Below are 131143 nucleotides of genomic sequence, written 5' to 3'. Positions count from 1 at the left end.
GTAGTCTAATCTTATTAGCCTTTTAAATCACTGTGACCTAGGTGAATGACTTAGGTCCTAGAGTAGGCCCATGTTGGCATATCAATTTTTATTTTTTACAAGTATTTTATTATGAGACGTTCATCTTCAGTTTGGGACAGTTTAAATTGCACTTCCGGATGATTCTGGGACAGTGATGAAAAAGGTTAGTCGAGCCAAGCCGACTCAATTCCACAATTAACGATGGAGTTCAGCAGCAACTGGTGTGGGCGGACTGGAGCTCCGACGTCACATAAAAATGAAGTTGTATGAAAAACGACTGATTTCAGCATCCAAAGAAAAGCCCACCCGCAATTAACGGAGCTCCAGTCCCCTCACACTAGTCGCCACTCAACTAATATAACGCATGCTCCACTCTCAAGTTGAACTTGCTGACTGATGCCAAGGCGGAGGCTGCAGTTGCAGACCAGAAGACTGCAGCCAAGGCAGCACTGATCCACACCTGCCCTGTCTGTTGGGTGAGTAGTGTTTCTTGGTACTGTATGTGCTTTTAGGTTCCTCTCCATGTGTAGGCTATTGGACTGGACTGTGTGGCAGTCTATTATATGTGTAGTAGTTTGTTGAATCATATTGCTTAGTTTATCATTTGTGTAAACTTTCAAGTCAATCAAAGCCACAGATTAACTTCCTCCATGTTGTTCCTCCTTTACAGACACAGACCCGAAGACATTCAAGCAGAACTTTGAGTAAGCATCCCAAGTCTCCAATGGTTCCAGTACTGGTTGATGTACAGGCCTAAGTGACGACACACTCAAATGGACCTACTGCTGGGGTAAGATTCTTCCATTATTCACACAGTAGACCGTGTGAACCACCATGTTGTCATCAAAATTATGTCCTCAATGCTTAAGTTGTATTGTGTATGGCTCTTTTTGTGGAAATGCTGTGATCAGTCAACGTCTTTAATGTGATTCAGACACACAATGACCACAATTTGAAGGCTGTAACAGAGACGGAATGATGTCGAGGGACACGCGCTGAGACCCCGAGTATAACTGGATATGGGCCGGATATGTGACAACGACCTAAAAAGGGGTGCAGAAGCAAACCATTTTATATTTATTCATTGGCCAACAATCCCTCTAGCTACCCCTTATTCCACATAGCTTTTTTTGCCCCCTGGTCCCTCAACTTTGGACCTCTCCATCTTCTCTATAAACCCACCCTACCTTCACCCATTTTCCCTATGCTGCTTCCTTCACTTGTTGTTCTCCTGATTTGATAACATCTATACTCAGTAACACATTTAAAAGTGTTGCTGTGGACTACTGTTTTTGCTACTTTTCACTTGAGTAATGCTGTCCTGCTGCTTATTCTGGGGTTTTGACAATGCAATGTCAAATGTGCTGCTCACAATTGACAGCAGAAAAATGGACCTGTTAAATTGACAAGAAGGGTGTTGATATAGCTGCGTTTAGGCATGGCTACCTTGTTTTGAGTCTTAAGTGCTTTTCTCATTCTATTTGAGTTGACACAGTATTTTATATTTAACCTACCTTAGCCATTTTTTTCTCCATTTGTAACTCAGCCACCATAAATCACAATCTGCTGTTTTACATTGTGTTATTTGTGATGGTCTAATTCCCAAAATGGACAAGCAGAATAATCTGTGCGCGCTCGGATAGTAATACTAGTTAATATGGTGCTCTTCGATATCCCAGGTTTGTGGCATTGACTAATAAATAATTGTATCTTTACTTCAAGTTAGATGTCTTTCATACATAACATATAAACATATGTATGCATTGTTCACTATTTCAATTTCTTTAAAACAATGTAATTGTTGGAGTTCAGGTGTTTGAGTGACGAGGTGCATTCTTGTCAAATACATATGCTTATTCATTCATGATTATAGATACATTCAGCAATGAGTTAATCTTGCTTTGAATCTGCAACAGAACATGTCAAGTTAGTTTTGAATTACTTTATGCAGCAGTGCATTCTGACACTATAAAAATTGAAACAGATTTCACCTCAATCATACAGTTGGCAGAAATTATAAGGGATTAAATTTAGGCCTCCACCGACTGAAGGATTTGTTAAAATAAGGATATGTTGCTAATATCATCTAGTTGGGTAGGTAGCTAGCTTCTTTTGAAAGTATTCTGAACAAGACAAGACCAAATGCAGCAATAAGCCTTAATTGAATATTAGATAAAAATCTGTAACAGTAAATTACATTTCTAGATTTATTGTTTTGGATCAAGGTTGCTAGTAGTTACTAGCTGACAGCAAATGTGTCTGCTAAAGATGATGTACCGGAGCTTGCAGAAATGTGTAGTCTTGCATGTCTACTTTGATGCTAATTAACATTTTCGAAACAGAGTAAATAGAGCGGAACATATTTATAAAATTCACCTTGTCCGAGAGATTTACAGTTTTCAAAACGTCACACTGGGAAAGCCTACATGAAACAAACCTTGTTTGTAGTGGATCTAAAATCCCCTATGATAATTAATCGTGAAAAAACAGACAAACTATTTCCGTGTTGACCGCTATATTGTATGGGTATTCTGACGTGTCCACTGTGGGGCACTATTCCGATGGGGGAAATTATTGGGTTTTGGGATAAACGTTGAGAATAAGGTCTGAGTTTAACACAAGTTTAGGAGATAATATACGTGTTGGTCTATAAGAAAATATCAGCCAGTTAACATTGCCTTTATGCTTTTTTTATATTACATAAATGCTTAAATGTTTTAAAAAGTGACTAGCTGATGAAGATGCTCATAGAACAAAAACGTATAAAATGTACGCCTGTAGACATTTTCGGCGTCAATCCAATTTTCTTTTTTACAAAAACGGTATTAATTTTCCATAGGCGGAGTTAGTGCCTACAAAAAGACGCCATTACTATTGCTCTCTAGTAGAACGCCAATCTTACTGCTTGATGTCCTTCTCGATTCCATGCCAACGTGAGTTCGAAAGCGACTGTGCGCGAGGATTGAGCTTCCCATTCCCGCTCTCATGGCACTCGCACGAGACACTTTCAGCTCCATCATCCGTAGTTTTCTCCTCAACGCTTCATTCTCCTTCTGCCCTTGAGATATCTCCAAATGCAGGACCGCATAGCCATTGTCAACAAGCTCGCAGATTTCAGCCACGGCCGCGTTAGCTAAAACCTCCATTATGGAGGCTAGCTGAGTGTGAAAGGCAACGGAATTTGCCATTATTGGATCGAAAATGCCCTCAAAATAAGTAATTGTTACTGGGTGAAGTGTAGAATAAATAGACTGTTGAAGTATAGATGCCGACGCCTCGAAGTCAAATTTAGTGCAGCAAGACTAAAATGCCAAAAGAGTACCGGCAGTATTTCGTCAGCATCTGTCCGTCACTAATACAGACGGGAAGCGATTCAGCGTCTCGACCACAGATACAACGAGCCAGATATTTCACCGGATGTATAAATGTGAAGCATCCGGCTCACGACCAGAAGAAGCCCAGTGTGAGATAATGGCGCGAGATGGATTTTAGCCAACGTTCTGCAAATGTTCTCATCGATTAAACATTTGATCTCCATACAGTATTCAGTTTCTAAAACTAGAATTTGTAACCGAGTGCTCTGCATAACCCTTTGCGTTGTTTTTGTGTGCAAGGAGAATTGAGATATTGCACACTGCCACTTCAGAGTAGGCGTTCTTTAACGCAAATGTGCAAATAAATGCTAGAACGCGCCAATAGAATCTCACGAGCTCGTGCTTGGCTCTGCCCACCTCCTTGCTTGTTCTTCTCACGATTATTCAGTTTTCCCTATTGGAAACGACAGGCTCTGGTCTATCTTGGGGTCGTTGGTCTATCTTGACGGTCTCGTCAGCAACATTATAAATGTAACGTTACTTCCGGAATTTAGGACATTTTCAAAATAAACGTCCTCCACGTAATAGTATAAAGTTATAATTAACCTGTATTTATTCATGAAATGAAAACGTGTCTATACATTAACAATGATACACATTTGTTCATATTTAAGTGATATTTGCAACACATTTGGGTTTAAAATATTTTCCAAGGTCAAATAAATTCCCCAAATGCAATACACTGTTCATGAAATACATTGCTTTAAACTAAACCATTTTGCTGAAGTAAACGTGGGTTGGTATTACTCATTATGGTCTGTAAAATCTATGTATGGTGTTCTTTCATAGGAGTTGAGATTTATATGCCCAGCAACACTTTCTACTCCACCCTCTCCATTGGTCCCAATGCAATACACTGTAGACTGATAAATTACATAGTGGCTTATAGAGGGGGGAAAAACGATTTTATGTGCAGAGGTAAAAGTGTGGTCGGGAGTACTCAGTGCAGTCAGTAGAAATCACCTTCAAATGACCCAGTGCTGTCAATGGCCCTGACGTCAACACATAAGCAAACATTTAGTCAAAACGAAAATCTTGTTTATTTACAATTTATTCTCAATAAATATCAAACAGGCTATAGGTACACCATCACTAGTCACCAATTTTATAAAATGTGTCAGTTAAAATGTATGGTCAAACTTCCTCTATGATACATTCATTCATTACAGTCCCCTATTTCATAAAATGTTTTGGCAAAAAAATCATGATCTAACACACTTTGATGCATTCGTTCGTTTCAATCACCCATTTTAATAATTGTGTCAGTTAAAAATGTATGGTCTGACAGTCTATGATACATTAAGTCATTACAATCACTCATTGAATAAATCCATTAAAGTAGTGATGGGCACCAGTATGGAAATACTGTAACAATATCAGTTGTGATTCTTGGTATATACATTGCAACTGAAGTTTTCTGTGAAGCCCGGACAACTGCTTGCGGATTACCCATGGGCCAAATGTGCTCTGGTGGCATAAATCTACTTAACCAGTTTTAATACGATGGGAAGCCCTTCTATAGTTTATGTCCCATCAGCAGAAAATGAAGTATGCTAAGCAGCCCGTTTTTGTTTTAGTGTTCATTTTTTTTGTTAAGCAGCCTATGTCATGTATGCTTTTTTTTTTTTTTTTTTTTTACAGTTAACAGGAAGAATAAACCAATATCACGATATGCCTTGCTCATATCGATATCAGGTATTGATATATCAAATTATCCATATTGGTGCCCACCACTACATTAAATAAAAAAACATATTTATATTTAATTATTAAGGATATAGCTTAATTTCATCAGTGTGCTGTATAATTCACACTTAAAACCTTAACTTCCTTACAACTAAGTAATTTCCTCTCTGATAACTCATGTAAAACATAGTCTCGCATGCCATGGTAAAAAAGTGTATCCACATTGCCCTCTTATAAGACTGCTTTAGAGAACAAGCACACAAACATCACAACTGCATTGTTTTTTTAAAAGGCAGAGGCTGCGTATCCGACTTTTCTGGACCCCGCTTCTCGGCGGTGCAAATAGGCCTACCCATGAGAACTTTTTCAAATTCCTACCACTTCTTTCTGAAAGGAACCACTCCCATTCATCAGAAGCAGGTTCTTCATCCTCAAAAGTGTGTACATTTAGCATATTAAGTTGACAGTCTGAGGGTTTTCTCTGAGCAGTTGACATTCCTCATTTAAACTCTCAACAGGCAATAGGTTTTGTACCTGAGCCTTATTTACATGATCTCTGTACCATTTTTAATTTTTACCTTGTCACAAACAATAGAACGTATAACTGTGTCACAGTCCCCTTTAAACTAAATCCATTTTGCAATGGCTCTACTTAACTTGTCATGATTCTGAGTTGCATAGAAAAGTAGAAGATTCAACATCTCTTTGACTATCTGGAGAGTCAACACAATCCTTGCTGTTATTTACAGAAACAAAACAGTTTGGGGTTTCTTGTGCTGTGTGACACATTCCTCACCATATTTACATTTCACTGCATTTCTCCCCATCACTGTTTGATTGGTGTATACGTATCAATTATACTGAAGAAAATTGTGTATGCAACATTTTCAAATATTTTACTGAGTTACAGTTCATAAGGAAATCTGTCAATTGAAATAAATTCATTAGGCCCCAATCTAAGAATTGCACGCTCCCTCAAAACTTGAGACATCTGTGGCATTTGTGGTGGTTAATTTCTGCATTACCAAATGAGGAGAGAGACAAACTTCACACACCAGTCAGAGTTATACTTAAACTCCATCTTTAATAATAAGAGTTTTGCAATAGCGCTGACTTTCAATGGTTCATTAGAAATGGCTCATCATTGAAAGTCAGTGCTAAAGTTACAGCACAAAAGTACAAAGATCTTTTATAGCCAAGATACACCCCTCTCAACCTACTTGATGAACCACAGATATTAGGAACACTTCAAAGGGACTTCAAATCAAATGTATTTGTCACATACACATGGTAAGCAGATGTTAATGCGAGTGTAGTGAAATGCTTGTGCTTCTAGTTCCGACAATGCAGTAATAACCAACGAGTAATCTAACCAAACAATTCCAAAACTAATACCTTATACACACAAGTGTAAAGGGATAAAGAATATGTACATAAAGATATGAATGAGTGATAGTACAGAACGGCATAGGCAAGATTCAGTAGATGGTATCAAGTACAGTATATACATATGAGATGAGTAATGTAGGGTATGTAAACAAAGTGGCATAGTTTAAAGTGGCTAGTGATACATGTATTACATAAAGATGCAGTAGATGATAGAGTACAGTATATACATATGAGATGAATAATGTAGGGTATGTAAACATTGTATTAAGTAGCATTGTTTAAAGTGGCTAGTGATATATTTTCCATCAATTCCCATTATTAAAGTGGCTGGAGTTGAGTCAGTGTGTTGGCAGCAGCCACTCAATGTTAGTGGTGGCTGTTTAACAGTCTGATGGCCTTGAGATAGAAGCTGTTTTTCAGTCTCTCGGTCCCTGCTTTGATGCACCTGTGCTGACCTCGCCTTCTGGATGATAGCGGGGTGAACAGGCAGTGGGTCGGGTGGTTGTTGTCCTTGATGATCTTTATGGCCTTCCTGTGACATCGGGTGGTGTAGGTGTCCTGGAGGGCAGGTAGTTTGCCCCCAGTGATGCGTTTTGCAGACCTCACTACCCTCTGGAGAGCCTTACGGTTGTGGGCGGAGCAGTTGCCATACCAGGCGGTGACACAGCCCGACAGGATGCTCTCGATTGTGCATCTGTAGAAGTTTGTGAGTGCTTTTGGTGAAGCGCCGAAATTCTTCAGCCTCCTGAGGTTGAAGAGGCGCTGCTGCACCTTCTTCGCGATGCTGTCTGTGTGGGTGGACCAATTCAGTTTGTCCGTGATGTGTATGCCGAGGAACTTAAAACTTACTACCCTCTCCGCTACTGTCCCATCGATGTGGATAGGGGGTGCTCCCTCTGCTGTTTCCTGAAGTCCACAATCATCCCCTTAGTTTTGTTGACGTTGAGTGTGAGGTTATTTTCCTGACACCACACTCCGAGGGCCCTCACCTCCTCCCTGTAGGCCGTCTCGTCGATGTTGGTAATCAAGCCTACCACTGTAGTTTCGTTTGCAAACTTGATGATTGAGTTGGAGGTGTGCGTGGCCACGCAGTCGTGGGTGAACAGGGAGTACAGGAGAGGGCTCAGAACGCATCCTTGTGGGGCCCCAGTGTTGAGGATCAGCGGGGTGGAGATGTTGTTACCTACCCTCACCACCTGGGGGCGGCCCGTCAAGAAGTCCAGTACCCAGTTTCACAGGGCGGGGTCGAGACCCAGGGTAAGCAAATTGGAGTGGGTCTAGGGTGTCAGGTAGGGTGGAGGTGATATGGTCCTTGACTAGTCTCTCAAAGCACTTCATGATGACGGAAGTGAGTGCTACGGGGAGGTAGTCGTTTAGCTCAGTTACCTTAGCTTTCTTGGGAACAGGAACAATGGTGGCCCTCTTGAAGCATTTGGGAACAGCAGACTGGGATAAGGATTGATTGAATATGTCTGAGGGCGCGGCTGGGGATGCCGTCTGGGCCTGCAGCCTTGCAAGGGTTAACATGTTTAAATGTTTTACTCACGTCGGCTGCAGTGAAGGAGAGTCTGCATGTTTTAGTTGTGGGCCGTGTCAGTGGCACTGTATTGTCCTCAAAGCGGGCATAAAAGTTATTTAGTCCGCCTGGGAGCAAGACATCCTAGTTCGTGACGGGGCTGGTTTTCTTTTTGTAATCCGTTATTGACTGTAGACGCTGCCACATACCTCTTGTGTCTGAGCCATTGAATTGCGACTCTACTTTGTCTCTATACTGACGCTTAGCTTGTTTGATTGCCTTACGGAGGGAATAGCTACACTGTTTGTATTCGGTCATGTTTCCGGTCACCATGTCCTGGTTAAAAGCAGTGGTTTGCGCTTTCAGTTTCACGTAAATGCTGCCATCAATCCACAGTTTCTGGTTTGGGAATGTTTTAATCGTTGCTATGTGAACGACATCTTCAATGCACTTCCTAATGAACTCGCTCACCGAATCAGCGTATTCGTCAATGTTGTTGTTGGACGCAGTGCGGAAAATATCCCAGTCCACGTGATGGAAGCAGTCTTGGAGCGTGGAATCAGATTGGTCGGACCAGCGTTGGAACAGACCTGAGCGCGGGAGCTTCTTGTTTTAGCTTCTGTCTGTAGGCAGGGAGCAACAAAATGGAGTCGTGGTCAGCTTTTCCGAAAGGAGGGCGGGGGAGGGCATTATATGCGTTGCAGAAGTTATAATACCAATGATCCAAGGTTTTGCCAGCCCTGGTTGCGCAATCGATATGCTGATACAATTTAGGGAGTCTTGTTTTCAGATTAGCCTTGTTAAAATCCCCAGCTACAATGAATGCAGACTCAGGATATGTGGTTTCCAGTTTACATAGAGTCAAAGAATGTTCTTTCAGAGCCATCGATGTGTCTGCTTGGGGGGGAATATATACAGCTGTGAATATAATCGAAGAGAATTCCCTTGGTAGATAATGCGGTCGACATTTGATTGTGAGGAATTCTAAATCAGGTGAACAGAAGGACTTGAGTTCCTGTATGTTGTTGTGACCACACTACGTCTTGTTAACCATAAGGCATACGCCCCTGCCCCTCTTCTTACCAGAAAGATGTTTGTTTCTGTCGGCGCGATGCGTGAAGAAACCAGCTGGCCGCACCGATTCCGTTAGCGTCTCTCGAGTGAGCCATGTTTCCGTGAAGCAAAGAACATTACAGTCTCTGATGTCCCTCTGGAATGCTACCCTTGCTTATAATTGAGAAAGGAGTATGCCGTAGCCAGATAGCATTCACTATAAATTATCGTTCAGTTTGGTTCCTAAAACAAGGTTCTAATCTCGTTCAAGGTACTTCATAGCACAGAAATATTACCTCATCCAATGACAACTCAATTGTCAACTCTAGATACTCCCATCTCAAGTAAAATCCCTTCTTGACCCATCTCCTGGACAAGCTCACTGAGGGCAGTGAGCCTCTAGGTCATACACTCTCCCAGGATAAGTGCAACATCAGAGAGGACATACAATGGTTCCAGACACTGCCATACACCTCCCCCCAATGCCAAAGGAGGGAGTGACTTGCACACAGACATTGTGGAGACAAGTAATTGGCTCCCCATTAATCACGTCATCCCTTCACATGGTTTAACAGATACATTCACATATGAAGACAATGTTCCATCCTGTCCTCTTCCCTTTCTGATATTCTGCATAGCACCAGAGACATGTGAAAGACAAGCCTGACCTCTCCCTTCTCTGGGCCCCAAGTGACTGAGCCCCAGTTGAGGGAAGAAGTACAACTCCCAACACCAGAGTCCAAAGGGATACATTCTAATAACAATTATATCACATAAACATATTATGCAGATAAGACATCTTAAATTATCTATGTTACCCAACTAATTATGATTCATCCACCACACATTGCGCTGTGTGACAAAACTGCACATTTTCGAGGCCTTTTATTGTCCCCAGAACAAGGTGAACCTGTGTAATGATCATGCTCTTTCATGCTCTTTCATCAGCACCTTCATCAGCACCTATCAGGTGGATAGATTATGCTCATGACAGGTTGCCACAACGCCTTCTTTCCACCATAAGATTTGTCATACTGGAAGCAGAAGAGTTTATCTTCGGCTTTGCTATGAACAAACAGCATGTGCAATCTCAGCTTTGTTTTGTCAGTGGTTTAGTGGTTAGAGCATTGTGCCAGTAACCGAAAGGTTGCTGGATCAAATCCCCAAGCTGACAAGGTAAAAATCTGTCGTTTTGCTCTTGAACAAGGGAGTTAACCTACTGTTCCCCGGTTTGCCGTCATTGTAAACAAGACATTGTTCTTAACTGACTTGCCGAGTTAAATTAGAAAATAAAATACCATCTGATCCATTTCTATTTTTGGGGGGTCTGCGAACATCCTTCTACACAGAGCACAGAATAATGGGTTGGGGGTGAGTTCTTGTGCACTTAGTGTTATTAGGAACATTAATTTATTCTCACAATGAAGACGTGTGAGGGTGCAGATCTGAGTGGGATCTCATGCTGCTAGATTTTGGCAAACGTTTTTTGCAAATGCGGCATACTTTTTACTGTTTGTGTGTTTTGGTCTGGCTAGGTTGCTAAATGGGTTGTAAGTTGGGTCCTGTGGTGTACTGGTGGCCTCGAGGAGTTCCACTGGACAGCTCGGTGTCCTCTCCTTCAAGTTTCTGGACTGTTTCGCTGGACATCTGAGTCCATGTCATCACTAGCTGGCGATCTGGCAATTGTTTGAAGACACATTTAAGACTTTGTTTCTCCAAGCTTTGTGGGTCCTTGTATCTCTTATCACACATTAGACAATGACTGGGGTGCTCTTCTGAGGTTATGTGGTTTGGGGGAATCTTATTGTGAGTGACAGCTCCTGCTCAACGGGTGTTGATGGAGGACAAACTCTGAGGTTTGCTGATGACGGAAGATTGTGAGATTTCTGCTTCTCTGGTTTGCCCTGGATGACTCGTCTTTTCCCCCTGCATATGGTTGTTGCTGTGTACTACCAGATAGCTCTGGGTCTTTCTGTCCCATAGCTGAAGGACTAATGCTTTCTCCAGAGGGAACCTCCCCTGGTTGCCCTTTCTCAATCAGTCAAGCCTCTTTGTGAACCATTATGGTGTTTAAGTACATTCTGTAAGTTCTTGTACAATTACTAGAATGGTAGCGGTGATCCTGAGAATGGGTCTTCAAGTGCCTTGACATGTCTGAAGCACTTGTTCGAAATTTCAGGACCTTCATCTTTGCCTTCAAGCTGCTTGGGTCTTTCACCTTTTAGGTTTTGACACAACTATTTAACACACATTTTGCTGATGTCTCGTCTGATCAAAATGGCACTGGGAGCGCTTCCTACACTGAAACGGACGCTCCCTTGTGTAGGTTTTCTGGTGCCATCTCATGTCTGCACCTCGACTAAAAGTCTTCCACAGATTGGGAATTTCATGAATGTATAATCTTCAGGAAATTGAGTTTTGGTTTGTTTCTGTTCTTGTGCAAGAAATGTCTCCATCTTCAGCCCTCTGTTTCTTCTTAATGGTCTTAGGCAATAATATCAGGTTAGTAGTGTCAACCATTTGTAGATCCACTGAGGGTTGGTAAAGCACAGAGGATATGATCACATTAGACATAATGTTGAATATGCTAAGAATTTGTTCTCCATGACTTCCACTGGCTTTATGTGCCTGTATTTTCGGCTTTCTGAAAGATCTTTTTGACACTTAAATCTTCATAAGTCTGCGCCACCCCATCTGCCCCAATAACCATCACTGTTTCGTACCTGGAGTCCACCTCTTCAACAATATCTTCCATCTCATCTTTTACTGGTCCAATCCCCACAACCTTCTCTTCTTTATTACCGGCATGAACCTCCATGTTCTCATGGTCCACAGGGTCAGCAAACTCTATAGATAGTTTGTTGTTTCTCTCACATTCCACCCTCTCCATTCTTTCTACTACATTCATACTTGTCCCCGGTTCCATCTCTGTGTACTCTGTCAGTGTTGCAGAGTCCACATCCAACTCTTTTGTGAATGTATCCATGAAGACATTCAAGGATGATACTGGTGTTTCTGATTCTGTTTGTTCTGTTGCAATCACCCTTTCTAACGGAGGGAGACAGAGAGCAGAGAGAATGCAGTCCCCAACATTGGAAGACAGAGTATGTAGAAAAGGAAGATGATTAATGAAAGACAATGGTTAAAAAGAGAATAAATGTCAATGTCCCCTACATCTACCCTGAACAAAAATATAAAGGCAACATGCAACAATTTCAAAGATTTTACTGAGTTACAGTTCATACAAGGAAAATCAGTCAATTGAAATTTGTTAGGCCCTAATCTATGTATATCACATGACTGGGAATACAGATATGCATCTGTTGGTCACATATACCTTAAAAAAAAGGTAGGTGCGTGGATCAGAAAACCAGTCCACTTCTGGTGAGACCACCATTTGCCTCATGCAGGGTGACACGTCTCCTTTGCATAGAGTTGATAAGGCTGTTAATTGTGGCCTGTGAAATGTTGTCCCACTCCTCTTTAGTGACTGTGTGAAGTTGGTGGATATTGGCGGGAACTGGAACACACTGTCGTACCAGTCTATCCAAAGAATCCTAAACATGCTTAAATGGGTGACATATCTGGTGAGTATGTAGGCCATGGAAGAACTGTGACATTTTCAGCTTCCAGGAATGTGTACAGATCCTTGCGACCTGAAGCTGTACATTTGCCCACTGCAGTCGGTTACGATGCCAAACTACAGAAAGTGAGACTGTTTCTGACAATTTGTGCAGAAAGTCTTCGGTTGTGCAAGCCCACAGTTTCATCAGCTCGGGTGTCTGGTCTCAGACGATTCCTCAGGTGAAGTAGCCTGGGCTGGCGTGATTATTCGTGGTCTGCGGTTGTAATGTCGGTTGGATGTACTGCCAAATTCTCTAAAACGACATTGGAGGTGGCTTATGGTAGAGAAAAACATTCAATTCTCTGTTAAAAGTTCTGGTGGACATTCCATTCCGATTAATAGTACAGTCAACTCCTGCTTTAGCACGAGATCATTAGCTGTTCTCCTAGCAGCAGGATATTATGCTGTCAGCACGAGCCCAGATTTTCTTCTGCAAAATAAGAGTCCTCACATCTGCAGACCATGTGTTTGGCGTCTCGTGGGCGAGCGGTTTGCTGATGTCAACATTGTGAACAGAGTGCCCCGTAGTGGGGTTACGGTATGGGCAGGCATAAACTTCGGATGACAAAACACAATTACATTTTATCGATTGGCAATTTGAATGCTCAAAAATACAGTGACGAGATTGTTTGTTTATTATTTTATCAATTCCCCCATTATATAGGTCACCAGTAGGTCTAGTTAATGTACCGTTAATCCCCAGTCATTTCGTTACATTCATTTATGTTAAATGCATGTATTAAAATTTACTTAGCCCCCTTTTTTTCCAAATTTCGCCTAAAATCACATACCCAAATCTAACTAGTTGAAGCAAGGATATGCATATTCTCGGTACCATTTGAAAGGAAACATATTGAAGTTCGTTGAAATGTGAATTGAATGAAGAAGAACACAATAGATCTGGTAGAAGAAAATGCAAAGAGAAAAAAAAGTTTTTTTTTTCTACCACCATCTTTGAAATTTAACAGAAAGGTCCCAAATCTAGCCATCACTCTTGGTTGTTGTTCCGATGGTGTACACCAGTGGGCAGCATTGTATATGCAATGTTTCAGACTGATAACTTGAAGTATGAGCAAGCTACATAACATTTAGTGTGTCACCCAGGTACATTTGGGCAAATCGTGAAGGAGACATTTACATTACATTTTTCTGCAAGAATAACGTTAAATCTGTATACTTGGATTTCAACATTTGCAAAAAACTTCATAACTCTCCATATTTTTGTCCAAAAGGAAAAGGCTTGCTGTCGCACAAGGTTAGCAGCATAATTTTGTGACAGATACAGGGTTTACTACCTGAAAGCCCAGCACATTGGCTATCTATCTAGCTTTGTTTGACCCAGATTGGTGCCTATTTGACAAAGTAACAGTCAATCAAGTGAAGACCGCTGGCATCATGGGCACGGCCTGAAGGAGTCGCTCTTTGACCAAATTTGGTGTCCTATAGGATATACTACACTCCTAATGATACAGTGAAGTCTGGTTACGTTCTAGGAACTCTGAGGAATAAATACGAATGTGATTTGACTGGTTGAAACAACATTTATGGTTAGATTTTCACAGATTCCTTTCTTTGTAAATTGAACGAATGGAAATACAAAATCGATTGTGCATGCTATATGGAACTTTTTAGGTTATGAAAAATTAGTTTAACAAAACGACACTTCATGTTATCTCTGGGACCCTTTGGATAATGAGTCACAGCAAGATTTCAGAATTTAAGTAGACATTTCACCTTCAGAGGTGAATTTATCAAACCTATCGCAGTGAAAAAGTGTTTTGTTGTTAGGAGCTCTCCTCAAACAATAGCATGGCATTTTTCCGCAGTATTAGCTACTGTACATTGGACAGTGCAGTTTTCTTAACAAGAATTTAAGCTTTCGGCCAATATAAGACACTTACAGTGGGGCAAAAAGTATTTAGTCAGCCACCAATTGTGCAAGTTCTCCCACTTAAAAAGATGAGAGGCCTGTAATTTTCATCATAGGTACACTTCAACAATGACAGACAAAATGAGAAAAAAACATTTTTTATGAATTTATTTGCAAATTATGGTGGAAAATAAGTATTTGGTCAACAACAAAAGTTTCTCAATACTTTGTTATATACCCTTTGTTGGCATTGACAGAGGTCAAACGTTTTCTGTAAGTCTTCACAGGGTTTTCTGTAAGTCTTCACAGGGTGACTGACATAAGCGTACTGGGGGTAAAGTTTGACCGGGAGGGATGAGGAAACGACAACTGGAGTGGGATCCTGGGGACAGTAAGACAGAGACTGAGTTTTTGGGGACTTCGACAGCTGACTTTTGAGGGCAAGGTTTTAAATCATTAAAGCTGTGATTTTTACCTGTGCTTTAATGAATCAGTTCTGTTTTTACCCCTCCACGAACAACTCTTTTAGCTCTGGAACGGATGATCTTTCACTTCCTGTGGGGAAAGCAAGTGGGAGTGGCTGAAGAGGGAGGTGGTCAAGAGGCCCAGGTCCAAGGGGGGAAAAGGCTTGCCTGACCTGTACTTGTTCCTAGGCAGCCGCTACACCTCACTCTTGCCACCACCCCGGTCAACAACAAGACCCAGGCCCTCGCACAGTTCTGGCTGGGATCTTACCTCAGGACCCTGAGGCTGACCCCAGTCGACCTGCTCCCCACACACTACGTCCAGCTCCAAAAGTTAAGACATTTTAAACTGGAAAAAGAGGCAGTCACGGTTTTAACTAAACACCGCTCTCTTCTCTCTCTTGTGCAGGAGCAGGAGCGGGAACCAGTGTCCAGTGCGCGGGCTTGCTACAAGCGAGCCCACAATGGTTTGGCGCAATGTGGCCTATCCTGCTCTGTTGAATCGGCACCGGGACCTGTCCTGGATGGTCGCCTATGTGATCCTCCCGGTCAGGGCCTTTATGCACACCCGGGGCATGGTGAGGACACCCGCCTGCCCCCGTCCAGGCTGCGGCCAAGATGAGTCGGTGAGGCACTTGCTCTGGGAGTGCAGAGCAGCTAGGGACCTGTGGAAGGAAGCAGGCCCCCTGATTTCCCCGTGTCTGCCAGCTTGTGCTGTATGGTGTGGGCCGAAGGCCTATTCCACCGAAGGCCTTCACTAAGCTCTGGCCCACCCTCACGTGTCTGAAGGATGCACTGTGGTCCTCCCGCAACCTGCTGGTAGCGAAACGAGTAGAGACCACCCTCCCTGGAAGTGGCCATGGTAGCCGCGTAAGCCCTGGGGTGGTACAGAAGAAAGGGGGCCTCGACTCCAGGCGAAGGGTCCCCCACAACACCCAAGGTCCCGGCGGCCACGGCCTGACAGCGCTGCGGCACCTAAGGCGATGCACCTAGGGGAGGGATCTCCTCTGGGCCCCGAAGGACAGGACGGTAATTGATTTTTAATTAAATTTATTTTACCTTTATTTAACTAGAAAAGTCAGTTAAGAACAAATTCTTATTTTCAATGACGGCCTAGGAACACTGGGTTAACTGCCTTGTTCAGGGGCAGAACGACAGATTTTTACCTTGTCAGCTCAGGGATTTGATCTTGCAACCTTTTGGTTACAAGTCCACTAGGCTACCTGCAACCCCAGAATCCAGAAGAGCAGGAGGAGGTGAGTTTGACAAGGACCCACCCCGTTCCTGTACACAAAGGACAAAGACAGCTTTTTGAACAAAGTGTTTTCGTGTCTTAAAAATGTTACCTTTGTTAAATAGTTTGTACACATTTTAAATGGCCTTTAGAGATTGGATGTTTTACAAGAAAAATTACTTTTATTCATGGTTGCTTCTATTTGTTTTTAACAACATGTAGGTAGAACTATTGCTATTGTTTATACAGATGAACGTGGTACCTTCAGGCTTTTGGAAATTGCTCCCAAGGATGAACCAGACTTGTGGAGGTCTACAATTTATTTTCTGAGGTCTTGGCTGATTTCTTTGACTTTCCCATGATGTCAAGCAAAGAGGCACTGAGTTTGAAGGTAGGCCTTGAAATACATCCACAAGTACACCTTCAATTGACTAAATTGATGTCAATTAGCCTATCAGAAGCTTGTAAAGCCATGACATAATTTTCTGAAATTTTCCAAGCTGTTTAAAGGCACAGTCAACTTAGTGTATGTACATTTCTGACCCACTGGAATTGTGATACAGTGAATTACAAGTGAAATAATCTGTCTGTAAACAATTGTTGGAAAAATTACTTGTGTCATGCAGAGTAGATGTCCTAACCGACTTGCCAAAACTATAGTTTGTTTACAAGAAATTTGTGGAGTCACTTTAATAACTCTACCTACATGTACATATTATCCCGGTACCCCCCTGTATATAGTCTCGCTATTGTTGTTTTACTGCTGCTCTTTAATTATTTGTTACTTTTATTTCTTATTCTTATCCGTATTTTTTAACAGCATTGTTGGTTAGGGGCTCTAAAGTAAGCATTTCACTGTAAGGTCTACCGACACCTGTTGTATTCGGCGCATGCGACTGATAGAATTCGATTTGATTTGGCGGGGTTGCAACATTTATTGGATGCAAACCGACCTTTAAACCTCATCGAAGAAGAAAGGAACTACACATTTATCGGGACCTCATGTGTTACATCTTAATAGGTCCCCCACAGTCTTGTTCGAGAACGCACGCACAGTGGCACAAGTAGTTGTTATTTTCGTTCACCTTATTGCATTTCCAGGTGTCTGGTGTGACTGCAGTGGAGAGATATGCAAAAACAAATGTCTGGGGGGAATGGTAACATGTTAATAATTACGATACTAGAGCAATATCGGACATACTTGCTAACGTTAGATATATATGTATGGCTAACTTCTTACTGTTTCGTACGGGAACTGGACTCGTTTCAGAACGTCTAAAATGTGTTTTCCGTGTCCGTTTTTTTGTTGTTATTGCAGATGTGCAACATGTCATGCCCTTTTATTAAATACAGTAAGCAGTTTAAGAAATAAACGTCCTTAAAGTGTTGGCTTGCTAGCTCGCAAACATTCCTTTGCTATTTTGCACAGTCGTTTCACCGCATCTCCAGGCCCGTCAAGAAACAACCCTTACTACCTGTCCTCTTTATTGTAGATCCACTCTTTGATCAACTCCCTTAAGTGAATCAAAAGGAAGACTCAATTATTCTAATAAGGGAAACACCTAGGGGTTGTTTCTGGATGAATAATGTTTCTCACACAACATTCTTGACAACTAATCACATAAAATTGGAAAAATAGTTACACAAGCTAGAGTGTTTTGTGATGTGCAATAATAGGTGCATATACATTGATTTGTGAAAAATTAAGTCAACTTCGCTTTTTCAGGTATTCCTCTCCACTCTCTGCGCCTTATGGTTCCACCACTGCGGCTGGTCTCAGCTGCCATCTGGCAGACGGTCCAGCAGAGACACGTGATGGATTATGGGATGCTGGATGAGTTTGTTACCATGGTCACAGAGATGGTTCCAGAGCTTCTGAACCTCAGACAGAGGGCCCAACTTATTCTGGGTCTTCGAGCACGGGTGAGGGATGGAACTAGTGTTCATCATTGTGTGGGGAACGATGGCATATGATCATATTTAGTCATGTTTAGTGTCCCAAATAAGTATCCTAACTGGTTTGCCCTGGTTTCAGCTGGTCCTAGAGTTGTGTCGCTCCAAGCCGATCACAGACCTCCAGACCATTCAGCCACACCTGGACAGGATACAGACCCTCACACCTCTCTGGGGGACACAGGTGAGCTCCTTAGGGCAGAGACTCTAAATCAGTCAGTAATACACAATATATACAAAGGTATGTGGACACCCCTTCAAATGAGTGGATTCTGCTATTTCAGCCAAACCCGTTGCTGACAGTTGTATAAAATTAAGCACACAAGCATACAATCTCCAAAGACAAACATTGGCAGTAGAATGGCCTTACTGAAGAGCTAAGTGACTTTCAACGTGGCACTGTCACATTCCAACAAGTCAGTGTGTCAAATTTCTGCCCTGCTAGAGCTGTCCCGGTCCACGGTAAGTGCTGTTATTGTGAAGTAGAAACATCTAGGAGCAAAAGCAGCTCAGCTGCGAAGTGGTAGGCCACACAAGCTCACAGAACGGGACCATTGAGAGCTCAAACTGCCTCTGGAAGCAACGTCAGCACAATAATTGTTCGTCGGGAGTAGTGTAAAGCTCGCCGCCATTGGACTCTGGAGCAGTGGAAATGCGTTCTTTGGAGTGATGAATCACACTTCACAATCTGGAGTCTGACAGACTAATCTGGGTTTGGCGGATACCAGCAGAAAGCTACCTGCCGAATGCATAGTGCCAACTGTAAAGTTGGTGGAGGAGGAATAATGGCCTGGGGCTGTTTTTCATGGTTCGGACTTGGCCCCTTAGTACCAATGAAGGGAAATTTTAACGCTACAGCAAACAATGACATTCTAGACAATTCTGTGTTTCCAACATTGTGGCAACAATTTTGGGAAGGCCCTTTCCTGTTAAAGCATGACAATGGTTTGTCGAGATCGGTTTGAAAGAACTTAACTGGCCTGCACAGAGCCCTGACCTCAACTCCATTGAACACCATTGGTATGAAATGAAATGCTGACTGTTAGCCAGGCTTAATAGCCCAACATCACTAATGCTCTTGTGGCTGAATGGAAGCAAGTCCCTGCAGCAATGTTCCAACCTCTAGTGGAAAGCCATCCCAGAAGAGTGCCTGGCTGTTATAGCAGCAAAGGGGGGGCCAACTTCATATTAATGCCCAAGATTTTGGAATGAGATGTTCAACAAGCAGGTGTCCACATACGTTTGGTCATGTAGTGTATTTCCCATAATATATTATGGGGAAAAAATATGCAGCCTAAATGACAAGCTATCATATAGATGTCCTAATGAAGGCAACATGTTTATATTCTGTGTTTCAGGCGACTGATGCAGAGGTAGGATTATCTGAATCCAACTTCCTGGGGCTGGTTCAAACCCTTCTAAAAGACCCTGATGAGAGAGAACATTTCTTCCAGGTCAGTCAGTATGTGGGTATGGAATAGCCATGGGTCATTTCCACATCACTGCTGTGTATTTCAACAATTTAAATATTAATCTCTTTTGAGAGGTTTTCATAGCTCATATTTCTTTACTCTGTTTTAGGATGTTTTTCCTGTAGAATTTGGTCCCAGTTATGATGCAGCCATTCAGAAACTCATGTGGCAATTTCTTTCGAGACTTGAGAAGCTACTTCCTGTATCAAACTTCCAACAGGTACTAGTAGAAATAAAATAAACTCGTATAGAGGAGGGGTCAACAGGTCGATCGCAACCCACCTATGAGTAGCTTGCCTAACAATTCTGAAAGTACATGTATTTTTCACGTGTTCCACGGCAAACTGACAAACAAAACTCACGAGTAACAGACACCACAAGCTCCTAGCAGCTATCTAATCAATGCAACATTATCCCACCCCTTGTTAGACACTATTGGCTTAAAAAGCCAAACCTAACACAATATCTTAATTTCGAGCAATATTGCTTGTGTGTGGTGCACGCATTTGTCTATCACTCTGTGTGTTGCCAGTTGACGTGATAACTGTCTTGTGGGTTGATAGAAATACTTTCCCCAAAACCTTCTCAATTAAATGTTAACTGCAATGTAGGCTTACCTGGCAGAAGTATATCATTTGTATCTTATTTGTTATTTGCACACTTTGCCATGAAATGAGCAGCAGCAGTACAGAACCTTCGCACATTCCTCACTTGCCAGATGCGCAATTAAAGGGGAATTACACTTGAAGAACCAAATTTGTTAGTTTTCTTCCAGACCTAAAAATAAATGGTCTTCTGATGTGATTGAGCTATTGATATGGACTCAGAATATCACATTTAGTTGTTTTTCTATGAACAATTGTAATTTTGAGAGTGAAAAACTAGAAAATCTAAAACCAGGTTTTTTATTTGAACTGAAAACATAATTTGGGGATAAAAATTGCAGGTGGACGTTGTTTATTAACCATTATTTTACCAGGTATATTGACAGAAAACATAGTGTACTGCTTTCTCTTGTACACTAAGGACCTGGTGAAGAGTTGCGCGGGAGAAGAGAACAATGTTTCTATTCGAAAGCTAGAACTAAACAAGTAGCTTTCGACATGTTTCATTTGTTAAAGGTAGCTCTCGTGCTAGACAAGGTTAGAGACCACTGATATAGAGGAACCATGGACTGACGCTTAGGCATTGTGTGAATTATACCTATATTCCTTCTAACTCTGTATTCCTCGTTGTGTCAGGCTGCCTTGTTGCTCAGCGATGTTCCCTCTGTTCTGGAGGAATGTGTTGAGTCTGTGTCTCACCCTCAGCAGATGAATACCCTGCTTCAGTACCACAGAGACCTTGGCCCGCTGGACAACCATGGTAGGCATCTCACAGTACCCATTTTCATGCTTTATATGATAGATTCGTTTTGACACACCCAATGGCAAATTATGTCTATTGAGCATTACTGGGTTGAGTTTTGGTTCCCTCTCCTTCTTTCACAGACCCTCCATCTTCCACCGATGGGGACTGCATTCTCTCAGCTCTCTGTCTTCCTCCCGTGGAACGAGTGGTGATTGCAACAGAGGTAGAGAAAGAAGGAAAAAGTATGGATGTGAAAGAAAGAGAAGAGGGGATGGAGAGCAGGTCAGAAGAATGTGAGAAAAACAAAAGATCCTCTGTTAGTGATGAGGATGATGCAGAGTTTGTGGACCCCGAGACAGGCAAGGTGGAACCAAAGTACGAAACGGTGATGGTTATCGGGGAAGACGGGATGGTGCAGCCTTTTGAAGATTTAAGTGTCGGGAAAAAGAGATCTTTCAAAAAGCCTAAAATAAAGACGCACAAAGCCAGTGGAAGTCATGGAGAACAAATGCTTAGCATAATCAACAGCAAGTCTAATGTGATCATATCCTCTGTGCTTTACCAACCCTCAGTGGATCTACAAAGGGTTGACACTACCAACCTGATATTATTACCTTTTATACCAGTAAGAAGAAACAGAGGGCTGAAGATGAAGACATTTCTTACACAAGAACAGAAACAAACCGACACAGAATTTTCTGAAAAATATACATTCAAGCAGTGCCAGATTTGTGAGAAGACTTTCAGTCGAAGTGCAGACATGAAGCGGCACCAGCAAATCCACACAGGGGAGCCTATCCAGAACCCAAAACAGAAAGAGTCAAAAGTGTGCTGCATTTGCGGAAGGATGTTCGCAGACATAGAAAAGCTAGACAGGCATAAGCTGGTGCACAACCCTTTGAATTGCATCATGTGTGAAAACAGCTTCAATGGTGTCAAGCCTCTCAAGAAACACTATCTGGATGTCCATAAATTCAGCGGGCCATTCCTCTGCACCTACTGTGAGAAAAGCTACACTGAGTTATCAGATCTTGTCAGACACGAGAGGACTCACACTCTCCCTTACCAGTGTTCCCACTGTCCAAAGAAAGTTAAATCGTCAACGACCCTTGCCGAACATGAAAGAATACACACAGGGGAGAAATGCCTTTGCTGGGAGTGTGGAAAAGGCTTTATCAACATAACAACGCTGAGAAACCACATGCTAAATATTCACAGCAAACCTGAAGATAAACACTCCTGCTCCCAGTGTGACAAATCTTACGGGGAGAAGAGGGCATTGGTAAGTCATGTGAAAATATGTCATGCTGGGGTGCGTTATCCATGCACATACTGCGGTAAGCTGTTTCTTAGCATGTCCTCATTGACAAGGCATGACCTGATTCACACTCAGGAGAGGCCTTTTAAATGCACAGAGTCTGAGTGCGGGAAAGGTTTCAGATCTCCAAAGGAACTGAGGGTACACATGAGATATCATACTGGAGAGCGGCCATATAAGTGCAAAATCTGTGGGAAGGGTTTTACGCAAAATTGTTATATCACTCGACACATGCGAACTCATACGGGGGAGAAGCCGTATCCGTGTTCTGTCTGTGGGAGAAACTTTTCTGACTTAAGGGTACGGAAAAGACACATGATGACTCACACCGGAGAGAAGCCCTACAAGTGTTTAAAATGCGAGAAAGCTTTCAGTCGGACAGAACTTTTGAAAGCACATGAGAAGAAAGAACACTGAGCAAATTCAAATCAAGGGATTATTTTTTTTATGTATAGATGTTCTAGTCTCTGAAGACAAATGGGTTTACCTCCCACAATGTTCCATTGTCATGTGCTCCCAAGGTCTCGTATTTTCGAGACTATATAGATGTTAGTAATGAAAAATGTTGTCCCTGTGTTCTGAACTTATAACATAGTGAGGAACACTTATCCCTGCAATGCTTTTAGGGGTGAGAGTTGGAAATAGTGCAAGCTATAAACACTGATGTAACACATGGTAGTTTAGTCATTGTGTTTATCGAATTAATATATATAACTTTTAAAATCACACCCAATAATGTTTATTTTGAAGTTGGTCCATACGAGACCCCTGGGCCATGTTCTCATGCATGAGTTTGATGTTTCAAGTGTAAATAAAAACCTTGAATTAGTACGATTTAAATATTTTTTAATAATCATACTTATAGTAGCTAGCTCATTTGTATATGTATTGTATGTATAATGTGACTAGAGTCTCCGATAGGCTTATTCAGATGTTGGCTGGAATAGACTCAATAAAATAATTGTGTGCTCTGGTTTCCCTACAATAAAGTAACACAATGCGCAGCTCCTGACCAAACTTCTCTGTACTGGCTCTTGCTTAGTGGCTACGCTGAGGAACTGGCTACATATGTTATTTTATAGTGCAATGGGATCTTCACTCTTACAGAGGACAGGTACCTTTCGTCACAGACCGAACAATGAGACATATTTCACCAGAAGTATAAATGTGAAGCATCAGGTTGGCTTGTCCACTCACTACCAAATATGAGACACATATTTCCCTCAGATTACACAGACCCACAGAAAACAAATCCAATTTTGATAAACTCCCATATCTATTGGGTGAAATACTACAGTGTGCAATCACAGCAGCAAGATTTGTGACCTGTTGAGAACAAGAAAAAGGACACCAATGAAGAACAAACACCATTGTAAATACAACCCATATTTATGTTTATTTTCCCTTTTTTAACTTGAACTATCGTTACAATACTGCACATCGTTACGATACTGTACAGTGGCAAGAATAAGTATGTAAACCGATTGGAATTACCTAGATTTCTTCATAAATTGGCCATATCATTTTATCTGATCATCTAAGTCACAACAATAGACACACACAGTGTGCTTAAACTAATAACACACAAATTATTGTATTTTTCTTGTCTATATTGAATACATAATTTAAACATTCACAATGTTGGTTGGAAAACGTATGTGAACCCATAGGCTAATGACTTCTTCAAACGCTAATAGGAGTCAGGAGTCTGCTAACCTGGAGTCCAATCAATGAGACCAGATTGAATATGTTGGTTAGAGCTGCCCTGTCCTATAAAAACACTCAAATTTTAGTTTGCTATTCACATGCCTCAAACAAAAGAGATCTCAGAAGACCTAAGATTAAGGGTTACAAAAGTATCTCTAAAAGCCTTGATGTTCATCAGTCCACGGTAAGACAAATTGTCTATACATCTTTATTTCTCAACTAAATGGGGAAAGTTCAACACTGTTGCTACTCTCCCTAAGAGTGTTCATGGGAGGACACCACGGAAGAAGCCGCTGCTGTCCAAAAAAAACATTGCTTCACATCTGAAGTTCGCAAAAGAGTATCTGGTTGCGCTACTGGCAAAATATTCTGTGGACAGATGAAACTACAGTTGAGTTGTTTGGAAGGAACACACAACACTGGAGAAAAGGCCCAGCACACCAACATCAACCTCATCCCAACTGTAAAGTCTGGTGAAGGGAGCATCATGGTTTGAGCTGCTTTGCTGCCTCAGGGCCTGGACAGCTTGCTATCATTGAAGGAGGTCTGATCCACAACTACAGAAAACGTTTGGTTGAGGTTATTGCTGCCGAAGGAGGGTCAACCAGTTATTAAATCCAAGGGTTCGCATACTTGTTCCCACCCTGCACTGTGAATGTTTACATGTTATGTTCAATAAAGACAAACGCACAATTGTTTGTGCGTTATTAGTTTAAACAGACTGTTTGTCAATTGTTGTGACTTCGGTGAAGATCAAATTGTATGACCAATTTATGCATAAATCCAGGTAATTACAACAGCTTCACATACTTTTTCTTGACACCTATTATAGACATAATGACATTTGAAATGTCTTTATTCTTTTGGAACTTTTGTGAGCAATGTTTACAGTTAATGTTTTGTTTGTCTTTCACTTGCTTAGGCAATGTAAACAACTTGAATTGAAGCCCAGTGGCCAGCAGTGCTAGAAGTTGGACGAAATGGATTTAGGCCAAGATTCTGCTAATTTACTAATCGATGAAACATTTGACCTCCATACAGTTTTCTGTTCCCACAACTATACGTCACCAACAGAGTGGTCTACGTTCTCGACGTTAAGCTTTGTTTTGAAGGAGTGCAAAGGCAAATTTAGTTATTGTACATACGCTCTTCGCAGTACAGGGGTTCCTCTACGGAAATTGCAAATATATGCTATAAAGAAGGACTCGTTCCAGAACGTCTAACATGTTTTGCCGGTCTGTTTTTGTTAGTTATTACAGTTATTTGTTAGTTATTAATTTCCGCTATTTTACTGAATATGGCAGTTGAAGAAACACACTTCCTAGAACTGTTCCGTTGCTATCTAACAAGCAACTTACATTGCCTTTGCAGTCGTTTCACTGCTTCTCTAAACCCGTCCAGAAACAACTCTTCAAATCAAATTTTATTGGTCTCATACACGTGATTAGCAGATGTCATTGTGGGTGTAGCGAAATGTTTGTGCTTCTAGCTCCAACAGTGCAGTAATATCTAACAAATTACTCAACATATACACACAAATCAAGTAGGAATGAATTAGGACGATATACATATGGACAAGCGATGTCAGAGCGGCACAGACTAAGATACAATAGAATACAGTATATACATGCTCTACCTGTCAAAAGTTTTAGAACGCATACTCATTCAAGGGTTTTTCTTTATATTTACTATTTTCTACATTGTAGAATAATAATGAAGACAAACTATAAAATAACACACATGGAATCAGTGTAAAAAAAAACGTTTTTTTCAACAAATCAAAATATATTTTACATTTCAGATTCTTCAAATAGCCACCCGTTGCCTTGACAGCTTTGCACACTTTTGGCATTCTCTCAACCAGCTTCATGAGGTAGTCACCTGGAATGCATTTAAATTAACAGGTGTGCCTTAAGTTAATTTGTGGAATTTCTTACCATCTCAATGTGTTTGAGCCAATCAGTTGTGTTGTGACAAGGTAGGGGTGGTATACAGAAAATAGCCCTATTTGGTAAAAGACCAAGTCCATGTTATGCAAAGAACAGCACAAATAAGCAAAGAGAAACTGCAATCTGTCATTACTTTAAGACATGAAGGTCAGTCAATGTGGAAAATTTCATGAACTTTGAAAGCTTCTTGACGTGCAGTTGCAAAAACCATCAAGCACTATGATGAAAATGGCTCTCATGAGGACCGCCACAGGAATGGAAGACCCAGAGTTACCTCTGCTGCAGAAGATAAGTTCAGAAATTGCAGCCCAAATAAATGCTTCACAGAGTTCAAGAAACAGACACATCTCAACATCAACTGTTCAGAGGAGACAGTGGGAATCAGGCCTTCATGATTGAATTGTTGCATTGAAACCACTACTAAATGACACCAATAAGAAGAGACTTGCTTGGGCCAAGAAACACGAGCAATGGACATTAGACCGGTGGAAATTTGTCCTTTGGTCTGGAGTCCAAATTGGAGATTTTTTGTTCCAATTTGTGAGACGCGGTGTGGGGGAACGGATGATCTCCACATGTGTATTTCCCACCATAAAGCATGGAGGAGGTGTTGTGGTGTGGGGGTGCTTTGCTGGTGACACTGATTTATTTAGAATTCAAGGCACACTTAACCAGCATGGCTACCACAGCATTCTGCAGGAATATGCCATCCCATCTGGTTTGGGCTTAGTGTGACTATCATTTGTTTTTCAACTGGACAATGATCCAACACACCTCCTCACTCTCCAGGCTCAGGAGAGTGAGGGAGTGCTGCATCAGATGACCTGGCCTCCACCATCCCCCGACCTCAACCAAATTGAGATGGTTTGGGATGTGTCAGACCGCAGAGTGAAGGAAAAGCAGCCAACAAGTGCTCAGCATATGTGGGAACTCTTTCAAGACTGTTGGAATAGCATTCCAGGTGAAGCTGGTTGAGAGAATGCCAAGAGTGTGCAAAACTGTCATCAAGGCAAAGGGTGATTTTTGAAGAATCTCAAATACAAAATATATTTAGATTTGTTTAACACTTTTTTGGTTGCTACATGATTCCATGTGTTATTTCATCGTTTTGATGTATTCACTATTATTCTACAATGTAGAAAATAGTAAAAAATAAAGGAAAAAACGTTGACTGAGGTGTCCCAGCCGCGCTGCCGTGCTGCCTCCTCATACCACCGCCGCTCAGCTTTCGCTGCGATATTCCCCAGTCTGTGCCCAGGGTCCTTCTCCGTCCAAAATCTCCTCCCATGTCCATGAGTCCAGAGATTTCTGCTGCTGCCCGATACCACGCTGCTTGGTCCTTGGTTGGTGGGTGATTCTGTAATGATCGTTGTCCCCCTCATCTGAGGAGGAGTAGGAAATATCGGACCAATGCGCAGCGTGGTACGTGTTCATGATTTTTTTTGCCTGAACACTGAAATACAAAATAACAATGTGTATAAACGAAACAAATGAAACAGTCCCGTGTGGAACAAACACTGACACGGAAAAATAATCACCCACAAAGCACAGTTGGGAAAAGGCTACCTAAGTATGATACTCAATCAGAGACAGCGAACGACACCGGCCTCTGATTGAGAACCATACCAGGCCAAACACATAACCACAACATAGAAAAAGGAACATAGACTACCCACCCCAACTCACGCCCTGACCACACTAAAACAAAGACATAACAAAAGAACTAAGGTCAGAAGGTGACAGAGAGAGTCCAACGTTGATCTAAGGACTGATATTTCCTTTAATAGGGCAGGAGTGGGAGTTTTAATGTAGTCTTTCGCTTTAGTTCCTAATTCACCCTCTAACGTTTTTTGCTTTTCCCGCCTCTTATTGGCTGTGTATGACATAATCAGACCTCTGGCATACGCTTTACAGGTTTCCCAAAGGAGCGAGGGGTTATCTGTTGATTGAGAGTTAAGAGAAAAATGCTTTAAACTCTGTAATAAAATATGATGTGAATATATGGTATTTAGGAATGGTTGTATTCAACCTCCAATGTCTTGACAGATTGAATGCCCCGTTAAGTTTTATGTCCAGGATCACCTCAGCATGATCAGATATGACTATGTTTCCTATCCTAGCGGATAAAACAGACTGCAAAGACGTCCTGGGCATAAAAAAATAATCTATTCTAGTCTGACATCCATCAGGTGCAGAGAAAAAAGTAAATTCTCTGTTGGAGCGATGAAAAGCTCTCCAGACATCCGCATACTCCAGATAGCTTTAAGTGACTTAGCTTGAGGAGAGTGAAGCTATACCGCTGGGAAACTTATCAATAAGGGGGTTCAACAAACAATTAAATCTCCTCCAACCACTGCAGTGTCTGAGTTTTAATTCTGAAAAGTCTAGAAATACCTTAGTGAGGAATTCAGGGGGGTGGGCGGGGGGGGAGTACATATTCATTATGGAAATGTTCTGCCCTTGTAAAGTACCATTAATTATAACAAAGCAACCAAATTTATCTTTCATACAATTCAAGACCTTAAGTGGTAAGTTATTTTTCACAAGAATTGCTACACCTCTATTTCTGGATGTGAATGATGAGAAAAACACTTGACCAAACCCCCTTGTTGTAATTTCAGATGCTCCTTATCATCCAAATGAGTTTTGCAAGAGGGCAATATCAATATTTTCTTTTTCAGAAAAGACATTACCTTCTTCCTTTTAATGGGGTTATGACTCCCTCTAATGTCCCATGTACATACACGCAGTTTGTTACCTGCCATTGCACTTTGACCATTCAATATTCAGACTGAATCCTACTGTAAAAGTGGGGTGGTACCTTTTTCCATGTGTTGAACTCTCTTCTATCTCACCGAGCATAAACAAACGATATGAACCCTGAACTCAAACTATACTAAAACCAAAAATTAAACATGTAAAGATCCAAAAGGGAGTTTTCCCACTAGCTAACATGCAGGGGATTTAGCGTCCTCGATTATCCAAGTCGTCAATGTGCTCCGCCACCTGTTTCTCAAGTGCTTTTATCTTAGTGTCCATAGATGTAGTTGACGTTTCCACTGTGGCAATTCTTCCTTCCGCCTCATCAACACGTTTGACAACCCTCTGTAGTTCAGCTGAATGGCCTGCTATTGCTTCCAAGACCGTTCTTATCTTAACATCGATCACTTTAGTAATGTTATCCGTCATCTTTTGTTTCACCAGGTCCATTGTGCCTGGATCCGCAACAGTGTTAGCTTCGCTAATTTATCCTCCCTTTTCTAAATACTCTGTCTTCCACTGTTGGGGACTGCATTCTCTCAGCTCTCTGTCTCCCTCCGTTAGAAAGGGTGATTGCAACGGAACAAACAGAATCAGAAACACCAGTATCATCCTTGAATGTCTTCATGGATACATTCACCAAAGAGTTGGAGGTGGACTCTGCAACACTGACAGAGTACACAGAGATGGAACCGGGGACAAGTATGAATGTAATAGAAAGAACGGAGAGGGTGGAATGTGAGAGAAACAACAAACTATCTATAGAGTTAGCTGACCCTGTGGACCATGAGAACATGGAGGTTCATGTCGGCAATGAAGAAGAGAAGGTTATGGGGATTGGACCAGTAAAAGATGAGATGGAAGATATTGTTGAAGAGGTGGACTCCAGGTACGAAACAGTGATGGTTATTGGGGCAGATGGGGTGGCGCAGACTTATGAAGATTTAAGTGTCAAAAAGAAGAGATCTTTCAGAAAGCCTCAAATAAAGACACATAAAGCCAGTGTAAGTCATGGAGAACAAATTACAAGCATAGACGTGTCTGATGCGATCATATCCTCCATGCTTCACAAGCCTTTAGTGAAGCTACAAAGGATTGACACTACTAACCTGATGTTGCCCTGTAGACCAGTTAGACAAAACAGGGGGCGTAAGATGAAAACATTGCTAGCACGAGAATGTAAACAAACTGAGACAGAATTGACTAAAGAAAAAGCATTAAAGTGCGGTGCAGACATGAAGCGGCACCAGAAAATACACACAGGGGAGCGCCCCTTTCAGTGTCTCCAGTGTAGGAAGCGCTTCCAGTGCCATTTTGATCAGACGAGACATCAGAAAAATATGTGTAAAGTAGTTGTCAAAACCTAAAGGTAAAAGACCAAAGCAGCTCAATGGAAATGACGAAAGACCTGAAATGTTGAATAAGTGTCATAAGAGTTACAAGGACCCGCAGAGCTTGGAGAAACCGAGACTAAAATGTGAAAAAAAACTTGAAGAAAAGGCGTAGCAGATCTCCAGCTAGTAATGAGAAGGACTCTGAGATGTCCAGTGAAACAGTCCAAAAACCTGAAGGAGGGGACACAGAGCTGGCCAGTGGAACTCCTCTTGAGGCAACACCTGAGGACAGTGACTCGTCCTCCACCAGTACACCCCAAGACCCATCTTACGAATCTAACCAGACTGAAAAACGCAAACAGTCAAAAGTGTGCTGCATTTGTAAAAAACTTTTGCCAAAATCTTACAGCATGCAAGTTCACATGAGATCTCACTCAGATCTGCGCCCTCACAAATGTCCTCATTGTGGGCAGATGTTCAAGAACATCAATGATATGAGAAAGCACATTGTAAAGATAGTGTGCAAGGTGCTGCGAGCTGAGTCTGAAGAGGCCCAAGTACATACACTCACCCACAGCCCTCTCCACTGCACTGAGTGCAGTAGGATGTTTGCAGACCCAGAAAAGCTAGACAGGCATAAATTGGTGCAAAAGCCCTTGAAATGCACCATGTGTGAAAACAGCTTCAATGGTGTCAAGCCTCTCAAGAAACACTATCTGGATGTCCATAAATTCAGTGGGCCATTCCTCTGCACCTACTGTGAGAAAAGCTACACTGATTTAGCAGCTCTCCTCAGACACGAGAGGACTCACGCCGGAGACCTCCCATACCAGTGCTCCTACTGTCCAAGAAAGTTCAACTTATCAGCGGTTGTTATCGAACACGAGAGAATACACACAGGAGAGAAACCATGCCTTTGCTGGGAGTGTGGAAAGGGCTTTATCAACAATGCAAAACTGAAAATGCACATGCTATGTGCTCACAGAAAACCTGAAGATAAACACTTCTCTTGCTCCCAGTGTGACAAATCTTACGCGTTACAAAGGACGTTACAAGGCCATGTGGCGAAACATCATGCTGGGGTGCGTTATCCATGCACATACTGCGGTAAGCTGTTGCTTAGCATGTCCTCATTGACAAGGCATGACCTGATTCACACTCAGGAGAGGCCTTTTAAATGCACAGAGTCTGAGTGCGGCAAAAGTTTCAAATCAAAATCTGAAGTGAAGGTACACATGAGATACCATACTGGAGAGCGGCCTTTTCAGTGTAAAGTCTGTGGGAAGGGTTTCACTCAAAACTGTTATATGCGAACTCATACGGGGGAGAAGCCGTATCCGTGTTCTGTCTGTGGGAGAAACTTTTCTGACTCTAGGAAACAGAAAAGACACATGATGACTCACACCGGAGAGAAGCCCTACAAATGTTTAAAATGCTAGAAAGCTTTCAGTCGGACAGAACTTTTGAAAGCCCATGAGAAGAAAGAACACTGAGCAAATTCAAGTCAAGATTAATATTTTAGCTTTTAAGTTTTTGCCTATAGATGATAGTTAAATATTTTGTCCCACACACGTCTCCAACTCACTCATTGAGTTTGCAGACGAGCCCTGGAGATGAGAGCCCCGATGGAGTGGTGCCAAGAAAATAACCTCTCCCTCAACGTGAACAAAACAAAGGAGCTCTATCGTGGACTTCAGGAGACAGCAGAGAGACCACGCCACCATCCACATCGACGGGGCCACAGTGGAAAGGGTGAAAAGCTTCACGTTCCTCTGTTTGCACATCACTGAAAACCTGAAAGGGTCCATTCACACAGACAGTGTAGGGAACAAGGCGCAACAGCGCGTCTTTAACCTCAGGAGGCTGAAGAAGTTTGGCCTGGCCCTTTAGACCCTCACAATCTTCTACAGATGCACCATTGAGAGCATCTTGATGGGCTGTAGATAGGCTGACTGAACCACAATCTGGAGAGCCAAACACATCACTGGGGGCACACTGCCTGCTCTCCAGGATATCTACAGCACCGGAAGGTCAAGAAGATCATCAAGGACCTCAGCCACCCGAGCCACGGCCTGTTCACCCCCCTACCATCTACAACAGGATTTCCCAAACTCTGTCCTCGGGACCTCAAGTGGTGCATGTTTTGGTTTTTGCCCTAGCACTACACAACTGATTCAAATAATCAGCTAATCATCAAGCTTTGATAATTTGAATCAGCTGTGTAGTGTTAAGGCAAAACCAAAACATGCACCCCTTGGGGTCCCGAGGACCGAGTTTGAGAAATGCTGAGACAATACAGGTGCATCAAAGCTGGGACCGAGAGACTGAAAAACACCTATCTTCAGGCCATCAGACTGTTAAACAGTCACCATCAGCCCGCCTCCGCCCAGTACCCTGCCCTAAACCTTAGTCACTGTTACTAGCCGGCTACCACCCGATACTCTACCCTGCACCTCAGAGACGCTGCCCTATGTACAGTTCATAGTCATTGAACACTGGTCACTTTAATGTTTAAGTACTGTTGTATCCACTTCATATATACTGTAGTCTAAACTTATTTTACTTAGCCTTTATTTAACTAGTCTAGGATCATCCTATATAGCTGCTGCTGTATACACATTTACTATTCATATACTGTCTATACACACCATCATATACATATACACTGAACTAAAATAGAAACACAACATATAGTGTTGATCCCATGTTTCATGAGCTGAAATGAAAGATCCCAGAAATGTTCCATACACACAAAAATTGTATTTCACTCAAATGTTGTGCACAAATTTGTTTACATCCCTGTTAGTGAGCATTTCTCCTTTGCCAATATAATCCATCCACCTGACCGGTGTCGCATATCAAGAATATGATTAAACAGCATGATCATAATGCAGAAGCACCTTGTGCTGGGGACAGTAAAAGGCCACTCTAAAATGTGCAGTTTTGTCACAACACAATGACACAGATGTCTCAAGTTTTGAGGGAGTGTGTAATTGACATGCTGATTGCAGGAATGTCCACCAGAGCTGTGTCCACCAAACCATCTCCAACATCATTTGAGGGAATTTGGCGGTACGTCCAATCGGCCTCACAACCACAGACCACATGTATGTGGGCGAGCGGTTTGCTGATGTCACGTTTTGAACAGAGTGCCCCATGGTGGCGGTTGGGTTATGGTATGGGCAGGCATAAGCTACGGGCAATGAACACAATTGAATTTTATTGATAGAATCTCTGTGCATTCAAATTGCTGTGACGAGATCCTGAGGCCCATTGTTGTGCCATTCATCTGACGCCATCACCTCGTTTCAGCAAGATAATGCACGGCGCAATGTCGCCAGAATTTGAACACAATTTCTGGAAGCTGAAAATGTCCCAGTTCTTCCATGGCTTGCATACTCACCAGACATGTCACCCATTGAGCATGTTTGGGATGCTTTGGTTTGGCGGCTACGACAGCATGTTCCAGTTCCCGCCAATGTCCAGCAACTTCACACAGTTATTGGAGAGGGGTGGGACATTTCACAGACCACAATCAACTGCCGGATCAACTCTATGAGAAGGAGATGTGTTGTGCTGCATAATGGGAGTGGTAGTCACAACAGATAGACTGGTTTTCTGATCCACGCCCATATCAGTATTCCCAGTCATGTGATATCGATAGATTAGGGCCCAATATATTCATTTCAATGGACTGATGTCCTTATATGAACTGTAACTCAGTAAAATCTTTGAAATTGTTGCATGCTACATTTGTATTTTTCTAGAGTATATATTTATTTTCCGGGCTCTGACATTGCTCGTTCTAATGTTATTGAAATCCTTTATTTGTATTGTTAGGTATTACTGCAGTGTTGGAACTAGAAACATAAGCATTTCGCTACACCCGCGATAACAAATAGAAAATGTGTATGCGACCAATTAAATGTTATATGATTTAACTTCTGCTGGATCTTAACTGAAATATTGTTGTTCGCTGTCTAAAGGCGCCCACACATCGCACTGAATGTGGATCGAGCGTTCGTCTGCGGATCGTTCAGCGCACTGTGTATTTAGGGACCAGCAGCTGTAGATGTCCCATTGCCAACATCGGTGCGCAAATTACGTTTAGAGGTGCGAAGTACTATCAGCCAGCAAACGCTGTTGGTTTGTTTGAGCCCTAACAATAAATGATCTAAGAAACAATATAACATTTCTGGGAATAAGTATCCCTGCGATGCGTTTAGGGACAAGAGTTGAAAATAATACAAGCTATAAACACTCCGATGGAACGAATCGGTTGGTGATTGTGTCAACGTATTTGTTTTTCTCTATCATTCAAATTAAACCATTTGTATTTTGCTGCAGATCCCTGTTCACCGCTGGGGGGAGTCGGTAATATTTCTCAATCATCCATTCACCCACACTTCACTGAATGTAAGTGGATGGGAACATGATTTTGGAACATACTGTAGCTTGTTTTTGTCAGTCAGAATAAATTGTGCATTCTGAAACGTATGGTGAAAACGATATTTTCATGTCATTATTTTGGGGGGTTTGTATGTTAGATAATTGGAGAGAAAATGAGGGCAGCGTCTGTTATTGAACAGTGATTGTCAGCATCACATCACAAATGTGGCGTTCAAAGTTCAATATGTTCAGGGGTTTCTAAGATAAGGCTCGAGCACTGTATTATATATAGTCTACTGTTAGATAGATACTAGAATAGGTATGCTGTAGTGTAGTATATTCTACAATGGAATGGGTTTTTCCGCCAGTCACACCCAAGACATTTTGTGCTTGAATTGGTCCCTATGAGAGCCTGTTCTCATGCATATGGCCCACTTGTTTCAAATGTAAATAAAAATGATTGAATGAGAGTGAATTAAACGTCTTTAACGTCGATAATAACGCTTACAGTAGTTAATTTGTCTATTTAGTTTATGTGTAAGGTCTGCGATAACTGTCTTTAATAGGTAGGCTATATTCAGAGGATAGGCCATAAAGGTTGGCTGGAGTAGACATCAATAATCATGTGCACTTGTTTTCACAGACCCTACAAAATGTGCATAGTCCAGTAGTCTGCAAGGATGACACAACTATTCATACTCGATAGTCGTCTTATAAATCATCCAATAGCGAAAAGGTATTTATATTGGCCACCTATGCCACATCAAATTATTAGCAAGTGTAAAAGGGAGTGTGCAGTGTGAGAACACTGACGGTACAGGTGTGGTAAAACAGTGCCACCGACGCGGCCGACGTGAGTAAGACATTTAAGCGTGTTAACCCTCGCAAGGCTGCCAGCCCAGACAGCATCCATAGTCGCGTCCTTAGAGTATGCGCAGACCAGACCAGTGTTTACGGACATATTCAATCTCTTCCTATCCAGTCTGCAGAAGGCGAGGTCAGTACAGGTACATCAAAGCTAGGACCGAGAGTCTGAAAAACAGCTTCTATCTTTTTATTTTTTATTTTATTTCACCTTTATTTAACCAGGTAGGCTAGTTGAGAATAAGTTCTCATTTACAACTGCGACCTGGCCAAGATAAAGCACAGCAGTTCGACACATACAACAACACAGAGTTACACATGGAATAAACAAACATACAGTCAATAATAAAGTAGAAAAAAAGAAAAGTCTATATACAGTGAGTGCAAATTAGGTAAGATAAGGGAGGTAAGGCAATAAATAGGCTATGGTGGTGAAGTAATTACAATATAGCAATTTAACACTGGAATGGTAGATGTGCAGAATATTAATGTGCAAGTAGAGATACTGGGGTGCAAAGGAGAAAGATAAATAAATACAGTATGGGGATGAGGTAGTTGGATGGGTTGTTTACAGATGGGCTATGTACAGGTGCAGTGATCTGTGAGCTGCTCTGACAGCTGGTGCTTAATGCTAGTAAGGGAGATATGAGTCGCCAGCTTAAGTGATTTTTGCAGTTTCTTCCAGTCATTGGCAGCAGAGAACTGGAAGGAAAGGCAGCCAAAGGAGGAATTGGCTTTGGGGGTGGCAGTGAGATATACCTGCTGGAGCGCGTGCTACGGGTGGGTGCTGCTATGGTGACCAGTGAACTGAGATAAGGCGGGGCTTTACCTAGCAGAGACTTGTAGATGATCTGGAGCCAGTGGGTTTGGCGACGAGTATGAAGCGAGGGCCAACCAACGAGAGCGTACAGGTCGCAGTGGTGGGTAATATATGGGGCTTTAGTGACAAAACGGATGGCTCTGTGATAGACTGCATCCAATTTGTTGAGTAGAGTGTTGGAGGCTATTTTGTAAATGACATCGCCGAAGTCGAGGATCAGTAGGATGGTCAGTTTTACGATGGTATGTTTGGCAGCATGAGTGAAGGATGATTTGTTGCGGAATAGGAAGTTGATTCTAGATTCAATTTTGAATTGGAGATGCTTAATGTGAGTCTGGAAGGAGAGTTTACAGTCTAGCCAGACACGTAGGTATTTGTAGTTGTCCACATATTCTAAGTCAGAACCGTCCAGAGTAGTGATGCTTGATGGGCGGGCAAGTGCGGGCAATGATCGGTTGAAGAGCATGCATTTAGTTTTACCTGCATTTAAGAGCAGTTGGAGGCCACGGAAGGAGAGTTGTAATGTAATGGAATCACAAGGCCATCAGACTGTTAAATAGCTATCACTAGGACGTACGAGGCTGCTGCCCTATATACATAGACTTGAAATCACTGGCCACTTTAATAATTGGAACACTTGTCACTTTAATAATGTTTACATTATTCCTTAATAATGTTTACATCATTCCTCATCTCATATATGTATATACAGTGCCTTGCGAAAGTATTCGGCCCCCTTGAACTTTGCGACCTTTTGCCACATTTCAGGCTTCAAACATAAAGATATAAAACGGTATTTTTTTGTGAAGAATCAACAACAAGTGGGACACAATCATGAAGTGGAACGACATTTATTGGATATTTCAAACTTTTTTAACAAATCAAAAACTGAAAAATTGGGCGTGCAAAATTATTCAGCCCCCTTAAGTTAATACTTTGTAGCGCCACCTTTTGCTGCGATTACAGCTGTAAGTCGCTTGGGGTATGTCTCTATCAGTTTTGCACATCGAGAGACTGAAATTTTTTCCCATTCCTCCTTGCGAAACAGCTCGAGCTCAGTGAGGTTGGATGGAGAGCATTTGTGAACAGCAGTTTTCAGTTCTTCCCACAGATTCTCGATTGGATTCAGGTCTGGACTTTGACTTGGCCATTCTAACACCTGGATATGTTTATTTTTGAACCATTCCATTGTAGATTTTGCTTTATGTTTTGGATCATTGTCTTGTTGGAAGACAAATCTCCGTCCCAGTCTCAGGTCTTTTGCAGACTCCATCAGGTTTTCTTCCAGAATGGTCCTGTATTTGGCTCCATCCATCTTCCCATCAATTTTAACCATCTTCCCTGTCCCTGCTGAAGAAAAGCAGGCCCAAACCATGATGCTGCCACCACCATGTTTGACAGTGGGGATGGTGTGTTCAAGGTGATGAGCTGTGTTGCTTTTACGCCAAACATAACATTTTGCATTGTTGCCAAACAGTTCAATTTTGGTTTCATCTGACCAGAGCACCTTCTTCCACATGTTTGGTGTGTCTCCCAGGTGGCTTGTGGCAAACTTTAAAACAACACTTTTTATGGATATCTTTAAGAAATGGCTTGCTTCTTGCCACTCTTCCATAAAGGCCAGATTTGTGCAATATACGACTGATTGTTGTCCTATGGACAGAGTCTCCCACCTCAGCTGTAGATCTCTGCAGTTCATCCAGAGTGATCATGGGCCTCTTGGCTGCATCTCTGATCACTCTTCTCCTTGTATGAGCTTCAAGTTTAGAGGGACGGCCAGGTCTTGGTAGATTTGCAGTGGTCTGATACTCTTTCCATTTCAATATTATTGCTTGCACAGTGCTCCTTGGGATGTTTAAAGCTTGGGAAATCTTTTTGTATCCAAATCCGTCTTTAAACTTCTTCACAACAGTATCTCGGACCTGCCTGGTGTGTTCCTTGTTCTTCATGATGCTCTCTGCGCTTTTAACGGACCTCTGAGACTATCACAGTGCAGGTGCATTTATACGGAGACTTGATTACACACAGGTGGATTGTATTTATCATCATTAGTCATTTAGGTCAACATTGGATCATTCAGAGATCCTCACTGAACTTCTGGAGAGAGTTTGCTGCACTGAAAGTAAAGGGGCTGAATAATTTTGCACTCCCAATTTTTCAGTTTTTGATTTGTTAAAAAAGTTTGAAATATCCAATAAATGTCGTTCCACTTCATGATTGTGTCCCACTTGTTGTTGATTCTTCACAAAAAAATACAGTCTTATATCTTTATGTTTGAAGCCTGAAATGTGGCAAAAGGTCGCAAAGTTCAAGGGGGCCGAATACTTTCGCAAGGCACTGTATATATATATGTACTGTATTCTATTCAACTGTATTTTAGTCTATGCCGCTCCAAAATTGCTCGTCCAAATATTTATATATTCTTAATTCCATGTCATTACTTAAAATGTGTGTGTATAGTTGTGAAATTGTTAGATATTACTTGTTAGATTATTACTGCACTGTTGGAGCTAGAAACACCAGCATTTCGCTACGCCCGCAATAACATCTGCTAAACATGTGTATGTGACCAATGAAATTAGATTTGATTTGGTGAGATAATGCTGCGTTCAAGTGCTAGTCGGAACTTGGAAATTTGATACTTGCTAACTGGTTGTAGTTACCCACGTGCCACGTTCAACCGGTTAGCAAGTCGGACATGTCTAAGTTATCTAGTTCCGACTAGCATGTGAATGTGGCATAACTCGATCCGATGGAATACAACGATACAAACGCTTATTTCAAAGAGCGCTCAGTAAGCCACGCCCCTGTGGGCAGAGCTAGGCATGTTGCACTGGAACACGTTTTAATACAAATAAAGCCGGAGGAAGCAAGGCTCTCGACCTTCGCCGTTACCGAGTCCGTTCGTGAGTTGCAGCGATGGGACAACACTATAACTACCAATTGGATATCACAAAATTGGGGAGAAAAAGGGGTGAAAAATTAAAAAATATTAAATGCTTCATTTTACTATGTGTCTGTCCATAGCTACTCCTGCCTCCATGTAGTTTAATAGATGTTTGGATACTGTATATCAGGATTTTGTGGCCATTTACACAGATGGGCCAAAACTACTTACAGATCACCTGGGCTGTATATACGGTGGAGTTGATGGCAGTACTGTTGGCCTTGCAGTGGGTGGAGGAAGTCAAGCTAAACAGAGTAGTTACACCACATAACCAAAAGTACGTGGACACCTGCTCGTTGAACATCTCCTTCCAAAATCATGAGTATTAACATGGAGTTGGTCCCCCCTTGGCTGTAATAACAGCCTCCACTCTTCTGGGAAGGCTTTCCGCTAGATGTTGGAACATTGCTGCGATGACTTGCTTCCATTAAGCCACAAGAGCATTAGTGAGGTCGAGCACTGATGTTGGGTGATTCGGCCTGGCTCGCAGTCGGCGTTCCAATTCATCCCAAAGGTGTTCAATGGGGTTGAGGTCAAGGCTCTGTGCAGGTCGGTCAAGTTCTTCCACACCGATATTGACAAACCATTTCTGTATGGACCTTGCTTTGTGCACGGGGGCCTTGTCATGCTGAAACAGGAAAGGGCCTTCCCCAAACTGTTGCCACAAAGTTGGAAGCACAGAATCATCTACACTCTAAAAAGGAAACGTTCCTGGAGGCTTTAGGGGCTCCTCAGATTGCAAAACCGGCAGAACCCCTAAATGTGCCTCCAGGAGCGTTTAGCATGAAGAACCGTAACAATTAAAAAAAAAAAAATATATATATATATATATATATATATATATTGCGAACTGTCTGGGACTCTTCGTTTCCCTGTTTACTAATCAAATGTATTTTAGTCCTTGAGTCAAAGACGAAAATTAACTGTAATACACTGGTCTCAAATATATTCTCATAACTAGGCAAAACAGAACCACCGTGGACATATTTTAAAATGAGAGGCTTTTCTCCCTATTTAAACGTTTAACATGCCTAGCTCTGCCCACTAAGGCGTGGCTTACGGAGCGTTCTTTGAAACAAACGCTCGTATGGTCATGTTCCAAAAGATAGAGGTGTTTCACCACACCGGGTGGTAATATGTGTTGTGGGATGGTTCGGCAGTTTCATAATACTGTAGTTGTAGCCAGTGAGTAGACATCGGCTTTGGACAGCTGATGAGGGGAAACGCATTTGGTGTATTCTTTGTTTCAAATTAAACACCTCAAAGGCAGATTAATGCATGTTCCACGAAAATAGCCTCCTATTCCAATGAAAGCTATTGATGTCGGTGAGTCATTGTGACCGAAGATGTTTACAGATATGATTGAGGTTGAAGAATTCGAAATCAAGGAGGAAGAACCTTGGTATGACAACCAGGACCTTGAGCATGGTAAATATTTTTATTCTATCCATGATGACCGAGATTGTGAAAGCGCGGGCTCACATGTGCTGTGCGTATCAAATGACAGCAACAACCTGGCAGTGACCACAATTTGACATTCCGGCAGCGTTAGGCTAATGAATTATTTTCTAGCAGGTGTGGAATCAATGAGCGCCTGGTGCACCCCTTTTTTTCCATAGGGCAGGTGCAGGTGTCACTAACGAATGTATTTTAAAGGACACATTGGTAGGTTTAATTCTAGCCTACTGTACTGCGACAGAAAACATTGTTGGACTTCTGGGTTATCTCAAGCAGAATTGGAACACCCGAGGCTACCATTCCACTGCCACGGATGAAACCAACCATTTTAAACAATGCATCCATTGTCTTAAATGTTCTACATATTTTTCAATGTTCTTCTCTGCATGTAATCTCCCGTGGGCAGAATCTGCATGTAGACCAAGGGTACGTGCTATCCCGAACCCTTGGTACGTCCCTACCCTATTGCAGTTGAAATGTTAAATGGTTTAGGGTCGGGACATCCCAATGATTCCGTATAACACTGACCGTATACCAAGGGAGTTAATTACGAAGTTGACCAAATTATGCGATATTGTACATCTAGGTTACTGCCATAGAGAACGATAAAGGCATTTAGTGGCCAAATTGCCATATTTGCATGGGCAGCACCATTGAGGGCTTCCACCATTTTAACGTAGTCAACTGGTTGGGACTTCCAACTTCATTGACTGATCCCTCCTGGTGACCCTGTTGGAGATGGACCACTGGGTCATCAAAAAGGATCAGCCAATCGTGAAGAAAATGGACTACTTCAAAATGAAGATTGCCTCAATGGCGCTGTCACAGGCAGTATAATGGCATAGATCCAAAGATGAGTCCTCTATCGTCTATGGTTAACACACCCTTAGCGGAGTTGCCAGCAATCTGATGCACTCGGTTTTCATGGCAGCTTGATACAACCTACAGTAGCTTTCTTTTCCTGCTGAAAACCATATGTGGGCAGACTCTTTTACCCATGCTGCAGAGGTTACTCTGCATATAATAAGGTTTTGTTCCACTAATTTGCGTAGTTCAAGATATTTTATTGACCATTTATTAATGAATTCTGGAATAGGAATCTAAGGAAAGGAAATCGGGAAATATATAGTGGTGCTCTCTATATTAGAAGATATTCAGTTTATATTTCATGCTTAGAGAGAACTCCCCGGCACACATCCTGTACATGAGAGACCATTTCACAACCCATGAATTAGGCCACAGTGATTAAGGTAGATTTATTTTTTACCTTTCTGATTGTAAATGTCCTGACTTGTGTCAAAAAGCTTACATATCTCAAATATATTTGAGGTGTGCTTGATATATCCCTTTTGGGATCATGTTCCATTGTAAGCAAACTACTGTAAATCAAGGGCAGCACAAGTAACATGTATTTGACCCACAAATGCAGGTAGGATGTCTGCCAGATCGATTTACCCACCTGACATTGAGAATTGAGACACAGCCATAGATGCACTAGATGTCTCTGCCAGGTTTTGTCACACTAATGGCTTCATCTTTGCCCAACTTTTCATTTGATAAGTTATTTATAGAGCCTCTTCTGTGATCTCTCTTTCCTCCCATGCAGACCTCCACCTGGCTGCTGAGCTGGGGAAGACCCTGCTGGACAGGAACAGAGAGCTGGAGCAGGGTCATCAGCAGATGTACTCCACCAATCAGGAACAGCTACAGGAGATAGAGGTAAGGGTTTTAACCAATCAAGCTGTAACTACCAGGGTGGCGATTACTCTGTATGATCAATCAGAAGTATGTGGACACAGTCCCTAACTGCAGCTAAAGGCACGTTCGGAGAGCTATTGTAGTGTTTGCAGGCTTTTGTTCCAGCCCAGCAGTAGCACACAGTATCCAGGTAATTAAGCACTCGTTGGCAAACCTGAGGCCTTTCCGTTAGGCATTGGTGTGTTCCTTGCGTGTTGAAAACAAGAGAAACTCACCTCAGATTTGTGCTCCTTTAATTCCTAAATAAAATCAAGTGTTCCAGATTTACAAAAGGCAGGCTTCCATTTTTTTGTTTTATTTAACTTTATTGAACTAGGCAAGTCAGTTAAGAACAAATTCTTATTTCAATGACGGCCTAGGAACAGTGGGTTAACTGCCTTGTTCAGGGGTAGAACGACAGATTTTTACCTTGTCAGCTCAGGGATTCAATCTTGCAACCTTTCGGTTACTAGTCCAACGCTCTAACCACTAGGCTACCTGCCACCCCATTAACTTCCTATGAAGAAGAGATTAGTGGGTCGGATCCTGATTAATTACTTAATCTCTCTGCTGGATCTGTTCATGTAGGGTATGACCCTAGAAGCACAAAGGTAATGGAATAGAATGTGAAATGTATAATGCAGACGTTTTGACTGAAATGGTTTTGTCAAGACTGCAAAATCTATATACGAGTCCTTGTCTTTCGATATTGTAAAGCTCCAGGGAATAAGTATTTTGTTTTTCCATGTTCAAGATTACAAAGCCACCATTATCAAACAGTGGGGCTCTCACTCCTTTGAAAACAACAATGCTTTTCACCTTGTCCAGTGAACTTTCAGAGGGCCAGGAAAGATCAAGTTGGCCCATATCAGTTGTTCTCTTTTTTTTGTGTGGGGGGGGGGTATATATATACCTTTGAACCTTTGACACACTCACATAACCACCATTGAATTGTTGTGATTTATAGTAACTAGAGATTAAATAGCCTCTCAATGCTAGGTAATCTAAATATTTAACCAGTTAAGTTGTATTTAAATATCACATTCACCGTATTTGTGGTTTCTCTCTTATATCACCAGTGACAACATCTTGTATGCTCAGCAACAGCCACTCACTTCCGTATGAGCTCTGGATTTAATTTCCTTGAGTAGGGTCAACTCCTAAATCCTTCCCCTCATCTTTGAAACTGCTGACTGACAGAATAAATTTATCTAACGTCGCCATCCATTTCATGACCTGACTGCATGTAGAAACAGCACAGGAGGAAGCTGATGCTGTAAACTGTAATGTTATCTTACCTTTATGAGAACATTGACCTCTCTCACTCTACGAAAAACACTATAGATAATTGCCACTTTTTATAATAGTATGATTGATTAACATGCAGAATTCCAAAGAATACGTTCTGTAACTGAATAGCATTGCAAGATAATGTACAGCTCCCATTTAGTGTAGTAGTATTGGTTTGAATTGGAGTTTTCAGTTTAGCTTTCTGTGACTGATCAGGATCTTAATGAGCTTAAGGTTCACAGCGTTCTCCATAGATAGCGCTGTTATATTGTCTATGGCATTCTCCCTGTTTTACCCTGATAAGATCGCCCTTTTCTATTGAGAACAGGTTGAGCGAGAGAAGAGCGGGCTAGATGGAAAGAAGAGTATAGGGAGAATGATAGTTATGTTATCCCAGCACCACTGTGCTCGTGTCTTTAGCACCTCAGTCTGAATCAACTTGTCTTACCTTTACTATGTGTTGGTGCCGTTCTATATTCCTCACCAGAGGTGTTGCGCTCTTACTAATACTAATTTGGCCCAGCAGAGACTAGTACAGACATGTTGCTATCAAAGCAATAATAGTCACCCAGACAGGAGGTAGTTGTCATTGATTCTTGCAAGTTTGATCTCATTCATGGTTTGATAAGCAACCAAAATAAATAATGTGTATGCTTTGGCTTAAAACCAATCGTATTGACTTGAACAAGTACAATGGTGTAATGTTGATTCAATGTAAAATTGTGAAGTTGAAGGTGGGTTATGTGATGATATTGAGTCCTGGTTTTCTACTCCATCTTTCTTCTCCAGTACCTGACTAAGCAGATGGACCTCCTGAGGCATGTGAATGACCAGCATGCTAAGGTCTACGAGCAGCTTGACCAGTCTTCCAGAGAGCTGGAGCAGAGTAACACCCGCCTAGTACAGGACAACAGGGCCGCCCAGCACAAGATCCAGGGGTAAGCCTGTTGTTGGGTTTAAAGTCTGAGGCCGTGTCCCAGTTCTTCACCCTTCTCGCACACTTTTCTCATGTGGATCTAACAATGGTGGAAACTCCCTCTAGCCAATGCTTAAGCTAATCCTATTCATCTAAATCCATGGCGGTTTGGAGAATCGGGACGCAGTCTTTCTCCAGATAATTAGAGATGGAATAGAAGACAACGTGTTGGTGAGAGGAGAGCTAAATGTGTGAGGATTATTTTCTCTCTCTTCAGGCTGACCGAGATGATTGAAGCTCTACAGACTCAGATGGAGGATCTTCAATGTCAGGTAGAGGATCTGAAGACCGCCCCTGCCAATCCCTATAGGAAACCCCTTACAGAGGCATGTCGGCCCTACGGGGCGCAGAGTGTGTACTGCCTGAATGACCTGCAACACACACAGAGGTGAGATCACTGCACTCATGAAATACAAAACATAACCTACTCAACACACCGATTTTTAGATCTGGACAATCTGTACTGCTCCTTAAGCTGGAATAGACCCATACCTTAACAAGTGGGCCAGCACTGGTATGTCGACAATAGAATCTGTGCTATCCTTTTACTGGAGCTGGTGTCTGGCTACTCTCTGTTACTTCCTGACTTCCTTTCTGAACTCTCCTCTACACCCTCTCCTTCACCTAATCTTCTGACGTAATATAAAGCTATATAGATCAGTCAGGTCTGCATGGGGTTAAATAGACATGGCACAATAAGGTCAGATTCATCAAATGGAAAATGACGCTAAATTGATTAACATTTTATGCATTTAGAACTCAATAGCTTGTGCATTATTCATTGTTTTTAAGCTGTAGGTAAACACTTTTTTTTGTTGAAAATACGTAGAGAAGACTAGCCCACCCGAAGGCCATCTAGAACAGAACTAATGGCAACTAAGGTCCTAAAACCTTCAATTCCACTTTGACTTCCAAAAGTCCCTCTTGGCCCTGTTCTAGTGGTATGATTTGGCTCTGTCTCTGTGTTACCTCTTGCCGTTCACACTGGTTAAGGAGACTAGTACTACTGCTAGTACTCTAGCCCTCTTCCAGCCCTCTGAGGCCGTAGCAGTTCAGACTGTGTAATCCAGTTAGGGTTTGGCCCCTCCTTTAATCCAGGCCGAAGCTCGTAGGTCACTGATCAAAACACATGCCAAGCAGACTATAGTACTCTCTCCCTACTGACTTAACTGAAACGTGGTCACAGTTGTCACCCAAAGGTCATAGTCCACTTGTAAGGACACTAATCTCTGCCCTGCACGAAAGATCACTTCTGATTAGTCTGTTTGATACAGGATATCTTGCTAGCAATTCATCAAACAGATGCTTGAATAACTTGTTGGCAGTTTATCAGTAACTTAAGACTAATTAGGTGTGTAACTGCTGGTCTGGACTGAAACAAAAGTTGTTTCCCAATACTTAAAAAAAGAAAGTAAGATTTTCCTCTGACCCCTCTCAGATACTCAAGTCATAACTCTGGTGACCAATCTGATGACCGCTGGTCTCCCTCTGACCTCTCGTGGCTAGAGGAGGAGCAGGAGTCGCTACGGCAATCGCTCTGCTCTCTACAGACCCAGCTGGCCAATGAACGTGCTCGGAGGGAGGGGGCGGAGCGAGATGCAGACCTGCTAGCCAATGAGAATGTGGTGCTGGAGCAGCGCTTGGGAATGATGGCGGGGTGCCAGGTGAGGAAGAGAAGCAACTCACACCGAGCATAATTTTAAGCCAATGCAATCTGTTTGCTCCTACTGTATGTAGTGAAATGGTAGTTAAGAGTTACATTACTGAATCCTCTCTGTCTCTCTCTCTCTCTCTCTTAGGCCAGACTAGCGGAGCTGGAGTGTGAGGCTGAGGAGCTTCGTCAGCTGTGGAGAGCCAACCACGCAACCAAAGCTTGGAGGTCAAGGGTCAGCCTGACAATGCTGCCCAATACCCTCTTCTTCCCCCTGAACCAGGAGAGGGGGATGGGGGAGGATGGAGAGAGCGAGGAAGATGTGATGGACGTCAGCTACCTTTCCAACCCGAAAGGTTGTGACATCTTGAAGAGATGCAACAGCGAGAAGCAGCTGAGGTCACCACGGGGTGATGGGTCAGAGGTAGACGAGAGCCATGAGCGTTCGTGTGTCCGCCATTCAGAGGTGGTGAAGCAGCGTGGGATCTCCCTCCTCAACGAGGTTGACGCTCAGTACAGCGCCCTGCAGGTAAAATATGATGCGCTGCTGCAGCTCTGCCACCAGGGGGAGCCGTACCCAAACCAGCAGCACAACCACAAAGAGCTCCAAACACCGAGCGTAGCCCCCTCGGACTGCCCACAATGCCCAGCCCTAGCCTCCCTTCGCAAGGCTGCAGGCATAGACACAAAGGGCCAGGAGGATGAACTTCACCAGCCTGAGTACAAGGCTCTGTTCAAGGAGATATTTACCTGCATCCAGAAAACAAAAGAGGACCTGAGTGAGAGCAGAGGAAAGCCCTGGCAGTTGGCGTAGTATGGCTTTCGTAGTAAACACGCAAAAATGGCTCTGCTTTTGCACTGCACATGCAGTTGTTTCTTGTTGGAGGTGAGCTATTAAGCAAGCACCTTATAGATTGTAAGGCCTGGTAACTGATGTACTGTGTCTGTATCTGGTGGAACTGCAGCTGAATCGATTACCAACTCTAAGTTCTCATCTCTATCTATGGATGCTGGAGCAGCCAGAGAAAGGCAACAAACATCAGCTGATATACCAGCTCTTTTGCATGGAACAAACAGTGCCTAACATTCAGTCTACATCATTCTGCCTCAATCAACCTGCCCTACCTGAGCCATGTTGCCCTTAGATTAGCGTCTTGGGGCAATGTTCTTCTACTCTCAGGAACCAGGAACCTCTGGAAACTTTCTGTGGACTAGTGCTTTTCCATGGTACCTCTATGCACTGTTCAATCAAAAGCTACATATCCTTTTAAAGTGACAATGTCTGAGCCTGATGGTCAAAACGGTAACTTTATCATCTTTGTGCCTCAAACGCCACTGTTTCTTACTCTTGGTGATGAGTAAAGACAAATTATGTGAATTTACGTCTCAGATTTGTACTGTATGTCTTCAAAAAAGTTAGCATGATCCTAAAATGTAAAAACTCAAGTATTTGGGTATGAAGACTGAGTTGTATGTACATGATTGATGTAGTAGTTAGCAATATAATCTAATGAGGCTATACCAGAACTCCGATATGTGCTGTGATATTACTGTGCTTTCCAAATACAATGTTGACATTTCATGAACTAAGTATTTTTCCGATGGTTTGCCAGACGGTCCGGTTAATTGTTTTTGCTGCCTAACTCATGCTATCCTAATGTATCATGATAAACACCCCCTTCATTGACATCACTGTAAAATCACATTGTAATGAGATGCACTTTAGACTAGCACAGGGATGTTATTTTCTGACAATTTATGTAGTTAGCCACTGTATAAGAAGTGCTGTTAGTAACTCCTGTTCAATGTATTAGATACAGTACCACTTAAAAGTTTGGACACACCTACTCATTCAAGGATTTTTCTTTATTTGCATTTTTTTTTTTTTTTTTACAGTATAGCATAATAGTGAAGACATCAACTATGAAATAACACAGAATAATGTAGTAACCAAAAGTGTTAAACAAATCAACTTATATTTGAGATTGTTCAAAGTAGCCACCCTTTGCCTTGATGACGGCTTTGCACTCTCTTGGTATTCTCTCAACCAGCTTCATGAGGCAGTCACCTGGAATGCGTTTCAATTAACAGGTATGCTTTGTTCATTTGTGGAATTTCTTTCCTTCTTGATGCGTTTGAGCCAATCATTTGTCTTGTGCTAAGGTAGGGGTGGTATACAGAAGATAGCCCTATTTGGTAAAAGATCAAGTCCATATTATGTCAAGAACAACTCAAATAAGCAAAGAGAAATGACAGTCCATCATTACATTAAGTCAGTCAATGCGTAAAACTACAAGAACTTAAGTTCAAGTGCAGTCGCAAAAACCATCGAGCGCTATGATGAAACTGGCTCTCATGAGGACCGCCACAGGAAAGGAAGACCCAGGGGATAAATTCATAAGAGTTAACTGCACCTCTGATTGCAGCCCAAATATATGCTTTACCGAATTCAAGTAACAGACACATCTCAACATGAACTGTTCAGAGGAGACTGAATCAGGCCATGGTCAAATTGCTGCAAAGAAACAACTAAAGGACACCAATAAGAAGAAGATACTTGCTTGGGCCAAGAAACATGGGCAATGGACATTAAACCAGTGTAAATCTGTCCTTTGGTCTGATGAGGACAAATTTGAGATTTTTGGTTCCAACCTACATGTCTTTGTGAGACGCAGACTACAGCAAGTGAAAGGATGATCTCTGCATGTGTGGTTCGCACCATGAAGCATGGAGGAGGAGGAGGTGTGATGTTGTGGGGGTGCTTTGCTGGTGACACTGTCAGTGATTTATTTAGAATTCAAGGCACACTAAACCAGCATGGCCAACACAGCATTCTGCAGCGTTTCACCATCCCATCTGGTTTGTGTTTTGTGGGATGATCATTTGTTTTTCAACTGGACAATGACCCAACACACCTCCAGGCTGTGTAAGGCCTATTTGACCAAGGAGAGTGATGGAGTGCTGCATTAGATGACCTGGCCTCCACAATCACCCAACCTCAACCCAATTGAGATGGTTTGGGATGAGTTGGACCACAGAGTGAAGGAAAAACAGCCAGCAAGTGCTCAGCATGTGGGAACTCCCTGTTGGAAAAGCATTCCTCATGAAGCTGGTTGAGAGAATGCCAAGAGTGTGTGAAGCTGTCATCAAGGCAAAGGATGGCTACTTTGAAGAATCAAAAATATATTTCGATTTATTGAACACTTGTTGGTTACCACATGATTCCATATGTGTTATTTCATAGTTTTGATGTCTTCACTATTATTGTACAATGTAGAAAATAGTACAAATAAAGAAAAACGAATGAGTAGGTGTGTCCAAACTTTTGAGTGGTACTGTAAATACATAGAGTACATGTGTAATCTTTGTGATAAATGCAAACCCAGAGGATTCCGTGTCTCTATTGGTCCATTATTATAACTGCAATGTCATGTGGTTTGCCAAGGTGGTAGCTATTATTATCTATGTAATCTAAACAAAGCGGTTCATACAGGATGGAGCATCATCATCACAAGACCGGGACATAATTCTCACTTTGTGACAGGGACATAATGGAGAGCACAGCAGGGTGGGAGACAGTACGTTTTTGTTTGTATGTGTGTTTTTGTCTACATATTAGTGACTGATTCACAGGTTAGGCACCTTATACAAGGGTTAAAGGTCAGGCTAGTCTTAATGTAAATGCCAAGTAAGACAAGAATCTGGAGATTTAGTACTTATCATTGTTTGATGGCATAGGCCTACAAACAACCACACAAAGCAATCATCCTCTGTCTAAAAAATGCTATTATGAATTTGCACTTAGATTTCTACCAGTACATACATATGGTAATATGTCTTCTTGAGAGTGGGGGATGGGGTTCAAGGTAATTTCAAGGAAACTAGACTCACAGTAATACAAAGGCATTTCCTCATGGTGTCCTCTGTTTTTTTTAATGCTTACTAATGATGGCACTGAATGGAATGTTGACAAACTTGTTGGTGAACAAGATACGGTCTCTCACTGAGAAATCAACTGCTTGAATTTATTATTATTTTTGCTTTATTTAACTAGGCAAGTCTGTTAAGAACAATTTCTTATTTACAATGACAGCCTAGGAACAGTGGAGTTAACTGCCTTGTTCAGGTGCAGAACGACAGATTTTTATATTGTCAGCTCAGGGATTCGAGCAGCCTTTCGGTTACTGGCCCAACGCTCTAACCAATAGGCTACCTGCCCCCCCATTTGCACCATATTTGATAAGCAAATATGGTGCAAAGAAACAAATGGCGAACTTCAGTGTCACTTTTTGCTGAAGGAGTGAAATATGGCTGCAGGTTAACTTTCTGGTAAACTATTAATTCACTTTTATGTTTGTACTCGTGCTTACTGTAAGCTGGTAATAGCAGGAGTCTCTGGGGGAGGAGAGGAGAGAAACCCTGCCTCCAAAATGAGTATTTCTGGGGAGAACAACTGATGAACACATGGGGTGAGAGGAGTGTTTTTGATTGTGCTGGATTCAATTGAGTTTATAGCATGTTTTCTATGTATTGATAACATCCCCAAGTACCATATCCTTCACTATTTATCATCATGGGAAATACATTTGTGATCAATAGTGTTTCTATATTGTATCAAAGCAAAATCTAACCAGAGAGACCAGACTCACCTGTACCCAGCTGTGTGTCCATGAAGAGGGAACCTATAGAGAGAACCTATAGAGATTAGACAGGGACCATTCACTCCTAAAAATAGGTAACTAGTTTGGTTTGGAAAATTTGAATTGCCTGTATTTTCTCGTTTTTATTTTATTGATATTTTGTAGTTTGATTGCTGAACAGATGTCGATATTATGCTTTTGACAGGGATCAATCCAACTCCCCTGTACCTAGCTGTGTGTCCATGAAGAGTAACCAGTCCATTAGAGAACCTATATAATTCAGAGAAGGACCTTTTCAAACTAACCAAAGGTAAGTGCTTCAGGACCAGGTTGTCTCTCAAAATGTTGACATACTAACACAGACCCATTTAAAAAGTAAGTCTACTGTCTCCTGATTGAAGATGTCTTTTCTGGTGGTTAACAGGGTCCAGCAGGAGAGACCAGACTCCCCTGTACCCAGTGGTATATCCATGAAGAGTGACCAGTCAAAGAGAGAGCCTGTAGAATTCCGGACTGGAGACTTTCCTCCAAAACAAGAGTAAAAAGTCTTGTTGTCATTTTAAGAAATCTGAGTGCGATTTCCAGAGATAAAAAAAGCTTAGCAACGGTACTTGCCTTGTTCCTACACAGAGTACCCAGAGACCAATATGAGAAGTCAGAGTCATACATTCCAAATGGTCAGTCTGCCCCAAGTCATGAAATGGACCTGTTCTCCATATTTAAGGTGGGTTGTCTTAATTTGCTCGTGCTGGAAAATGGCTTCGAAACCTCAATTCTTACCTCCAAGACTGTTTTGACTTAGTACTCTATGTCATTTTGAATTGTTTGTTGCAATTGCTTGAATGCAATGTCATCTCTTTTGTAAAGAATGAATTGAAGAGGTTCCAGAGGATTCTTGGTAAAGATTACACAGATAAACATACTAAGAATGAGAAGCAGAGCAGTGCCAGAGAAGGGGCTCTGAAGACCACACTGCACGTTCTGAGGAACATGAACCAGAAGGAGCTGGCTGACTCGCTGGAGAAACATAAGAATTCAAGTCTTTGTTGGTCGGAGGCTAGATCCTCTTTACCTACAGCAAAAAATCTGATGCATCTGCCATTCTTCCCTTGAGTAGGGCAGTTAACCCCCAACAACAACTGCTCCTCTGGCGCCGATGACGTGAACATAGATTAAGGCAGCACCCGCACCTCTGATTCAGAGGGGTTGTATTTGTATTTATTATGGATTCCCAACTACTCTTCCTGGGGTCCAACAAAACTAAGGCAGTTACACAATCTGAGTGTTCCCTCAGGCCACTAATGTTACCACATATTTACAACACAAAATCCATGTGTACATGTGTGTATAGTGCATATGTTTTCATGTGTTTATATGCATGTGTCTGTGCCTATGTTTGTGTTGTTTCAGTCCGGCTCTTCCATAATTTTTAAAATATTTTTTAAAATGATTTTACTGCTTGCATTAGTTAATGTGGAATAGAGTTCCATGTAGTCATGGCTCTATGTAGCACTGTGCACCTCCCATAGTCTGTTCTGGACTTGGACAGTGAAGAGACCTCTGGTGGCATGTCTTGTGGGGTATGCCTGGGTGTCTGAGCTGTGATTTAGTAGTTTAAACAGACAGCTCGGTGCATTCAACATGTCAAAACCTCTCACAAATACAAGTAGTGATGAAGACAATCTCTCCTCTACTTTGAACCAGGAGAGATTGATAATTTTAGCTCTCCCTGTACATTTTAGGGCCAGCCGTGCTGCCCTGTTCTGGACCAATTGGAATTTTCCTAAATCCCTCTTTGTGGCACCTGACCCCATGATTGGACAGTAGTCCAGGTGCGACCAAACTAAGGGCTTTAGGACCTGCCTTGTTGATAGCGTTATTAAGAAGGCAGAGTAGCGCTTTATTATGGACAAACCTTTCCCCATCTTCCCTACTGTTGCATCTGACCATGACAGTTTACAATCCATGGTTATACCAAGAAGTTCAGTTTCCTCAATTTGCTCAATTTCCACATTATTAATTACTAGATTTATTTGAGGTTTAATATTTTAGCGAATGATTTGTCCCAAATACAATGCTTTAAGTTTTTGAAACAATTAGGACCGACTATACTGAACAAAAATATAAACTAAATATGTAACAATTTGAAATATTTTACTGAGTGAAAGTTCATGAGGAAATCAGTCAAATCAAATCATTAGGCCCTAATCTATGGATTTCACATGACTGGGAATATAGATATCTGTTGGTCACAGATACCTTAAGAAAATGGGCCTCACAATGGGCTTCAGGATGTCGTCACAGTATTTATGTGCATTCAAATTGCTATCAATAAAATGCAATTGTGTTAGTTGTCTATAGTTTATGCCTGCCCATACCATAACCCTATGGTATGGGGGACTCACTTCACAACATTCACATCAGCAAACCGCTTACCCACACGACGCCATACAGTACACTTGGTCTGCAGTTGTGAGGCCGGTTGGACGTACTGCCAAATTGTAATGCTGTTTAATCAGCTTCTTGATATGCCACACCTGTCAGGTGGATGGATTATCTTGGAAAAGAGAAATGGTCACTAAGAGGGATGTAAACAAATTTGTTCACAAAATTTGAGAGAAATAGGCTTTTTGTGCATATGGAACATTTCTGGAATCTTTTATTTCAGCTCATGAAACATGGGACCAACACTTTACATGTTGCATTTAGATTTTTCTTCAGTGTAAATCTTGCCACCCATTCTGAAACTGACTGCAGCTCTTTGTTAGGTTTTGCAGTGATTTCACTTGCTGTGGTAGCTGACATGTATAGTGTTGAGTCATCAGCATACATAGACACACAGGCTTTACTCAGAGCCAGTGGCAGGTCATTAGTAAAAATTGAAAAAAGTAAGGGGCTTAGACATCTGCCCTGGGGAATACCCTCTGTAACGCTCAATCCACAGTATAGCAGGGGATGTAATGCCATAACACATACATTTTTCCAGCAGCAGATTATGATCGATAATGCCAAAATCTACACTGAACTCAAACACAATAGCTTCCACAATCTTTTTATTATACATTTTTCTCAGGCAATCAGTCATTTGTGTAAGTGCTGTACATGTTGATGTACATGTTGAATGCCCTTCCCTATAAGCATGCTGAAAATCTGTTAATTTGTTTACTGTGAAAAAACATTGCATTTGGTCAAACACATTTTTTTCCACAGTTTACTAAGAGTTGGTAACAGGCTGATTGGTCAGCTGTTCAAGACATTAAAGGGTGCTTTGCTATTCTTGGGTAGAAGAATGACTTTTGCTTCCCTTCAGGCCTGAGGGCACAAACTTTCCTGTAGGCTTAGCTTAAAGAGATGGCAAATAGGAGTGACAATATCATCTGCTATCATCCTCAGTCATTTTCCATCCAAGTTGTCAAACCCAGGTGGCTTGTTATTGTTGATAGACAACAATAAATGTTTCACCTCTTCCACACTCACTTTCCTGAATTCTAAATGACAATACTTGTCTTTCATAATGTGGTCAGTTTTGCATGGTTGTGTGGGTTCAGAATGTGTTGTTGGCATGTTATGCCGAAGTGAGCTAACCTTGCCAATCATTAAAGTAGTTGGCATCAGTGGGTTTAGTGATGAGCCACCCCCAATTATAATTTTATTTTTATTTTTGGGGGGACATTGTTCTGCCGGCCAACATAAGGGCTTAGAGTGCATTCGGAAAGTATTCAGACCCCTTGACATTTTCCACATTTTGTTACGGTACATCGTTATTCTAAAATTCATTCCCCCCCCCACTCATCAATCTATACACAATACCCCATAATGACAAAGCAAAAACAGGTTTTTAGAAATGTTTGCAAATGTATTACACATAAAAAAACTGAAATCACATTTCCATAGTTATTCAGACCCTTTACTCAGTACTTTGTTGAAGCACATTTGGCAGCGATTACAGCCGTGAGTCTTATTGGGTATGCCGTTACAAGCTTGACACACCTGTATTTGGGGAGATTCTCCCATTCTTCTCTGCAGATCCACTAAAGCTCTGTCAGGACTGATGACAAGCATCGCTGCTCAGCTATTTTCAGGTCTTTCCAGAGATGTTCGATCGAGTTCAAGCTCTGGCTCTTTAAAACATTTATATATATATATATATGGACTTTCAATGCCCTTTTAAACTGACATTTTGGTTCTTATTAGAAACTAATTATATTTTACTTGTCCCGAAGCCACTCCTCAAATCAAATCAAATTTTATTTGTCACATACACATGGTTAGCAGATGTTAATGCGAGTGTAGCGAAATGCTTGTGCTTCTAGTTCCGACAATGCAGTAATAACCAACAAGTAATCTAACTAACAATTCCAAAACTACTGTCTTATCCACACAAGTGTAAGGGGATAAAGAATAAGTACATACAGATATATGAATGAGTGATGGTACAGAGCAGCATAGGCAAGATACAGTAGATGGTATCGAGTACAGTATATACATATGAGATGAGTATGTAAACAAAGTGGCATAGTTAAAGTGGCTAGTGATACGTGTATTACATAAGGATGCAGTAGATGATAGAGTACAGTATATACGTATACATATGAGATGAATAATGTAGGGTATGTCAACATTATATTAGGTAGCATTGTTTAAAGTGGCTAGTGATATATTTTACATCCTTTCCCATCAATTCCCATTATTAAAGTGGCTGGAGTTGAGTTAGTGTGTTGGCAGCAGCCACTCAATGTTAGTGGTGGCTGTTGAACAGCCTGATGGCCTTGAGATAGAAGCTGTTTTTCAGTCTCTCGGTCCCAGCTTTGATGCACCTGTACTGACCTCGCCTTCTGGATGATAGCGGGGTGAACAGGCAGTGGCTCGGGTGGTTGTTGTCCTTGATGATCTTTATGGCCTTCCTGTAACATCGGGTGGTGTAGGTGTCCTGCGTTGTCTTGGCTGTTTGCTTAGGGTTGTTGTCTTGTTGGAAGGTGAACCTTCTTCCCAGTCTGAGGTCCGGAGCACTCTGGAGCAGGTTTTCATAAAGGATCTCTCTGCACTTTGCTCCGTTCATCTTTCCCTCAATCCTGACTAGTCTCCCAGTCCCTGCCGCTGAAAAACATCCCCACAGCATGATACTGCCACCACCATGCTTCACTGTAGGGATGGTGCCAGGTTTCTTCCAGAAGTGACGCTTGGCATTCAGGCAAAATAGTTCAATCTTGGTTTCATCAGACCAGAGAATCTGTTTCTCATGGTCTGAGAGTCCTTTAGGTGCCTTTTGGGAAACTCCAAGCTGCTGTCATGTGTCTTTTACTGAGGAGTGGCTTCCGTCTGGCCACTCTACCATAAATGCCTGATTGGTGGAGTGCTGCAGAGATGGTTGTCCTTCTGGAAGGTTCTACCATCTCAACAGAGGAACTCTGGAGCTCTGTCAGAGTGACCATCAGGTTCTTGGCTACCTCCCTGACCAAGGCCCTTCTCCCCCGATTGCTCAGTTTTGCCGGGCCGCGAGGTCTAGGAAGAGTCTTGGGGGTTCTAAACTTCTTCCATTTAACAATGATGGAGGCCACTGTGTTCTTGGGGATCTTCAATGCTGCAGACATGTTTTGCTACCCTTCCCCAGATCTTTGCCTCAACACAATCCTGTCTCGGAGGTCTACGGACAATTCCTTCGACCTCATGGCATGGTTTTTGGCCTGACATGCACTGTCAACTGTGGGACCTTATATAGACAGGTGTGTGCTTTTCCAAATCATATCCAATCAATTGAATTTATCACACCAATCAAGTTGTAGAAACATCTCAAGGATGATCAACGGAAACAGGATGCACCTGAGGTCAATTTCGAGTCTAATAGCAAAGGGTCTGAGTATTTATATAATTAAAATATTAGTGTTTTTCATTTTTAATAAATGAGTAAACATTTCTTTCAAAAAAACAAACTTTTTTCGCTTTTTCATAATGGGGTAATATGTGTATTTCATCCATTTTAGAATAAGGCTGTAACATAACAAAATGTTTAAAAAGTCAAGGGGTCTGAATACATTCCAAAGCACTGTACATGCACAACATAAGCCTGGCTCATGGGATATTGATATCCACAGTACTCCATACACAACATTTTTCTTGTAATCACACAAAAGGTTATTTTGAAAAATAATTTTTTTCTGCCCCATGTCAAAATGTTTAGAATTACAAGAAATTAGGTTTAAAACTGCAAAATGTTCTCTTCCCCAAGGCAAATTCATACAATTTCAGGAAATTGGCTTTAAAACTGCAACATTTGACAAGACTTGATATGTCCGGACGTGCAACGCAGAAGTCATAGTAAAACTGCTTTTTTATCTCACGCTAAAGTAGGAGTTGTGTTCTGATATTATGAGGGTGTCCCTGATGAATTAGCTATCACAAAAGGAGTCCCTGGTGCAAACCAGTTTGGGAACACCTGACCTTGTCCATGTGGTTCCACAGATGAGAAGAGTTACTAACAGTCGCTATACATCTGTGATTGGGGCAGCCTTAACCACCATATAAAATATCTTTTGACATGAAGCCTAAATGTTTTATGACTTGTTTGGTTATTCAGATGAGCTTGCTATGGTCTGGCGAGAAACTCAAATCTACCTCGAAGAAGAAGTTTCAACATGTATTTGAGCGAATTGGGGACCAACGAAATCCAACAAGACGTCTCAGCCAGATCTACACAGACCTCTACATCACAGAGGGTGAAAGTGGAGAGGTCAACAGTGAACATGAAGTGAGACAGATCGAGACAACATCCAGCAACACAAAGAGTCACCAATCAAATACAACAACATCTTTAAATCGTTACCCGGACAAGACACACCAATCATAAGTGTGATGACCAAGGGAGTAGCTGGCATTGGAAAAACAGTCTCTGTGCAGAAGTTCATTCTGGACTGGGCTGAAGGAAAAGCAAATAAAGACATCCAGTTTGTATTCCCATTCCCTTTTCGGGAGCTGAATTTGATGAAAGGAAACAAGCACAGTTTGAATGAGCTTCTTGGTCATTTTATCATGGGGATGAAAAACGTTGATTCCTCTGACTATGACAAGTGCAACGTTTTGTTTGTCTTTGATGGTCTGAATGAGGGCAGACTTCTTCTAGACTTCCAGAACAATAAGAGCTGTTGTGACATCACAGAGTCATCAAGGGGAATCTGCTTCCTTTTGCTCTTATCTGGATAACCTCCCGACCTGTAGCAGCCAATCAGATCCATTCTCAGTATATTGACCTGCTGACAGAGGTATGAGGATTCAACAACCCTCAGAAGGAGGAGTACTTCCGGAAGAGAATCAATGATGAGAACCTGGTCAATAGAGTCATCACACACATGAAGTCATCAAGGAGCATTTTTATCATGTGCCACATACCAGTGTTATGTTGGATCTCTGCCACAGTTATAGAGAGAATTTTGGATGAAGCAGTGAGTGCCGACATCCCCAAAACTCTGACTCAAATGTGCACGCACTTCCTGATTTTTCAGACCAAACAGTGGAATCAGAAGTACGTTGGAGAGCAAAGTGGAGATACTCTGTGGACGAGGGAGAGCATCCTGTCACTGGGAAAACTGGCATTCCAGCAACTAGAGAAAGGTAATCTAATATTCTACGAGGAAGATCTAAATGAGTGTGGAATTGATATCAGAGAAGCATCAATCTATTCAGGATTGTGCACACAGATCTTCAGAGAGGAGTTTGGACTGTACCAGGGGAAGGTGTACTGCTTTCTGCATTTGAGCATCCAGGAGTTGCTTGCTGCTTTGTATGTGTTTCTCACTTTAAAGAATGGCGACAAAAGTCCACTGGTCCAACAGAGATCCTAATCCAGTAAACTCAGAACATCATCATTTGGACACAAAACTTTGACCGACTTATACCGGAGTGCAGTTGATCAGGCCTTACAGAGTGAGAATGGAGATATGGACCTATTCCTCCGCTTCCTTCTTGGCCTCTCGCTGGAGTCTAATCAGACTATCCTACACGGTCTACTGACAGAATCAGGAAGCAGCTCAACCAGCATGGAGGGAACAGTCAAGTACATCAAAGAGAAGATCAGAAAGAATCTATCTCCAGATAGATGCATCAATCTGTTCCACTGTCTAAATGAGCTGAATGACTATTCTCTAGAGGAAGAGATCCAATGCTACCTGAGATCAGGAAGTCTCTCAGAAGGCAAACTCTCACCTGCACAGTGGTCAGCTCTGTTGTTTGTGTTGCTGTCTTCAGAAGGGGATATGTTTGACCTGAGGAAATACTCCTAATCAGAGGAGGGTCTTCTAAGGCTGCTGCCAGTAGTCAAAGCATCCAGAAAAAGCTCTGTAATACCAGATCAAAATCACAGAATATGAAATGATACTTGCTCAGATTGAGTAACCCAATGTGTTTGTTGTTCAACACTATTTTGTATTTTAGGCTGAATCAGTGTAAGAGATGCTGTGAAGAGTTGACCTCAACTCAAACTCCTCACCTGAGAGAGCTGGACCTGAGTCACAATAACCTGCTGGATTCAGGAGTGAAGCTGCTTTGTGTCGGACTTGGGAATTCACACTGTAAACTACAGATACTACAGTCAATATTCATTCAGTTCTGGGATAGATCATTATTTTTACAATATCATGGTCATTTTAACAGTGAAAAACATTCCATCAACTATTTTGTATTTTAGGCTGAATCGATGCTACATCACAAAGATGCTGTGAAGCGCTGGCCTCAGCTCTCAGCTCAAACTCTTCACACCTGAGAGAGCTGGACCTGAGTCACAATGACCTGCAGGACTCAGGAGTTAAGCTGCTCTCTGCTGGACTGGAAAATCTACACTGTCAACTGAAGACTCTGAGGTCAGTACACATGGGATGTAAGATACACTCTAACTGAGGTCTTGCAACTAAGAGAGCTGGACCTGAGCTTCAATTACCCAGGAGACTCAGGAGTGAATCTGTTCTCAGCTTTACTGGATGATCCATGCTGTAAACTGGAAAAACTAAAGTAAAAATGAATGTGGTTGGGTGAATGAATTAAATTTTTGTAACATAATATATTTCCCCTACCGGTTGCATGTGCCAATAAATCCTTGTCTATTTTTCAACAGAATGGACATTGCTGAAGAGAGCAGGCTCAACTTTGATGTGGACAATATGACTGTGAAGTCAGCAAAACAATAGTACAAACTGAGAACCAATTTGGTTGAATATCAGAAAAGTAACATATTTTACAATATTTTTTTTCTCTTGTGGAAAACAATACATATTAGAGTTAACATTCAGTGCAGGGTTGAGTGGAAAAACTGATAGACGTTCTCTGAATGGTGGGTTTTTTTCTAAACCAATTTCACATTTTCAATCAGATATCTGTGAGCTCACACTGGAGCCGAACACAGCACACAAACTGCTCTTGCTGTCTGAAGGGAACAGAAAGTTGACACGGGTGAGGGAGGAGAAGCCATATCCTAACCATCCTGAAAGATTTGACCACTCAAAACAAGTGCTGTGTAGAGAGGGTTTGTTTGGGAGATGCTACTGGGAGGCAGACTGGAGTGGGGAATGGGTCAGTATAGGAGTGGCATACAAAGGAATCAATAGAAAAGACAAGTTTGATGACAACTGGCATGGATGCAATGCCAAGTCCTGGAGACTGAACTGCTCTCATTACAACTACATTGACTGCCATGGCGATGAGAGCACTGGCATACATGTCCCCTCCTCTCTCTCTAAAAGAGTAGGGGTGTATCTTGACTGGCTGGCTGGCACTCTGTCCTTCTACAGAGTTGTCTCTGCTGGATTGACCCACCTGTACACCTTCCGTACCACATTCGCTGAGCCTCTCTACCCAGTATTTACTCTTTGGGATGGCTCCTCTGTGTCCCTGTGCTCCAGGCGAAACAACCTTTCGTGTCTTGGAACACCCTTAAGTCTTCACAGGTTTCACATGCTTTACTGTTGTTAATACGTCCTTGTGTGGAACATGGCTTCTCACATAGCTAGACACTTTTGTGTATATAAAGTGGTATTGAAGCAGTTATTATTCCCTGTGACTTAAATCTAAATAATGTGCAATGTTTATGATTAATGCTATTCTGTAGATGATTAACTTCTGTTTTATATTGCCTTTGCTGTAGTTTTCCATATCTTGAATTAATATTAAAACTGGGTTTGTCAAAACAACAACCATCATTGAGTTGGAGTCTCAATCCTTATGGTGTAAAACTCCATCACACATTTGATCTTTGAGTGAAGATTAGAAACTGTTAGCTGTTGTATTTAAAAATACTTTGGCTGGCACAGGTTGTTGATAAGGCTTGTACACGTTGGTTTACATTACATAATGCTTTTTATCCATCAGAGTATAAACTGGGGGCTGCCACAGCACCTCTCCTGTCCCGCTGACTCACCTCTGAACCCCCAAAAAACTGACCTTAGACCAGTGTCAACTTGATTCAGGTCAAAGGTCTTTAATCGTGTAGGTCTAAAAATTAAACTGACCACAGAAAGACAGAATGGTAGATGAGAGGTGCTGTGGTCTCTCCATTTGTAACACGGGTGGTTCAGTGAATAATTGATCACCTGTGTAAGATCCTGTTTGTCTATGCCGTTTCTCATTAAAACACGTGTCTCAGGTCACATCAATATCTGTACATCAACGGCCATGTAATCCTGACATAAGTTCACCCACCTGCGTGTTTGTGACAAATCAGCCAGAACAGGTTTTCCATTATTGCAATCTTCATTGAGCAATACAACATAACCACAAACAATAACTGATGTCCCAAATAAAGTCCTCTTGAGATCATTGATCAAATATATTCACCTGAAAATCCTGGACATTGTATGGCCAGAAAGTTGTGGAATGCTTCAGAGATGGTTGCACTGATTGTCTTCATGAAATACCAAATGGCTCTTTTCAACAAAAGCATCTGTCAGAAAAAGGTTTTTGGGTCTAATTCGGCCTCTGTTATACTACACAGTTATAAGCTATAAAAACAGAGTAGCACACTCCATATATATAACCTCAACAGTAATTTATTGGGTAAAAAAAAACCACCAACGCCACTGACGTTTCGGTGAACCTGAAGGCACAGTGATGCCGAAACATTGTTTTTATTTTACCCAATAAATTACTGGGAGGTTATATATGGAGTGTGCAACTTTTTGTAGCTTAGTTAATTCACAGTTAAGAGAAAATTATTTTGTGTAGAGGTGCTGACTATGTATGCGCCAGTTCATACTTTTTATTATACTACACTGAACAAAAATATAAATGGAACATGTAAATTGTTGGTCCCATGATTCATGAGCTGAAATAAAAGATTCCATAAGCACAAAAAGTTTCTCTCATTCTGTGAACACATTTGTATACATTCCTGTTAGTGAGCATTTCTCCTTTGCCAAGATAATCTATTCCCCTGACAGGTGTGTGATGTCAAGAAGCGGATTAAACAGCATGATCATTACACAGGTGCACCTTGCGCTGGGGACAATGAAAGGGCACACTAAAATGTGCAGTTGTCACAACACCACAGGTGTAAAGTGTGTAATTGGCACGCTGACTGTAGGAATGTCTGCTAGAGCTGTTGCCATAGAATGTAATGTTAATTTTGCACCATAAACCGCTTCCAATTTCGTTGTAGAGAATTTGGCAGTATGTACAACTGGCCTCACAACAGCACACTACGTGTAACCACGCCAGCCCAGGACCTCCACACCCGGATTCTTCACCTGCGAGATCGTCTGAGACCAGCCACCTGGACAAATGATGTAACTGTGGGTTTGCACAACCAAAACATTTCTGCAGAAACTGTCAAAAAACATCAGGGAAGCTCATCTGCGTGCTTGTCATCCTCACCAGGGGCGTGACCTGACTGCAGTTCATCGTCGTAACCTACTTCAGTGGGCATATACTCACCTTCGATGGCACGCTGGAGAAGTGTGCTCTTCACGGATGAATCCCGGTTTTAACTGTACTGGGCAGATGGCTTCACGTGGGCGAACAGTTTGCTGATGTCAACATTGTGAACAGAGTGCCCCATAGTGGCGGTGGGGTTATGGTATGGGCAGGCATTAGCTACGAACAATGAACACAATTTTAATTCAGAGATACCGTCACGAGATCCCGAGGACCATTATCGTGCCATTCATCCGCCACCATCACCTCATGTTTCAGGATGATAATGCATGTTGAAACAGGCCCCATGTCGCAAGGATCTGTTCACAATTCCTGGAATATCCAGCAACTTCACTCCATTGAAGAAGAGTGGGACAACATTCCACAGCCTGAAACTATGTCCAACAAAATTAATTCATCTCCCAGACATTCAATAACCACAAACCAATCATTCAATAGTTTTTATTCACATTTTCCATGAGGTTCCACTTCCAAGTGCTTCTCTGCAACTCGAAACAGGCCTTACCTGCGCTGACTGTCTAGTTTAACTGTATCAAATATAAAATGAACATGTGAAAGTAAAATTCACCTCCACCTTGTGGTAAAACTTTGGGTTAACAGTTAAGGATTTGCAAAAAAAAACCTCAGGTCAAAACAGTTTTGTTTTAAATGATTGTGATCACTTCAACATCAATTCACTCCTGTATTGTGATTCACCTCAGCAAACCCCTGCTTTTAGTTCACTCACAACAGTAGTTTAAAGTGCCTGTAGCTATATAGGTTGATCCAGCTATTGATTGATAGCTGTGTAACACAAGCTGTTAACCTTCAACACGATGCGTCCTGCTCTGTATGGCCTTTATCAGTGACAGAGGGTGGAGTGAATATCAAACCAGTTATCATTCCTCCCTTCAAGAAAAGAGGAACAAAAGTAGAAAAAACTCAACTCAAACTAGCAATGTGCCACCCTAGTTAAGGCCTTAAACTGAATGGTAAAAGGACTCAATTGTGTTTCTCCCTCCCCCCACCCCCCAAAGGCCACCGTCAGGATAAAACTACAGGACTAAACTGAACTCCTTAGACGAACACCAACCTCAGTCTGGTAAAATAAATTTAATTCAAAAACAAAATAAAGCTTCACTTTATGAATTCAAAATATAGTCTAGTTCTCAATGGCATAGTACAGTGTTCCCTAATCAATTCTTCGAGTACCTCCAGGACTGCACATTTGTGCTCAGCCCTTAACCAGCCCACCCACATTAGTTGAATCAAGTTTACCTGTTCTGGACTAGAGCACAATGAGCTGTTCTTAGGGTACTAAAGTACAGATTGGGAAATAATAGCATAGTAAATCTAGTTTTTCCTCGAATACACACATCTGTGCTTCTGCTCCAGCCCTTGTGAATATGGAAGGTCTTCTGTCCACCAGGCCGCCTCCATTTGGACCATGCTCAAGTGACTTATTCAGCTGCAATAACAACAAGCATTATGTTCTGACAGGAGCAGATGATGGACGTCTCAGTCCTCCAATCCAGGTCCTGAGAGCTGGGGGCAGGAGGGCTGCGATTGGTTCGTGTGTCTGCCTGCCCTGCCTCCCCGTACAGAGCCCTCCCACTAGGCTCTGGGGGAGTGGGTTTGGTTGGTTGATGGTGGCCACAGGGGCGTGTCCTCAATGTTGTCAGGACTGTAGGGTACCCTTGAGGTACCACATCCCTCCTAAGCTCACACAGCACTCCTAACAAGCCAGGACCAAACAGACAGGTTAACATTACCACATCTGATTCTTCAAACAGTTTTAAATGGTGTTCCTACAGCCCACTCAGCTACTCAATGCCAGCTCTAGAGCAGATTCCACAACCCGTTCTGAAGATGGTTCCAGAACCTATTCTAAAGCCAGTTCTAGATACTGTTCAGCAGTCTGTTCTACACTTTGTTCTGAGGCCAGTCGTACCTTGAGCAGGCGGTCCATGTCGGCCTTGGTAGTCTGGTCTCCCAGCTCCTGCGTCAGCCTGGTCTGGATCACGTTCCTCCTTACCCGGTAGTTTTTCATGAAGATCTCATACAGGACCTGACGGTGCTGGGGGGGGGGGAATGACAACAATATGAAGATCTTCTAAAATGTAGAGGCAGAAAAATGAAAAGGGAGCTCTAACACATCCACATTTCTGAAACTAAGTAAGGGAGGGCACACAGTGCCTTGCAAAAGTATTCATCCCCTTGGCGTTTTTCCTATTTAGTATTATATTTTTTTTAAGTAAAAAAAAATAAAAAAATAAATATGAACCTTTAACTAGGCAAGTCAGTTAAGAACAAATTCTTATTTACAATGACCGTGTACCGGCCAAACCCTAACCCGGACGATGCTGGGCCAATTGTGCCTCTTGCACTGGGATGCAGTGTCTTAGACCACTGCGCCATGCGGGAGCCCATTCTGTTGCATTACAACCTGTAATTTAAATTGATTTTTTATTTGGATTTCATGTAATGGACATACACAAAATAGTCCCAATTGGTGAAGTGAAAAGGGTTATTTGTTAAAAAAAAAATAATGTAATAATTAAAAACAAAAGTGGTGTGTGCACATGTATTCACCCCCTTTGCTATGAAGCCCATAATAAGATCTGGTGCAAACAATTACCTTCAGAAGTCACATTATTAGTTAAATAAAGTCCACCTGTGTGCAATCTAAGTGTCACATGATCTCTAAATATACACACCTGTTCTGACAGGGCCCCAGAGTGGACACCATGAAGACCAAGGAGCTCTCCAAACAGGTCAGGGACAAAGTTTTAGAGAGTACAGATCAGGGTTGGGTTATAAAAAAATATCAGAAACTTTTAAACATCCCACGGAGCACCATTAAATCCATTATTAAAACATGGAAAGAATATGGCACCACAACAAACCTGCCAAGAGAGGGCCGCCCACCAAAACTCAGACACCAAAGAGACCAAAGATATGATGCAATGTCTCATTATTTGTTTAATTTAAAAAAATATGACTTATTGTTTTTTGTATATATAATTTAAAAAAATACAAATATTATGCTCATCTGTTACTGTCACTATCTTTTCATTTTTGTTTTGAATGTTCTTAATTGGAAAATGCAAAATAAAATAAAAAGAGACCAAAGACAATCCTGAAGGAGCTGCAAAGCTCCAAAGCGGAGATTGGAGTATCTGTCCATAGAACCACTAAGCCGTACACTCCACAGAGCTGGGCTTTATGGAAGAGAGAGTGGCCAGAAAAAAGCCATTGCTAAAGAAAGAAATAGGCAAACACGTATGGTGTTCACCAAAAGGCATGTGGGAGACTCCCCAAACATATGGAAGAAGGTACTCTAGTCAGATGAGACTACAATTGAGCTTTTTGGACATCAAGGAAAATGCTGTCTGTCGCAAACCCAACACCTCTCGTCACCCAGAGAACACCATCCCCACAATGAAGCATGGTGGTGGCAGCATCATGCTGTGGGGCTGTTTTTCCATCGGCAAGGACTGGGAAACTGGTCAGAATTGAAGGAATGATGGATGGTGCTAAATACAGGGACATTCTTGAGGGAAACCTGTTTCAGTCTTCCAGAGATTTGAGACTAGGACGGAGGTTCACCTTCCAGCAGGACAATGACCCTAAGCTTACTGCTAAAGCAACACTCGAGTGGTTTAAGGGGAAATATTTGAATGTCTTGGAATGGCCTAGACAAAGCCCATACCTCAATCCAGTTGAGAATCTGTGGTATGATTTAAAGATGGATGGATTCCGCTGGTATACAGCAAACTTGAAGGAGTTGGAGCAGTTTTGCCTTGAAGAAGGGGCAAAAATCCCAGTGGCTAGATGTGCCAAGCTTAGAGACATACCCCAAGAGACTTACAGCTGTAACTGCTGCAAAAGGTGGCTCTACTGATTTTTTTGGGGGGGGGGGTAAATAGTTATGCGAAAAAGTTCAGTTGGTCTTATTTCTTGTTTGTTTCACAACAAAAAATATTTTCCATCTTCAAGTGGTAGGCATGTTGTGTAAATCAAAATGATACAAACACCCCAAAAATACATTTTAATTCCAGGTTGTAGGGCAACAAAATAGGAAAAATGCCAACTGGTTGAATACCTTCACAAGTCACTTTAAAAGTCAGACTTGTGATCAGAGTATTTCTGCATGATTTCAAAACACAGGTTACATACACACTCTAAGTGATCCAGTGGGTGCAGTGGGCATGTGGAATGATGAGTGAAAAGGAAAACAAAATTATTACACACTTGACTATAAGAAGAACCCTGACCCAAGGTGTTGTTACCTTGTCGAAGGTCTCTCCTGTCTCCCACAAAACAAACACCTTCTGTTCATCCGCAGCTGCCGTGCTCTGGGCTGGAAACTACAGGGAAAAAGAGAGACCAAACCGATGAAAATACATGAAGAGAAAGACAACTGATGAAACTGCAGGAGAGGGGACAGGAGTGAAATCCCTGCAGTGACCCCGAGTCTTATAGCACTGGGCTCTACAGACACGGGATACCTTATATTACAAGAAGCTACACTTTGGATTAAGTTATTCCCAATCTCAACAAAACAAAACAGGCGTGCTGTGTTGCCAACCTGATGGCGTGCTGTGTTGCCAACCTAAGTTACTCTTGATAAGAGCATCTGCTAAATGACCAACATGTAAATGTAACGGGATCTCTAATCCCAAAACCATTAAGCAAATCCCTGATTCAACCCTCTCCACTCCCAGAAAGCATTAACCTCTGCTGGGATAGGATAAAGTTGCCCCTCGAAGCTGATCCAAAGTCAGTTTTGCATTCATCTGACTGACTATTGTTTAGTCCATATTTGGGAAGTGGGATCTGATCCTAGATGTGTGTGTACAGGGAAATTCTACACAGGGCTTAATGGTTAACTCCTCCTGGAATGGTAATAGGCTTTGTGCTCTCAGCCAATAATAGAAGCTATTTAACAGTGGACAGTTTCCTCCGTCCAACCCCTCCCCATACCTCCCAACCTCATTTGTCCTTCCAGGATCTAAATCCTACAACATCCCGAGGAGCGCAAGGGGGATAAGAACCTAAGCCAGGTTGAAAAGGGGGATTTGATACTCAGAGGGAGACTTGCTCCTTATCCACACAATAGGTAGCAGTATCAGACCTGTATACACTAGGTAGCAGTGTCTCAGACCTGAATACACTAGGTAGCAGTGTCTCAGACCTGAATACAATAGGTAGCAGTGTCTCAGACCTGAATACAATAGGTAGCAGTGTCTCAGACCTGAATACACTAGGTAGCAGTGTCTCAGACCTGAATACACTAGGTAGCAGTGTCTCAGACCTGAATACAATAGGTAGCAGTGTCTCAGACCTGAATACACTAGGTAGCAGTGTCTCAGACCTGAATACAATAGGTAGCAGTGTCTCAGACCTGAATACAATAGGTAGCAGTGTCTCAGACCTGAATACACTAGGTAGCAGTGTCTCAGACCTGAATACAATAGGTAGCAGTGTCTCAGACCTGTATACACTAGGTAGCAGTGTCTCAGACCTGAATACACTAGGTAGCAGTGTCTCAGACCTGAATACAATAGGTAGCAGTGTCTCAGACCTGAATACACTAGGTAGCAGTGTCTCAGACCTGAATACACTAGGTAGCAGTGTCTCAGACCTGAATACAATAGGTAGCAGTGTCTCAGACCTGAATACAATAGGTAGCAGTGTCTCAGACCTGAATACAATAGGTAGCAGTGTCTCAGACCTGAATACAATAGGTAGCAGTGTCTCAGACCTGAATACAATAGGTAGCAGTGTCTCAGACCTGAATACAATAGGTAGCAGTGTCTCAGACCTGTATACAATAGGTAGCAGTGTCTCAGACCTGTATACAATAGGTAGCAGTGTCTCAGACCTGTATACAATAGGTAGCAGTGTCATGGTATTAATGCTAACAATGTTCATTCAACTACTTCTCTGATGAGTACTATGGCATTAAGGCAACCATGAGAGCAAAGTTTAAAGAACCACACCTCATTAGGAAAATGTAGGCTTCACCTAAGGTACAGTGCAGTCTGGTGGGGTGTAATATAATTGAACAGTTAGATTCTACAATCACACAGCCATCAGGCTCTAATCAGAGAGCTGAACCTGATTAGGCCAACCCTCCATTGCCTCACTGCTCTCTCTCTACTTCCTACCTGCTACCCTCAGGAGTAAAGCCGGTGTGCTTCTACAGGGATAGATCACACACCAAAACCACAGTTTGTTGTTCTGTTTAGGAAAGTTGATGGCTGTACTCCTGAGGCAAGCAAGAGACCATCATTGCATCAGAGAAGAGAACCCGGGCAGGCTGAGTTTAATCTGGCCGGGAGCCAAAAGCTGATCTCTTTAGTCCAAGGAGAGGCTCTTTATCTGTGGATATCTAGTGGATGAATGGGCCGATCTTTAACTGAAATTCTCCAGTACCACAGGAGGTTGTCTGTTTTCCAGAGGAACTGACCCCAAACCCCCTATCATGCCAGTTTCAAAACCCAAAACCCAAGGGAGCCCCGGTGGGATGGTAGTCATGCAGCAGGGACAGGGTCTAATACTCACAGGCACCAGTATCTGTTTGCATTGGCTCATTAGTATAGTATCCTGTAGCAGGCGGTCTGAGATGGAGTGGAACAGGCTGTGTCCGGGAGGCAGGGAGGCCAAGTGGAGGTTGAACAGCCTCTTGACTTCGCTCAGCGTCAGCACATGCTGCTTCCTGAACGTGTTCCACACAAAGTCCCTCAGCTCAGGGGACGGTGATGGAGTGGGGGTCCCGCCGTGCCCGTTATGAGGGTTCAAGGTGGGGCAGGTAGCAGAGGATGAGGGGTAACCGTTAACCAAACCATTAGGGTGCACGGATGAGCACGAGTCCATGGGTTCGTCTTCACTGACAGGTTCTTCTTTGACCCGAACCCCAGTTCCGCCACTCGCCCCGGCTCCACCCTGTCGACGGGCACTCAGGTCCTTCTCTAGAGAGGGCTGGTTATGCCTTGCACGTTCATGGGCAGCCTTCAGCCGCTGCTCGCCACTCACGTGCACAGTTTCTGTTAAGGACAGAGAAACAGTTTTTAGCTAGAGACAATTATAAAACACATTATCCCAGAAAGACGCTGCTATAAGCACACACACCTGTTTCTAGGTCCTTTTTGGATACCAGGTCCTCCTTAGAGAAGGTGAAGACCTTCTCCAATCTGCAAACAAAACATGAAACATAAAATCAACCGTCTCTGTCCATGTTACCTTACCAAGGCAAACAGTGAGTGATAATGTGTGTGTGTTTGTGTATGTCATGTCTTACTTGCTCTGTATCCCCATCCACAGCATGTGCTGCCGCTGGGCCACGTCAGGGTGCTTCTTGATGAAGGAACAGTCGCTTGGCAACAGGAACTCCCAGCCACGGTTGATACGAGGCACCGCCATATGTTCCAGGAAGTCCTTCACATCCTCCGGGGGGAGCTGGAAATAACAGGGAGGACAAAAAGCTAGCAACAACCTTTGGAGCAGAGGAGGCTGGTGGGAGGAGCTATAGGAGGACAGTCTCATTGTAATGGTGGAGTGGAATAAATTGAACAAAGTCAAACATGTGGTTTCCATTTGTTTGATACCGTTCCATATTTCCATTCCAGCCATTACAATGAGCCCATCCCCCTATAGCTCCTCCCACCAGCTTCAACTGCTCTGTAGGTAACTTATTGGGGGGGGGCAGACATTTAGTAACACCCTCTGGGGGTAACTGTTAGTGAGGGGAGGAACAAATTTAAACTTGAGTGGGTTGAGTCACTGACGGGATCTTCCTGTCTGGGTTGGCGCCCCCCCTTGGGTTGTGCCGTGGCGGAGATCTTTGTGGGCTATACTCGGCCTTGTCTCAGTTGGTGGTTGAAAATACCTCTCTAGTGGTGTGGGGTCTGTACTTTGGCAAAGCGGGTGGAGTTATATCCTGCCTGTTTGGCCCTGTCCGGGGGTTTCATCGGAAGGGACCACAGTGTCTCCCGACCCCTCCTGTCTCAGCCTCCAGTATTTATGCTGCAGTAGTTTATGTCTTGGGGGGCTAGGGTCAGTCTGTTATATCTGGAGTATTTCTCCTGTCTTATCCGGTGTCCTGTGTGAATTTAAGTATGCTCTCCAATTCGTTCTCTCTCTCTCTCTCTCTCTGAGGACCTGAGCCCTAGGACAATGCCTCAGGACTACCTAGCATGAGGACTCCTTGCTGTCCCCAGTCCACCTGGCCGTGCTGCTGCTTCAGTTTCAACAGTTCTGCCTGCGTCTATGGAACTCTGACCTGTTCACCGGACGTGCTACCTGTCCCAGACCTGCTGTTTTCAACTCTCTAGAGACAGCAGGAGCGGTAGAGATACTCTCAATGATCGGCTATGAAAAGCCAACTGACAATTACTCCTGAGGTGCTGACCTGTTGCACCCTCGACAACCACTGTGATTATTATTATCTGACCCTGCTGGTCATTTATGAACATTTGAACATCTTGGCCATGTTCTGTTATAATCTCCACCCAGCACAGCCAGAAGAGGACTGGCCACCCCTCATAGCCTGGTTCTTCCTAGGTTCTGGCCTTTCTAGGGAGTTATTCCTAGCCACTGTGCTTCTACACATGCATTGCTTGCTGTTTGGGATTTTAGGCTGGGTTTCTGTACAGCACTTTGAGATATCAGCTGATATACGAAGGGCTTTATAAATACATTTGATTGATTGACTTATAGGAACACTTGTGAAGTGTGTTACACCATATACTTTAAATATAGCGGTATTTGAATTGGGTATCTTTGGCCAGGTGTGAGACACGGCAGGTGGCTTTAGTAGCACCCCCTGGTGCAGTGAACTGTTTAAAACAGTTGATGATTACCTTGATGATGGCTGCAATCTCCTTCCTCATCACCGAGCGATCCTGAGTGAATCTCCACATCTAAGAGAAACAAGAACATAAAACACACACACAGACATATATATATGCGTGTATATGTGTATATATATATATAATTTCACCATGAAGTCTTGAAATTTGAACCTCTTGTCAATGAACATGCACAATTGTACTGTGGACCTGTGCAGGAAGATCTGCTCGGAGATATGGTAAGGGAATAAACAGTGTGACTCACCACAAAGTCTCTTCCTCGACACAGCACCTCAGCAGGCACACCACTGTGGGGACTACAGCTGTTCTTAGGATACAGCACGTCACTGAAGGAACAAAAGAGTGTTCAACTGCTGTCAGGGACATGACCTGAAATATTTCTGGGACAATAGTTAATCTTTTTCTTTCTTTTTTTTAAGTATCCAAGCATAATCTTTGTTCATGAAATCACACATTTAGATCTTGAATAATTAATCCAGAAGGAAACTTTTTTGGATCTATTTAATCTGGATCTGTGAACCTGGTCCGCCACAATCCTGCTCTGCTCGTCTCACCTTTTGACCACCCAGTTTCCCTGCACCAGTAGCGCCACCTGCTGGATGCAGCGCAGCACTGCAGTGGAGTCTGTCCCAGGGGTCAGCAAACCCATCAGGTTGGCAAACGGCATCACCTTAACTAGAGGGGAAGAGAGAAATTATGGAAAGAATAAGATGGAGGACATGGGCTCGTAAGCAACAAATTCACAGTTAAGTCTACACCGGTTGCATTTGGCACATGTGACAAATACATTTGATTTGAAAACATTTCCCTTGGGGAAAATGAAGATTTATTGGAGCAAAAGTAACAAGGTTAGTGTACCGTTCTTCATCAGGGTCTTGATCTGGTCACCGAGCGGCAGCGTCCGGAGCTGGGCCATGGACAGCATGTTACTGGGACCTACGGGCCTCACACTGACACACACACACCAAGGACTCATCAGTTTCATACCTGAAATTTTACAACATGGCTTAATACATTACACACCATGCAAGTCTGACTTACATCTTCTCCTCTGCGACAGGAGGCATGAGCATTGCCAGGTACTCCCTGAGGGAGAAAAGAGAGAAAGGGACGAATAAAGGGATCAGGAGAAAAGAGAGAGGGACGAATGAAGGGATCAGGAGAAAAGAGAGAGGGACGAATGAAGGGATCAGGAGAAAAGAGAGAGGGATCAGGAGAAAAGAGAGAGGGACGAATGAAGGGATCAGGAGAAAAGAGAGAGGGATCAGGAGAAAAGAGAGAGGGATGAATAAAGGGAGCGGGAGGGAAGAGAAAGAAGGAATGACACACAAAAGCAACTTTCAAATAGGGACACTACGTGTTAGTACTCACTTTCAAATAGGGACACTACGTGTTAGTACTCACTTTGGAGTTTTCACCAGTTCTGTGTTTTCGGAACCTCCCATAGCCTGGCAGTACAGGTATAGCCTCTCGTGGTCCGAACGCCCGTCCTAAACACACACACACACACACACACACACACACACACACACACACACACACACACACACACACACACAAAGTAGGTGTTAAGTTGAGATTGGCTGTGACTTAGATGAACAGAGGTCACATAAAACAGTGTGTGAGAGCGCCCCCTTACATTGAGGCCGTGGTAGTGCAGGTGGACCCAGGATTCCTCTGCCTGTTTTTTCTGAAGGAAGTCATATGACTGGATACGCCTCTGACGAGCCTGCTCCGACTCAGGACGGGAAAACCTCACCTAGAGGAAAGATACAGGTTTAATTTGACCTTCCCAATACTGACAAAGAAAACAGAGCCCAACAATTGATTTAAGAGGGCCATTTTGTGTGAATTGTGATTGTTATTGTGCGTGTTTCCTTACAGTGACAGCCTTGACATCTTCATCTGCCTCATCCTGAGAGGAGTCTCCCCCCTCGTTAGCGGCCTCCCGCTCTCTGTGTTTGCAGTCAGCCTTGTCCAGATAGGAGAAGCTGGGTCGCATCTGGAGGATGCCCTGCAGCGGCGTGATGTGGAGCTCACCTGATGACATCATCAACACCCATCAGTGACATCACACCGAGTCAGAGACAAACATTTAGATATCAAGACTAACATGAACACACGCAGGAGAGCAATGTCAGTGCTTATGGATATGAATGTACAGAAACACAGCTACCTTTCCTGAAGATGGCAGCAGCGTATCTGGAGGTGTTGGTCGTGGACTGGATGGATGTGAACGTCTGCTTGTCCATCATCTTCCTGCAAGGAGATTGATGAATGACCAGCATGTCACAGACACAGCATATGACAGATGACATACACAAATGAAACTAACACAGAGTACTAAGAAATGAACCAACACAAAGTGTACAAAGTCATGGGTGGGCAGCATATGAGCCAATTCAATCTGGCCTGCGGGAGATTTACATTTATATACAAAGTATATGGGATTGATTTTAAGAAATTTTGCTTAATTCATTTGATTAATATTATGGTGTTTTTACTCCAAGAAAAATGAAAAACCCTCTGGGTTTCTGTTATTATGGGAACGTAAAATATGGTGATGTACATCGTGATGGTCGGGAGTAGGCTACAGTGCTGGGCTATTGAGCTAAATGATCCCCGTGTCATGTGGGCATGCGGGAGATCGTGGTTCAATTCCCTGACGTTGAGGAGGGAGTAGGCTGTCCTTGTAAATAATAATTTGTTCTTAACCGACTTGCCTAGTTAAATAAAGGTTACACTAACATTTATACACCATCATTTTAGTCTAACCAACACCCAAACGGAGATTCAGTCAAAATAAAAAATCTCATTGATTTATCAAGACCCGTCCCCATGCTTGTCTCAGAGCAGCGCGAAACTGTGATAAAATAGTTGTAGGCTTTTGCTTCTAACTTCAACGCGACTCTACACCAATAATTACATATAGAGGATTGGAGGATTCTAAATTAAAACCAAAAGCTGCCTCATGGGTCTGCCGGTGGCTGTCGGCACGGGTATCTGTAGCAGGAGAGGCCCCATCCACAAAGCATCAAAATACAGAGATGTGTTGGTAAAGGTATATTGTCCAGCTAATAGCCCATAACGGGCTATTATAATACTGTACATGGTGTCCAGGTCAGGATAACCAGAACATGCATTTATTAAAGACTATCCGTAGGAATGTTGGGACTTGCTTATTTTGATCCAAATATTTTGGAGGTTGCTTTGTTAAAAAAAACAAACAAGTGAGCGATAGTAATCTGAATAAAGGACAAACCTATGGGACTCCCAATCTTCTTCTTCTTCTACTACTACTACTACTACTACTACTACTACTACTACTACTACTACTACTACTACTACTACTACTACTACTACTACTACTACTACTACTACTACTACTACTACTACTACTACTACTACTACTACTACTACTACTACTACTACTACTACTACTACTACTACTACACTACTACCACTCTACTAATATACTACTGCTACTACTACTACACTACTACTACTTCTACTACTACTACTATACTACTCCGCTACTACATTACAACTACTACTACTACTACTACTATACTGCTACTACTGCTACTACTACTACTACTACTACTACTACTACTACTACACCACTACTACTACTACTACTACTACTACTACTACTACTACTACTACTACTACTACTGGTACTACTATTACTAATACTATTATACTACTGCTACTACTATACTATACTACTACTACTACTACCACTACTACTACTACCACTACTACTACTACTACTACTACTACTACCACTACTACTACTACTACTACTACTACTACTACTACTACTACTACTACTACTACTACTACTACTACTACTACTACTACTACTACTACTACTACTACTACTACTACCTACTACTACTACTACTACTACTACTACTACTACTACTACTACTACTACTACTACTACTACTACTTACTACTACTACCACCACCACCATTACCACTACTACCACCACCACTACTACCACTACCATTATTACTACCACTACTACCACTACTACTTACCATTACTACTATTATTACCTGCTACTATTACCATTATTATTATTACCACCACCACTACTATTACCACCATTATTATTACCACCATTATTACCATTATTACGCTACACCACCGGCTACACTACATTACTACTATTATTATACTACTATTACTACTGCACTGCATACTACTACTACTACTATTATTATTACTACTACTACTACTACTACTACTACTACTATTACTACTACTACTACTACTACTACTACTACTACTACTTATTATTATTACTACTACTTATTATTACTACTACTACTACTACTACTACTACTACTACTACTACTACTACTACTACTACTACTACTACTACTACTGCTGCTACTACTACTACTACTACTACTACTTATTACTACTACTACTACTACTACTTACTACTACTACTACTATTATTACTACTACTACTACTACTACTACTACTATTACTACTACTACTACTACTACTACTACTACTATTACTACTACTATTACTACTACTACTACTACTATTACTACTACTACTACTACTACTACTACTACTACTACTACTACTACTACTACTACTACTACTACTACTACTACTACTACTACTACTACTACTGCTACTACTACTACTACTACTACTGCTACTACTACTACTACTACTACTACTGCTACTACTACTACTACTACTACTACTACTACTGCTACTACTACTACTACTACTACTGCTACTACTACTACTACTACTACTACTACTACTACTGCTACTACTACTACTACTACTACTACTACTACTACTACTACTACTACTACTACTACTACTACTACTACTACTACTACTACTACTACATAAAACCTAACTTAGAAAAACAACCAGGGCAGTCTATTGTCCAGCTACCTGCTAGAACAGCAGGAACGTTTCTTTAGTCAGCACCATTATTAGTGCAACGCCCCTTATAGTGTTGCTCTGTGCTACCCAGTGTGGCGGGGTGGGGGTCCAGCTCTCCTCCTCCATTCCCCATGGGCTAAGTCTGTCTTCTGTGCCCGGCTCTGCGGCTCATCCTGTGCCCCCTGCCCTCATCCCTTGAACCTCGCGCACTTTCCATAAATACAGCTGGAGAACTGCAAGGCAATCCCATTGTGCGCCACTCAGGAGCCATGACCAATATATATTGTCCTGCTAATAACAGGGTCACTAATATATCTGTGAGAATATCCAAGGGGCTTTTATATAATTAGAAATTAATAATAATGAATCGCTTTGTTTAAAAAACAACAACACATTTTGGAGATGATTTTTTCTCCAAATAATGTAAAATGAGGGAGAAAAAGGCCAATCTTGAACATGGGGTGAGACATTGTTACTAATTTGTAAATAAAGCCAGTTTGTTATTTAGAATGATTAATTTATGTTTTTAAAGGGAGAGAAACCAAAAACCTACAGTCATCTCATGGGTCTCCCAGTCGAGGCCGGAACGGGTATTTAACCAGTATCTGTAGCAACACAGCTTGCACTGTTATGCAGTGTCTTAGACCGTTGCACCACTCAGGTGCTGTATAACGTGACCGGTCGGGAGTGGTCTACAGTACCACAGTAAGAGCAAAATAATCCTAACAAAATAAAATAAAAACCTTAGTGTAACAACAGTTTTAGTAAGTAATACTGAAGTTGTGCACAATTATCAGTTACTATTTAGGTTTATGTCGCCCATTCATTGTCAGTTAGAGACACAGTAGGACCCAAAAGCATAATACAGTGCTCTAACTCCCCCTTGTGCTGGTCTGGAGCAATGAAGTGGTGACGCAGGGTACCGTACTAAACCAAAAATTACCCTTAAGTACCACAGCATAATCGCAAAACTTTCAGTGGAGCAACCACTGTATGTAGTGCACTCACACAGAGTAGGTGTTGGAGTCCTCTGAGGTGGTTCCATCCACATTGAGGGCGATCTGCTCGCCTTTACTTCGACAGTAGTTAGGACTCAGAGTGTTGATGGCTATCTCCAACTCCACCTACACAAAGACTCAAATGATAAACTGAGGATATTGTTTAATAATAGGACAGGCTAGGGAATATGGATAATATGGTTTGTCCTTCATACAGTACCAGTCAAAAGTTTGGACACACCTACTAATTCAAGGTTGTTTTTTTGTTTTTTTTAAACTATTTTCTACATTGTACAATAATAGTGAAGACATCAAAAACTATGAAACAACACATGGCATCAAATAGTAACCAAAAAAGTGTTAAACAAATCAAAATGGGGCGGCAGGGTAGCCTAGTGGTTACAGCGTTGGACTAGTAACCAAAAGGTTGCAAGTTCAAATCCCCGAGCTGACAAGGTACAAATCTGTCGTTCTGCCCCTGAACAGGCAGTTAACCCACTGTTCCTAGGCCGTCATTGAAAATAAGAATTTGTTCTTAACTGACTTGCCTAGTAAAATAAATAAAAATACATTTTTGATTTTAGATTCTTCAAAGTAGCCACTCTTTGTCTTGATGACAGCTTTGCACACTCTTGGCATTCTCTCAACCAGCTTCACCTGGAATGCTTTTCCAACAGCCTTGAAGGAGTTCCCACATATGCTGAGCAATTGTTGGCTGCTTTTCCTTCACTCTGGGGTCGAACACATCCCAAACCATTTCAATTGGGTTGAGGTCAGGTGATTGTGGAGGCCATGTCATCTGATGCAGCACTCCATCACTCTCATTCTTGGTCAAATAGCATTACACAGCCTGGAGGTGTGTTGGGTCATTGTCCTGTTGAAAAACAAATTATAGTTCCACTAAGCGGAAACCAGATGGGATGGCATATCGCTGAAGAATGCTGTGGTAGCCATGCTGGTTAAGTGTGCATTGAATACTAAATAAATCACTGACAGTGTCACCAGCAAAGCACCATTACACCAACTCCACCATGCTTCCTGGTGGGAACCACACATGCGGAAATCATACGTTCACCTACTCTGCTTCTCACAAAGACACGGTGGTTGGAACCAAAAATCTCACATTTGGACTCATCAGACCAAAGGACAGATTTCGACCAGTCGAATGTCCATTGCTCATGTTTCTTGGCCCAAGAAAGTCTTCTTATCGGTGTCCTTTAGTTGTTTCTTTGCAGCAATTCGACCATGAAGGCTTGGTTCCCGCAGTCTATGAACAGTTCATGTTGAGAGGTGTCTGTTACTTGACCTCTGAAGCATTTATTTGGGCTGCAATTTCTGAGGCTGGCAACTCTAATGAACATATCCTTTGCAGCAGAGGTAAATCTGGGTCTTCCTTTCCTGTGGCGGTCCTCATGAGAGCCAGTTTCATCATAGCACTTGATGGTTTTTGAGATTGAACTTCAAGGAACTTTCAAAGTTCTTCAATTTTCCGCATTGACTGACCTTCATGTCTTAAAGTAATGATGAACTGTCATTCCTCTTTGCTTATTTGGGGCGGCAGTTAGTCTAGTGGTTAGATCGTTGGGAGTAACCAAAAGGTTGCTGGATCGAATCCCCGAGCTGACAAGGTAAAATTCTGTCATTCTGGCCCTGAACAAGGCCCACTGTTCCCCACAGTAGGCTGTCATTGTAAATAAGAATTTCTTAACTGACTTGCCTAGTTAAATAAAAAGGATAAAAAATTATAATAATTTGAGCTGTTCTTGCCATAATATGGACTTGGCTCTTTAACCAACAACTGATTAGCTCAAACGCATTGGAAATGAACTTTTAACAAGGCACACCTGCTAATTGAAATGACTACCTCATGAAGAAGGGTGGCTACTTTGAAGAATCTCATATAGAAAATACAATTAGATTTGTTTAACACTTTTTTGGTAACTACATGACTCCATGTGTTATTTCATAATGTTGATGTTTTCTACAATGTAGAAAATAGTAAAAAATTAAGAAAAACAACTGGAATGAGTAGGTGTGTCCAAATGAGATGGATATCCATATGAGATGAAAATCTCTTAAACAAGGGAGCCCAGTCACACCTTCTGCTGCTTGGGCTTGATCTTGGCAGACAGATGAGTGATATCATCATAGGTCATAGAGGAAGGGCGTACTGGATACTATGAAGGAGAAAAAAAAACAAGAGAAATTAAGATAAGATAGCTGTACAAGAGCTTAACCAGGAACATATCAAATTCATACAGCTTGTTGCAGAGTAGATGCAGAACCTACCTGGAACAGATAGAGCTTGTCCGCAAGGCTTTTGGCCAGGTATACATCAATCTAAAAGAAACAGAAAGAGAGGAATCTTGGGTTCATATTATTTCCATCACTCATCTTTCTCGCCAAGATGATAAAAACTAGGTTTGGGAAGAAATAGACTGGTAAACAGGAGTGCTGGGGAAACTAGTCACTCACCTCTTGTATGACGGGGTCATCGTCCTCCCCGCTGGCCATGGTGAGGGGAGGGGGAGATGTCATAGAAGAGCAGCAGGAGACCTCCGGAGAGTCAACCTAGAATAACAGTGATGCTTAGTGACCGACAAACTAACAGGGGTAGATAAGTAGCTACGTAAATACAGTGTCACTACTCATTACTATGGCTGTGTTGAGCCAGGTTGCCCAATTCTGAGCAAATATTCACTATTTGGTCTTTTGACCAATCACATCAGCCTACGTACCGCACACACAGCTTATTTTTATAACTATGCTTGTGACCATTGTCTGATGTGAGTGTGTGACCCGAGTGATGCTGCCAAAATATGGTGACGTAATAGGACAGTAGGTAAATTTAACGTTAAAGGAATTGTTAATAGCTAACGTTGCGTGAGCCAGAAACAGTGACACTGGCTATCTAGCTAGCAGTCAATACATCATTCAAAACTCAAGGGAGGAGCACATTTTTTGGTATATGACAGTAAAACATTCTTATGATGACTATACAATTTGTTTGCACCTTAAATTCTTGCAAATTAAGTATATTTCAACACTGTCAGCTGTAGCAAATTTGCCGAACAGCTAAACTTGGAACCAATCAGAAATCCTGAACATACACCCCGGGATGAAGGCAGCCAATGGCCTGCTTCAATCTAAAACGTAAACAGTTTCTTCTGAAAACACAAGCTGCTGTCTGATGAAGAGGAACAGATATCGCTAGCTCCCAGACTGAAATAAGATAAATATCTGTTTGAGTGCACTTGAAATACGCAGCATGCAATACGAATTGTCTTGACCACTTAGCCAATTTATTGAAAGCTAGCAAAAAGTCAGTTTGACTAGCCTAGCTGGCTACTGTAAAGGTCAATGTGTTTCATTAGCCATCTCTGTCAATAAATGACATTTTTGAATCATGGTTGTGTTGAGACAAAGATCTGGGGAAGGTTACCAAAACAATGTCTGCAGCATTGAAGGCCCAGAAGAACACAGTGGCCTCCATTATTCTTATATGGAAGAAGTCTGGAACCACCAAGACTCCTAGAGCAATCGGGGGAGAAGGGTCTTGGTCAGGCTGGTGACCAAGAACCCGAAGGTCACTGACAAGAGCTCCTGAGTTCCTCTGTGGACATTGGAGAACCTTCTAGAAACCTTAGCACCACGCAACCAAATCAGGCTTTTGAATACTTAAAAAAAAAAAAAAAACTGATCTCATTATAGGGTTTTGTGTGTAGATTGGCGAAGAAAAAAACTAAATTTAATCCATTTAGAACAGAATTTGGAAAAAGGGGTCTGAATACTTTCTGAATGCACTGTACCGGCAGACTTGAAGAAACATTCAATCATATACAGTGCCTTCTGAAAGTATTCAGACCCCTTGACATTTCCACATTTTGTTACGTTACAGCCTCAATCTAAAATGTATTGAATTGTTTTCGCCCCCCTCATCAATCCACACACACACACGTAATGACATAGCAAAAACAGGATTTTAGGAATTCTACCAAATTTATTTAAAATAAAAAACAGAAATATCACATTTACATAAGTATTCAGAGCCTTTACTCAGTACTTTGTTGAAGCACCTTTGGCAGCGATTACAGCATCAGAGTCCTCTTGGGTATTGCAGATCCTCTCAAGCACTGTCAGGTTGAATGGGGAGCATTGCTGCACAGCTATTTTCAGGTCTCTGCAGAGATGTTAGATCAGGTTTAAGTCCAGGCTCTGGCTGGCCCACTCAAGGACATGCATGGACTGGTCCTGAAGCCACTCCTGCATTGTCTTGGCTGTATGCTTAGGGTCGTTGTCTTGTTGAAACGTGAACCTTCACCCCAGTCTGCGGTCCTGAGCGCTCTGGGGCATGTTTTCATCAAGGATCTCTCTGTACTTTGCTCGGGTCTTCTTTGTCTCAATCCTGACTTGTCTCCAAGTCCCTGCCACTGAAAAACATCTCCGCAGATGATGCTGCCACCAACAACATGCTTCACTGTAGGGATGGTGCCAGGTTTCCTCCAGACGTGACGCTTGGCATTCAGGCCAAAGAGTTCAATCTTGGTTTCATCAGGCCAGAGAATCTTTAGGTGCCTTTTGGCAAACTCCATGCGAGCTGTCATGTGCCTTTTACTGAGGAGTGGCTTCAGTCTGGCCACTCTGCCATAAAGGCCTGATTGGTAGAGTGCTGCAGAGATGGTTGTCCTCCTAGAGGGTTCTCCTATCTCCAGAGGAACACTGGAGCTCTGTCAGAGTGACCATCAGGTTCTTGGTCACCTCCCTGACCAAGGCCCATCTCCCCTGATTGCTCAGTTTGGCCTAACAGCCAGCTCTAAGGAAGAGTCTTGGTGGTTCCAATCTTCTTCCATTTAAGAATGATGGAGGCCAATGTGTTCTTGGGCACCTTCAATGCTGCAAAAATGTTTTGCTACCCTTCCCCAGATCTGTGCCGACACAATCATGTCTCGCTTCTCTACGGACAAATAATTTGACCTCATGGCTTGTTTTTACTCTGAACCTGAACTGGCAAGTGTGGGACCTTATATAGACAGGTGTGGTCCTTTCCAAAGCATGTCCAATCAATTGAATTTATCACACATGGACTCCAATCAAGTTATAGAAACATCAATGATGATCAATGGAAACAGGATCCACCTGAGCTCAATTTTCATAGCAAAGGATCTGAATACTTATGTAAATAAGGTATGTTAATTTTTAATACATTTGCAAAAAATAAACAAACATCTTTTGGCTTTGTGATTATGGGGTATTGTGTGTAGATTGCTGAGGATTTGTATTTACTTAATCCATTTTAGAATAAGGCTGTAAACGTAACAAAATGTGGAAAAAGTCAAGGGGCCTGATTACTTTCTGAAGACATTGTACTTTGCATAGAAACCCAAATCAATGCATGTAGATGGAAAGGGGTGTGTATCATGTGCATATTAGCCAATACAGATGGCATAGCCTACACACATAGCATACCTTGCAATATAATCTTCTCTAAAAACAGTTGTACAAAGTGCTCTGTAATAAGATGAGTGTTCTCCAATACCATGGTGGACATGCATAATGATGGATGCATTAGAATATAAGATACGGAGAATAATATAGAGCCTGTAGGATTATAGAAAAAACAGTTGGGAAATGAACGTGAAATACTAAATGTGAGTATATTTAATTGTTTAAATGATTAACTTTCCTACTAACCTAAAAGTTGTCAGTGCCAAAGTCTTGCCAATCCATTCATTATTCTACTAATCATGACAGCACGAGACAGGTTTTCCATAATGTACGTTTCATATGAATTCAAACAAATAACACCATCAGAAAGTGTTTCACCATTTATTGAGTACGGAGACAAATTGCAAAGATGTCTCAGGCAGTATTTGAAATATCTAAATATAGTGAACCTAATATTGAGTTGTACCCCTTGCCCTCAGAACAGCCTCAATTTGTCGGGGCATGGACTCTACAAGGTGACGAAAGCTGGCCCATGTTGACACCATTGCTTCCCACAGTTTTGTCAAGTTGGCTGGATGTCCTTTAGGTGGTGGAATATTCTTGATATACACAGGAAACTGTTGAGCATGATAACCCAGCAGTGTTGCTTGTCACCTAGTACAATATCCCATTCAAAGGCACTTAAATCTTTTGTTTTGCCCATTCACCCTCTGAATGGCACACATACACAATCCATGTCTCAAGGCTTTAAACTCCTTCTTTAAACTGTCCCCTCTCCTTCATCTACACTGATTGAAGTGTATTTAACAAGTGACATCAATAAGCTTTCAACTGGATTCACCTGGTCAGTCTATGTCATGGAGAGAGCAGGTGTTCATGTTTGTACATGTATATCATGTGCCGTGGGGGGCACAATCTTAAAATAATGCAATCCAGAAATGAGCACTTTACAATCTATGCCAAAAGCCTGGACTTCTGATGGAGACCATCAAACTGTCATCAACTCATGCAGTATTACCCTTTCTCTCCAGGAGCATGCACGTGCCCAGGCCCCATAGCCGTATCGAAAGGACATCCCCTGGTCACCAATGTAACTGACCGATGTAGAGAGCTACAAGTGCCTTAGCAGAATGCAATCTAAGCCTTGTGTGGTCCAGAGACGAGAACTCTCATCTATGGCACATGTCAAACTCATTTCATGGAGGGCTGAGTGTCTTTGGGTTTTCGCTCCTCCCATGATGAATTACGGTCACTAAATAGTAAAGAACTCCTCTCACCTGGTTGTCTAGGTCTTAATTGAAAACAAAAACACACAGATACTAGGCTCTCCATGGAATGAGTTTTACACCCCGGATCTATTTCAAAAGCCTGGGCTCCTGACAGGAACAATAGAATTATCCCCACTGCATGTTACAATAGTAAAATAATCTGTCACCAGCTAAACTGATTCAATAATACATTTAGTCTTTGAGATGCTCAAACAAGCATGTGTATCTGTAGTTGGAGTGTTTCAACTCTAAAATGCATTAGACTGTCTAAAACTAAACCCACAAACAGGCAAATGCATATATGGTCTCAATGTCTATATAGTGACGGAAAGGCTAGTTCAAACTGCAGTAGGATGGTTCTCACATGCAAGTGAACCAGCCCAAACTTGGTGAAGAGCACTTGGTTGATCTCTGGGAGCAGGACATAGGGGAGCTGAATAGATCATGTGAGACAAAAGTGCGAGACAAGAATGAATAAAAAAAGAAGAAGAAAAGAAATGTAAATTGTGAGCTAGAAATTGAACCTCCTGACAGTCTGAGGCAGGGTGCTCCGCAATCATCCTACTCCAACTATTGACAGGGATAATGTGGCATTTCTTATTTGTTAGTCTGAATTAAATGATTGGGTCCTGCCTTGATGACTATGAGATTTACACTACTTGTCCATTAGATTTTTGTAGTCTTAAATTATTACTTGGAATACACTAATAGCTAAAACGCTCCTTGCCCCAGAATGACATTAGCTAGTGATACAGCCATCTGCTCCTGCTTGCAAGCAACAGATATACTTGTTGGAACTAGCTAGTTAAGTAGCAAGCTAGCTAAATTACTACGGTCGCTGTGTTCTAAATTGGGAGTAATTTTACAGCTTACATTGACAGTATCAATATCATAACCGCCATCGACAAGAGACAATACTGTGAAGCAGTCTTCATCGACAACTACAAATACCTAGCTGTCTGGCTAGACTGTAAACTCTCCTTCCAGACTCACATTAAGCATCTCCAATCCAAAATTAAATCTAGAATCGACTTCCTATTTCGCAACAAAGCCTCCTTCACTCATGCCTGCAAACATACCTTCGTAAAACTGACCATCCTACCGATCCTTGACTTCGGCGATGTCATTTACAAAATAGCCTCCACACTCTACTCAACAAATTGGATGCCGTCTATCACAGTGCCAGCCGTTTTGTCACCAAAGCCCCATATATTACCCAACACTGCGACCTGTATGCTCTCGTTGGCTGGCCCTCGCTTCATATTCATCGCCAAACCCACTGGCTACAGGTCATCTTTAAGTCTTTTCTAGGTAAAGCCCCGCCTTGTCTCAGCTCACTGGTCACCATAGCAACACCCACCCATAGCAGGAGCTCCAGCAGGTATATTTCACTGGTTATCCCCAAAGCCAACACCTGCTTTGGCCACCTTTCCTTCCAGTTCTCTGCTGCCAATGACTGGAACGAATTGCAAAAAACGCTGAAGTTGGAGACATATCTCCCTCACTAACTTTAAGCATCAGCTATCTGAGCAGCTTACCGATCACTGCAGCTGTACACAGCCCATCTGTAAATAGCCCATCCAACCAAATACCTACCCCATCCCCATATGAGTTTTTCTGCTCTTTTGCACACCAGTATTTCTACTAGCACATCCTCATGGGGCGGAAGCGTAGCCTAGTGGTTAGTGTTGGACTAGTAACCAAAAAGTTGCAAGTTCAAATCCCCAAGCTGACATGGTACAAATCTGTCGTTCTGCCCTTGAACAAGACTTACCTGTTCCTAGACCGTCATTGAAAATAAGAGTTTGTTCTTAACTGACTTGTGTAGTTAAATAAAGGTAAAATTAAAATAAATCTGCACATCTATCACTCCAGTGTTAATTGCTAAATTGTAATTACTTCACCACTATTGTCCTATTTATTGCCTTACCTCATTTGCACACACTGTATACAGATTTTTCAATTGTTATTGTCTGTATGTTTGTTTATCCCATGTTAGCTGTTGTTTCTGACGCACTGCTTTGCTTTATCTTGGCCAGGTCGCAGTTGTAAATGAGAACTTGCTCTCAACTGGCTTACCTGGTTAAATAAAGGTGAATATATATATAACGTTTCTATAACTAAATAGTTTGATTACAACAAGAAAAAGACACACTGATAACAGTTCGTCTGACCAGCTACTATCTTAAATACGGATAAATAAATGACTTAAATGTAAATGTAAATAACGTGATTGGCAGATGTGATCAGCAGAGCTACTACCAAAGATTTGTTATACCGAAGCCAAGAGATCCCAGCCTGCTGTTTCAAATGTGTCATTTGAGTCATAGTTGGCAGACCAAGCAAGGTGGGCAGAACCAAGCACGAGCTAGCAAGATCCTATTTGCGCGTTCTACCACTATTAGCATATTTATGTTAAGGAACGCCTACTCTGAAGTGAGCGTGTGCAACAACTCAATTCGCCTTGGTACTCCTAAACAATTTTTAAAAAATTTGGCAAAGGTCCACTCTGTTCGTAACATATTATAGTTTTGGGAACAGAAAACGGTATAGATCAAATGTTTCATCGGTGAGAAAATTAGCAGTGTTAACCAAAATCCATTTTGTTCCATCTTCTCCCATATTTGGTAGCGAATGGAAACGCCAAGCGGATGCTTCACAATTATACATCCGGTGAAATCTGTCTCTTTGTGATAGTAACGTACATGATATTACGAGTTGCTCGGTCGTACTCTGCGGCGTTTGCCTGTCCAGCGAGCGAACATAAAAGTAAGTATTTTGAAAAAATGTAAGAATTTACATTGCCAACAAACGGATGTTTATAAGAAATACATATGCACAAAATATATATATTAAAAAAACAGCATCTCCTTCAGATCGATCGTCTTGAAGAAATCTAACCATTCATCTAACAGCCCACCACCAAGTAATACATTTTTATCGTGAGTAGTCCTCGCAGTTCATTGTAAGTTTAAGGTCACTAAATTAACTAGCTCCCGTACATTAGTTAGCTAATTTACATTGACAACATGACAAGTAGCATAGCGGCTGTGTTGGTGAGCTACTTATTCGATCAAACCGTTTGAGCCAAACCAACGCTAAAAACAAAAATAATCCGTAAAATAACGAGTAACACGTAAAAAATCTATAACGTTACGTAATTATGGCTAACTAGCTATATCTCATGATATGGTTAACCAGCTAAATATGTAGATATGGCTGTTTACTTAAGTACTGGCTAGCAATTTACCCGGTTGTTGGCTAACGTTTGCTCGAAACTCTAGCTTGCAAGCTATCAAATATAATTGGAAGTCATTTGCCAGGCCTCGATTTTGTGAATTTTCCCTGTATTTCAATAAAAGTTAAGGGCTAGATCTCACCTGCACACTTCACCGTTATCCTCAGTTTATTTCATTGACGTATGTTAATGGGTTTGCTATGTTGAAATACTTCAGTTGAACGAGCTTTAAAGAAGTGAGTAACGGTGGCTATCTGAGCGCTGCCATGTCGTTGCTTGGCTCCACAGAGACACGTGGGGAGGAGCTGCTATTTGGATTCCCACAATGCAAAGCGATAAAAGGTTTACGTTTTAGCCTACAGATGTCGCAAAGGCGTTTAACATGAGATTGTGTTCAAATGTTTAATATAATCCATAAGAATTTATGCCCTTGTAGTGATTTCCAACTCACTGGACTGGACTGCCGAAGTAGAGCCCGCGATCCGAAAAATGTTCCTGACAGCGGTGGGATTCGAACCCACGCCCCCGAAGAGACTGGAGCCTTAATCCAGCGCCTTAGACCGCTCGGCCACGCTATCATGTACCATTACTTCTGTATATAACAAGATTAATAGATTCATAAATGTTGTAAAATTACTTCGACAGCAGCTCCAAATACGATGTGGCATGACATCGCATCAGTCCGCTAAGTATGGTTATGTATTTATGAGGTGATAATGCCGGAAAAGCAGGTGTTTGGAGGGTATATTGGCACTTGTCGATGGCCGGGTTGTGCTGATAAACTCCCACTACCAGACACCCACCCTTTCGCGTGAACGTGCACGCACTCAATTCTCCATTGCTGCAACTTGTTGCTCGTTGAGATTTCTGAACACGTTAGGCTGCGTTTCATTTAATTATTTATCTCGGTTTTATCGCGGGCGAGGCACCGGTAATGTCTGCAGCTTTCGGTTTGGCTATTTGTTTCAAGTGTATTAGTCTAAATACATATCTTTGCTAAAACTCATTATCTCTCACATGTCTTATTCGACTAGTAGTTGTTCTGAAATGTTTATTGCTTGCCTACATTTTACTCCTTCCTCTGTTTAATATAACACACATACAACAACTATTAATTTCAGTTGTCTACGTAAAGTTTTTCTATAGAAAGTATTTTACTTTGATGTGTGCCACAGAAGGTATTTGACTCTAGCCACAAAATTAAGGAAATTAGTAGGGGGGATTTTGGCAAGGCTATTTTCTTGCTGGCTGAAATCACCCCTCCCTCCATCTTGGGACTGCAAGGCCTGGCACACTTCAGAATCCTTTTGGTAGCTCATGTTGACCAGTAGTGTGTGCCACAGGAACTATTTGACTTTAGCCACAAAATTAAGGAAATTAGAAGGGCGGGAGGATTTTGGCAAGGCCATTTTCTTGTCTGCCGAAATCACCCCTCCCTCCATCTTGGGACTGCAAGGCCTGGCACACTTCAGAATCATTTGGTGACCTATCATGCCCCCTGATGTGTGCCACTGGAAGTATTAGACTCTAGTCACAAAAAGAAGTGGTTATTTCAGCAATAATAGTTTTCAGAGTCCTCTTCTGTTCTCTCTACCCATTCCTCAATCCCCCATCCCATCGTGCTATTCCCTCTAAAGGCTTTTCCTACATTTAACACTTTTTCTGTTTTCGTTTTTAAGAATGTAGGTACAGTAGTAGTAATAATAATAAAAAATCTAACATTTGTACTTTGAGCAAAACAATAAAGTTCAAATATAAGTCAACATGAGTGTATATCCAAAATCACAGTAAACTGTTATAATAACAGAAAAAAGAAGGGGGGAAAATTATAATAATATAATAAACAAAACTATGACTGAATGTGCCTCCAAGAAGAATCCCTCCCCTTTGCCCTCAATAGGACACCCCTAGCACTTCCACCATCCCCATCAACCTCCCCCACCCCTCAACCACAAAACACAATAATGATGATAATTATAATGAAAAAAATATATATATATACCAAGATATATATATACACAGATGTACAGTAAATATACATCCACAGGACACTCAACTTATGTCTTTTCCTACATCAGATATTCAGGTGACATTTCCACCTGGATGACAGCACATAATCAGCAAGATGTAGATGCTCTTCATATGAGGGAATGCCTGCCCATTCTCAGATGTTAGATAATCCAAGGTGATCACGTCATTTACATTTTAGCCCAAACATGAACGTTCTGCTTCTTCTTCCACACCATCTAGCGATTTCCCCAAGATGCTCAGTCAGAGCCATGTCAGCTCCAGATTTGACTACTTCAACTCACACCCTGCTGGAATCCCTGCATTCTCAGATTCCTCTCCACTGATTTTCACCCTGGATGGCCTCCCTATTGCAGCTCACATTATGTTCAGGATTCTAATTCTAGCCTACAGGCCCAGAAAATGACCAGCTCCTTAATTATTATTATTTTTTTTAACCTTTATTTTACTAGGCAAGTCAGTTAAGAACAAATTCTTATTTTCAATGATTGCCTAGGAACAGTGGGTTAACTGAACGGCAGAACGACAGATTTGTACCTTGTCAGCTCGGGGATTCAACCTTTCAGTTACTAGTCCAAAGCTCTAACCACTAGGCTACCCTGTCGCCCCAATACCTACCTTGTGTCAATCTTGAAGTAGTCTTCTCCGTAATGATTCAGTGGACAATCACCAAGACTTTGCTGTGTACAGTTGCCTAATTGGTTGAATGAGTTGAGCTGCAGGCATCATAACTGCAAAGTCCCTTGCTGTTTGTAAATGCTGATTCAATAACCACCTAACCACTTTGATTCTGATTTACTTTTGGTCTTGGAATACACTTCTACCTGTTGCTCTATGTTTATAATAAAAACATATGTTTGTTGTGCTTTTACTCTAGCAGTGAACAGGTTAGGTAGCAGTTTTCTACATATTGCATATAATTGACTGTATATGTTACATTTTAGAACATTGTAGATTACCATGTTATACGACATCTACCATAACATGTATTTATGGTTTCAGCATATACTGTACAAATTGATAACTTCAGATATTTGATGTGCTAAAGGTACATTGATTCTCCCCTGATCCTTTTCAAATACAGTCAAAGATGTTAACATCATGAGAGAAGAAATAGCAGTCACTCTCCTCCAACACTGGTATGTTCAATTTATAATTCAATATAATTGTAGATAAAAGAAACATAAGGATCTTTCAAGGTTATCATTGATCCAACTTCTGACTAGATGGCCACTAAAACACATGTATTTAAATATGTTACAAGAAACCTATACTATTCCCCTGTTCCCTGTTTGCTCAGAAAAATACATGTAGAGATGTATAGACTACTTGACATGTTTTGCTACATGACTTGGGCCAACTGCCGCTTCTGTGGGGAGGTGGACAATAATGAGGAAGACACTAACTGGGAAATTGCTTGTTCACTTCTGAAGGCACATTTTTAGGAGTACGAATTTGTATAAGCAGTAATATTTATAGGAGGTAGTATCATCCACTTTGTCTGAAAATGAAATCATTGTAATTCAAGAAAATATATTTAATGTTTTAAATATATTAAAATTTTTCAACATAAATTACCGATTGTTATGAAAACTTGAAATCGGCCCTAATTAATTGGCCATTCTGATTTAATCGGTCGACCTCTAGCACAAACCCACCGTCGGTGGACCAGACAGGAATGGCAAAAAGTGCTCTTCACTGACGAGTCGCGGTTTTGTCTCACCAGGGGTGATGGTCGGATTCACGTTTATCGTCGAAGGAATGAGCATTGCAACAAGGCCTGTACTCTGGAGCGGGATCGATTTGTAGGCTGGCAGGTGTGTTTAGGGACATATTCAACCAATCCCTATCCAGTGTGTTGTCCCCACATGCTTCAAGGTGACCACCGTTGTTCCTGTTCCCAAGAAAGCAAAGGTAATTGAACTAAATTACTATCGCCCCATTGCACTCACTTCTGTCATCATGAAGTGTTTTGAGAAACTAGTCAAGGATCATATCACCTCCACCCTACCTGATACCCTAGACCCACTCCAATTTGCTTACCGCCCCAATAGGTCCACTGATGATGCAATCGCCATCACACTGCACACTGCCCTATTCCACCTGGAGAAGAGGAATACCTATGTAAGAATTCTGTTCATTGACTTCCGCTCAGCATTTTAACACCATGGTACCCTCCGATCTCGTCATTAAGCTCGAGACTCTGGGTCTCGACCCCGCCCTGTGCAACTAGGTCCTGGACCTTTTGACGGGCCGCCCCCAGGTGGTGAAGGTGAGGTAAACCAGGTGAGGTCACCGCATGTGTGGGAGGTGGAACTAAAGGGTTCGCTAAGGCATATTGAGCAGGGATAGAGGCTCTACAGTGAAATAAGACAATCACTAACCAAAACAGCAATGGACAAGGCATATTGACATTAAGGAGAGGCATGCGCAGCTGAGTGATCATAGGGGTTCAGTGAGTAACTAGGTGGGCTGGAGACACGGCGATTGACAGCTTGCGGGTTGGGGATAGCAAGCTAGCAGAGGGGCCTTAGAGGGACGTCGCAACTGAAGAAATCTGTTGTAGCCCCCTCGTGCAGTTACGTCGGCAGACCAGTCGTGATGGATTAGCAGGGTTCCGTGTAGTAAAAGGGGTTCAGGCCAATTGGCAAAATAGGTATAGTGGCCAAAGAAATTGGCTGATGGCATCTTAAACTAACAGTCCGATATGCTCCTGTTCAGAGGAGACTGTGTGAATCAGGCCATCATGGTCTAATTGCTGCAAAGAAACCACTACAAAGGACACCAATAAGAAGAGACCTGCTTGGGCCAAGAAACAAGCAATGGACAATTGACCAGTGGAAATCTGTCCTTTGGTCTGATGAGTCCAAATTAGATTTCTTTGGTTCCAACGCTGTGTGAGACACAGAGTAGGTGAACGGATGATATCTGCATGTGTGATTCCCACCGTGAAGCATGGAGGTGTGGGGGTGCTTTGCTGATGACACCGTCAGAGATTTATTTAGAATACAAGACACACTTAACCAGCATGGCTACCACAGCGATACGCCATCCCATCTAGTTTGCACTTAGTGGGACTATCATTTGTTTTTCAACAGGACAATGACCCAAAACACACCTCCAGGCTGTGTAAGGGCTGTTTGACCAAGGAGAGTGATGAAGTGCTGCATCAGATGACCTGGCCTCCACAATCCCCCGACTGCAACCCAATTGAGATGGTTTGGACTGCAGAGTGAAGGAAAAGCAACCAACAAGTGCTCAGCATATGTGGGAACTCCTTCAAGACTGTTGAAGTATCATTCCTCATGAAGCTGGTTGAGAGAATCCTAAGAGTGTGCAAAGCTGTCAAAGGGTGGCTACTTTGAAGAATCAAACATATATTTGCACTTTTTTTGGTTACATGATTCCATGTGTTTTTTCATAGTTTTGATGTCTTCACTATTATTCTACAATGTAGAAAATAGTAAAAAAAAAAAAAAACTTGGATGTGTGTCCAAACCTTTGACTGGTACTGTATACTCAAATTTACAATGCAATGGATGTTTATTTATTCCAAAGAGACATTTACATATAGCTACTTCCATGCATTAATTTATACACAAGCATGCAAACAATGCAACAAGTGCACTCGATAAGTCTATTACTAACATACAGAAGTGATAGGCAAAACCAACAAAGTCAACAAAAGCTATTTGTTCATTTTACAAAATCAAACTTCTTTTCAGTTTAGTAATTTGCTTCTAAATTGCAACCACATTCATACAGTGCATTCAGAAAGTACTCAGACCCCTTGACTTTTAACACATTTGTTACAACCTTATTCTAAAATGGATTGTTTTTTCTCATCCATCTCCACACAATACCCCATAATGACAAAGTGAAAAAAGGTTTTCAGAATTGTTTGTAAATGTGTATATATAAAAAAAAACTTATTTACATAAGTATTCAGACCCTTTGCTATGAGACTCAGAATTGCGCTCAGGTGCATTCTGTTTACATTGATCATCCTTGATGTTTCTACAACTTGATTGGAGTCCACCTGTGGTAAATTCAATTGATTTGATATGATTTGGAAAGGCACATACCTGTCTACATAAGGTCCCACAGTTGACAGTACATGTCAGAGCAAGCCATGAGGTCAAAGGAATTGTCCTTAGAGCTCCGGGACAGGATAATGTCGAGGCACAGATCTGGGGAAGGGTACCTTGGTCAGGTAGGTGACCAAGAACCTGATGGTCACTCTGACAGAGCTATAGCGTTCCTCTGTGGAGACCATCTCTACAGCACTCCACCAATCAGGCCTTTATGGTAGAGTGGGCAGACGGAAGCCACTCCTCAGTTAAAGGCACATGACAGCCAGCTTGGAGTTTGCCAAAAGGCACATCAAGACTCTGACCATGAGAAACAAGATTCTCTGCTCTGATGAAACCAAGATTGAACTCTTTGGCCTGAATGCCAAACATCACGTCTGGAGGAAACCTGGCACCATCCCTACGGTGAAGCATGGTGGTGGCAGCATCATGCGGTGGGGTTTTTTCAGAGGAAGGGACTGGGAGATCAGTCAGCAGAGGGAAAGATGAACGGAGCAAAGTACAGAGTGATCCTTGATGAAAACCTAATCTAGAGCGCTCAGGATCTCAGACAGGAGCCAAGGTTCACCTTCCACCAGGACAACAACCCGAAGCACACAGCCAAGACAACACAGGAGTGGTTTCAGGGTAAGTCTCTGAATGTCCTTGAGTGGCCAAGCCAGAGCCCGGACTTGAACTCGATCAAACATCTCTGGAGACCTGAAAATAGCTGTGCAGTGATGCTCTCCATCCAACCTGACAGAGCTTGAGGATCTGCAGAGAAGAATGGGAGAAACTCCCCAAATACAGGTGTGCCAAGCTTGTAGCGTCATACCCAAGAAGACTCAAGGCTGTAATCACTGCCAAAGGTGCTTCAACAAAGTCCTCACTACTTATGTTAATGTGATAATTCAATTTTTTTTAATAAATATAACTTTGCAAAAAAAAATCTAAACCTGTTTATGCTTTGTTATTATGGGGTTGTGTGTAGATTGATGAGAAGAAACAAATAAAATAATACATTTTAGAATAAGGCTGTAACGTAACAAAATGTGGAAAAAGTCAAGAGATAAGAGCGTCTGCTAAATGACTTAAATGTAAATGTAAAGAGGTCTGAATACACTGTCTATCCAAAAGGGCAATGGGGACAGGAATAGAAAAGGGGAAAATAGATGAAAAGACAAAACCAGTTATAAACAGAAAGTGTAAAATAAAAGACAATTCCTTAATTTATCACCAAGAAACACAGTTAGGCCAGAGGACAGCTGCATAAATGGTCACACACAGATCATACACTCACACTGCATTTAGGAAATCACAGTGAAAGTGTCTAAACTTTAAAACATTAGGGAGAAGTATCCATCACTACATTAGCCGATTCCTTTGGCCTTGCAGAGTGACGTCCCCTCTGTCTTCTACTCCTCCATCATGCCCCAGGCCTCCTCTGCTTTCATATAGTACTGGTTGGCCAGTCGGCCTTTCATTGCTTCCATGGCTGCGTCTGCTGCCTGTGTGAACAGATCACCTGGGCCAGAGAAAGAGAGTCTGTGGTTAGTCACTAAGTACAACAGAGGTTGTAAAACCGAGGGCTCAGGTTAGGGTTTAGTTCTAGTTTAAGTTCAGCTGTGTTTCTCTCTGCTTACTTACCTGCTCTCTGTGGGTCTCGGTCCAGGCCATGGCCCCCCTCCTGGTACATCTCAGCCTCTCTGGCCAGCAGCAGGTAGAGAGGCTCGTCCTGCATGCCGGAAAACTCTCCCCCCTCGTCGTAGTCCGTCATGTTCAGGGCACAGTTGTACCAGCTCACCGCTTCCTTCCAGTCCTGGGACCTGAGAACCACAGAGGTTTTTATAGGTTTGTTATGAAGAAGCGCTTTTCATTTAACATCCATTTCACAGTCCTGATAGTCTGTGTCTTGGGGACTGCTCTCTATTAGTTGTATTTGTGTAATCTTTATTGTTCTGGGTTGATAGCTTCTCATCATAGATGGTCCCATCATGAGTTGATATCTGATATGTCCCCCCAGTCTCTGACCTGTCTGGTGAGAGGATGATGCCGGTGTCGAAGGCCCTGGCCACCAGGATCATACAGGGTCTGTCTCCTGCCTCAGCAGCCTGCAGCAGGAACTTGAAACCCTTCATACGGCTCCCTGAGTTGTCCTGATCACAAGAAGACAACATACAGCATGGAATTACAACATAGAGAAGGAGTCAAAAGACACATTGTGAATTAGAGAGAGAGGTAGAGAGATAGAGAGAAAGAGATACCTCTAGCTCAATCTCTGACAGTATATGGTGTGGCAGCTGTAGGTAACACTGTCCCAGGGCAATGATAGCCTCTAGTTCCCCACACATGGCTGCCGTCTCCAGGTGGTACATGGCTGAGTCCTGGTCCCACTGCTCCTCTTTTTCACAGAACCGACCACCCTCGTGGTAATTTGCCATCGCCAGGTGGACCTGGGGAAGAGGCAAAAGGAGATTTATTGTGTGTTTTTAGTGTGTGTGTGTGTGTTCCAGCCACTCACTTTCCCCAGGATGGACTTCCCGGTCTTCCTCTCCAGGATCATGGAGTCGAGTCTCTCCACCTCCACAGCAACACAGGATGGCCGGTGGACGTGAGAACGAGAAGTGTGGTAGACACTCCATTTCTCATCTGTCAGCTAGACAGACAGAGAGCATAGAAAAGGTCAATGAAACACTGTATATGTATGCATGTTCATAGTACTCAAGCCTCAACTTGTACATATCTGATTTAACACTAATGCTAATCGTACCACAGGTATGCAGTGAGAGATGGAATAGGTAGTTGCAGACCTATTGATTGGTTAGGTGATTTGATCAGGGAGGGGGCAGGTGAACATGTTGACATGGAGAGGCCAAACAAGGACACACATAGGATAAGACCAAAACACAGGGCGGCTGCTGAGTTTGAATTCCTTTTCTTGGGTGCAATAAAACCTTTGCCCCTACTAAGCATACATCCTTAGAAAACAAGCATGTGTCAAATCATCAACTGACACAGTGCAACGTCAGTGCTCCACCCTGCAAAGGCCTGGGTTAGTCCCCTTCATGCAGAGGACAGGGCTGTTGGAGACGTTGACAGCAAGATCATTTAGGTTTGGGTTAAGGGAGGATCTGCTAGGAACCTTTCTCTAGCAAGGAGACAGACACAGCAGCAAAAACCCAGTTAGCTGTCAGTTTTCCCATGAAATGGAGCCATAGATGAGACAGCAGGAACACTACACTAGTGAGCAAAGGATAGGGGGCAACAAAGATGAGCAAGGGGTTATTTGATTTTGCGAAGGTGGCTTTGATAATGGTCATTTATTTTCTTTACCCATCCGACTCAGACTGCTGTAGAAGTGGCGCGGGCCTACATGGTGACATAAACGGACCTAAAGAGAAGGTCAGATTCACACTCACATGGCTATACAGAGTAATAGGTTAACAGTTTTGATGTTGGGGCGTCAGAGAATCCATGTCTTGGTGGCTCAGTTGGTAGAGCATGGCACTTCCAATACCAGGGTTATGGGTTCGATTCCCACGGGGGACCAGTATGAAAATGTATGCACTCACTACGGTAAGTCGCTCTGGATAAGAGCGTCTGCTCAATTACTAAAGAAGAAGTAGTTGACTGTTTCCATAAAGTATTTATGACTGACAAGCTCACCAAGACTGAGTGTTGGTGTAGGGAAGAGTAATGTCCCCCGTTATTGGGGTCCCCTTCACTCCTCCTCTCACTTGGACACCCACTGTCTCCTCCATTCTCTGAGTCCTACAGAAAACAAGCACAGGCCTCAGTTTATGTCAACCACAACTAATGTCATTCTTGTGATCAGGATTTTAAGAGCCATTTCTACAAAGCCTTCACTGACCTTGTGTTCTGGGCCGTGGCTGCGGTTGTTGTGTTTCTCCCCTTCATCCATCTCATTTACAAAAGACCAATCTGAGGGTGGGAAACCAGATGTTAGATTAGAAGAATGGCAGATTTTCTTTTTTTTAAAGAGTTGAAGTAGTTCAACTATATCTCAAACTGAGCCCTTGTTCATTCAACCTCTAGTCTAAAGTATCAAATAACAACACCGTTTAGTTCGTTTTTAATGGGGCTTTAGGCATGCTATTTGGAACGTCATGCTAATGCTGGGCTGCAGCTAATAAAACAAACCCAGATGTTGGGTCACTGACATCACATGCCCACAGATAACCTTCTAGATTAACATAAAATTAGATAAGTGTTATTTGGGTGTACTATAACCTCTAAGCCCTGTTCCTACCCAGAGGAGACTTTCCCATGGAGCCCATAGAGAAGTGCTGTCCTAGGGGGGAGCCAGGGAAGGCGAGGGGCGAGCAGGGGATGGAGTCACTTATAGTGTTGTCCCCAGTCTCTGACAGACGGGAGAGAAGTGGGGGCGCACGGCCCACTGAGATGGTACGAACACGAGCTGAACCACACTGTTCCTCACTACCCCTCAGTACCGTCTGGGCCGACTTCTGATTGGAGGGGAGGGTTGAAAATATTGTAAAATATGAGGACTAAAAGACAATTCTAAATAGCTGCATAAAAGTTGCATGACGTCTCGGGCCTGTGTTCAAATAATTTCCGAGGTTGTATCCTGTCTGTGATGTGCTAATATAATTTCTGTGGTAATACGATGCCTGTGGCTACAACTAGGATGATATGTGATGCTATGTGTCATCGGTCTCACACACTTTGATTCTACTTCAATATATTTCTATGGTCTCACCAGCAGTCTGTTGGTGCAGTCCAGCTGGCTTTTCTCTGCAGTGGAGAGGTCAAAGGGTGTGAGGCCCATACTCTTACAGATCTTATTACACAGGTGGGAGTGGAAGAACAGCGCCATGCCCCGCACACCTGTAATACACATACAAGTATGTTGCAATCTAATTGAAAGTCTTTCGCTAGGTGGGTCACAACTGAAAATGTCAGTCTACCTTTGTGTTGCTAACAGTGTGACTGTGTGAGAGAAAGCCGTACCCAGGTTTCCATTTCCAAAGCCTTTGCCCTTCTCTGTGTGGATCTGGGGGTCCGTGTAGAGGTCCCCCACCCCCTGGATGTCCACCACGATCAGCTGGTGGGCCGAACGCTCAAATGAGAAGTGACTAAATGCCTGCAGGCAGACAGAAAATCACTAGTTACCAGCAAACAACGAAAATATGGTGGTTTACAGGCATTTTGATAGGTTGGAAGTTCACACACAGAACAAACAAAAATTATACAATTTCAAATCTAGCATTTTCAATTGATAACAAAGATGAAGATGCATTGTTGGGTTCTGCAGCTCAGGAGTAATCCATGAAGTTGGCCAACACATTTACAGCAGTAACAGCCTGATGTTGTCGTCCTTGACGAAGAAGTACCTGTGGAGTGAGCCTGATGTTGTCGTCCTTGACGAAGCCAGAGTTGGAGTTGTATTTTGTGTACTTCCCCTCGATGTAGTGTTCCAGGTGGTACAGAGGTTTACCTGGACGCTGCATCATCTCAATCACACACATCTGCATGATGTCCACCTGGGAGGGGGAGAGAGTGAGAATGGTTTGTTTCATTGTTAGAAAATCGTGTAAAATCCACAATCAATCATCTGATCCAGGGGTTCGTAAACTTTTTCAGCCTGGGACCCAAATGAGAAATTCTGTGTTTTCCTGGGACCCCCTCTTTTGACACCTTCAACTATACATAGATATCGGTACTTTTCATTGCCCTTATGCCTCAAACAAATGAAATATAGACAAATAACAATTAAATATAATAATATAAATAGTTATTCATGTTTATTTTACCTTCTTAAAAACACTCTTATAGTGCATTTGTAAAGTATTCAGACACCTTGACTTTTTCCACATTGTTACGTTACAGCCTTATTCTAAAATGGATTCAATTGTTCCCCCCCCCCTCATCAATCTACACACAATACCCCATAATGACAAAACACATAGGTTTTTAGAAATGTCAAAAATGAACAAACATTCAGAACCTTTATGCAGTACTTTGTTGGAGCACCTTTGGCAGTGATTACAGCCTTGAGTCTTCTTGGGTATGACGCTACAAGCTTGGCACACCTGTATTTGGGGAGTTTCTCCCATTCTTCTTTGCAGATCTTCTCAAGCTCTGTCAGGTTGACCAAAGCCCTTCTAACCCCGCTTGGTCAGTTTGGCCGGGTGGCCAGCTCTAGGAAGAGTCTTGGTGGTTCCAAGCTTCTTCCATGTAAGAATGATGGAGGTCAATGTGTTCTTGGGAACCTTCAATGCTGCAAAAATGTTTTGCTACCCTTCTCCAGATATTTGCCTCGACACAATCATGTCTCGAGATTTACAGACAATTCCTTTGACCTCATGGTTTGGATTTTGCTCTGACATGCACTGTAGGACCTTATATGGACAGGTGTGTGCCTTTCCAAATCATGTCCAATCAATTTAATTTAAAGGAGAGCCACACACTCTTTGGAGTTTGTCTGTCGCAACGTTGGATATTAGGTTATTACATTAAATTATTGCATCTGTGCTCCTAGAGTGTGCAGCTCTCCTTCAATTTTTCAAGATTTCTACTCCGCTTGCCAGCACCTAAACGTAAATAGGTGTGCGTTTCTTTCACCTCTAGATCAATCGATTGAATTTACCACAGGTGGACTGCAATCAAGTTGTAGAAACATCCTAAGGATGATCAATGGAAACAGGATGCACCTGAGCTCAATTTCGCGTCTCATAGAAAAGAGTCTGAATACTAACGTAACTAATGTATTTCCATTTTTTTTTTTTTATATTTGCAAACATTTCTAAAAATCTGTTTTTTGCTTTGTCATTATGGGGTATTGTGTATAGATTGATGAGGATTTATTTTTATCCAGGCTCCCAAGTGGCGCAGCTGTCTAAGGCACTGCATCTCACTGTAGAAACTATTGTTGAAAAAAAATCTAGGTTGGAACGGTTGTTAAAATACAATAAATAATTTGCATTCTGAAATGGAATACACCAATTGAGCACATAACACAGATGTAGACCAGTTCAGTTCGGATTTCATCAACCTTGTTGTCACGGACTACAAGAAGAAAACCAGCCCAGTCACGGACCAGGATGTCTTGCTCCCAGGCAGACTAAATAACTTTTTTGCCCGCTTTGAGGACAATACAGTGCCACTGACACGGCCTGCAACGAAAACATGCGGTCTCTCCTTCACTGCAGCCGAGGTGAGTAAAACATTTAAACGTGTTAACCCTCGCAAGGCTGCAGGCCCAGACGGCATCCCCAGCCGCGCCCTTAGAGCATGCGCAGACCAGCTGGCTGGTGTGTTTACGGACATATTCAATCAATCCCTATACCAGTCTGCTGTTCCCACATGCTTCAAGAGGGCCACCATTGTTCCTGTTCCCAAGAAAGCTAAGGTAACTGAGCTAAACGACTACCGCGCCGTAGCACTCACTAACGTCATCATGAAGTGCTTTGAGAGACTAGTCAAGGACCATATCACCTCCACCCAACCTGACACCCTAGACCCACTCCAATTTGCTTACCGCCCAAATAGGTCCACAGACGATGCAATCTCAACCACACTGCCCTAACCCATCTGGACAAGAGGAATACCTATGTGAGAATGCTGTTCATCGACTAAAGCTCAGCATTTAACACCATAGTACCCTCCAACCTCGTCATCAAGCTCGAGACCCTGGGTCTCGACCCCGCCCTGTGCAACTGGGTACTGGACTTCCTGACGGGCCGCCCCCAGGTGGTGAGGGTAGGCAACAACATCTCCACCCCGCTGATCCTCAACACTGGGGCCCCACAAGGGTGCGTTCTGAGCCCTCTCCTGTACTCCCTGTTCACCCACGGCTGCGCGGCCACGCACGCCTCCAACTCAATCATCAAGTTTGCAGACGACACAACAGTGGTAGGCTTGATTACCAACAACGATGAGACGGCCTACAGGGAGGAGGTGAGGGCCCTCGGAGTGTGGTGTCAGGAAAATAACCTCACACTCAACGTCAACAAAACTAAGGAGATGATTGTGGACTCCAGGAAACAGCAGAGGGAACACCCCCCTATCCACATCGATGGAACAGTAGTGGAGAGGGTAGTAAGTTTTAAGTTCCTCGGCATACACATCACAGACAAACTGAATTGGTCCACTCACACAGACAGCATCGTGAAGAAGGCACAGCAGCGCCTCTTCAACCTCAGGAGGCTGAAGAAATTCGGCTTGTCACCAAAAGCACTCACAAACTTCTACAGATGCACAATCGAGAGCATCCTGGCGGGCTGTATCACCGCCTGGTACGGCAACTGCTCCGCCCACAACCGTAAGGCTCTCCAGAGGGTAGTGAGGTCTGCACAACGCATCACCGGGGGCAAACTACCTGCCCTCCAGGACACCTACACCACCCGATGTTACAGGAAGGCCATAAAGATCATCAAGGACAACACCCACCCGAGCCACTGCCTGTTCACCCCGCTATCATCCAGAAGGCGAGGTCAGTACAGGTGCATCAAAGCTGGGACCGAGAGACTGAAAAACAGCTTCTATCTCAAGGCCATCAGACTGTTAAACAGCCACCACTAACATTGAGTGGCTGCTGCCAACACACTGACTCAACTCCAGCCACTTTAATAATGGGAATTGATGGGAAATGATGTAAAATATATCACTAGCCACTTTAAACAATGCTACCTAATATAATGTTTACATACCCTACATTATTCATCTCATATGTATATGCTGTACTCTATATCATCTACTGCATCCTTATGTAATACATGTATCACTAGCCACTTTAACTATGTCACTTTGTTTACATACTCATCTCATATGTATATACTGTACTCGATACCATCTACTGTATCTTGCCTATGCTGCTCTGTACCATCACTCATTCATATATCTGTATGTACATATTCTTTATCCCCTTACACTTGTGTGTATAAGACAGTACTTTTGGAATTGTTAGTTAGATTACTTGTTGGTTATTACTGCATTGTCGGAACTAGAAGCACAAGCATTTCGCTACACTCGCATTAACATCTGCTAACCATGTGTATGTGACAAATTAAATTTGATTTGACCAGAAAAAACACACACAGTGCTAATGAGGTGTTTGGCTGGTTGAAGCTTTCAACAAGCATTTATATTCTGGGCTCAGTTTTTAAACCTGAGCCCAGAATATAAATGCTTGAGAATGTAAACCTGAGGTCATGCTTCTTGCTGAAGATGAACAACCCAGAACTATGTGTGGGTTTGCCTTAAAACCTTTTATGGCTGCTGTACCTGTACAGGGATCAAATCAGCGGAAATTCCAGAGCGCCAACTAATAGTACTCGATACAACTCAAACGTTCCTTAAAACACACATGGAAGGTACTCAATTAAAGCTACACTCGTTGTGAATCTAGCCAACATGTCAGATTTGTAAAATGCTTTTCGGCGAAAGCATGAGAAGCTATTATCTGATAGCATGCAGCCCCCAGAAACACACGAAGGGGAAGTAAACAAAGAAATTAGCGTAGCCGACGCTACACAAAACGCAGAAATAAAATATAAAACATTCATTACCTTTGAGGAGCTTCTTTGTTGGCACTCCTATATGTCCCATAAACATCACAATTAGGTCTTTTTTTTTCGATTAAATCGGTCCATATATATCCAAAATGTCCATTTATGAACACCGTGAAATCCAGGAAAAAACTCCCGTTTCCAAACGCAATGTAATTTTTGAAATTAAAAAAGTTGCCTATAAACTTTGACAAAACATTTCAAACTACTTTTGTAATCCAACTTTAGGTATTAGTAAACGTTAATAAACTATCAAATTGATCACGGAGAGATCTGTATTCAATAGCTGCAAGTTTGGAAATCGTCTTCCAGTTTCCCCCTTTCATAACTTCCTCTGGGAGACTCCATAACAGGATGTGCCTATTACTCAACTGACCAAGGATTTACCTGAATAGAATTCACAACACTGGCGACATCGTGTGGAAGCTGTAGGAACTGTAAGCCGGTCGCTATCTATTATACCTTGCCATAGACAATACAGAGACTGGCGGATTGATTTTTTTCTTCGTCGATTTTGTGATCAGGTTTCCTTGCGATTTCGACACCGAAACACGTTCTGTTATAGTCACAGACATCATTTAACCAGTTTTAGAAACTTCAGAGTGTTTTCTATCCACACATACTAATAATATGCATATACTATATTCCTGGCATGACTAGCAGGACGTTGAAATGTTGCGCGATTTTTAACAAAAAGCTGCGAAAATTCGCAGCAGGCTTAATAGGTTTTAAAAAGCATATTGCTTCAATCAGTTTATTCCAGTTCAGAATAAAAATTATTACTTGTATTTTAACAGCAACAGTTCCAACCTATACTTGTTTTCAACAATCCTTTCTACAGTAAGATGTACAGTAGGCCTGATCATTTTATCTTCATATGTACTGTAACTTAGTGTTGCACTATCAGTAGCTAGCTAGCTAGCTTGCTTGGGCTAATATTAGCAAAATAACTAACGTTATTAGCTGTGTACAAGGCTGTGTACAAGGCTGTGTACAATTGTTTGAAAGAGAAACTCACATCTACATTGAGAGATAATATTCCCTTATTTCTGCTTATTATCGCCTGTTATAAAATGACAACAATGCCTTGCTAGTTGACTTACTCACTGTCGAAGCATTGTTTCCTGAAGCATTCTGCCCTGTACTGTGGATGCTTGGTCAGAAACTCATCGCTGTATTTGCATTTCATGACAATTGAGCTGTCAGAACTTGTGGCAAACGTGACGACATTTGACAGAAGTCATTTGATGACATCGGTGAGTGAAGGCGAGTGAGAATGGCAAGTCATTGTCTGACAGCGTATCATCTGCAGCTGAACAACAGCGCTGCGTCGTGTGGGTCGCAGAGTGATCTTCAAGAAAACTGCAGAAAAAAGATCCGGTAAAATGCGAAGCACACGGGCATCGCTCCCCCACTCACGCAGCTGCCGAGCTGACACGGCTGCTAAGCAGATAGCGCAATGAATAGAGTCCATTTACACTTGGCCAAATAAATTCCAGTAATTAATGAAATCATACTTTTACTCTAACACGTTAAGACCCACCATGAACAGGTCCGCGACCCACCCATACTTTAAGAAAGGCTGATCTAATCAATCAATCAGACCAATCGACTGGATGACTCATTGGTTAATTAAATGTTCCATCCATACCTGTTTGGGTGGCCTGTGGCGGTTGTACTCTTCTCCCCAGAGTTTGGCCTCCATCTGCAGCCTGACATCCTCAAAGTACACATCCCTGTCCACAGGCTCCATGTAGCGCTTCGTCACATAGTTACACGCACTCTTCCAGTTACTACTGTGGGAGAAGTTAGACAGCTTCTTCCTGCAGAAAGATGGAAAGGAAATATGGAAAAATGACAAAGATTAGAAGAATGGCACTGTATTAAAATGACAGGAACATTTAAATGAGTAAATCCAACTAAGGTGAAATACTCCTAAGGGTTTGAGTGGTGTATCTCTTGGGAATTGTGTATTTTTGCTGATAAACCATAAAGATGTTTTCTATGGTGAGAACCTGTGTATGAGCTTGTTAGTGGGTGAGGGTTTATTTGTTGGACTGCCAGTGGTCTGATATAGACAGGATGGATGCCTCATTGCCTCCGCTACACTGTTCCCACAGAAAGAGATCGCATCATAATAAGGTCACAAACTTTGAGATAGAGAACTCCACTGGGTGCCATGTTGTCATGAAAAGTTTGAGAATTGAGAATGTGAATTAGAATGTTGTAGTCATGGAATGTTTGTTTCTGTCTAGGGATCTATCTAGGGCTCTAAACTGGACTAAATGGGTCAGAGAGATATTTGTGGAATGTGGATTGGGGACCTGAGCAGCTCGTACCGTCTTGTCATTTTGTTTACACTGCATGAAGAGGAAAGATCACACGGCTCTGAAACTAGCAGGAACAAAAGGCCAATAAGAGACCAGGACATATGGAGAACATTAATAAAGATAAAGTGTGTGACACTTACGTTCTGAAGCATTCCCTCATGGCACCGCGTCCAAAAGGCTGTGAGAAACCAAAAAGACAAATCAATAATTGCTGAGAAACTCAACTCACCAAGCTTCAGAAGACTTTCACATTCATGTAAACAGTGTTACAACATTCCACATACATATCCACAAGTCCAACAATGTTCTGATGAATAATAACATAGATTACTGCTGATTTAGGAGTGGAGGCATACCTGGCCACTCCGCTGTGATAGCCTTGTACCTGTGGAGAGATCAAGCAAATAAACATCCATTGATCAAACATTATTATTCAGTTCTATATGGGCCAGAATTCTGGACTTGTTTTAGCAATATGGTGATGACTAGAAAGTAGAAAATGTAACTTTGGCCACAATGCTCCATATACTGAAGGGGTCGGGGTTAGAACAAGGGGACTGAAAACAGAAACTGACAAACATTAGAGTACTTGGATTTGTTCTAACCAGGACCTGCTCTGCTTATCCTCAAATAGCCCAAATATAGTCATCCATAACCTGAAAATAGTCTAATCTATGATGTCACGTCCCCCTAGGATTAAAAGGGGTTGTGAGATATTCCCTTGGTTTGGTGATGTTCAATGTCAGAGCCCAGACCCAAAGACCATGTGGGAATGCATTTATCACCCATGTGAACTTGACGTTACATGTCACAATCAATTCTCACCATTGGGACCATTAACAGTTTGTAGGGTTCCTTCTCTAGACTGGATCCGATCCTAGGGGGAGAATTTCAAACACACTGTATGTACAGATTATGAATGCTTGGCTTGTCTGAGACTGGGTTAGCCATACACACCGATAAAGACACATAGCATACCCAGAGGCAAAATATTTACACAGTCTGTACTGCCAAGCATATGTCTCTGCCTAGAACTCTGTGTACCAGGGTTTTTATTCCAGTCAGGAGTCAGCCACTGCTACTGGGGGCATGGGACAAGAAGATGGCACCATGCCATTGGCTAAGAGACCAGAGAGGCTTAGGTAGAGTGAGGTTACGACTAGAGTTGTCCGGCAGCCACGTGTCATGACCGCAACCAAATTCCACATGACCAATGAGTCACGGTAACTAGGCATCTCCAAAACTGTGCTCTGCTGGTTATTAGTAGCATTCCAAACTTTCTAATGGCCTGGTACTCAGTGTCCTACTGTCCCTCTAATCCCTCTACCAAATCAAACACTTCATGAGAGCCCTGGAGTTTGAGCAGAATAGGATCACCTTTGGCACAATGACTTCAGCGATGTCATTTACAAAATAGCCTCCAACACTCTACTCAGCAAATTGGATGCAGTCTATCACCGTGCCATCAGTTTCGTCACCAAAGCCCCACATACTACCCACCACTGCGACCTGTATGTTCTCGTTGGCTGGCCCTCGCTTCATATTCGTCGCCAAACCCACTGGCTCCAGGTCATCTATAAGTCTTTGCTAGGTAAAGCTCTGCCTTATCTCAGCTCACTGGTCACCATAGCAGCACCCACCCGTAGCACGTGCTCCAGCAGGTATATTTCACTGGTCACCCCCAAAGCCTGTTCCTCCTTTGGCCGCCTTTCCTTCCAGTTCTCTGCTGCCAATGACTGGAACAAATTCCAAAAATCACTGACGTATCTCCCTCACTAACTTTAAGCATCAACTGTTAGAGCAGCTCACAGATCACTATCTTTTTTTAAATATTTATTTTTATTTTTTACCTTTATTTAACTAGGCAAGTCAGTTAAGAACAAATTCTTATTTTCAATGACGGCCTAGGGACAGTGGGTTAACTGCCTGTTCAGGGGCAGAACGACAGATTTGTACCTTGTCAGCTCGGGGATTTGAACATGCAACCTTCCGGTTACTAGTCCAATGCTCTAACCACTAGGCTACCCTGCCGCCTCTATACATAGCCCATCTGTAAATAGCCCATCCAACTACCCCATCCCCATATTGTTATTTATTTATTTATGTTTTGCACCCCAGTATCTCTATTTGCACATTCATCTTCTGCACATCTATCACTCCCGTGTTTAATTGCTAAATTGTAATTCTCTCCACTGGGATTCTCTGCCTGTAACCCTATTACATGGGCTGAGTCACTGGCTTACTGGTGCTCTTCCATGCCGTCTCTAGGAGGGGTGCGTCACTTGAGTGGGTTGAGTCACTGACGCGATCTTCCTGTCTGGGTTGGCGTACCCCCCTGGGTTATGCCGTGGAGGAGGTCTTTGTGAGCTATACTCGGCCTTGTCTTGATGATAAGTTGGTGGTTGAAGATATCCCTCTAGTGGTGTGGGGGCTGTGCTTTGGCAAAGTGGGTGGGGCTATATCCTGCCCTTTTGACCCTGTCTGGGGGTATCGTCGGACGGAGCCACGGTGTCTCCCAACCCCTACTGTCTCAGCCTCCAGTATTTATGCTGCAGTCGTTTATGTTCGGGGGGCTAGGGTCAGTTTGTTATATCTGGAGTACTTCTCCTGTCTTATCCGGTGTCCTGTGTGAATTTAAGTATGCTCTCTCTAATTCTTTATTTCTTTCTCTCGGAGGACCTGAGCCCTAGGACCATGCCTCAGGACTACCTGGCCTGATGACTCCTTGCTGTCCCCAGTCCACCTGGCCGTGCTGCTGCTCCAGTTTCAGCTGTTCACCCTGTGGCTATGGAACCCTGACCTGTTCACCGGACGTGCTACCTGTCCCAGACCTGCTGTTTTCAACTCTCTAGAGACAGCAGGAGCGGTAGAGATACTCTCAATGATCGGCTATGAAAAGCCAACTGACATTTAGTCCTGAGGTGCTGACCTGTTGCACCCTCGACAACTACTGTGATTATTATTATTTGATCCTGCTGGTCATCTATGAACATTTGAACATCTTGGCCATGTTCTGTTATAATCTCCACCCGGCACAGACAGAAGAAGACTGGCCACCCCTCATAGCTTGGTTCCTCTCTAGGTTTCTTCCTAGGTTCTGGCCTTTCTAGGGAGTTTTTCCTAGCCACCGTGCTTCTACATCTGCATTGCTTGATGTTTGGGGTTTTAGGCTGGGTTTCTGTAAAGCACTTTGAGATATCAGCTGATGTAAGAAGGGCTTTATAAATACATTTGATTTAATTACTTTGCCACTACGGCCTATTTATTGCCTTACCTCATTTGCACACACGGTATATAGATTTTTTCCCCTATTGTGTTATTGATTGTACATTTGTTTATTCCATGTGTAACTCTGTGTTGTTTTTGTCGCACTGCTTTGCTTTATCTTGGCCAGGCTGCAGTTGTAAATGAGAACTTGTTCTCAACTGGCCTACCTGGTTAGATAAAGGTGAAATAAATTAAATATGAATTGAAATAAGTGTTTTGAAAGCATCTAAAAATGAGGAGGATCCCATCAGCTTTCTATAGGCTAGGCCTACTATATTTATTTCTCAACTTCCCTAATATTAAGCACATTTACTACAGGAGTTGCCTACCTGCTTGGCATGAAAATTAACCACGGGAAAATAGTCCCTTCATTCGCTATTCAAGTGCATACGGATTACATATCTTTTCCCCCCTGACCCTGGTCCATTCCAAATCAAAACTATTTTCACACATACAGTGGGGCAAAAAGGTATTTAGTCAGCCACCAATTGTGCAAGTTCTCCCACTTAAAAAGATGAGAGGCCTGTAATTTTCATCAGGTACACTTCAACTATGACAGACAAAATTAGAAAAAAAATCCAGAAAATCACATTGTGGGATTTTTAATGAATTTATTTGCAAATTATGGTGGAAAATGGCAATGACAGAGGTCAAACGTTTTCTGTAAGTCTTCACAAGGTTCACACACATTGTTGCTGGTATTTTGGCCCATTCCTCCATGCAGATATCCTCTAGAGCAGTGATGTTTTGGGGCTGTTGCTGGGCAACACGGACTTTCAACTCCCTACAAAGATTTTCTATGGGGTTGAGATCTGGAGACTGGCTAGGCCACTCCAGGACCTTGAAATGCTTCTTACGAAGCCACTCCTTCGTTGCCCGGGCGGTGTGTTAGGGATCATTGTCATGATGAAAGACCCAGCCACGTTTCATCTTCAATGCCCTTGATGAAGGAGGTTTTCACTCAAAATCTCACAATACATGGCCCCATTCATTCTTTCCTTTACACGGATCAGTCGTCCTGGTCCCTTTGCAGAAAAACAGCCCCAAAGCATGATGTTTCCACCCCCATGCTTCATAGTAGGTATGGTGTTCTTTGGATGCACCTCAGCATTCTTTGTCCTCCAAACACGACGAGTTGAGTTTTTACCAAAAAGTTCTATTTTGGTTTCATCTGACCATATGACATTCTCCCAATCTTCTTCTGGATCATCCAAATACTCTCTAGCAAACTTCAGACGGCCTGGACATGTACTGGCTTAAGCTGGGGGACACGTCTGGCACTGCATGATTTGAGTCCCTGGCGGCGTAGTGTTACTGATGGTAGGCCTTGTTACTTTGGTCCCAGCTCTCTGCAGGTCATTCAATAGGTCCCCCCGTGTGGTTCTGGGATTTTTGCTCACCGTTCTTGTGATCATTTTGACCCCACGGGCTGAGATCTTGCGTGGAGCCCCAGATCGAGGGAGATTATCAGTGGTCTTGTATGTCTTCCATTTCCTAATAATTGCTCCCACAGTTGATTTCTTCAAACCAAGCTCTTTACCTATTGCAGATTCAGTCTTCCCAGCCTGGTGCAGGTCTACAATTTTGTTTCCGGTGTCCTTTGACAGCTCTTTGGTCTTGGCCATAGTGGAGTTTGGAGTGTGACTGTTGAGGTTGTGGACAGGTGTCTTTTATACTGATAACAACTTCAAACAGGTGCCATTAATACAGGTAATGAGTGGAGGACAGAGGAGCCTCTTAAAGAAGTAGTTACAGGTCTGTGAGAGAGAAATCTGGCTTGTTTGTAGGTGACCAAATACTTATTTTCCACCATAATTTGCAAATAAATTCATGAAAAATCCTACAATGTGATTTTCTGGATTTTTTTTTTTTCATTTTGTCTGTCATAGTTGAAGTGTACCTATGAAGAAAATTACAGGCCTCATCTTTTTAAGTGTAGAACTTGCAATTGGTGGCTGACTAAATACTTTTTTGCCCCACTGTATATGATTTAGAATATGTAAAGACAAGATTAAATTGAGAATAGTCTGATGGGTGAGATAATATTCTAAGGCAAGAAACAGCACATACATTTTTTTGCAACTATTTCAAATCTTAGTCACATTCATCATGTCTTGCCCATAGGCCTATATTTCTTGATAAGGTTTGTATCACAACTAACGTGGCCAAATAACTCTAAGTGTAGCCCATAGGTCTTGGACCCCTGGAACAGGGTTGGAGAGCCCGTAGCCTGTAGGTCTTGGACCCCTGGAACAGGGTTGGAGAGCCCATAGCCTGTAGGTCTTGGACCCCTGGAACAGGGTTGGAGAGCCCATAGCCTGTAGGTCTTGGACCCCTGGAACAGGGTTGGAGAGCCCATAGCCTACAGAAAGCCTAGTGAAACATGCGTTCCTTATAAATCCAGTCACTTCGCAAATGCAGAGTTTTGGCTGGCCAGCGGACACTATTTAAAAGAGGTTCCCATCTTTCTGGAGCGACTATATTTATTGCTCAATTTTTACAATTAAACACATGATCCGCTTTACAACCGGTGTAGACTAACTGGCATATTACAAACGTAACCACTGCTAAAATTGCATAAATAACTAAATTAACCCTATAGGAGGACCTGTTTCAAATTATCATCTTGTTAACCACTCAATACAGAATAGCCACAAGTGTACAATCACTCAGAAATCATTTGGAGAAAAATATCCTATCTATTTTAATTGAGCCATGTTCAATTTTATTTTTCTAACTTTAAAATAATGTAACAGGAATGATGAGCAAAGCTTGTCTGCTGAACTAGTGTAGCTCACAGCCAGCCAGATTAGGGCCTAACATAAGGACGACTCAGAATATGCTATTCTGTTCTTCTGAAATAGGCTACATTTTCTTCATATCATGCTTCCGTAGACCTGGCTAAAATAAATAGTAATGTTCATGAGCTGAAATAAAAAATTCCAGAAATGTTCCAAATGTACAAAAAAGCGTATTTCTCTCAAATTCTGTGCAAAATGTGGTTACATCCCTTTTGGCTTCAGACTAAGTGTTTTGGCGTGGGCAGGCAGACAGCCCAGATATCTGCCACAAGGGAAATTTGTGCACAGGCCAAGAAAAACTTGTAAGGGCCATAGGAAATGCAGTGATGTTTATATAATGTACTGTACCTACAGAAAGGGCAGGGGTGTGGGGATGATGTGTATTTGTCAACTACTGACAGACACACAAATCTGTACCTGTATCGGATGCATGGCTCTGTCTTGACTTCCTCCAGGTGAAACTCAGCCCAGAGATCAGGCATGGCCTTGGCCTTCTCTAAGGCTCTATTCCACGCTACCTGGAACAATGGGAAACAAGACTCATCTTTTAGATACCTATCACATTGTATCACAGCTTATGCTAAGGGAAGCTACAGACACTGGGGAAACATAAATGAAACACACAGATTAGGGATGTGACAGTCATGGAATTCTGGGTGATTTTTTTGTCAGCCCAAAAAACAAAAACAAATCGTAAGTATTTTTTTTAATGACGCACATTTTCTCCTCTCCTCCAGACTGCATATGTGCTGCAGGGAGTCGGACACTTATGTGGTTTTCCGACAGAAAGGCTCAGATCAACATGGCAGTGGTGCCATTGTTTTACGTTTTTTCTTTATAATTTATACATAATTTCCAGAAAAGTTGGTTCCTGTTTCAGTCATGTCTTTGGTCACGTTCGCATGGGTCAAACAAAAACACCCTAATTATTGGTTGACCATAGATCTTTTTACAATGCAGGCGATGGCTGCAGAATGAAGTTGGTAAAGAGCAGTCGACTAGTCAACTTCCTGTTTGCTAAAATTCTAATAGTTTGTCTAATTTCAGTTTGTAATTACAGAGAGATCCTTGATGAAAACCTGCTCCAGAGTGCTCAGGACCTCAGACTGGGGCAAAGGTTCATCTTCCAACAGATCAACATCCCTAAGCACACAGCCAAGAAAACGCAGGAGCGGCTTAGGGACAAGTCTCTGAATGTCCTTCTGTGGCCCAGCCAGAAACTGGACTTGAACATCTCTGGAGAGACCTGAAAATAGCTGTGCAGCGACGCTCCCCATCTAACCTGAGCTTGAGAGGATCTGCAGAAAAGAATTGGAGAAACTCACCAAATACAGGTGTACCAAGCATGTAGCGTCATACCCAAGAAGACTCATGGTTGTAATTGCTGCCAAAAGTGCTTCAACCATTACTGAGTAAAGGGTCTGAATACTTCTGTAAATGTAATATTTAATTTTAAAAAATGTATTATTATACATTTGCAAACATTTATAAAACCTGTTTTTGCCTTGTCATTATGGGGTACTGTGTGTAGATTGATGAGGGAAAAAAACTATTTAAATGATTTTACAAGAAGGCTGTAATGTAGTAAAAGTGAAGGAGTCTGATTACGTTCCGAATGTACTGTACATGCTAGAACGCGTCAATAAGATCTCGCGAGCTCATGCTTGGCTTTGCCCCTTCCTTGCTTTTTCTGCCCCTTCCTTGCTTGTTCTGCCCACAACGACTCATTTGTTCCCATTGGAAACGACAGGCTGTGGTCTATCTTGGGTTAGTTATAAAACCTTTGGCACCATAGCCAAGCACAGAATGAGGCATAATACCCATAAAACCTGCCGGTCAAACACGGAAATGGTTCAAATAGTTTATCCATCATTAATTTTATCCATTGTGGATTTTAGAAACACTTCAAATAAGCGCTGTGTATTGTATAGACTTACCCTGGCGAGACGTTTTCATAAACGTGTAAATCGCTCTCAGACAAGGTGACTTTTATCAAAATATTAGCCTATATTTACCCCCCTCCAAAAATGAAATGCTAAATTAGCTGTTAATGTGGCTATCATAAAGAACTACAAATTCCTGTCTCAAGATTCACATCACTCACCAAATCCATGATGATCTGGACGGGACGGGCATGTTAATGTTAGCCACATGTAATGTTAATATTAGCTACATTTAGTAATTAATAAATTGGCTAAAGTTTTTTTTAAATGGACAATTCTGTGTACTGTCATGGGCAAGTTTTAAATTGAAAATGCATGTTATCTAGCTAGCTAGCTCATGGCTAGCTAGTTAACAACATTAGCCTGGCTAGATGGCTACATTTGCTGTCTATTTGTCTAGACATTTAAATGCATGAAAAATTCATAAAAACAAGTTTAGCTTTCTTTGGCTTTTATAAACCAACAGTCTAGCTTGCTAACTTAGATGGTGAAGCTAGGACTAGGCATTCTTGATCAAGTTTGTTTGTGTCCGTGGGTGAGTAGCCTACTTCACTTGTAGCTACCCCAGCTAGCTGTATTATTTTAGTCTGGCTTTTTGAGAGGTTTCAAAGATGGACTGATTAGCATCCTCACGATTCAGTGTGCTTACTTTACTGCGGGAAAACATTGATATGTTTGCTGTTACTCTCTGGACAGCAGATCCTTAGTATAGCTAGTAGGCCAGGTTACAGTGTGTAAACTTAAGACCTCCCTGCTATGGTGGGTCTTTAAATTAATTGGTATTCACACATTTGTTTTGTTTTTTTAGGTAGAATTACCATCATGTTATTGATGCCAAATTGCAAACCTTATTTTCACCTTGTTTTCCAGAACCATTGGGAGTGCCCGAGTCTTATCACCTCTCAACTTGGTACACTGTTTCAACCTGGAACACTATTCTCCTGCTTTGGTCTGTTTCAGTCATTGCAGGAAGTCATGAAGAGCAGGAGTGTGTAAAGGGTTTTGTCCCAGCCCAGCTCTAACACCTGACTTAAATAATCAACATATCAAATAATATATAATATAATATAATAATATATAATAATATATAATAATAACAGTGATAGGCTATGATTTGTAATGCTCCACTCTCAAGTTGAAGTTGAACTTGTTGACTGATGCCAAGGCGGCAGCGGCTGCTAAGGCGGCAGCGGCTGCTAAGGCGGCAGCTAAGAAGGCAGCGGCTGCTAAGAAGGCAGCGGCTGCAAACGAGAAGACTGCAGCACTGATGCACACCTGCCCTATCTGTCAGGTAATTTGGTTAACTGTATATGCTCAAAATCCCTCTTTTGAATTGATAGAGGAAAACAATACAGGGAGAGATATGATAAGCAGACAAATCAAGAGGATCATGAGAAGTTTGCTTTAGGAACTTTCAGCAAAAGATAATCATAATGAATCATGAGATATGATACAGGGCCAAGTTTTTTTCCATGTTCAGGTTATGTGGTAGGACAAATTAGCTAGTATGTGCAAGCTACCCACAGCTAATTTGCTAGCTAATTTGTCCTATTTAGCTAGCTTGCTGTTGCTAGCTAATTTGTCCTGGAATATAAACATTGAGTTGTTATTTTACCTGAAATGCACAGGGTCCTCGACTCCACCAATTAATCCACACAAACAACGGTCAACCGAATTGTTTCTAGTTATCTCTCATCCTTCCAGGCTTTTTCTTCTCTTGACTTTTTATTACGATTGCCAACTTTCATAAATTAGGTGCATTACCGCCACTGACCTCGTTCGTCTTCTGTCACCCACGTGGGTATAACCAATGAGGAGATGGCACGTGGGTACCTGCTTCTATAAACCAATGAAGAGATGGGAGAGGTAGGACTTGCAGAGGGATCTGCATCACAAATAGAACTGACTTCTATTTTAGCCCTTGGAAACGCAGACATCATTGGCGAGCGGGAGCAGTGTGGGTGCAATAATTGAATTATATAGATATCTAAATTAATTTTGCAACACTCGCGCACGTGTCGTGAGCAGTGTTGTCAGCCTGTCATGTCCAACAGTTCCCTCTGAACACAAAGAGTTTGACGCAAGTAATTCATTGTCAATGGAGCAGTCCGCACAGCTGCGTTGAGGATGTCGCACTAGGCTGCAGTCCGTTCTGTGTATCACGCGTTTTCAACTCGTGTTTTGCTTTACGGTGTGGTGGTAAGTTACAAAGATAAGTTCATTAACATTCAGGCTAGTTAGCTAGCTATCAAACTACAAAGCAATCACTTTGCTAGATAGCTTAGCTAAGAAATTGCCAGCACCGAGCTTCCACTTTCCAGCAAATAATTTCACCTTCAACTGACCAGGTAATCCAATCGTATTGGCAATGTGTCTACATGCAGATTTTTTGCATGGAGGTCCCGGTAACAATCGGCGCTTTGGTCGAACACAGCAGGGAACCAAGAGACAACAAAAATGACCTCCATGCTGAAACCGTTCTGCAGCCTTGCAAAGCACATGTGCGTCAAGTACAGCAAATCCGAACTAGACATCTGCTAAAACAACATATGGAAAAACGAAAGAGCATTTAGTGGACTTACGGCGTGACCTACTCACTATGCCACACACACACTCTGCAATTTAGATAAGATATAATGTTACTCTAAGAGATGGAAATTTGTCTTCTGCTTTTAATCCAACCCCCCACCCCAGATATACACACACATTAGGTTGTAGAAGCTGGAGCTGAGGGCAACCACAGTGCAGCACCTAATAAGCAGTAGGTGGCAACTGACATCCATCTTGCCTAATGTATATTTAGCCTGAACTATTTACATTGATAGACGAAGGTCATGTTTTTAACAGGCAGAAAGCCACGTCTGGTTGGTGAGAAACACACACTGGGCATTGCACGTCAGTCCCTGGTCACCTGCAGTTTGAGTGTCCCTTCACACGTCCCCAATGATACTATATACAGCATAGCTGTGGTTGTACCCTCCATGATATCATATACAGTACATCTGTGGTTGTAGCCTTGTGCTCAGACACTACCTCCTCACAAAACTGCATCACCAGATATAAGACACAGTAGTGGTAAGCTATGGTACAGTATAAACAGCCTGTCTGCCTGTTGCTTTTCTGATACAGTTTGCACCGCAGAAGAGCTGAAAATTACATTTAGAATAAGAAACAATACCCTGTTTCACCCATTATCGTCATGTGCTTATTAGATTTGCATTAGCCTAACTGTTGATATATTCCTGAGGACTCCTGCACGGGTTAGAGAAGATAAAATTACAACTAAGGAACTAATGGTTAGATAAAACAGGTCATGCAAAAACAATGGAAGGAAGGAAGAAATTATTTAAAGACTGAATGAATGATGGGAAGGTGAGGAAAAAGGAGGCAGTCACTGATGCAAAAGGAGGGGGGAATGAAACAACGTGGTGAGTAACGTACCCGTCCATTGTCAGATAACGCCCCAAACTCGACTGACCGTTGTTGTAGAGTTTCCTTCTCTGTTTCTGTTTCATTCTATGTGGAGAGGCAGAGAAATTAACTGCTTAATATTAGCAACTTAACCATATGTGAGGAGCAGAGCAAAAGATATGTGATTGGTTGACTATGTTGATGTTGGAAATATTATCATGTTATTGCCAGTAGAATGTGTTTTGGAACTTGCTTCCAACATGGCAACCCATAAATTCTACATCTCAAACAGTCTGCCGAACTCTGAGGGAGGGCTATTTATTATCCCCCACTCTACAGGCTGGCCTACTGGATCAAAAGGCCAAGGGTTGCGACCCATGTTGTGAAAGGGTTGTTTACATATGACATCATCATGTGAGGTAAGAGCTGCTCTCTGGGTACTTCCTGTTCTGAGGAAGACAGGAGGGAGCTGACCTGCTCTCAGCCACAGCAATGCAATCACACAAATGCACACACACACAGATGGCATTCTCCTTCTCTCTAGCAGTGTGAGCAAGAGCTCAGCATTTTGTATACTGACATTAGAGCAATACAGTACATGGCAACATGTTGCCAGTCAGCTGGTACTTAAAGAATCTTCTGAACCCTGGTAATATTGCACCTACACTACTGCTGCTCACCTTGTACATGAAGGAGTTTTGGGGAGAGTTGGGCAGCTGATTGCTGTGGACCAGGTTCTTCAGATAGTCACAGATGTCTTTGGCCTGGCTGACAGGGTCGTCTGTGATGGGACAGATGTAGTAGTCGTCCTCACCGCTATCATTAGCTTCGCTAATGGATGGAGCATGTTGACATGGGGTTCCCTGTTTCCTTGGGTTATGCTGAGCACTGCCCACCTCCTCCATACTAAACATCAGGTCATCCTCCATGGTGGCTTGTAGGGGTGTGTGTGATGAGTACTGGGCTGGGGAAATTGCAACAGAAACACAAAGATGTGAATATGCATGTACACAGAGATGGCTGTATTTCCTAGTTAAATAAAGGTTCAATAAAACACAAAAAAAATACAAATATTGAGGCAATGACAATTTAACTAACTGGGTTTAATTGTGGCCTATTCTATCATCACAAATGCAACAAACTGTCACATGTGGATGGCAGTATTTGGTTTAGTCTTACATTGCATACAGGAACACTTGTTTAGACATCCAACTAGTACAACTATTTTATAAAGTAATAATTATTACTACACGTATTACCATTGAACAGTGGTGAGAAAGGCTCAGGGCTCACCCATCAATCACACCTTTTCAATGTTTCGTAAAGAGTTGAGGGCTTATAAAAAAAACATTTGCTGCAGTGCATTTACAGTACACGAGTGTAGACAAAGACAGTACTGCGGCGATTTACCTAATCTGATCAAGGGTGTACAGAAACTACTCCACGAAAATATGCGTGCTTTGATAATCCTCCAACAACTTCCTCTGTCTGGCGGTATTTGCAACGTTTTCAATTAGTTGGGTTGCCTTGCTAGCTAGCTGTTATTCCAAGTCAGAGGGCCGCTGCTGAACTGTGGTGGATTCTGACTCTCCGATGTGGCCAGATGGTCCAGGGCGAGTCCCTCTTCTTTGTAGTTTTGTATGTTCCCTGGTTCACCCGTCCAGGTTGGCGGCGTACACGTATTGTTTACAGTCTCGGACAGCCGCACCCCTTTAAGGCAGCGAGCCAAAAAAATAATGTACATAAGTATATGTATGGCCACTGCGAGTGGTCACAAACACTAAAATTAAATTAGTAGAGTTTGTCACATTTGCATGAAAAATACAAACGATGCCACGTGGTGAAAGTTCATGTCCAACATCTAGCAAACGGTTGAAAGTCACTCTCAAGCAGCTAACGTTAGCAGTGCGACAGATTAAATGGTTAGTGCTTCTCGGGCTCAATGGGACGTCCCTAACCTAACCAACAACCCAATATAGACTGGGTTGCAACCACAGATGCTTCAGCGTCCGCATGCTTCCCATCCAAAACAGTTCGGAAGACTTCGTGCAAATATCATGACGACATTTTGTGAAGTTTTTGTTCGTTTTGAAAATCTGTGAGGTGTTTTTCGGCAGTTCGGGCACACGGGATTTTTCCGAGAGGCAAGGCGAAGTTCGGAGCCGAAGTCTACGCCCCTTTCGTCGCTGATTGGTCAAGAGTAGGAATTCTTCTGTAAAGTATTTGTTGTCGTTCAACGAGAGAAGGCTCATTTCAAGCAAATATTTTAATTTTGATGTAAAATTGCGGGACGAAGATATCCTAGTCAAAAACGTCTAAAAGAATGACAGATTTCTTGAGTTATGTTTAGATTAATTCTGACTGGAGGAAGTTTATACTAACTATGGACAAAGAGTACTATTAACGCTTTTTTCTCCTTTTTCTTTTTCTTCTTCTATGATATAATGGCTGTCCGCAAACCAACTTTAAAGGTGCATGCCGCCACCTACTGTGCTGGAGTGTATAGTCAATCACAGTTTACACATTTTTAAATCCTCAGATTTAACTCAGTACTTCTGAGAATATGAAAAAGCCCTACTAACTTATAATATACCCTCCCCCATCCCCAAAATTCCTTCCAACCCCCCCCCAACCTGTCCAACCTCAATGACCCTACACTTCAATCTTTCCATCTCTTCAACATACTTACAACAATATAACAACATATGCTCCACCGTTTCATTGACCACACACTCCAGACACAAACCATTAACATGCTTGCCAACCAGATGTAATGACAAGTTAAATGTACAATGTATAATTTAGGGGCTGATGTGTTGTTACCTACACTTACCACCTGGGGGCGGCCCATCAGGAGGTCTAGGATCCAGTTGCAGAGGGAGGTGTTTAGTCCCAGAGTCCTTAGCTTAGTGAGGAGCTTTGAGGGCACTGTGGTGTTGAACGCTGATCTGTAGTCAATGAACAACATTCTCACATAGGTGTTCCTTTTGTCCTGGTGGGAAAGGGCAGTGTTGAGTGCAATAGAGATTGCATCATCTGTGGATCTGTTGGGGCGGTATGCAAATTAGGTGGGTCTAAGATTTCTGGGATAATGGTGTTGATGTGAGCCATGACCAGCCTTTCAAAGCACTTCATGGCTACAGATGTGAGTGATACAGGTCTGTAGTAATTTAAGCAGGTTACCTTAGTGTTCTTGGGCACAGGGACTATGGTGGTCTGCTTGACACATGTTGGTATTACAGACAGTCAGGGAGAGGTTGAAAATGTCAGTGAAGTCACTTGCCAGTTGGTCAGCGCATGCTCGGAATATATGTCCTGGTAATCCATCTGGCCCTGCTGCCTTGTGAATGTTGACCTGTCAAAAAATACAGTAGCCATTACTTCTTTTATGACCAAAGTTTTTCAACTTCAATGCTCATCTTTACAAATGCATCTAAAGTAGATCTACATTTACGGAATCCACTTTGACATTGACTTAATAAACTTGTTCCAGGAAATACAACAACCTATTTACTGTCATCTTTTCCATCAGTTTACAAAAGTTAGAGGTCAGTGCTATTGGTCTATAACTCTCAGCACATGAAGAATCCTTACCAGGCTTTATAAAATATAATATTACTGCACATTTACAATCAGAAGGTAAAACCCCCTCACTCCAAATATTTTAAAATAATCCCAGGAGAACATGTATGACCTCATCAGGTAGATGCTTAAACATTACATAGCACAACTGATCATGACCTGGGGCTGTATATCCATAGCCTATTAAGACTGAACACATCTCATGTATGGTAAAATCAGCATCCAATGAAGAGTCAACACTATCCATTTTCTTATACACATTAACATGAGCATTTAAAATCTCACACATATGTTGCTTATATACTTCATCCAAGGTAACCCCACTATGTACCCTAGCAAATGTCTTCCCCAACAAGCTTTTTCTTTATCAGTTACGACCATTTCTTGACCCACAACCAAAACTGGAATTCGAGTGGACTTTGTGATGTATTGAGAAATGTATTGTGTTAATGAGTTTAAAGTGGTTGCAAATAGCCAATGGGATTTGTATGCAGGGGTTGAGTTATTTGAATTATCAAATGACAATGGGGTTTCCATTCTTGCATTGAAGTGATTGGATTATGAGATGCAAGGGCCGTAAAAGTTCAATGATGTATGGGAGAGTTAGGCTGAAGATACTAGAGAGTAGTCGACTGTAATGTGTAAAGGAGAACATTAAATATTTCTGTTCCGTTTGTTATAAGTATGCTTCAGAGTCTTCAGTAAAAGAACCCACCATCTACCAAGGTAAAGATAGATTCAGGTTGGATATTCGACGGATATTCACCTGTAGTTTTCCTTATGTCCACCAACAGCAGTTAGGGACCGTCAACATAGTGACAAATCATTTTTTTTTTTCAAATTTCAATAGCACTTTAACCATTACTCCTAAAATGGACTAAAATGGACTAACAAAAGGGTGTGCAATATATAAGGCTAGTCAGCAGATATTCTGAAAGTAGTTTGAGGGTTATAGTTCACATGACCCGGGAACTATTGAAACTAAAAATGTTTTAAAATGCATGTAAAACCGCATGAGATGAAAAATTGATATACTAAAGGGTGTGCAATATAGAAGGGTAGTCAGTGGACATTCTGAACCTCCAGTAGGTCACATGACCAAGGAGCTATTGAAATTAGAATGTTCTAAAAATGTATGTAAAAACATGTGAGATGAAAATGGACAAACTAAAGGGTGTGCAATGTGTAGGCCCACTAAGTGTACATTTGGAACCTTGTTTGAGTCCAGTCGGTCAGATGACCAAGGAGCTATTGAAATTAGAAAGTTTGACAAATTCATGTAAAAACGTGTGAGATGAAAATGGAGAAACTAAAGAGTGTGCAATATAGAAGGGTAGTCAGTAGACATCTGAACTTTGTTTGAGTCAAGTAGGTCACATGATCAAGGAGCTATTGAAATTTGAACGCAAAAAAGTTTGTAAGTTGTTTACACTCCCTAACTAATTAAACTAAGAATACACAATGCTGCTCACATTTCCACATGTTTATTAGCTTTGGAAAGCAAATTAATGTCCAAATTGTGAAAATATGACCTGTGTAAAGTTGTGCGCAATTTTTCAAACATCATGACACTTATTTGGAGTCTCAAGTGGTTTGAAAGCGTGAATATCCGTTGAATATCCAACCCGAAACTGTTTTTACCACGGTCCAGCACCTTAGGATGCAACAACTGGCAACGAGGATAACTGAATTCTGAGTCAAAATCCTCAGACTACTGATGACCAACCGAATGAATGAGCTAGAAAGTTAGCTAGTACTAACGTTAGTAAATTAGCTGCTCAGCTGGGAAGAAACGGCGCGTGGGCTAATGAGCGCTATGGCACTTTTCAGTAGTAAAACCTGTTTGTGTTTGGGTGTCAGGAGTGGGGCAGCAGTATTATCATAAGGAGATGTATACTTGGAAAACGGAGGAGGAATGGAGGAAAAAGATAGGGAGAAGAGGTCTAAGAGAGAGAGAGGGAAGAAGAGGTTGAACTTGAGTTGGATAAAAATGGTGGGGAAAAGGGAGATGGTTTGTTAAAGAAGAATGGTAGAAAGTGTGAGCAGAGTGAGCTGAAGACAGAAGGAGAAATGGAAGTGAATGAGGGTGAAGTATCGGAGGTGGTAGGTGCAGTGAAGTTATCGGAGACTGAGGTAAGCACCTAGGATCAGGAAAAGAAGAGTCAGTGACAGTAGGAGTGAAGTTTATGGAAAAAGTGTACTCTTGCCTTTTGGCTGATCCTTTTGTGGTTTCACGATGAGTAAAAAAAGAGTTGGGTCATGTGGAATCGGTGACAGCGGTGGTGTTCTGGTAATTGTTTTTGTTTCTGTTGGGCATAGGGAGAATGGCTTGGAGTAAAATGAATGGGGGGCAAGAAAAGTGAATTGTTTCGTTCTCAAGAAAAGGGCACCAATGAAAGGAGTGATAACTGGGGTAGCGGTAAATATTAAAGTTGACCAGCTGAGGGGAAAGATTCCCAGTGTATGTGATGCTCGTTATTTGATGCGATGCAGACAGGGTTTCGAGAGTGGGAAACAGAAGAGTCATTGTCTGTTCTTTTGAGTTTTGAAGTTGAGTCTTTGCCCGACAAAGTAATATTAGGATATATAAGTTATCCTGTATGAGCGTATGTGCGGAATACATTACGATGTTACAGGTGTCAAGCTTATGGGTATGTGGCAGCAGTATGTAGGAGGGAGGGTCCAAGGTGTGAGAAATGTACAGAAGGGCATGAGACAAAGGAATGTGTAGTATTGGGGAAAGTAGTGGAATGTGTTAATTGTAGTGGTGCCCATGGAGCTGGGGATCAGAAATGTCCTGTGCGAGAGAGCCAGGTTAAGGTTTCTAGGGTTAGAGTAGTGCAGAAGTTGTCATATGCTGAGGCAGTGAAGAAAGTAGAGGAAGATGGGTTAAGGGGGAGGTGTGGTGAGAGTAGTAGACATACCAGAACAGAGGAATAGACCAAAAAGTGATATAAGTTTTAGTATGATTGGATTTTTAGCAATGGTTATCAATTGTACTGCAGGGATGGATCAGAAGTCTCAGAAAATGGAGGTTGTGGTGACAGCTGCAGAGAGGTATATGGGTGTGCGAGACTTGACATCAGAAGAGTTACAGGGTGTATTAAGTGGTGATGCCTCATCCTTTCAGGATGATGGCATGAGGTAGGACTAAATACATTTAATTAGTGGAGTAGGGTGGTGTTAATTTGATTTGATATCATTTTGAAATTAGTGAGTGTAGTGTTAGATGGTAGGGTATTTATTTAGTTCATTTTTCAAGCAATGTATAAGGAGTTGTACTCCAGTCTAGTAGGTCGGGGTAATGCAACAAATTGTATGCCAACTGCCGTTAAACCTCATAGAAGAAGAAGAGGATGTGTTTCCAGGAGGATAACAAGAGCTTCAGCACATACGAGATAGCTGACGATCGCAGAAGAGCGTGTTCAAAGATGTTCAAAGATGTTTACGCTGCTGAAGGATTTGGGAACCGCTGAGGGACCAGCTAGTTTATGGAGTTGCCAGTATGGAGCTGCGTGGCAAGATGTTAAGCGCGGCATATGGGGAGAATTTAACATGGGCAAAAATATTGGACATTGTCAACAACTTCGAGTGCACAGCTCAGAGTATCCATAAATTCCAGCAGACACTGACTCGGTTGAGAACCGATCAGTTGACCACAAAACGGGAGGGGAACCGACCCAGATCCGACAAGGATAAACAGTGGATGTCAGACCGGAGGGGAGAGACGTCAAAGCCCTGTATTCACTGTTTGGGGACAGGACATTCACAGCAGACCTGCCGTTACAAGGAGTTCCAATGTTGAGCCAGAAGACTGGACTTCTTGAAAGGGCTTGCAGGGGGAGAGTATCAATTCAATTCAAGGGGCTTTATTGGCATGAGAAACATATGTTAACATTGCCAAAGCAAATGAATTAGATAATATACAAAGTGAAATAAACAATAAAAATGTACAGTAAACATTACACTCAGAAGTTCCAAAAGAATAAAGACATTACAAATGTCATATTATGTTTATATACAACAGATGTTGAGTTCCACATTATTGAATAGAAAGTGAAACTAAGCAAAGACAAAAACAAATAATGTCACGTTAGTCATAAAGATCGGACCAAGGCACAGCGTGCTATGCGTACATTCTTATTTATTAAAAGAATGAACACAACAAAATAACAAAATGTGACGCTATACAAACGAGTGCTGACAGGCAACAACACATAGACAAGATCCCAAAGGAAAATGGCTACCTAAATATGATCCCCAATCAGAGACAACGATTAACAGCTGCCTCTGATTGGGAACCATATCAGGCCACCATAGACATACAAATCACCTAAACATACAAAAAAACCTAGACAATACAAAAACTAGCGTACCCACCCTAGTCACGCCCTGACCTAACCAAAATATAAAGAAAACAGAGATATCTAAGGTCAGGGTGTGACAGCACCCCCCCCTCCCCCAAAGGTGCGGACTCCCGGTCGCAAACCTGAACCTATAGGGGAGGGTCCGGGTGGGCATCTACCCTCGGTGGCGGCTCCAGTTCTGGACGCAGCCCCCCCTCTTTACGCTGATCCCTCCGCCTTTGTAGAACCGGACCGTGGACCATCGCCGGAGGCTCTGGACTGCGGATCATCGCTGGAGATCCCGGGCTGGGGACCGTCGCTGGAGACCCCGGAATGGGGACCGTCGCTGGAGGCCCCGGACTGGGGACCGTCGGTAGAGGTTCCGGACTGTGGACCGTTGTTGGAGGTTCTGGACTGAGGCCCGTCGTTGGAGGTTCCGGACTGTGAAACGTCTCCGGAAGCTCTGGACTGGGAACTGTCACCAGAAGCTCTGGACTGGGAACTGTCGACGGAAGCTCTGGACTGGGGACCGTCGCTGGAAGCTCTGGATTGGGGACTGTCGCCGGAAGCTCTGGACTGGGAACCGTCGCCGGATGCTCTGGACTGGAAACCGTCTCCGGAAGCTCTCTGGTACACACCTCGGCCACCCCGTGTGGCCACCCCGTGTGCCCCCTCAAAAGAATGGGCTGTATTTTGGGCTTTCCTTGTGGCCGCGCACACCGGCGTCGTTGCTGTCCTCCATCATAACCTTTCGTCTGCCACCGAGGAAGGATCTCCTGTCCTTCCATTATTTCCTCCCATGTCCAACTTATTTTCCCCATCGTTGCCCGCTGCTTGGTCCTTGACTGGTGGGATATTCTGCCACGATCGTTATAAGCATACTCGGACCAACGTGCAGCGTGATCTGGGTTCCACATATTTTTTTATTTAACCTGTTGAGTGTAGGGGGCAGTATTTTGATGTTTGGATGAAAAACGTACCCAAATGAAACTGCCTATTTCTCAGGCCCAGAATCTAGAATATGCATTGAATTGTCAGATTAGAATATAAAACAGTAAAGTTTCCAAAACTGTCAAAATATTGTCTGTGAGTATAACAGAACTGATATTGCAGGTGAAAACCTGAGGAAAATCCAACAAGGAAGTGCCTAAGAGAAACAAATCTCCCTGTTCCATTGCATGCGTTCCCTCCATTTAAAGGGATATCAATGAGATTCCTTTCCCCATGGCTTCCACATAGTTTCAGGCTTTTATTCTGAAAAATGAGCGAGAAGGATCACATCGTGTCAGTGGATGGCTGGGTGCCAGCAGAGTTTTGCATGCGCAACAACGTGGAGCAGACATTTTCTCTCTCTCCTATTGCAAAAGCTTAAATATTATTTATTATTTATTGTAAAAACAACCCGAGGATTGTTTATAAAACAGGTTTGACATGTTTCTACGAACTTTACGGATACTATTTGGAATTTTCGCCTGCCCGTCATGACCTGCCTGTGGCCTGTGGATTTCTGAACAAAACACACCAACCAAATGGAGGTTTTTGGATATAAAAATAATCTTTATCAAACAAAAGGAACATTTATTGTGTAACTGGGAGTCTCGTGAGTGCAAACATTCGAAGATAATCAAAGGTAAGGGATTGATTTTATTGCTTTTCTGACTTTTGTGACCAATCTACTTTGCTGCTAGCTGTTTGTAATGTTTTGTCTGCTGAGCGAGATGTCCTAACATAAACGCTTGGATAGCTTTTGCTGTAAAGCTTTTTTGAAATCTGACACACCAGGTGGATTAACAACAAGCTAAGCTGTGTTTTGCTATATTGCACTTGTGATTTCATGAAAATTCAGCGGATGTTGATGAAAATGATCCCGCTAACGGGATGGGTGCACCAAGAAGTTTTAAAGTAAGTGAACCACACAACAAAAGAATAAACGAACCGTGACACCAATGGAGTGCTAACATGCAACTACACATAAACAATATTCCACAAACACAGGAGGGAAAAACAGCTACTTAAATATGATCCCCAATTAGAGACAATGATTACCAGCTGCCTCTAATTGGGAATCATACAAATCACCAACATAGAAATAATAACCTAGAACCCCACATAGAAATAATAAACTAGAATACCCCACAGTCACGCCCTGACCTACTTCACCAGAGAGAAACAATGGCTCTCTATGGTCAGGGTGTGACACTATACAAGACCTTCTCTTATGAACGTGGCACAACCACCACCTTGTCTAATTGATCTATCAGATCTGATTTGAACAATAACCAGAATTAATAAAATCAAGATGTGGTCTTAGCCTTAAACTCCTGACCGTTAGCAATAAGGCATCTGGCATTCCGCTGAAGGATGACAAAAACCATAACTAACTATCATCATACTGAGACATTCCATCATTAGTATTATTAGGAGTCAACAAATCAACAATCATGGCAACAGTAACATCTGTTACTCCTAAAAACTCTGTTGCTGCTTCCACAATGATCTTCAACTTGGCAGTTCTTCCTTCCACAACGTTGTCATGTTGATCATCTTTCCAATGAAGGCTATGAAGTTAATCTGATTAACTATCAGGGTATCCTTTGAAACGACACGTTTGTGAGAGCAAGATTTCTGAGCAGGTCTCGTATCCGTGTCTGGACCAACATAAACAACATTTCCTACAGTAGGTCCACTTATTCCAGGAGTAGCCCTATTATCTCCATCATTCTGCCTAATAGTTCAACTAATTTGCCTTGCAGCCTCTGCATAAGAAACATTATGAGTGATTTTGTATCTTTGAACCTCTCTAGCCTCTTTCTGCACCTGGCATCCACCAAACCTGACATTGTTCCCACATTCACCATAATCATGTTCCCCTCCATAATTGACACATCTTTTCTTTCCTTTGCACAGAGCCGCGACATGTCCCATTCTTTGGCATTTAAAACACCTTAATGGAGGTGGGACAAACTCTCTAACAGTGAAAGCCAGGAAGCCCATCTGTACATTCTGAGGTACAACCTTCTCAAACATGAATAATACCGACAGGCTTTCACTTCTCCGCCCCTCTTCTTACTGAACAGCCTTTTTGCTTCAACCACTATGCCCTCCTATATATTTTATTTGATATAATCTATGGACATAGATAGTGGAACCCCAGAAATGACCCCCCTCAGCTTAGCCGAATCTCCAGGGACATGACTTGTGATTTTCTTCCCCGTGAGTTTTCATTTTCAGAATCTTCCCTTGCTGAAGATGGTCAGCACAGAAAATTAACGGTCTACCATTACCAATGAACCGGTCTAATGTGACTAACCCTATCTCTTTCTTAATGGCATTGGGTAATCGAATACGGTGCATATTAGACCCCGTGGTCGCATCAAACACGATTACAACTTTCCACTCTAACACGTCATTACTTTTGTTTTCACTACTTTCACCCTCTTCACGGTCTCAACACTAGAACTGCCACTGCGGTCAGCAGCACTTATAGAAGGGCCATTCACTACCTTCATCCTCTTTAGGGCCATTCACTACCTTCACCCTCTTCACGGTCTCAACATTAGAACTGCTTTGAGAAGCTCTATAGTGATGGTGAGTTAAGATAATAAGAAATAATATCAGATCCCCCAATAGGCACATTTAAAAGCCTACTTTTGCGCACAGGCCAGGTAACCTAGGCCTACTTCTATGCGTAATCAGGTGCATGTCCTTACTCAAGATTGACAGAAGAGCTCCAAACAAAAGACAATTAATAAATTGACAACTCATAAATGGAATGAAATAAACCAAAACCTTTCTCACAAGTGTAGCCTAGGTTGTGTGCTCTGCAAACAACGTGTCCACTCATACAATGACAACGGTAAGACTGTAATAATTATATATTGAATGCATTAACAGAAATGACCATAACCAAACAAGAATTGTAGATGACAAATGATGGTAATGAATGGTAAATGTGATACTGATGTGCAATCCCCGCGGCCTCCACAGGCGTGAATCAAACAGGTGCCATAAAAAATGTTTATATATATTTGCCACTGCTTGACTAAAAAAAACATAGTTCGACCAACAGACTATCGACCAAACAATCAACCAGTCCCTATGGCGTCAGCCCTAATTGATGTAGGCCTATTTAACATTGTAAATTAAAAACTCATGCTCCAAATGTACTAGTTTGGACAGGGCAGGTTGTGGGATGACATGAAAATATTCCCCAGTTTTAGTCCCTAGAGAGGAAAACTAAGAAGACAGACAGAGCGATAATAGTCAGGCTGTCTAATTGTAATAAAATGAAGCCTGTTTCAATGATGTCTGTCCTCAGATATGGAGAGCTGTGAAAGCCGTTCTGCCAATCAAGCGTCCCCAGTAAATGTCCCAAGAGACTGCTTGCACATCCTTTTTTTGCCATGGTTTGTATGTGTACTTATGTTTGCAAATGTTGTATACAACAATACAGTTGAAAGTCACACACAATGTAATGTAGGCTACAAATGTATTACACTGTAGCAGGCCAATCATTCTCCTGGAAGTATGCTGTGTGTGTAGGCTTCTGTTCTAGCCCAGCACTAACACACCTGATTTAACTTATCAATGTGTATTATTGCTGGGCTGGAGTAGAAGTCTGCTCACCCAGTAGATCAGGGAGTGGAGCAAGGTTGGCCATATGTGGTATGGACTTTTTTTTCACCCAAAATTATGCTTTAGTAGTAAAGCCTACCTACTAAGATGTCTAACATTTACATACAAGTTTGATTATTTGTACATTTTGAAATTATATTTTGATGAATTCAATGGTAATTCATTGATGTGAAGTGTCAATGTTCAGTCAATGTTTGTTTCTCTTTGCTTATTTAAGCTGTTCTTGCCATAATATGGACTTGGTCTTTTACCAAATAGGGCTATCTTCTGTACACCACCCCATCCTTGTCACAACACAACTGATTGGCTCAAACGCATTAAGAAGGAAAGAAATTCCACAAATGAACTTTTAACAAGGCACACCTGTTAATTGAAATGCATTCCAGATGACTACCTCATGAAGCTGGTTGAGAGAATGCCAAGAGTGTGCAAAGCTATCATCAAGGCAAAGGGTGGCTACCTTGAAGAATCTAAAATATATGTTGATTTGTTTTTTGGTTACTACATGATTCCATATATGTTATTTCATAGTTTTGATGTCTTCACTATTATTCTACAATGTAGAAAATAGTAAAAACAAAGAAAACCCCTTGAATAAGTAGGTGTGTCAACTCTTGACTGGTACTGTATATATTTAACAAACAAACAAATACAGTATGACCCTCACACCAAATACAGAATATGCCCCACCACATTTGATATGATGCATTGGTGGAGGATGCCATGGCGTTCTGCAACGTTCACCACTCTGTCCTGAATGCATAGACATGACAATTTAAGCTTCTCCGGGGAACAAACCCAACGCTGGCGGCGGCGTGGGTCCGGATGCCAGAACGTCCTCCGAGCCTGAGCGAGCAGGTCGGGTTTTAGCGGCAGCTGCTATGAGGTCCCGGGGAGGATGGACAACAGAAGGCTGAACTATGGTCGTCTCGGCTAGTTATGGGGCGACCCTGTCTAGCGTAGCTGTGATCAGGGGAATGGTGGGAACGCATAAAGTGTTGTTGCCGGCGAATCGTGAGCAAGGGCTTCCAAACTCTGAGCAGCTAACCGATCGCTGCAGCTGTACATAGTCTACTGGTAAATAGCCCACCCATTTTCACCTACCTCATCCCCATACTGTTTTTATTTATTTACTTTTCTGCTCTTTTGCACACCAATATCTCTACCTGTACATGACCATCTGATCATTTATCACTCCAGTGTTAATCTGCAATATTGTAATTATTCGCCTACCTCCTCATGCCTTTTGCACACAATGTATATAGACTCCCCTTTTTTTCTACTTTGTTATTGACTTGTTAATTGTTTACTCCATGTGTAACTCTGTGTTGTCTGTTCACACTGCTATGCTTTATCTTGGCCAGGTCGCAGTTGCAAATGAGAACTTGTTCTCAACCAGCCTACCTGGTTAAATAAAGGTGAAATAAAATAAATAAATAAACCCAGAGAGTGCATTGCGAACTGCCCCGAGCTCCAGCACATTGATGTGCTTGCCACTCCATGGGGGCTCCTGCGTCCGCTCACTGCCATGCCTCTGAACACTTGCCCCCCAACCCGCCAGCGAGGTCTCGGTGCACACTAGCTCCCTGCAGTGGAATCTGTTCATTATTACTCCCTCCAACAGGAAGGAGTGTGAGTACCATTTCAACAGAGTCCTCACACACGCATTTGTCACCGATAGCGGACG

At 42.3% G+C, this 131143-nt stretch overlaps 5 protein-coding genes, 1 long non-coding RNA gene, 1 other non-coding gene and 1 pseudogene across 14 annotated transcripts in view; 4 read left to right on the top strand and 4 right to left on the bottom strand.

Moving 5' to 3' along the window:
* The window catches only part of LOC135512021 (zinc finger protein 160-like), a 12737-nt gene extending 9309 nt beyond the window's left edge, over window positions 1-3428 (bottom strand). For all 3 annotated transcript variants that reach the window (XM_064933609.1, XM_064933611.1, XM_064933610.1), the window contains exon 1: window positions 2924-3428. In XM_064933609.1, coding sequence (XP_064789681.1) covers window positions 2924-3209 — 286 coding nt within the window. In that variant the 5' untranslated portion in view covers window positions 3210-3428. The remainder of the gene's footprint in view (window positions 1-2923) is intronic.
* Window positions 3429-17263: 13835 nt separating this feature from the next.
* LOC135512020 (zinc finger protein 3-like) lies at window positions 17264-23444 on the top strand. 3 transcript variants are annotated; one of them, XM_064933607.1, is made up of 7 exons: window positions 17264-17389; window positions 17959-18155; window positions 18268-18369; window positions 19544-19639; window positions 19767-19877; window positions 20899-21022; window positions 21148-23443. In XM_064933607.1, exons 1-7 carry the CDS (start codon window positions 17362-17364, stop codon window positions 22740-22742), a joined length of 2253 nt encoding a protein of 750 aa, XP_064789679.1. In that variant the 5' UTR covers window positions 17264-17361; the 3' UTR covers window positions 22743-23443. The 3 variants fall into 3 exon arrangements, with proteins under 3 accessions (XP_064789679.1, XP_064789680.1, XP_064789678.1); XM_064933608.1 differs by lacking the exon at window positions 17264-17389 and adding an exon at window positions 17396-17584 and having other exon boundaries at window positions 20968-21022; window positions 21148-23444; XM_064933606.1 differs by lacking the exon at window positions 17264-17389 and adding an exon at window positions 17396-17584 and having other exon boundaries at window positions 21148-23444.
* A 16767-nt stretch (window positions 23445-40211) lies between these two features.
* Window positions 40212-53200, top strand: LOC135512019 (cerebellar degeneration-related protein 2-like). Of its 2 annotated transcripts, XM_064933605.1 has the most exons (10): window positions 40212-40523; window positions 42160-42272; window positions 44370-44518; window positions 44774-44944; window positions 45995-46220; window positions 46356-50676; window positions 50828-50942; window positions 51053-51157; window positions 51272-51571; window positions 51715-53200. In XM_064933605.1, exons 1-6 carry the CDS (start codon window positions 40442-40444, stop codon window positions 47019-47021), a joined length of 1407 nt encoding a protein of 468 aa, XP_064789677.1. In that variant the 5' UTR covers window positions 40212-40441; the 3' UTR covers window positions 47022-50676; window positions 50828-50942; window positions 51053-51157; window positions 51272-51571; window positions 51715-53200. The 2 variants fall into 2 exon arrangements, with proteins under 2 accessions (XP_064789677.1, XP_064789676.1); XM_064933604.1 differs by having other exon boundaries at window positions 51272-53200.
* Window positions 53201-57413: 4213 nt separating this feature from the next.
* Window positions 57414-60020, top strand: LOC135511366 (protein NLRC3-like; annotated as a pseudogene).
* Window positions 60021-63184: 3164 nt separating this feature from the next.
* On the bottom strand, window positions 63185-87785 carry LOC135512015 (DNA-directed RNA polymerase III subunit RPC5-like). 2 transcript variants are annotated; one of them, XM_064933600.1, is made up of 20 exons: window positions 87635-87785; window positions 80017-80112; window positions 79831-79881; window positions 79641-79718; window positions 77552-77678; window positions 73789-73871; window positions 73495-73652; window positions 73252-73371; window positions 73017-73102; window positions 72654-72698; window positions 72471-72562; window positions 72167-72287; window positions 71857-71938; window positions 71604-71663; window positions 70043-70200; window positions 69874-69935; window positions 69307-69788; window positions 67029-67106; window positions 64688-64813; window positions 63185-64471 (listed from the first exon to the last, which is right to left on the bottom strand). In XM_064933600.1, the coding sequence occupies exons 6-20, from the start codon at window positions 73865-73867 to the stop codon at window positions 64415-64417; spliced, it is 1806 nt and encodes a 601-aa protein (XP_064789672.1). In that variant the 5' UTR covers window positions 73868-73871; window positions 77552-77678; window positions 79641-79718; window positions 79831-79881; window positions 80017-80112; window positions 87635-87785; the 3' UTR covers window positions 63185-64414. The 2 variants fall into 2 exon arrangements, with proteins under 2 accessions (XP_064789672.1, XP_064789671.1); XM_064933599.1 differs by having other exon boundaries at window positions 77552-77667.
* Window positions 86947-91656, top strand: LOC135512018 (uncharacterized). The gene is made up of 4 exons (XR_010451357.1): window positions 86947-87023; window positions 90605-90659; window positions 91247-91434; window positions 91575-91656. It is a non-coding gene; the product is annotated as an uncharacterized LOC135512018 (long non-coding RNA).
* trnal-aag (transfer RNA leucine (anticodon AAG)) lies at window positions 87989-88070 on the bottom strand. The gene has a single exon. It is a non-coding gene; the product is annotated as a tRNA-Leu (tRNA).
* A 1388-nt stretch (window positions 91657-93044) lies between the features above and the next one.
* On the bottom strand, window positions 93045-119310 carry LOC135512013 (eukaryotic elongation factor 2 kinase-like). Of its 2 annotated transcripts, XM_064933590.1 has the most exons (18): window positions 118304-119310; window positions 117574-117857; window positions 116924-116998; window positions 111957-112057; window positions 105828-105856; window positions 105612-105690; window positions 104793-104964; window positions 98966-99115; window positions 98583-98715; window positions 98332-98459; window positions 97861-98077; window positions 97462-97532; window positions 97257-97361; window positions 96112-96246; window positions 95855-96043; window positions 95622-95746; window positions 95238-95416; window positions 93045-95115 (listed from the first exon to the last, which is right to left on the bottom strand). In XM_064933590.1, the coding sequence occupies exons 2-18, from the start codon at window positions 117820-117822 to the stop codon at window positions 95006-95008; spliced, it is 2247 nt and encodes a 748-aa protein (XP_064789662.1). In that variant the 5' UTR covers window positions 117823-117857; window positions 118304-119310; the 3' UTR covers window positions 93045-95005. The 2 variants fall into 2 exon arrangements, with proteins under 2 accessions (XP_064789662.1, XP_064789661.1); XM_064933589.1 differs by lacking the exons at window positions 116924-116998; window positions 117574-117857; window positions 118304-119310 and adding an exon at window positions 106297-106348 and having other exon boundaries at window positions 105612-105649; window positions 111957-112052.
* Window positions 119311-131143: the final 11833 nt, after the last annotated feature.

This window comes from Oncorhynchus masou, chromosome 24, assembly GCF_036934945.1.
Source record: "Oncorhynchus masou masou isolate Uvic2021 chromosome 24, UVic_Omas_1.1, whole genome shotgun sequence".
NCBI classification, from domain to species: Eukaryota; Metazoa; Chordata; class Actinopteri; order Salmoniformes; family Salmonidae; genus Oncorhynchus; species Oncorhynchus masou.
This window is presented reverse-complemented; position numbering and strand designations above follow the sequence as displayed.

What these genes read in the sequence shown, in the direction of transcription:
- LOC135512013 (XM_064933590.1), bottom strand. Translation starts at nt 117,822, where the DNA reads ATGGAGGATGACCTGATGTTTAGTATGGAGGAGGTGGGCAGTGCTCAG. An exon ending in CATGGGAAAGTCTCCTCTGG is followed by an intron (nt 97,533 to 97,860) that starts GTAGGAACAGGG and finishes TCCCACCCTCAG; the next exon opens with ATTGGTCTTTTGTAAATGAG. An exon ending in CCGAGACCCACAGAGAGCAG is followed by an intron (nt 95,116 to 95,237) that starts GTAAGTAAGCAG and finishes TCTCTGGCCCAG; the next exon opens with GTGATCTGTTCACACAGGCA.
- LOC135512019 (XM_064933605.1), top strand. Translation starts at nt 40,442, where the DNA reads ATGTTTACAGATATGATTGAGGTTGAAGAATTCGAAATCAAGGAGGAA. An exon ending in GACCTGCAACACACACAGAG is followed by an intron (nt 44,945 to 45,994) that starts GTGAGATCACTG and finishes GACCCCTCTCAG; the next exon opens with ATACTCAAGTCATAACTCTG. An exon ending in GAATGATGGCGGGGTGCCAG is followed by an intron (nt 46,221 to 46,355) that starts GTGAGGAAGAGA and finishes TCTCTCTCTTAG; the next exon opens with GCCAGACTAGCGGAGCTGGA.
- LOC135512020 (XM_064933606.1), top strand. Translation starts at nt 17,551, where the DNA reads ATGTGCAACATGTCATGCCCTTTTATTAAATACA. An exon ending in ATGCCCTTTTATTAAATACA is followed by an intron (nt 17,585 to 17,958) that starts GTAAGCAGTTTA and finishes TCGCTTTTTCAG; the next exon opens with GTATTCCTCTCCACTCTCTG. An exon ending in TTCTGGGTCTTCGAGCACGG is followed by an intron (nt 18,156 to 18,267) that starts GTGAGGGATGGA and finishes CCCTGGTTTCAG; the next exon opens with CTGGTCCTAGAGTTGTGTCG.
- LOC135512015 (XM_064933599.1), bottom strand. Translation starts at nt 80,079, where the DNA reads ATGACATCTCCCCCTCCCCTCACCATGGCCAGCGGGGAGGACGATGAC. An exon ending in ACAAGCTCTATCTGTTCCAG is followed by an intron (nt 79,719 to 79,830) that starts GTAGGTTCTGCA and finishes TCTCCTTCATAG; the next exon opens with TATCCAGTACGCCCTTCCTC. An exon ending in GTCGAGGAAGAGACTTTGTG is followed by an intron (nt 71,664 to 71,856) that starts GTGAGTCACACT and finishes TGTTTCTCTTAG; the next exon opens with ATGTGGAGATTCACTCAGGA.